Source organism: Heloderma suspectum, chromosome 4, assembly GCF_057233095.1.
Source record: "Heloderma suspectum isolate Gila_16-S chromosome 4, 16-S_ref, whole genome shotgun sequence".
In the NCBI taxonomy this organism is placed as follows: domain Eukaryota; kingdom Metazoa; phylum Chordata; class Lepidosauria; order Squamata; family Helodermatidae; genus Heloderma; species Heloderma suspectum.
In genome coordinates this window covers 89,941,231-90,085,409 of record NC_139461.1, presented here as the reverse complement: position 1 = coordinate 90,085,409, position 144,179 = coordinate 89,941,231, and the positions used below count along the sequence as shown (strand labels likewise).

The window sequence follows — 144,179 nt, the reverse complement described above, 5'->3', positions numbered from 1 at the left end:
ACACCCAAGCATCCTGTGGCAAGACCAGATGGAATATGTTATTTGGTCAGAGCCATCCTAATTAGCATAGAGGAAAGTGAATTGTGAATTAATGCATCCTACTGATGGGTTTCTCAGTTGCCCTACTTGTGAAACCCTTTTCAACCCATTCATGTTTGTATTTCTACCTGGCAGGTGTATTCTGGTCTATTCAGAGGGGAAATCACTGAGGAACTGATTCTTTGCATAACCTATTAATTTGCATCTAGCCTGGCTTGAGGCCATCAAAATATTATGAAGCTTTGATTGAGAGGATAATTTCGTGTCTTGCCTTATGTACATGACCTTGTTGTTGTTCAGTCGTTCAGTCGTGTCCGACTCTTCGTGACCCCATGGACCATAGCACGCCAGGCCTTCCTGTCCTGCGCTCTCTCCCGGAACGTGCTCAAGTTCATATTCATTGCATCCGTGATGCTATCTAGCCATCTCATCCTCTGCCGTCCCCTTCTCCTTTTGCCTTCAGTCTTTCCCAGCATCAGGGTCTTTTCCAGGGAGTTTTCTCTTCGCATTAGGTGGCCAAAATATTGGAGTTTCAGCTTCATTATCTGTCCTTCCAATGAGCACTCAGGGTTGATTTCCTTTAGGATGGACTGATTTGACCTCCTTGCAGTCCAGGGCACTCGTAAGAGTCTTCTCCAGCACCACAGTTCGAAAGCATCAATTCTTCGGCACTCAGCCTTCCTTATAGTCCAGCTCTCACAGCCATACATTACTACTGGGAAAACCATAGCTTTGATTAGACGGACCTTTGTCGGCAAGGTGATGTCTCTGCTTCTTACTATGCTGTCTAGGTTGGCCATAGCTTTCCTCCCCAGGAGCAAGCGTCTTTTAATTTCATGGCTACAGTCCCCGTCTGTGGTGATCTTGGAGCCCAAGAAAGTAAAATCTGTCACTGCTTCCATTTCTTCCCCTTCTATATGCCAGGAAGTGATGGGGCCAGATGCCATGATCTTCGTTTTTTTAATGTTGAGTTTCAAACCAGCTTTTGCACTCTCCTCTTTCACCCTCAACAAGAGGCTCTTTAGATCCTCTTCGCTTTCTGCCATTAGGGTGGTATCATCTGCATATCGGAGGTTGTTGATAATTCTCCCAGCAATCTTAATTCCGACCTCTGATTCATCCAACCCGGCATTTCTCATGATGTACTCTGCATATAAGTTAAATAAGCAGGGTGACAATATGCAGCCTTGTCGTACTCCTTTCCCAATTTTGAACCAATCAGTTGTTCCATGTCTGGTTCTGACTGTTGCTTCTTGACCCTCGTACAGGTTTCTCAGGAGACAGGTAAGGTGGTCTGGTACTCCCATCACTTTAAGAATTTGCCACAGTTTGTTGTGATCCACACAATCAAAGGCTTTAGCGTAGTCAATGAAGCAGAAATAGACGTTTTTCTGGAATTCTCTTGCTTTCTCCATGATGCAGCGAATGTTGGCGATTTGATCTCTAGTTCCTCTGCCTCTTCTAAACCCAGCTTGTACTTCCGGTAGTTCTCGGTTCGCATACTGCTGAAGCCTAGCTTGTAGAATTTTGAGCATCACCTTGCTGGCATGTGAAATGAGCGCAATTGTGCGGTAGTTTGAACACTCTTTGGTGTTGCCCTTCTTTGGAATTGGAATGTAAACTGACCTTTTCCAGTCTTGTGGCCACTGTTGAGTGTTCCAGATTTGTTGGCATATTGAATGCAGCACTTTAACAGCATCATCTTTTAGGATTTTAAATAGCTCGGCTGGAATACTGTCATCTCCGCTAGCTTTCTTGTTACTAATGCTTCCTAAGGCCCACTTGACTTCACTCTCTAGGATGTCCGGCTCAAGTTCAGTGACCGCACTATCATGGCTATCAGGGACATTCAGATCTTTCCTGTATAGTTCTTCCGTGTATTCTTGCCACCTCTTCTTAATCTCATCTGCTTCTGTTAGGTCCCTGCCTTCTTTGTCCTTGATCATGCCCGTCTTTGCACAAAACGTTCCCTTGAGATCTCCAATTTTCTTGAAGAGATCTCTAGTCTTTCCCATTCTGTTGTTTTCCTCGATTTCTTTGCATTGTTCATTTAAGAAGGCCTTCTTGTCTCTCCTTGCTATTCTCTGGAACTCTGCATTCAGTTGGGTATATCTTCCCCTTTCTCCCTTGCTTTTCGCTTCCCTTCTTTCGTCAGCTACTTGTAAAGCCTCATCAGACAGCCACTTTGCTTTCTTGCATTTCTTTTTCTTTGGGATGGATTTCGTTGCTGCCTCCTGAACAATGTTACGGACCTCCGTCCATAGTTCCTCAGGCACTCTGTCTATCAGGTCTAAACCCTGAAATCTATTCCTCACCTCCACTGTATATTCATCAGGGATATGATTTAGGTCATACCTGAACGGTTTAGTGGTTTTCCGACGTTCTTCAATTTAAGCCGAAATTTTGCAAGAAGCAGCTCATGATCTGAGCCACAGTGCTCCTAAAATATAATCCTTTGTTAAAGGTCAGGCAGTAGCTACTACATTTCTGGAAAGGCCTACAGTATGCACATGTTTTCCACTGCTTGGGGGTGGTGGTGGTGCAGAAGTTACATTTATCTGTGTAATTCTGTAACAAATAGGGATGTGCAAATCAGCAAAATTCAAGCTTACCAAAGTTCTCCAAATTCCACTTTGAAGGTCATTCCAACTCAATAACATATCAGATTGTGAGATTTGGGTTTTTTCTTCTTCTTTTCACATGAAAATCCATGTGTGCATATTCTTCCAAATTTCCACACATCGATTGTGTGCATTTTTGAAATATATGCATTGTTCTCCCATAATGTAGGGATGGCAGAGAATTCACCATGGATCTTGGTGAGGCCGAATGCCAGTGCATTCAGCTCCCTGAACTCCGTGGCGAAACGGCCTGCCCCCCCGCCCCCCCGCGGATCCCCCCCGGGACGAGACTTACCTGGGGCAGATCTTCCAGGCGGCGGCGGCTCCGGTGGCGGCTTCGGCGGCGGCGGCTGTGGCAGCTGGTCTTCCGACCGGCTGCCACCGCCACCATTTCCAGTCGTGTAAAAAAAAAAAAAAAAGACGTGATAGGCTACGTAAAGATTTACGTAGCCTATCATGGCTGTGTGGGTTTAAAAAAAAAAAACACGTACGCAAATGGCGGCGGCTACGGCCGCTGCCATTTGCGTTCCTTATTTTTGGCCGTCTTGGTCTACGTAAATATTTACGTAGACTCTGACAGTGAAAATAAAGGGGAATGTAAATAGCGTAGCGGGCGCTATTTGCGTCCCTTTTTGACTCGCCGTTTTAGCCTATGTAAATCTTTATGTAGGCTAAAACGGCGAATCAAAAAGGGACACAAATAGCACCTGCTACGCTATTTGCATTCCCCTTTATTTTTGCCGTCATAGTCTATGTAAATATTTATGTAGATTCAGACAGCAAAAAATAAGGAACGCAAATGGCGGCGGCCATAGCCGCCACCATTTGCATATGTATTTTTTTGGTTTTGCTTTTTCCCAGAGCCCTCCGCGACCGGAATTCCGGCTGTGGACGGCTCTGGGCTGGGCTGGGCCTGGCCGGCTGCTCCGCAGAGCTGCTGCAGAGTGCAGCTGGCCATCGAGGATTCTGGGGGGGAGGAACGGAGCGCCTCCCCCCGTCAAGGATTCTGGGGGGAGGGACGGAACGCCTCCCCCCCCACCATCAACATAATCTGTGAAAGGTAAGTCACTTTCGTACATCCCTACCATAATGAAAGCATATTTGTGCACATTTTAAAAATTTACTCATTTGAAATGTACATGTTTTTGATATGTATGCTTGCTGCTGGACACTGTTGTTTCGGTTTGTGAATTATATGGCAAGCTCAGAAATGTACAGTATTGATCACAGATTACAGCCAAGTCTGTGCTGTCTCCAGGAAGGTGTGAACTGGGTAAAATCCTGATAAAAAATGAACAGAAATGAATTTCTCATACAGCCCTAGTAACAAAAGTCCATAGCTAGTGAATCAGATGAAGCTGAGAAAAGACCTACCTAGCAAATGCTGTCGCCTGGGTATGTATCCAAGAAAAGTAATGGATCACGGACTATCATTCAGCTGTATAATTGTTTAGGGATGTCAGAGAATTCCGCCACGGATCTCGGTGATGCCGAATGCCAGTGCATTCGGCCCCCTGAAATCCATGGTGGAATGAGCCCCCGCCACCCCAACCCACGAAAGGCACGTGGGATGGAGCCCCCAACCCCCAAAAGGCACGCGAAACTGAGCACTTACCTGCTGCCATCGGTGCTGATTTGCGAATGGCGGCTGCCCTGCGGCTGCTATTCGCTTCTTCTTCATAGCCGTGATAGGCTACGTAAATACTTACGTAGCCTATCACAGCTAACGCAGGGATGTCTTTTGCATCCCTGGTGGCCGTGATAGGCTACGTAAGTATTTATGTAGCCTATCACAGCAACCAAAAACCCAAACAAACAAACCGCGTACGCAAATGGCGGTGGCTACGGCAGCCACCATTTGCGTTCCCTTTTTTTCGCAGTTTTAGCTTATGTAAATATTTACGTAAGGTATTACGTGACACAGAGTAGAAAAGCAAAAGCGGATGCTCTTATCTTTACCTGCAGTTATAGGTGTCCATTTTATGAACCTGTCTTCGGGAGGGAGTCCCCAGATTTTGTATGTGTGTATGAACCTCTCTGTGTGTATAGACACACACACACACAATGACCTTATTACAAATGGCGCCAAAAGCATCAGTGAGGCTTCCAGAAAAGAGTGAAAAGCTAGGAGGGCACTGGAAGACAGCCTCCCTCCTTAATAATAAAACGAATGAATGAAAGAAAGGGAAGAAAGGCGAATGAAGCCTCCTGTAGACCAGTATGAGCAGGAGAAAATGGCGGAGGCGGGAAAAGTGAGCAGAACACCTCCTTTCCTCTAGCTGCGCAGTCGCCTTTTACACACGAGATTGCGCTAAGGAATGTGAGGTGATCCACTCCTCCCAGGCCAGGACAATGCTGGGTGCAGGGAGGAGGGGATGTCTGAAGGGAACCTAAGCTGCGATCCTAAACAGCATAAAATAAGAATAACCAAGGAGGTCTGTCTACCTGCAACACAGGTAGATGGGTTTCTGAACCCAATGGCAGGAGCCTAGAAGGACAGAGGTGCAAGCACAGAAAGTGGGCCAGCCGGAGAGAGGAAAGGGACCGATCAGGTCTGAGGAGAAAGTGGATTTCTGCCAGGGGCAGGCAGGGGGAGAGAGACAGAGAGAGAAGGACAGAGCTCCACCTCCCTCTTCCAAGCAGCATCCCAGCTGCTCTCAAACCAACTGATCAGTTTTATTCACCACCGAGACGGAATGAGGGGGGGAAAGTAGCTGTTTATTAGAATACTTGTTTGGTATTGTTCAGTGCCACACAAAAGCATTTCATTATGTTCTGGGATTGGACGGGGGGGCAGAGTGGGAGGAAGGAGGGAGGGAAGCCCCAGGGGGATACGAACAGATACGGATACTTTTCTTGGATACGAACAGGAGGGAGCAGGGAGGGCAGAGATGAGTTCGGGGGGGTTGAGCGGGTGGGCATATGCAAATGGCTGCGGCTACGGTGGCAGCCATTTGCATTTCCTATTTTTCACCATTTTAATCTATGTAAATATTTACGTAGCAAGTATTACATAGCAAGACACCCTGCTCCCTCCTGTTCATCACACATCTCCACATGCATCCCAGTCAATAAAGCAGCCACGGAAAGGTCTTTCTAGCCACTTGTCAAAAGTTGGAAGCCTGCCTCACCTCAGGAAACTCCTGGTGGAGCCCATCTCCCACCCCCTTTTTCCTCCCTCCCCACCCCACAGGGTGACCATCCCACCCCCTCCCAAAGTTAGAGGCACACTTACAGTTCCAGATTTCTTCTCTTGCCCACATGGCAGAGTTCAGGGGCACTGCAGCCTCTCCCGCACCAGGGCGGGCGTGCAGGCTGGCTGCCACCTCAGCCCCTTTCCCGAGTCCCGGGCTCACCTAGGCAGGCGCGCAGCGGCTCTCTCTGGGCACTCTCACTTGGGCCAACCCTCCGCGTCGCACTCTCTCTCCCCCACGAGGACTTTCGCCCAGCCATGGCTGGCTCTGCAACCGCTGTGCCAGAGCCAGGAGTGCCCAGCAGTGAACACACACGTCTGCCGCCCGCACACTCCTCTCTCTCCCTCCGCCCCCCCGTCACACACACATTCACATGCTGCAGAGGGAGAGAGAGGATCTGAAATGAAATTTATTATTGATACAAAGAGAGAGAGAGAGGAAGAGAAAGACTTTCAAGACAATTTCAAGTTATTGTTTTTCTCTGGGAAAGAAAGAAAAAGAAAAAAAACAGCAAGCGAGCGAGGGCTTCAAAATGTGTAAATATTTACGTAGACTAAAACGGCTAAAAATAGGGAATGTAAATGGTGGCTGCCATAGCCACCGCCATTTGCATACGCCGTTTTTTTTGGGGGGGGGATTGGCTTGCCATGATAGGCTACGTAAATACTTATGTAGCCTATCACAGCAGCCTGGCTGGACGCAAATGGCGGCCGCTATGGCGGCCGCCATTTGCGTCCACAGCAGCCTGTTGGCGACTGGAAATCCGTCTGTAGACGGCCCTGGCCGGCTGCTCCGGGGCCTTGCAGCGGAGCGGAGCCAGCTGGGCAGGATTCTGGGGGGGAGGACCGGATCGCCTCCCCCCCATTGAGGATTCCGGGGGGGAGGGACGGAGCACCTCCCCCCCACTGCAAAAAATTCCGTGAAAAGGTAAGTGAGTTTCGTACATCCCTATAATTGTTTCAGATATGGTAAGTTGGTATCAAAATGTGAACTGAATAAAATTGCCCCTAGACACAGGGCAATTGTTACTAATATTGTCAGGGTCAAGGGCAGGAGCCTTTAAATGACTCACCACAGCTTCTTTGACTACCTCTGAGACCAAATTAGGCATGCCAATCTTGCCACTTTAAAGCATGTCAAGCATATATGTGGTTGGTCTCAATTCTCCAAGGAGTCTGTCCACATCCTCAGGGCCAATGATCTGGGAGGAATCTATGATGTGAAAGAAGAGGAAAGAGTTGGCCTAACAGGCATGGTCTGGCTACCCGAAATCCTGCCATTCTGTTATCGTGCTTGTTTTAGGGATGTACGGAAGTCACTTACCTTTCCGAAGGGTGACATTCACAGTGGGGGGGAGGCGCTCCATCCCTCCTCCCGAATTCTCTCCGGCCGGCTCCGCTCTGAGGAGATTCCACGGAGCCGCCAACTGGGGCCGCCCGCAGCTGGACATCTGGCTGCTGGACAGCCTGCAGGGACACAAATGGCGGCGGCCATAGCCGCCACCATTTGTGTCCCTGTATTTTGCCGTGATAGGCTACGTAAGTATTTACGTAGCCTATCACGGGAAAAAAACAAAACAGCGAACGCAAATGGCGGCGGCTACAGCGGCTGCCATTTGCATTCCCTTTTTTTTTGCCATTTTAGCCTACGTAAATATTTACGTAGGCGATTACGGCAAAAAAAAGGGAACGCAAATGGCAGCCGCCGTAGCCGCCGCCATTTGCGTTCGCTGTTATGTTTTTTTTCCCGTGATAGGCTACGTAAATACTTATGTAGCCTATCATGGCCTCTGCAGGGATGCAAATGGCGTCCCTGCGTTAGCTGTGATAGGCTACATAATTATTTACATAGCCTATCACAGCTATAATGAGGAAGCGAATGGCGGCTGCAGACGTGGCTGCCATTCGCAAGTCAGCGTGGACGGCAGCAGGGAAGTGCTCTGTTTCGCCTGCCTTTCGTGGGGTGGGTGGGCAGGGGCTTCATTCCACCATGGATTTCAGGGGGCCGAATGCACTGGCATTCAGCCTCACCGAGATCCGTGGCGGGATTCTCTGACATCCCTATTTTGAATCTTTCTTTTTTTTTTTTAACTTTCCTGAAATTTATTCATATTTAATTGTAGAAAAATACACACATTTCTGCAGAGACTGGTAAATATATGGGGGGAAAGTTGAATGGAATGGGGGCCAATACCCTAAATGTTGCATATTAAGGTAAATTATGTTAATTGTTTTGAACCCTCTTAACAGAATTATTTGCATATGTTCCTGCACAATAAAAAAACTGAATCCATCTGTGAGCAGACAATGGAACAAAAGGTGCTTGACAATCTGCAAAACACAGATGGAGCAGACTTTACACAATCCATACATCCCTACTTGGGACACACGTCTCCAAACACATCTGTTTATTACTTTACCAAGTTCAGGTAATAGCCCCTTTCACAACATGAATAAATAAAGGAATTAGTTTGTGTTACGAAGTAGCTGTCTTTTGAATGAACAGTACTGACTCCATTTTGAGACACAGTGACAAAGCCAGGCATCTTCATCCCCAGCCTCAGCAAAAGTGGGAGAAAGGCACAGGAATGGGGTTGAGAGCATCATGTAAGACTAGATCAAGCAATTCAGTTTCAAATGGACGTCTTAAAATGCTTTAAACCTCAATAAAGGTGCCATTGTGGTCTTATCCTCTCCAACAGTGTCTGAGTGTGAATCTCTTTGGGTGGGAATTGCCTTCTTAGCCATAGACGTTCTATTGCCAGTGTCTGGAGATTCCTTATAAGTGAGTGTGTGAGTCTCATTAGAATGTGTGCAAGTTTGTCTAACTAGAGCATATCACGACGTAGCACTTGAATGTTGTGCTAGGAAAGGGGTAGGCAACCTTTTGGGGCCATGGGCATATTTGGCAGTTTGAGAAACTGTCCTGGGTGCCACCACAAAATGGCTGTCACAGAGGCATGGCAAAGGACAAGTAACCTGCCAAAAAGACTGAGTACAAGGCAGATGTGGGGTCTGAGACCCAACATACTGATCAACTTCTTTGAACCCACCAACAGAAATCTTTTTCACAGAAATCCCAGCTGCCAGTAAGAAAATGTTGTTTTTAAAGTGGGAGGGGTAGGGCACCTTAGCAAGTGGCAAGAAAGAGGTCCAGGGGCACCTTGGTGCCCAAAAGGAGCACATTGCCAACCCCTGTGCTAGGAAATCAGAAAATGGTGGTGAAACTTTACTCTTAGGCAACAACTGCAGAAACAAAAATAAACCAATGTTTTTAGCACCTTTTTATCTCATCCTTAGCCTCCTACACTAGCGGTTATAGTAGTTATATCAGTGGCATTTTATGTTGCCCAGACCATGTTCACATAAAAACTATCCTGCTCTTTTATCGCAAGGGAGCAATTAAAGCAAGAGGAAGCAATACATATTCCTATTCATGAGGTGGACTGCTCAGGAGAATAGCATTAAACAGGGGTTCTTTTAATCATTAGTCCTTCTGAGGTGTCTCTCTTTTCATATGAAAAGTGATGACTACTTTCTCCATAGCAAGCTGTGTTCATAGCAGGCATTTCCACTTTGTGTGGGGCAACACATAGTTGGGTAGAGAGAAGGGGAGGGAAACAAAGGACATGCAGGCCTGGATGGGTAACAAATTTGGCCAAAATTTTATTGCATTTAGCTTGGAATAGTGGGTGGGTGGGAAAGTTGGTGGTGGCAATGCTGGAGTTGCAGCTCAGGCCTAAATATATAGGCCAGGGGCAGACCAGAAGGAGAATGCCAGCCCCACTGAGTTGATCAGAGCCCTGATTGGCTCTCACAACTGGCCCACGCCACCCAACTTCAAAAGGGGCATCATTGCTGTGGGGTTTTTTTAAAAAAATAATTTTATTTCTATACTGCCCAATAACAAAACCTGTCTGGGCAGTTCACAAACATTAAAACCACAGAGTGCAACATAAAACAACAGAAAATATGAAAGCTTAAAACCACAATATAACAGCAAAACCAGAATAAAATCTAGCAGCAATGCAGAGGTTTTAAATACAGATTTAAAAAACCAGAGCTAAAAGATTAGGAAACTAAAATGCTAAAATACTGGGAGAATAAAAAGGTCTTCATCTGGCACTGAAAGGAGTACAACGTAGGTGCCAGGCGAACCTCTCTAGGATGCCCGTTCCACAGCCAGGGTGCCACAGCAGAAAAGGCTCTCTTCCTGATAGCCACCCGCCTCAACTCCTTTGGCGGGGGTTCCTGGAGAAGGGCCCTGAGGCAGATTGAGCAGCCGCAGGCACCCACAATTGCCATCCCAATCCCACAACCACACACATCCTAGCAAAAAAAAGGGCTCCCAGGTAAGCAGGGAGCTTTGCTTATGGCTGAAGTATGATCATGGATGGCTTGCAAGGCTGTAGTGCTTTTCAGTCATTCAAAGAAAATGCATGAATAGGGCTGTGGGTTGATGTGTTCAATCCCTGCCCCCAGCCTACAGGATGGCCTCCGAAGGTCTTCATGTATGGCCATGGTAATGTGAGAAAAGATGTTCCCTCAGGTTACAAGACATGTAGGATAATGGTAATCACCAGCACTGTGAATTATTATTGGACATAAACCAGACGTAGTGTAGTTCTTTAAGCAACGGTGTCCTCCATGCTCATTCCCAGTTAGCAGCCTAGCAGTTGTATTTTGAACTAAATGCTGTTTCCCGGTAAGTCTTCAAATGCAATCCCATGTTCAACACATTGCAGTAGTTTAAAATGTGCCATGTATTCCTTTATAGAGAGACTATAGAACACTTATACCTAACCATGATGGGGTCTTGAAGCCTCCACCATTGCCACACTTTTTCCTAGCATAAATCAGGCTGTTCCTGCTGCCCCTACTTGCTCCAAAGTGCCCTCTCGGGGGGCGGGGTGGAACCCTGTACAGAGCTGGATCCATGCCTGGAAGGATATGGCATGCTGCAAAGCCCGTTGGCCTTCATACACTCCCAGCCATGTGATTTGGAGCATGATCATACCTTGAAGTATTTAAAAGTTTCCACCTTCATATGGAATCTTATATGTGGGGAAATGACACACATCCCTCCAAATTCTCAACTCCTCTCAACCTAGGGGTGGTGTGGGCACCCGATTCAGTCCAGGAATCTGGCAGAACTGCCCCTGCCTGGAAGACTGAACCCCACTCGCCAAGCCCCTGCCCCTGGTTGCCCCCTGCCCATGCTCAGTGAATCATTTGCACTCACCCTGGAGGCCTTGTCAAGCTTCGTGGTTGCCATCTTTTGAGAAATAGAATGGCAATTGAAAAACTCCCATATTTGCGTATGCAAAAATCCACATTTTTGCAAATGTGCATATTTGTGTATGTGCAAAAATGTGCATTTTTGAAAAATGCGTATTTTGCACACAAAAATGTGTGCCTTTGCAAAAAAATGCACATTTTGCACATGAGAATATGCACATTTGCAAAAATGCACATTTTGCACATACAAAAACCGGCACATTTTTGCAATCGCTACTTTATTTTTCAAAAAGTGGCAACCGCAGAGCTCAACGACGCCGCTGGGCTGAGTGTGGGCTGCTTGCTGAGCATGGGAGGGGCTCAAGCACAGTCCGGGGACTAGAGAGTGGGGGCAAGGGCTGGGCGGGCGTTGGGAGAACCCGGACAGGGTGAGTTTGCACATCCCTATCTCAACCCCATCAGTGAAAGCTGCTGAACACTTTACATGTGCATTGTGGTTCAGCAGGTGGATAAGGAAATAATCTCCATAGCCCTAGGGATGTCAGAGAAGTCCACCATGGACTCCAATGAGGCCGGATTTGGAACACTTACCTCCGCCTCCCCATGGAAAACTCTTTGGCTGGATCCTCCAGCTCCGGATTGCCAGCGATACGGCCACCATGCCGTATGGCTGGCTGAAGGGGACTGACTGTGGAAGCAAATGGTGTCCAGGATGCCATTTGCAGTCATAAAGGTCTTAGTTTATGGTAAATGCATCCATAAATGGCTGCATTTAGCTTAAACTAAGACCTTTACGGCCGCAAATGGCATCCTGGATGCCATTTGCATCTGCAGTCAGTCAATACCCCTCAACCAGTGATATGACATGGCAGCCATATCGCTGGCGCTTCAGAGCCAACTGGTGGCTCTGCGGAATTGCCACGGAGTGGAGCTGGCAGAAGAGGATTCTGGGGGGAGGAACAGATCGCCTCCCCCCCACGGGCGGATTCCCCACAGATGGGCAGGTAGGGAATCTGCCCATTCCTCCATAGCACAGAACAGAAAAAGAGGGAGGGAGGGAGGGAGAGATCCACCCCCTCCATTTTTCTAGAAGGGTGGCTGTCTTAGTATGTTGCCACACAATACAATACAAAACAAAGAGTCTTGAGGCACCCTAAAGCAGGGGTGAAGAAGCCCTGGTCCACAGGCCAAGTACAGTCTTCTGGTTTCCCAAACTAGCCTATGGGGCTTCCTGGGATTCATCCAGATGGGGAAGCTTGGCCTGGAGGGAATTCCCACTTTTATCTCCTATCTCAGATAGGGATGTAAAAGTCACTTACCTTTTCGCAGCTTGGCTTCGCGGTGGGGGGGAGGCGCTTCGCTCCCCCCCCCCCAAAGTTCAGGCAAAGTGGGGGAGGCTTCCCTCCTCGCCCAGCCGAAATTCAGGCCGGGGAGAAGCGCCCCGTCTCCCCGGCCGCGAAACAAAAAGTAAAAAAAAAAAAAAAAGGACCCCATGATAGGCTATGTGACGATTTACATAGCCTATCATGGCTAGATTTCAAAAGTCAGCCGTGATAGGCTACGTAAATCGTCACGTAGCCTATCACGGGTGACTTTGGGGGAAAAAAAGCGCGTACGCAAATGGCGGCGGCCCATGGGCGCCGCCATTTGCGTTCCTTATTTTGGCAGGTCTAGTCTACGTAAAGATTTACGTAGACTACGGCGAAAATAAGGGCAACGCAAATGCGTGCCCTTATTTTCGCCGTAGTCTACGTAAATCTTTATGTAGACTAGATGTGCCAAAATAAGGAACGCAAATGGCGGCGCCCATGGGCTGCCGCCATTTGCGTACGCAGTTTTGTTTTTTTTTCAAAGTAACCTGTGATAGGCTACGTGACGATTTATGTAGCCTATCACGGCTGACTTTGGAAATCTAGCCATGATAGGCTACGTAAATCGTTACGTAGCCTATCACGGGTTTTTGGTTTTTTTTACTTTAGTTTTTTTTTTTTGCAATGGCGGAGATGGCAGCCAGTCGGGAGACCGGCCGCCGCCCCCACCCATGCCGAAACACCGCTGAAACGCCGCTGGGACCCACCGCCGGGACCCACCGCCGGGAGGGACATTCGCCAAAGGTAAGTCCCGTCCCGGGGGGGTGGGGGGGTGGCAGAGAATTTCACCACTAATTTCAGGGGGCCAAATGCGTTGGCGCTCGGCCCCCTGAAGATTTGGGGAGAAATTCTCCGCCATCCCTAATCTCAGATAGGAGAGGACAGTGGGGATTCCTCCAGTGAGGGACTTGGCTGGGTCTAGGAAGAGCAGCCACTCTTTACAGCACAAGCCAAGTCACTTCATGTGGCGCTAGGGATGTACGGATTCCCCACTGGGTTGGCAGAGAATTTCTCCATGAATCTTCGGAAGGCCGAGTGCTGACGCATTCGGCCCCCCGAAAGTGTTGAGGAAATTCTCTGTCGGCCCCCCGCCCCCTCCGGGATGGGACTTACCTTCGGCGAATGTCCCTCTAGGCGGTGGGTCCCGGCGGCGTTTCGTCAGGGGCGGGGGCAGCGGCCGGTCTCCCGATCGGCTGCCGCCGCCGCCATTGCAAAAAAAAAAAAGTAAAGTAAAAAAACCCCACACACCCATGATAGGCTATGTAACGATTTACATAGCCTATCACGGCTGACTTGCTATATCACGCTATTTGCGTTGCCCTTATTTTCGCCGTAGTCTACGTAAAACTTTACGTAGACTAGACGTGCCAAAATAAGGAATGCAAATGGCGGTCCCCATGGGAGCCGCCTTTTGTGTACGCGCTTTTTTTTTTTTTTCCAAAGTCACCCGTGATAGGTTACATTACGATTTACATAGCTTATCACGGCTGACTTTGGAAATCTAGCCATGATAAGCTACGGAAATCATTACGTAGCCTATCACGGGTGTGTGTGTGTGTTTTACTGTTTCTTCGCAGCTGGGTAGACGGGGCGCTCCTCCCCGGTCTGAATTTCAGCCGGGCGAGGTGGGGCACCTCCCCCCCTCGCCTGAACTTCGAGGGGAGAACCGAAGCACCTCCTCCCCCACCGCAAAGCAAGCTGCGGGACCAGGTAAGTCCCTTTCGTCAATCCCTATTCCCCACTGTCCGTTTTGGTGGGGAATCCACCTGGGGTGGAGGCGATCTGTTCCTCCCCCCCCCCGAATCCTCTGGAGTGGTTCTGCTGCATGAGGATTCCATGGAGTCGCCTGGCTTGAGGGCCGCTTACCTTGACTGCTGGAGCTGTTCTCCTCCACACTGATCTCCATTTAAAAAAAAAAAAAATGGCGATCGGCAGGATGTGCCCATAGACTTATATGCAAAATAGAGCTGTGAATCTTGCATATAAGTCTATGTGTCCATAGGCTTATAACCAAGATTCACGGCTCTATTTTGCATACAAGTCTATGGGCACATCCTGCTGATCGCCATTTTTTTAATGGCTCCAGTGGAACAAGCAGCCAAGTGCCATCCCACGCGGAATCCTCCTGGAGCAGAGGTAAGTGGGGCTGATCCACCGCGGATTTCTCTAACATCCCTATGTGGCACCCCATGACCAGCACTGGGAGGAGCAGCTGCTTCTTCCAATGCCAGCCAAGTCCCTTTCTCTGTGCTGAGAAAGGCACAGAACCCTGTGAATCTCCTAGCATGGAGAAAGGCTAAAATGCCCCAGAGGCATGGTGATGGCATCAGTGAATGTAGCCATGCCCACTGATGTCAGAGGATGAGGCCAGATCCACCAGTGTCATCTGGCCCATGCAGGGCCTGGTGGCGACCAATCCCCCCCCCCATATGTTATGCACCCCTATCTTGAAGACAAGTGTATTATGGCATAAACTTTCATGGACTTTTTAAGGAGCCATAAGATCCTCCATTGTTCCATTTTCTGTTCTTTTTTGCCTGCTTCAATTATTTCTCTAGCTCTGTCCAGACATTATCCACATGTACCTTGTATGCATGGATAAGGGGGGCCAAGATGTTACTGGCCCCAGTCCTGACTAGGGATGTCAGAGGAATCCATCCAAGGGGTGGTGCTTGCCAAGCTTTCATCAGCTGAGCTCCCCAGAATTTGGTTCACCTTCCTAGGAACTGGCTCAACTCTGGGACTTTGGTTCCCTTTCCTAGGAACTGGCTCAACTTGATATACATCAGTTTTCTAGGGTTTTCCAGAGGGGTTGTTTTTGTAAATAGAAATTTGGGGCAACTGTGCTTAATTAGCACAAATTCTGGCTGGAATTTGCAAAATTTGTGCAACTATCTATTTATTGGGGAAAGGCCTACAAAAACAAGGCCTACAACAACGAGAAGAGTAGTAGTAGTGTGTTACTCCTTGCTGTGTGGGATCAAAACCCAAGTATGTCGTGAAGACCCATGGACTTGCCAGGTACGCTGTCTCCTGGGAGGACAGATTAGAGACATGACTGAAGGGTTGCCTACACTCATAAAGCCCACTGACTGGTATCCTTTTCTTCTCATTCATGTGGGAACAAATGATACTGCCAAGCGGAGCTATGAAGAAATCACTTCAGACTTTGAAGCTTTGGGAAGGAAACTCAAGAACTTTGGGGCCCAGATAGTTTTCTCATCCAAACTTCCAGTAGTTAGAAGAGGGACAGAAAGGGAAAGAAAAATACTCCAGGAGAATGACTGGCTATGAAGGTGGTGCCAACAAGAGAGATTTGGATTCTGGGACCATGGGCTATACCTCCTGGAAGATGGACTGTTGGCAAGGGATGGGTTGCACCTCACAAAGGCTGGGAAGAATGTGTTTGACCACAGCATGAAGAACTTCAGCAGGAGGGCTTTAAATTGAATCCAACGGGGAAGGGAGATGTAAAGCTGGGGGTAACAATGGACGAAGGCTTATGCACTGCAACGGAGAGAACAGCTCTAGTAGCACTCAATAATAGTCTTCACAAACATGTTGGAAGAAAGCCAGACATGAAGCACATGGTCTTCAATGTTTATATACTACTGCCCAGAGTATGGGAAACAAACAGAACGAACTTGAAAACTTAATACCAGAGGGAAATTATGACTTGATAGATGTAACGGAGACTTGGTGAGATGACTCCCATGACTGGAATACAGCAATTGAAGGATATAACTTGTTCAAAAAGAACAAGAGGAACAGAAAGGGAGTTGGGGTTGCACTATACGTAAAAAATGCATAACTCTGCACAGAAATACAGGAGGATGAGCTTGGTAGCTCCATCGAGAGCATCTGGGTTAAAATAAATGGAGCAAAGAGTAAAAGCAATATGGTAGTCGGAGTCTACTACCAGACACCCAATCAAGGAGAAGACGAGGATGAAACTTTTGAAAAGCAAGTAGTCAATGTTTCAAGGAATCATGATGTAGTAGTAATGGGGGACTTCAATTTCCCTGATATTTGTTGGAAGACAGGTTCTGCAAAACATGGCCCCTCCAAGAAATTCCTCACTTGTGTGGCAGATAACTTCCTCCTACAGAAAGTAGAGGAAGGAACTAGAGGATTGGCTATCCTTGACTTGATCCTAACCAACAGAGATGACTTAGTGGATAAAGTATAAGTTACAGGAACTCTGGGGGAAAGTGACCACGTTATACTTGAGTTCTTGGTTCTAAAGGAAGCAAAAGCCAAGTGTAGCCAAACACATACCGTGGATTTTAGGAAAGCCAATTAATAAACTCAGAATGATGATAGGTAAGGTCCCATGGCAAGCAACACTAATGAGAAAAGGAGTCCAAGATGGGTGGGATTTTTTAAAAAAGGAAATTCTCAAGGCACAATTACAAACAATTCCAACAAGAAAAAAAGGCAGAAGACAACAGAAGAAGCCAATGTGGCTTCCCAAAAAGCTTAGAGATGACCTGAAAACAAAAAGGACACATGTAGGAAGGGGAAGGAAGGACAAGCAACAAAAGAAGAGTACAGGCAGGTAGCACAGAATTGCAGGGATAGCCTCAGGAAGGCTAAAGCTGAGAACGAGCTGAGGTTAGTGAGGGATGCTAAAAGCAACAAAAAAGCTTTCTTCAGATATGTGCATAGTAAAAGACAGAAGAAAGAAATGGTGGTTCAACTATTAAATAAGGATGGCAAAATGAAAACAGATGACCAAGAAAAGGCAGAAGTGCTCAATTCTTACTTTGGCTCAGTCTTCTCTGAAAAGAGGGTCTATGACCCCCCTGGCAAAAGTGAAGTACAGGCAGAAGGGGCAGGATTGCAGCTTGAGATCGATAGGCATATGGTCAAAGAACACCTAATTACTTTGAAAGAGTTCAAAACTCCAGGGCCAGATGAACTGCATCCAAAAGTAATAAAGGAACTGGCAGAAGAACTCTCAGAACCGCTGTCTATTCTCTTTGAGAAATCATGGAGGATGGGGGAAGTGCCAGATGACTGGAGGAGGGCTAATGTTGTCCCTCTCTTCAAAGAGGGCAAAAAGGAGGAAGCTGGGAACTACAGACCAGTCAGTCTGACATCAATCCCTGGGAAAATTCTGGAGCAGATGATAAAGCAATTCATCTGTAAGCACCTTGAAAACAATGCAGTGATTATTCAAAGCCAACATGGATTTGTCAAGAACAGATCGTGCCAGACTAATCTGATCTCAATTTTTGATCAGGTAACCTCCCTTGTGGACTGTGGGAATGCTGTGCAGACTTCAGCAAAGCTTTCGACAGAGTGCCCCATGATATCCCGATGAGCAAACTAGCTCAAAGTGGGCTACATGAATCGGACTCAAAGAGTGCTTATCAATGGGATCTTCTCAAACTGGGGAGAGGTAACGAGTGAGGTACCACAGGGCTCAGTCCTGGGCCCAGTGCTCTTCAACATTTTTAATAATGATGTGGAGGAGGAGGTGCAGGGAATGCTGATCAGATTTGCAGATGACACAAAATTGGGCAGGATTGCTAAAACACTAGAAGACAGAAACAAAATTCAAAGTGATCTGGATAGACTGGAGCGCTGGGCAGAAAACAACAGAATGACATTTAATAGGGATAAATGCCAAGTTCTGCACCTAGGGAAAAGAAAGCAAATGCACAGTTACAAAATGGGGGATACGTGGCTCAACAACACTACAAGTGAGAAGGATCTTGGAATTGTTGTCTATCACAAGCTGAATATGAGCCAACAATGTGATGTGGCTGCAAAAAAGGCAAATGCTCTTTTGGGATGCATTAATAGAAGCATAGCTTCCAAAACCCAGGAAGTACTAGTTCCCCTCTACTCAGCGCTGGTTAGGCCTCATCTAGAGTACTGTATCCAGTTCTGGGCACCACACTTTAAGAAGGATGCAGACAAACTGGAAAAGTTTCAAAAGAGGGCAACAAAGATGATCAGAGGACTGGAAACAAAGCCCTATGAGGAGTAGAGATGTACGAAAGTCACTTACCTGGTCTCGCAGCTTGCTTCGTGGTGGGGGGGAGGCGCTTCGCTTCTCCCCCCAAAGTTCAGGCCGGGGGGGAGGCTTCCCGCCTCGCCCGGCTGAAATTCAGGCCGGGGAGAAGCGCCCCGTCTCCCCGGCCGCAAACTTCAAAAGAAAAGTAAAAAAAAAAAAGCCCCGTGATAGGCTACGTAATGATTTACGTAGCCTATCACAGCTAGATCTGCAAAGTCAGCCATGATAGGCTACGTTAATCGTCACGGAGCCTATCACGGGTGACTTAAAAAAAAAAAAAAGCACGTACGCAAGTGGCGGCCCCCATAGGGAGCCGCCATTCACATTCCTTATTTGGTCATAGACTATGGCGAAAATAAGGGCAACGCTTAGTGTACGCCATTAGCGTACGCGCTTTTTTTTTTTTAAGTCACCCGTGATAGGCTACGTGACGATTAGCGTAGCCTATCACGGCTGACTTTGCAAATCTAGCCGTGATAGGCTATGTTAATCATTACGTAGTCTGTCACAGGGGCATTTTTTTTTTTTTTACTTTTCTGTTGTAATGGCGGCGGCGGCAGCCGGTCGAAAGACTGGCTGCCGCCCCCGCCCCTGACGAAGACCTGCCGAACCGCCGCCGGGACCCGCCGCCGGGAGCGACATTCGTGAAAGGTAAGTCCCATCCCGGGGGGGGGTGGCGGGGGGCGGGGGGGCAGATAATTTCTCCCTGAACAACCTTCGGAGGACCGAATGTGTTGGCACTCGGCCCCCCGAAGTTTCGGGGAGAAATTCTCCCCCATCCCTAATGAGGAGAGACTGAAAGAACTGGGCATGTTTAGCCTTGAGAAGAGAAGACTGAGGGGAGATAGGATAGCGCTCTTCAAGTACTTGCAAGTTTGTCACAGAGAGGAAGGCCAGGATCTCTTCTTGATCATCCCAGAATGCAGGACATAGAATAATGGGCTCAAGTTACAGGAAGCCAGATTCCGGTTGAACATCAGGAAAAAACTTCCTGACTGTTACAGCAATATGACAATGGAACCAATTGCCTGGGGAGGTGGTGGGCTCTCCAACACTGGAAGCATTACAGATGAGGCTGGACAGCCATCTGTCAGGGATTCTCTGACTTGAATCCCTATATTGAGCAGGGTGTTGGACTCGATGGTCTTATAGGCCCCTTCCAATCCTACTGTTCTATGATTCTATGAAAACCCATGAAAATGTTCCTGGATTTTGGCTTGCAAATGCAAGCCAAACTGAGTGGGAAGTGGGAGTCTGTCAGGACCCCAAAGAGCCAGATTTGCAAATGACAGAACTCCCTATTTCTGACATCATGTGCACTGGCCTTGCACTGACAGATGTCTGAAAAGGGGTGCTCCATAAACTATGCTACCGTCTGGTGGCAACTTCCACATAGAACCAATCTATATTGCACTAATGGCTAAACATCCCTGAGGACTGAGGTGTACTCATGACTATGGCTTGGACTTGTGATATAACCTTGTGTGTTTTCTTTTGGTGGACAAGGAGAAAACAGTCCTTCATACAACACAATCCTATGTATCTGAAAGAAATCCCACTGGATTCAGTAAAGTTTACTCCTCCCAAGGAAAATGTGCATAGGGTTGTAGCCTTAATGCCTGTCTGAACTAAAATTAATGAGTATCTCTGTATAGCACCACTACATATATGGAATACTGATAACAAAATAGCTGGTTTCCTGTTTAAAAAAGGCAAAAATGAAGACAAAAGACAGTAACATTCCTGTTTATATTGTTAGATTTTTAATAGAACCGTGAAAAAAAATCTATCTTTTAAAAGATCCATCATTTTATCTTCTGATTTTTTGAAGAATAAAATATGAGAGTCTCACCATTTTTCTATGAATATTGCAGTCAGGATTTGATGTTGGAACAGAAAAATCTAATCAATGAACTGTTTATAACAGATTTCAAAGATCCCTAAAGAAAGTCTTTCTTTTACCACTGATTTCTATGATGCTGAAAGCAATTTCATCAATAACTGTATGACTTCTTGAGGGTAAAATTCTTTTTTTCCATTGACTCCAATTTTAAAAGGAATTTAGGAATGTTAATCCATTAGTAAATATCTGGGCTGAGCAGATTTTAAATTCTTCTTGGGATTTTCAGATGAGTTTCTTTTTGAAATAGAATACATCTTAACTTCAGTGAATGCCAACATATTTTTGGTATGCCTTTCTATGTTGTGAAGAGGTGCCCTTCTTTGTTTTCTGCTTCTATGATAAGATGTGATCAGGAAACTGTCCTTGCATCTTGAACTTCCTATTTTTTAGGGATGGCAGAGAATTCTGCCACAGATTCCAGTGAGGCCGGATTCTTTGGAATCCGTGGTGGAACAGCCTCCTGCCCCCATGCCCCCCACGCAGAATCCGCCTGGGACAGCACTTACCTGGGGCGGATGTGGCAGATTCAACGGCTGCGGTTCTGGCGGCGGCAGCGGCTGGTCTCCTGGCCAGCCACTGCCGGGCTGCTGCCACCACCATTGCTGTCCTTGCAGCCGTGATAGGCTACATAAGAATTTATGTAGCCTATCACAGCTACCCCTCCCCCCAAAAATCCCAGCGTACGCAAATGGCGGCAGCTACGGCAGCCGCCATTTGCATTCCCTATTTTTTGCTGATTTATCTTACATAAATATTTACGTAAGATAAAACGGTGAAAAAAAGGGGAACACAAATAGCTTAGTGGGCGCTATTTGCATTCCTTTATTTTTCACCGTTCTAGCCTACATAAATATTTACATAGGCTAGAACGACGAAAAATAAAGGAATGCAAATAGCACCCACTACGCTATTTGCATTCCCCTTTTTTTGCAGTTTTATCTTATGTAAATATTTACGTAAGATAAATCAGTGAAAAATAGGGAACGCAAATGGCGGCCGCCGTAGCTGCCGCCATTTGCGTACGCTAGGGGTTTTTTTGGGGGGGTAGCTGTGAGAGGCTATGTAAATTCTTACATAGCCTATCATGGCTGCCTGGCTGGACGCAAATGGAGGCCGCTATGGCCGCCGCCATTTGCACCCAGAATAGCCCGTCCGCGGCTGGAAATCCGGAGCGGAGCTGGCTGTCGAGGATTCCGGGGGAAAAGGTAAGTGGGTTTCATACATCCCTACTATTTTTGCATTACTCCAGAAGTGGAAAAGAGAGAAACTCTGACACACTTAGCTCTTCCTCTTTGAGTGCTCCCTGTTTTATTTGTGATAATGACAACCTGAGAACCAAATTAGATGTGATGTGGGATGCCCATGATCAGTATGAGAAATTTGTTTTAATTTGTTTTTTACCAGAATTTATCCCTTTCACAGCTTCCAGAACCAAACACAGTCCAAAATGCAATCTATGGTCGAAGTCTGTACATTTTTGAGCTCTCGTGATTTGATTTGTGAATCAAACAAAAATGTGTTTGAAAATTGTGTACAGATGAAAAAGAGCTTAGGAGAAATATGTACTTCTGAAAAAATGTACAGAAAGACATTTTAATCAATTGGAGAAAAATGTTGTACTTTTCAAAAATGTGAAGAAATGACTCGTATCTTTGGAAAAATGTTCAAGAAAATATGCATGAATTTTCATGCAAAAAAACAAAACAAAACTCACAATCTAATTTGGACATGAGTCAGAACAAGCTTCACACTGGAATTTGGGGAACTTTGACTAATTTGGATTTTGTTGATTCCTGCATCCCTAGATCAGATTTCCTGAACTTTTTTTAGGGATGTACGAAACTCACTTACCTTTTCACGGAATCTTTCATTGTGGGGGGGCATGGGGGGGAGGCGCTCCGTCCCTCCCCCCAGAATCTTCGATGGGGGGGAGGTGATCCAGTCCTCCCCCCGGAATCCTTGAAGGCTGGCTCCGCTCCGCGGCCAGGCTGTGGAGCAGCTGGCCAGGGCTGTCCGCAGCTGGATTTCTGGCTGCGGACGGGCTACTGCAGACGCAAATGGCAGCCGCCATAGCGGCCACCATTTGTGTCCAGCCAGGCAGCTGTGATAGGCTACATAAGAATTTACATAGCCTATCATGGCTACCCCCAAAAAAAAAAACCCCAGCGTACGCAAATGGTGGTGGCCACCTCCACCTCCTAAATATTTACGTAGGTTAGAATGGCGAAAAATAAAGGAAAGCAAATAGCGTGCACTACACTATTTGCGTTCCCCTTTTTTTCGCCGTTTTATCTTATGTAAATATTTACATAAGATAAATTGGTGAAAAATAGGGAACGCAAATGGTGGCCTTTGTAGCCGCCGCCATTTGTGTATGCTGGGTTTTGGGTGTGGGGAGTTAGCTGTGATAGGGTACCTAAATTCTTACATAGTCTATCACGGCTGCAGGGATGGCAATGGCGGCGGCAGCAGCCCGGCTGCGGCCAGCCAGGAGACCAGCTACCGGAGCCGCCGCCACTGCATCCGCCGCATCCGCTCCAGGTAAGTGCAGTCCCTGGAGGATTCTGTGGGGGGCGGGGGGGGTAGGAGGCTGTTCTGCCACGGATTCCGGGGGGCGGATTCTTTAGAATCCAGCCTCACTGGAATCTATGGCAGAATTCTCTGCCATCCCTAACTTCTTTTCCCCCCTGGGATAAGAGCACTTGTGGAGGGGTGCAGCACTGAAAAGCATGGGAGGCAAAACTTCCTCTGTGTGATTTCCACAATTTAAATTTCTCCAAGCATCTTTTGGATTTTGGATGAGGGGAGAGTTCAATGGATTTATGGAATTCAGTGCTGGAAGATATTATGACAGCCATAGTGACAGTTTAGGTGTCTTTAAAAGGGGATTAGACACATTCATGGAAGAAAAATCTATCAGTGGCTACTACTAATGGTGGACATATGCAACCTTCTGGTTTAGAAGAACGTATCCATGTACCAGTTATTAGGGAACAACAAAAGAGACCTATAGCTTTCATGTCCTTCTTGTGGGTATCCCAGGGACATCTGATAGGCCACTGAAGGAAATGGGATGCTACAACAAGATCAATCATTGGTCTGATCCAGTTTGGCTCTTCTTAAGTTACAGAATTCAGATGCAATCCATTATGAATGCTATATACAATTGTCACAGAATTTTCACACATTTCATTTATGGTTATTCAGTTTGTAAGTAATTGTGCTTTGTTGTTCCCCTTCAGGATCACTGCCTTGTTGTGGTGAAGGGGCTTGCGTAACTCAGTGAAGCCATAAGCTATGCCGCGCACGGCCACTCAAGACCGACAGCTCATGGTGGAGAGTTCTGACAAAATGTGGTCCACTGGAGAAGGACATGGCAACCCACTCCAGTATTGCTGCCAAGAAAACCCCATGGAATGTATCACAAGAGATGATGGTGGAAGATGAGCCCCTCAGGTAGGAAGGTTCCAAGATACTACTGGGGAAGAGCAGAGGGAATTTCCAAGTAGCGCCAGAAAGAGTGAAGCAGCTGGGCCAAAGCTGAATGGTCACTCAGCTGTGGATGTGTCTGGTGGTGAAAAGAAAGTCTGATGCCGTAAAGAACAATATTGTTTAGGAACCTGGAATGTAAGATCAATGAATCAAGGCAAGCTGGAGGTGGTCAGACATGAGATGGCAAGATTGAACATTGACATCTTGGGAATCAGCGAACTAAAATGGAAAGGCATGGGCGAATTTAATTCAGGTGACCATCATATCTACTACTGTGGGCAAGAATCCCTTAGAAGAAATGCAGTAATAGCACTCATAATCAATAAAAGGGTGGGAAAAACAGTACTGGGGTACAATCTCAAAAACGATAGAATAATCTCAGTACGAATCCAAGGCAAACCATTCAACATCACAATAATTCAAGTCTATGCCCCAACCACTGATGCCGAAGAAGCTGAGGTTGATGGGTTCTATGAAGACCTACAACACCTTCTAGAACTAACACCCCAAAAAGAGGTCCTTTTCATCATAGGGGATTGGAATGCTAAAGTAGGAAGTCAAGAAATCACCAGGATAACAGGCAAGCATGGCCTTGGTGTACAAAATGAAGCAGGACAAAGGCTTATAGAGTTTTGCCAAGAGAACACGCTGATCATAGCAAACACTCTTTCCAACAGCACAAGAGGTGACTCTACACGTGGACATCACCAAATGGTCAATATCCAAAACAGATTGATTATGTCCTTTGCAGCCAAAGATGGAGAAGCTCTATACAGTCAGTCAAAATAAGACCTGGAGCTGACTGTGGCTCAGATCATGACCTTATTATTGCAAAATTTCAGCTTAAAAATAGGGAAAACCACTAAACCATTCAGGTATGACCTCAATCATATTCCTTATGAATATACAGTGGAGGTGAGGAATAGATTTAAGGGATTAGACCTGATAGACAGAGTGCCTGAGGAACTATGGACGGAGGTCCATAACATTGTTCAGGAGGCAGCAACTAAATCCATCCCAAAGAAAAAGAAATGCAAGAAAGCCAAGTGGTTGTCTGATGAGGCTTTACAAGTAGCTGAGGAAAGAAGGGAAGTGAAAAGGAAGGGAGAAAAGGGAAGATATATCCAACTGAATGCAGAGTTCCAGAGAATAGCAAGGAGAGACAAGAAGGCCTTCTTAAATGAACAATGCAAAGAAATCGAGGAAAACAACAGAATGGGAAAGACTAGAGATCTCTTCAAGAAAATTGGAGATCTCAAGGGAACGTTTTGTGCAAAGACGGGCATGATAAAGGACAAAGAAGGCAGGGACCTAACAGAAGCAGATGAGCTTAAGAAGTGGTGGAAAGAATACACAGAAGAACTATACAGGAAAGATCTGAATGTTCCTGATAGCCATGATAGTGTGGTCACTGAACTTGAGCTGGACATCCTAGAGAGTGAAATCAAGTGGGCCTTAGGAAGCATTACTAACAACAAAGCTAGTGGAGATGACAGTATTCCAGCTGAGCTATTTAAAATCCGAAAAGATGATGCTGTTAAAGTGCTGCACTCAATATGCCAACAAATTTGCAATGCTCAACAGTGGCCACAAGATTGGAAAAGGTCAGTTTACTTTCCAATTCCAAAGAAGGGCAACGCCAAAGGGTGTTGAAACTACTGTACAATTGCGCTCATTTCACATGCCAGCAAGGTGATGCTCCAAATCCTACAAGCTAGGCTTCAGCAGTATGCGAACCGAGAACTACCGGAAGTACAAGCGGGGTTTCAAAGAGGCAGAGGAACTAGAGATCAAATCACCAACATTCACTGGATCATGGAGAAAGCAATCCTTAAAGAGATGGGAATACCGGACCACCTTACCTTTCTCCTTAGAAACCTGTACGAGGGTCAAGAAGCAACAGTAACAACGGGACATGGAACAACGGATTGGTTCAAAATTTGGAAAGGAGTACGACAAGGCTGTATGTTGTCACCCTGCTTATTTAACTTATATGCAGAGTACATCATGAGAATCACCGGGTTGGATGAATCACAGATCGGAATTAAGATTGCTGGGAGAATTATCAACAATATCAGGTAGGGATGTATGAAACCACTCCGTCCCTCCCCCCAAAATCCTCCCCGGCTGGCTCCGCTCTGCGGCGACTCCGCGGAGCCGCCAGCCGGGTGCATCCGCAGCCGGGCATCCTGCTGTGGCTAGGGATGTACGAAAGTCACTTACCTTTCTGCGGATTATGTTGATGGGAGGGGAGGCATTCTGTCCCTCCCCCTGGAATCCTCAACGGGGGGGGGAGGTGATCCATTCCTTCCCCGCGGAATCCTCCATGGCCGGCTGTGCTCCGCAGAAGCTCCGCGGAGCAGCCGGCCAGGCCCAGGCCAGAGTAGGGATGTGCGAAAATTCTGCCATGGATCTCGGGGAGGCCGAATGCCAGCGCATTCGGCCCTCTAAAATCGGTGGCAGAACGGCCTGCCCACCCCACCCCCCTGGGACGAGACTTACCTGGGGCGGTCTTCCTGGTGGCAGCAGCTCTGACGGTGGGTCCGGCGGCAGTTCGGCAGCAGTGACAGTAGTGGCCGGTCTTCTGACCGGCTGCTGCCGCTGCCATTTCCAGTTAAAAAAAAAAAAATGTGATGGGCTACGTAAAGATTTACGTAGCCTATCATCGCTAGGTTTTAAAAAAAACATGATAGGCTACATAAATCTTTACGTAGCCTATCACGGCTGACTGCAGGGATGCAAACAGCGGCGTAGCCTATCACTTCTGGGTTTTAAAAAAAAAACGCGTACGCAAATGGCGGCTACGGCCGCTGCCATTTGCGTTCCTTATTTTTGGCCATCTTAGTCTACGTAAATATTTACGTAGACTATGACAGCGAAAATAAAGGGGAACGCAAATAGCGTAGCGGGCGCTATTTGCATCCCTTTTTGATTTTCCGTTTTATCCTATGTAAATATTTACGTAGGCTAAAACGGTGACTCAAAAAGGGACGCAAGTAGCGTCTGCTACGCTATTTGCGTTGCCCTTATTTTCGCCGTAGTCTACGTAAAGATTTACGTAGACTACAGTGACCAAATAAGGAACGCGAATGGCGGCTCCCTATGGGGGCCGCCATTTGCGTACGCGCTTTTTTTTTTTTTAAAGTCACCCGTGATAGGCTACGTGATGATTTACGTAGCCTATCACGGCTGACTTTGCAGATCTAGCCGTGATAGGCTACGTTAATCGTCACGTAGCCTATCACGGGGGCATGTTTTTTTAAAAAAACTTTTTATTTCGCGGCCGGGCGAGGCGCCTCCTCCCCGGCCTGAATTTCGGCCGGGCGAGGCGGGAAGCCTCCCCCCCCCGCCTGAATTTCACGGGGAGAGGAGCGAAGCGCCTCCCCCCCACCGCGAAAAGCTGCGAGACCAGGTAAGTGACTTTTGTGCACCCCTAGCCGCAAATGGCAACCGTCCTAGTGGCCACCATTTGTGTCCCTTCGCTGAGCCGTGATAGGCTACATAAATATTTACGTAGCCTATCACGGCAAAAGCAGGGACACAAATGGCGGCCCCTATGCCATTTGCATCCCTGCCTTTTGCCAGGATAGGGCTACGTAAATATTTACGTAGCCTATCACAGCAAAAGAAAAGACAGGTTTGTATTTCCACATCCAGCTCATTAGCAAACCTCCTGTTAGTTATCTCAGTCAGAAGACCCTTGGGTGAATGGGGGGGGGGTTTTCCAGGGAACAGCTGGATTGAGGGAGATTGCACGCACACACACACACACACACACACACACATAATGGAAGAATATAGTTCTCCATATTCCCTGGTATGTTTATGCCTCATTTTGTCCATTTTGTCCATTTGAGCATGTGCAGAGTGTGCTTTTTATTCAAACAAAGAGAAGGTTGCTGATCTTTCCCTTCATGCTACATTTGTACAAGTGAAGTATGACTGCTTCAGAAAGACCTTTCCATTATACTGTCTCTTTTTCTTTATGAGTTTCATAACAGACATATGATGTAGTGGTGAGAGTAGGGGTGCACGAAAGTCACTTACCTGGTCTCGCAGCTTTTCGCGGTGGGGGGGAGGTGCTTCGCTGCTCTCCCCCGAAGTTCAGGCCGGGGGGGGAGGCTTCCCACCTCGCCCGGCCGAAATTCAGGCTGGGGAGGAGGCGCCTCGCCTCGCCCGGCCGCGAACTAAAAAGTTAAAAAAAAACACGCCCCCGTGATAGGCTATGTGACGATTAACGTAGCCTATCATGGCTAGATCTGCAAAGTCAGCCGTGATAGGCTACGTAAATCGTCACATAGCCTATCACGGGTGACTTTAAAAAAAAGCGCATACGCAAATGGCGGCCCCCATAGGGAGCCGCCATTCGCGTTCCTTATTTGGTCGCTGTAGTCTACGTAAAAATTTACGGTGAAAATAAGGGCTACGCAAATAGCGTTGCCCTTATTTTCACCGTAGTCTACGTAATCTTTACGTAGACTACAGCGACCAAATAAGGAACGTGAATGGCGGCTCCGCATGGGGGCCGCCATTAGCCGTAAGCGCTTTTTTTTTTTTAAGTCACCGATGATAGGCTATGTGACGATTTACGTAGCCTATCATGGCTGACTTTGCAAATCTAGCCGTGATAGGCTACGTTAATTGTCATGTAGCCTATCATGGGGGCGTTGTTGTTTTTTTAGTTTTATTGGAATGGTGGCGGTGGCAGCCGGTCGAAAGATCGGCTGCCGCCCCCGCCCCTGATGAAGACCCGACGAACCGCCGCCGGGACCCGCTCCCGGGAGGGACATTCGGGAAAGGTAAGTCCCGTCCCGGGGGGGGGTGAGGGGGGCGGGGGGGTGCGGAGAATTTCTCCCCGAAACTTGTTCGGGGGGCCGAACACGTTGGCGCTCGGCCCCCCGAAGTTTCGGGGAGAAATTCTCTGCCAACCCTAGGTGAGAGTCCAGCCGAAAGTCACCCAGTGAGAGAACTAACAGGAGGTTTGCTAATGAGCTGGATGTAGAAATACAAAGCTGAGCTGGGGGCAAGTGGGGTGCTGACATGTGTAGGAGTAAGTTGCATTGAACTCAGTAAGACTTACTTCTGAGTAGACATGCACAGAGTTGGTACTCCTCTCCATTTTAGCCTCACCATGTCACCAACAAGGCTCGATGTGGAAATAGAAAGCCTCACCGGGGGAATAATACTCATGCAGGGATCCAGACTGGCATGGTCATTTTAAAAGGTTCTTTCTTTCTTTCTTTCTTTCTTTCTTTCTTTCTTTCTTTCTTTCCTTCTTCCTTCCTTCCTTCCCTCCTTCCTTTCAAACAGCATTGCTTTAAACAAAGAGTGCATCAGGCACACCTGGGGCAGCCTTGTTTTGGGATGCCCCGAGGAATAGGAAGTGTTTTGGCTGAAAGTAATTACTGCACGTCTCAGGGCAGGGGAAAAAATACGTAAATATCTACAAAAAATAGCCTTTCTTATGGAAGTTATGCAGAATTACGGCTGTTGGTACAGATTTATCTTTGTAATTTTCGGAGCGGAAAAAAAAGAAGAATTCCGGGAGCTCGCCAACAATGGTATGGAGCACTGGCTGCAAACTGTGGAAGTCAAGCGGCATGGAAGGTACACAATTCGTACATCCCTACCATGGGGTCACGAAGAGTCAGACACGACTTAACAACTGAACAACAACAATGATTTGTTGAATGCTTTGAACATTCATTATGTTCTTCTTCCCTGTACAAAATATACTGCAAACTGTTTCCTTCAAGCAGATGAGGTGTGTTGCAAATTCTAGTAGTTAGTACTAGACCAAAGCATATATAGCTAATTTCTGCAGTCCATTGAAAGGTAAAGCAGTTGTTCCATGTATAGGGATGCATGAGAAATTAATTTCATTTTGTTTTTGATCAAGATGTATTCAGCTTGCATCTCCTGGACTGAACACTTGAAAGCAATCTGCATTTGAAGGCTGTACATTTCCAACTTTCCAATGTGATTTGTGGAGCAAAACAAATGTGATTGAGAGCATGTGCACATTGGAAAAACATGAACAGAAAAAGTACTTTTTAAAAATTCTCAAAATATGCTTTAATCAATGGTAGAAGAATATGAACATTTCAAAAATGTGCACAACTGATGCATACATTTAGAAAAATGTGCACACAAATATGCACAAATTGTTATGTGAAAAGAAAAAATAACAACTGCAATCTGATATGGACATGAGAAAGGACAAGCTTTGAGGTGGAATTTGGAGAATGTCAACAAACTTGACTTTTGTTTGTATGCACATCCTTATCTTCATACACCCTACAGATGACTCCACATCCAGCACCAGAGACTACTCTAATACTTGCCATGTCTTCTATGCTACCACGGAGACCTTTCATCTTCTCCACTGGGGATATAAACGTGTGTATGTGCAAAGTTTTTAGAACAACAACACTTAGTTCTTAATGTTTTTAATGTACTGTTTTGCTTAGGAAACTAAAATGAACATGTCATTGAAATGCCATAAAGTATAAAGGGAGAAAAATGTACCGTACAATTGTTTATTTGCAGTTGCAGATAACAGCTTCTAATACTAAGAGCTGTAACAGCCCTGATCTTAGGGGGCAACTGATGAATCACCAAAAAGGAGGAAATACATCACCAAAGAAGAAGACAAAAGAGTACAGCGATGCACATAAGATTTGCAAGTGCTAGTTTATATATATCAATGCAAATTTAGGAATAATTTCTACAATTTTAACAGAAGTACACCTCACCATAGTGTGCTAGACTATGTCCAAGTGACCTGTGTGTCTGCCAATTGAGTCTTCTTCCCAGGTGCTCTCCTATGGTGGGCAATAGGGATGTACAAGAATTTCATTCATGCAAACTAGGGATGTAAGAGATATTCATTTCAGTTCATTTTTTATTGCATATTTTATTCACATCTTCTGGACTGAACGTGGACTCAGATGCAATCTACCACTGAAGTCTGTACACTTCTGAGCTTGCAATGTGATTAATGGTCCCCCCACCCCCTTCACACACACAAAAATGTGTTTGACAGTATGCATACATCTGACAAATGCGCATGAAAAAATGCATATTTTTCAAAAATGCACACAAATACTCTTTAAGCAATGGGAGAAGAATGCATACATTTCAGAGATGCACACAATTGATGTGTGGACATTTGGAAAAATACACACAAAAATGTGCATGGAATGGATTGTCATGAGAAAAGAAAACAGCATAGCTCGCAATCTGAAACAGACTGGAGTTAGAACGAGCTTCAAGATGGAATTTGGAGAACTTTGGTGAGCTTGAGTTTTGCTGATTTGCACATCCCTAAAAACATATTCTGTTTACAACCCCAGTTTTCACAATTTCCTGATGTTGCATTCATGTTTGAAAATACACATTTGTAGACGTGCGCACCTCTGAAAATGCAGATTCAAAAGTGCACCCCCCAAAAACCTGCATTTTCATGCTTTAGCCTTTGGGGGTAAAAAGCACATTTTTTCATGTTCAAAAATGCACACTTTTCCTGTTTGAAAAAAAAGAGAGAAGTTGCTCATGTTTGGGAGCAAGAACAAAGTGAGATGAGCATCGAGGTAGAAAATGGTCAGCAAGCTCTAACATTGCTCATTCTCCCATCCATAATAGGCAACAGTTCTGATAGTTCTTATTGTTTAAACTGGTATTGGATAGGACCAGGGGAGTCTGGTGGATCCGATTTTGGTGGGGTAAAGATTTTAGCCTGAGTTTTAGTTACAACCAGCCAGAAGTCTAAAAGAGCTATCCAAGGTGATGGACCCTATTACCAAAATGGGTCCATAACCTTGGATGGCTCCTTTAGACTTCTGGCTGGTTGTAACTAAAACCCAGAATGAAATCACTGCCCCACCAAAATTGGATCCACCAGCCTCCCCTGGACAGGACAGCCTTCAAATATAGACGACTTTTAAACAGAGGATGACCCTCTGCCATCTCTTCAAAAAGAGGACTGCCCTCTGTAAAAGAGGACACGTGGCCAAACCTTCTTGATCCTAATTCATTTGATCTTACTTTCAAGTAAATATATTGAGATGCAAGTCAACATGGCTTGCAAATTCAGGTGTAAAGTTCCATGAAAAAATAAAGAATGAACCCAAGCCATTCATAGATATGCTTATTTAACAGGCCTGAATTATTTGGTAAAGCCATTACTTCAAGAGGAAAAAAAGGGGGGGGGAATCTAAGCCGGGGTGTGTGAGCATGCAGAACCATTCCCCTCTTTCATGCAACCTTTGTTGCTGCTGTAAATTAATCATTTGTTTTCCTGAGTAATCTCTAAATGGAGGATATGTCCGTTTCACTTGCAACATACTTGCACTGAAGATGAATCATCTCCTTATCATCTCTGGTACTTTCCAGTAGGTCCCCTTTTTCCCTTAAAGGGAAAATAAGGAAGTAAAAAAATCAGTTTGCATTTTGCTCACTGGAGCCATCTTGCTGCATTTTAATTCTGGGTTCAGCCTGAACATCAGAGAAGCATTATGATGTTTTTGCACAAAAGATCCTCTGTTTTACTAGGAACACCCAAAATAGCAAGCAGTAAGCAATGACATACTGTGAGTTTTCAAACCCAAAAGCATAAGTGCCTTTTACTGGCAGGAAATTGTTGCTTTCAAAAGCTTTCAGAAGGCTCTGAAGTCAAAAGAACTTCTCCTTCCTTTCATCAGACGTTTAAGCCAACTTTTTTTTGTATTATTCATTTTTCTAAAGCTAGGAGGGCCTGGTGCCACACAGGTAAGTTTTCAATACCTTTTTTTAAAAAAATAAAGAATAAAAACTGTGCTAGTTTTAATAAAAGAATCAAATCTAAACCAGCTTTGAATGGGACTTCTTGAAAGACACATACCCTGGTTCTAAACACATTTACTTGGACGTGACATCTATTGATTTAGATGAAGACTACACATTTCAAGAAATGTGTTTTGGATCATAGTGTAAATCTTTTAGTACTGTTGGTTACTTCCAACTTTCCTAAATGGTTTACATTTATTTTCCCTCTAAACAACCTGATAAACTATTAGATAGTGCTTGGTCCAAAACTATCAGGGCTGGTGGAGGCAGAAAATCTTTGTAAAAAAAGAAGTTAGAGGTGATATGGTATAGCCATGGTTGTCCAATTATTTCTTTGGTCCACTGGCATCTCTGATCAAAGAGGCTTTGCATGTTTGAAAGCACTATAACAATCTGCACAACCTCTTTGGCCAGAGATGGTAATGGGGTAGAAAGCAACAATGACAAGCAATTATCGTATCATCGTCCTATCAATATAAAAATGGGGAGAGCACCTTCTCTTCAGTGAACTTTGTGGCTGAGTAGGGACTGTTAGTGGGACTTGTCCATGGTTACTCTAATATAAATAGGTTATTGCACGGGTAGGCAACCTGGTGCCCTCCAGATGTTTTGGACCACCAATCTCATCAGACACACCCAGCATGACCAGTGAACAGGGATAACGGATGTTGTAGTCCAAAATATTTGGAGGGCACCAGGTTGTCTACTGCTGGGTTATGGTGTGTAAGCATGGTCAAATTTTCATTATTATTATTATTATTATTTTGTAAATGTTGCATACCACAATTACTTCACTTAATTTTCAGTCCTAAGGAAACCAACTGAGAAGTGAGTTTCACTGAAATCAGTGTGACTTAACACAGAATTATATATTAAGGTTTGGGAAACCAAGCTTTCTTGAAAGATGCAAATTTCTACTTTTGTTTGTGTCCAAGACTTACCATGGTAGCCGATCTCTGCTAATGGAAGGGACTGTTATTTATAATTTATTTGAAAGAAAATACATGGAAGCATTGGGCTTTTTGTTTGCTTTGTTCAGAAGATCTTCATCTAATTTTGTAGCTGTTGCAGACAGGACTGAACCCTGCTGTCTTTCATAATAAACTTTGATCCCACATTTATTCTATAGTTTGGCACCTTACTAGAACAGTGGTCAACTCCAGCAATTTGTAGTCCTCTCTTCCATTTTAGTTTCTAATTTCATACCAGATTATCAAATAGTCAAAACCTCAAAAACTGATTGCTGTGTTTTTACCAAATCGCAGATATCCAACAGTGCAGTATTATGAACATATTTTCCTTTAGGAAAGTTCTATTAAGAAATATACCATAATTAAAGCTGCATGAATATTTCTCATTTAATTTATATGCAAAAGCATAATATCTTGCCTGGGGAAAGGCTGAATAAAGACAGCAGAAAAAGTTTCATGGTGTATATGTAGTGATGAGAAGTATATGAATTAATGCAATGTGGACTGGACTAGAATGTACAAATATTTTCTACTTGACATATATTTCTGAATGGAAATCAACTTTTGATCATATTCAGCAGTTATCATATCTAGCAGTTCAATGGAAGTTTTTTCTGAGTTGATATGCATAGGATTCTGTTGGGTTTTTAAATATATACACATTTCCCCATCTACTGCAACATATTCCCAGGCCCTGTTGTCTGTAAAACCCTGGAAACTTGAAAAAAAATAATTAGCTTCAGAGGGATTTCCAATACAGAGGCAAAATATAACAGAGAATTTTCATGTGGTCTTACTCATTTTATCCCAGGCACACATAACAATATGGCAATTTTGAAATAAATCTTACTGTTAGGTATTTGTAACAAATGTAGCACACCATATACACAAGAGTCAATCTTAAAAAAAAAAAGTCTCATTCATCATACTTCTCAAGCACATACTTCAATGCTGTGATAAACAGCAATGCATTAAATGTGTCATAGGGTGTTGCTTTGTGCAAAGAACAATTCGATCATTTAATTTCAGCTTTTAAAAATGTGCAGTGGGGAAACTGCATCAATGTCCCTTGCTTTATTGCAATTATGCTTTATTGCAGTTATCTTATCCTTTTTCTTATCAAAAGGATAAGAAATCCTTTTGTCATATTTCTGCTCCAAATTGTTAACCAGGAGCAGATGAAGATGATGATGTTTAAAAAGGGTATGTCCTGCTTATATTGCTGTTGCCTTTCCCCTTTTTCTTTTTAACCTATCATTCTGTCCAGTTTATAGATAATTAATTTTATACTGAAGACAAGTACAACATTAAACCTTGAAGACAAGGGCACAATTCTTCTAAAGTTAAATACCTTTTTAGAGTTTTGTTGATTTAATTGAGGGAGAGAGTTAAGTAGGTGCTTATTTTGACTGGTTTGTGCCCATTTTAGTTAACAAAAAATATCAAACTGCTCCATGCAAATGCCATGCAAAATAGAAGGGGAAAAAATTAAAAACAATAAAAGGAACAGGAAAACCACAATAACACTGTAAATGGAGCCTTAGGCCTAAAATCATCTCAGCCCTGGCCACAGAAAGCCGACATAAAACAGAATGCTTCACCTTAAAACACTAGTTTTTGGTTCTCCGCCCACAAGCAAATAGTTTCCCTTGGAATTTTGAAAGATGAAAGGTTTTTATTTTATCTCTTTGACACCATGAGATTATTTCAGCTACAATATGTTTTTTTAGGTAGGCTGAAAATGGAATTCTGTTTCCCAAGGTGTCTAAAGCAGAAGAAATGGCCATAGCTCCATCAAGCAAAATGACTTTTACTTTGAGGAAGATCAAAACAGCAGCAGTTAAAGAACCAACTATTTTTCCTGTCTTTAAATTTCTTTTCTGTGTGAAAACTCTTATTCATTTTAAGGAAAGGTGAATTCCTTTTTCTTTCTTTTTTTAATTTAAACAGCTGAAGCCATTATACAATACTTGATGATCAGTTTGAGACAATTGACTTCAAGTTAAACTGTGTCTTTGTTTTAACAATAGTTCTGCAAGGGAGAACAAGGATAGAACTGCCCATATCTGTTGTGCATCTTTGTGCTCTACACACACACACATCGTCCCAGGAATGAAGATAGGAGATGACTGCTGGGTTCAAACAGGGCATGACTTTATTCAATTTAACAAAATGTGCAATGGGGAACAAGTTAACCCCAGGCTAACAACATTCAGTGTGTGCCCTTGATCTTCAAGAGTGTGAGAGAGAGAGCTGGGAAGTTATTCCTGCTGTCGACCTGTAAAGGGTGACAACACCTTGGCTCTGCGCATCAGGTGAGCATGTCACCTGCTTGACATGTGTCCTGGTCAGCACACAATTCAGGTGTGTTGTGGAGGCAAGATGACACCACATCTGTAAAGCCTCTAGGCCTAAGCACAGCTATCATTCGGTATCCCCTCATGCTGGCCAGCTGTAAGAGGTCAGCTAGATGAGCATCTCTTCATCTTGCAAATGTCTCAGCATGCTCACCAAGCTACCCTAGGCTTATGTTTCTCCCAGCCTGCACTGTATTCGCCTGTGTCAAGATGTAAGTGCCAAGATGTAAGAAAACCAGTCAGCTGAATCACCATTACACTCACACCCTTTGGTACAGCATGATGTGAATAAAGGGCCATACTCTAAGGTCAATCTTGACTTGAGTTTGCCTTAAAATTTCCTACTTAGCACCATCAACATTGATGACTAGACAATCCATGCTGCAACCTTTGGGGTGGGCAGGAGGGTTGGTTGCCACTCAAAGGGTGCTCTGGAGTGAGCTAGGTGTGGTCAGCCTTTTAAATTGTCCATTGCAGCCGGCTTTGATTGGGCAATGCTTCCTGCTCTTGGGAAGATGCCCCACCCTGCCCTCCATTCACTGTCTGAAGGGGGGGGGGCAACTTGCACTTCCAGCTAACTGCATCGTTACTGAAAGCTACTCCACACATGCATGAATAATAGGTTGTTTTCTCATCACTTGATTACTCAATATTTGAGGCAGTTCAATACATGAATGTTTTGTTTACCAACACATCCAATGGGGCTCACTTCTGAGTAAGTTGGCTTAAGACTTCAGCCTTGGTCATCTTTGGCAAGGCATTCTGGCAATCTTAACTTTTATAATCCTTAAGGAGATTCAATTCAAATTCTTCCTTGATCTCATTCTTAAGTTTTCCAAGGAGTGCAATATTTATAGGCATTGTCACTTATCTCAGTTCAAGAGCATCTTATTTGCTGTCATTGGTATATCTGTATGTGTACACATACAAAACTGAGCAATCAGCACAGTTTATCTCTGCATGACATTTCCTAATGCTATCCATGCATTTCATGGGTAACTTTATTGACGAAAATAGCCATGTATTCCAGCTAGGGATGTCAGAAAATTCCGCCACGGATCTCGGTGAGGCTCGGTGATTTCGCCTCCCGAAATCCATGGCGGAATGAAGCCCCCCGCCCCTCCACCCCATGAAAGGCGCATGAAACAGAGCACTTACCTGCTGCCATCCACGCTGACTTTTGAATGGCGGCCGCGTATGCAGCTGCCATTCGCTTCCTCATTATAGCCGTGATAGGCTACGTAAATACTTACGTAGCCTATCACAGCTAATGCAGGGACGCCATTTGCATCCCTGCGAAGGCCATGATAGGCTTCATAAGTATTTACGTAGCCTATCACGGCAAAAAAAAAACAGCGGATGCAAATGGTGGCTGCTACAGGGGCCGCCATTTGCATTCCATTTTTTTCGCCATTTTATCCTATGTAAAAATTTACGTATGCTATTACAGCAAAAAAAAAAAGGGGGGATGTAAATGGTGGCCACTATGCCATTTGCATTCCCTTTTTTTTTGCCGTAATAGCCTACGTAAATATTTACGTAGGATAAAACGGTGAAAAAAGGGGAACGCAAATGGCGGCCGCTGTAGCCGCCGCCATTTGCATCCGCTGGTTGTTGGGTTTTTTTGCCATGATAGGCTATGTAAATATTTACGTAGCCTATCACGGCAAAATACAGGGACGCAAATGGTGGAGGCTATGGCTGCCGCCATTTGTGTCCCTGCAGGCTGCCCAGCAGCTGGATGTCCGGCTGTGGGCAGCCCCGGCCATGGAATCTCCGCAGAGCGGAGCCGGCCGGAGAGAATTTCGGGGGGAGGGACAAAGCACCTCCCCCCCACCACAAATGTCACACTTCGAAAAGGTAAGTGACTTTCGTACATCCCTACTAATGATGTGGCATTTGAATCCAATTCAATTTACATGGTAACTGTGATGTAAGAAAGTAAGAAAATAGTTTGTTAACGGTTTCATCTCCATTGAGATTTGGTTGCCATCCTTTCATTATCCAAACTATGTATTGGCATATGAATGTTATTTAAGTTGAAATGAATCCTACTGTAAGAATATAAGAAAAGCCTTGCTGGATCAGACCAAAGGCCTATCTAACCCAGCAGGGGACCAACCAGATGCCTATGGGAAGCCCACAAGCAGGACATGAGGGCAATAGCCCTTTCCCACAATTGTTCCCCAGCAACTGGTATTCAGAGACATGCTGCCTCTGATCTTGGTGGTAGTTCATAGCCATCATAACTAGGGATGTACAGATGGTGTAAAATGTGTTCCATCTGTGTTTCACAGATTGTCAGGTGCCTTTCAGTCATCCACCCATCGATAGAAACAGATTTGTTTAGTTTCCAAATTTGTGCAAATGTGCATTTGTGCAAATATGAATTTGCACAAATACACTTCCAAAAATTTGCAAATTCTCACATGCAAATTCCCCCCCAAATTCTCATTTACATGCTTTAGCCTGTGGGGTAATGTACATTTTTGGCCTTTTTATTTTTGTGTATTTTTCCAGGATGAAATCTGCAACAAATTCCCAGAGTTAGAAAAATGGTCTGCAAGTCTGTGAAATCTGCCTGACAAGAGGAAAGCTGGTCTGCTGTGAAATTCACAGATCAGATTAATAAAAATCTGAACTCATTTGGCTCCATTGTAGATTTCTCTGGCATCCCTAATCATAACTAGGGATGTAAAAGAATTTTGTTTTTGCTCACAAAACATGCGAGCATGCCCCATTTGAAGCTTCAAATGTCAGCATGAGCATATGTCTGGCAAACATATTAGCAAATTGTTGAAAACATGCATTCTTCTTGTTCATCTCCCTTTTGATCATTGCTCAATTTGTGCAAGTTTCCCATTCAGCAGATTGAACAGCGATCACCAATAGGAATCAGGCATGAGACGAGAGGATTTTCAGAGAATCCTGGTGATCTCAAACATTGCTTGTTTATCCATCCCTAATAACCAGTTGCCATCATCCATGATTAGTCTCATCACCTTTTAAAGCCATTTATGTTGGCATCTTGTGGTAGTGAATTCCATTGTTTAATGATGTGCTGTTTGAAGACATACTTCCTTTTGTCTGTCCTGACTCTCCCACTATTCATCTTAAAGGGATGTAGGGATGTCAGAGAATTTTGCCACAAATCTCGGGGAGGCCGAATGCCAGTGCATTCGGCCCTCCGAAATTGGTGGCGAAATAGTCTCCCCCCCCACCCGGGATGGGACTTATCTTGGGTGAATCCTCCTGGCGGTGGCAGCTCTGGCGGCGGTTCAGTGGCGGCAGCGGCGGTGGCCAGTCTTCCGACCAGCTGCCGCCACCATTTCCAGTAAAAAATAAAATACGTGATAGGCTACATAAAGATTTACGTAGCCGATCATGGCTAGATTTTAAAAAAATACCGTGATAGGCTACGTAAATGTTTATGTAGCCTTTCACGGCTGAGTAAAAAAAAAAAAAAACCCGACGTATGGAAATGGCGGTGCCCATGGGTGCCACCATTTGCATTCCTTAATTTGGCACATCTAGTCTACGTAAACATTTACATAGACTACGGCGAAAATAAGGGGAACGCAAATAGCATAGCATCTACCAGCGCACCCAGCCAGCCAGAATTTCGGGGGGGAGGGATGGAGCGCCTCCCCCCTGGCCAGAATTTTGGGGGGAGGGACGGAGCACCTCCCCCCCACCTCGAATCACATTTTGTCAAAAGGTGAGTGACTTTCGTACATCCTTAACATTGGGATGATGCCAGGTACTAATTTTATGAAAAACCTCTCCCTCTCAATGCATAATTTTATACACTCTGTCATGCCTAGGGATGTTGGAGAACTCCGTCCAGCAGTTGAAATTTGCTGAGCTTTCAGCAGCTCGAACCCCCAGACTCTAGCTTACTAACCCATGAGCTGGCCTGACTCAATCTGTATGAGTCAGGCTAGCTCATAGATTTCTGTTTCTTTTCTTTCTAAAATCACCATTTATGCAAATGGCACAAAGCCACAGTTTGTGCAAATTACAGCTGAAATTTGTGCAAATTACAGCTGAAATTTGTGCAAATTACAGCTGAAATTTGTGCAAATTACAGCTGAAATTTGTGCAAATTATGCAAATTGTGGCTGCAATTTGCATGGATAGTAATTTTTAGAAAAGAAAAACACCAAACCTGAGAAGTTTCCTGGATTCCGGGAAAAGCCCATGCCTTGGCTCACAAATGGAAGCCAAGCCGGAACTCCGGGGAAATCCGTCAAGGCTCCAAAGGGCCAGATTTCCCTGTGATAGCCATCCCTAATTTGTGCCTCCCACTCACATCTTCTAAGCTAAAAAAGCCCTAACTTCTTTCTAACTTTTCCTCACAGTTGCTCTAGCCCCTTGATCTTTTCGGTTGCCCTTTGCTGTCTGAAGGTTAAATATAAGGATGGTAGTTTTATTAATTTGAAGTTCATGACCTCTGCAGAGTTTGGAGTTACTCCCAGGGTCCAATATGCATTCAGTGAAGCAATCTGCAATACAAGGAACACTAATTATTCTCCCTTAGACTTGAAGGGAGCACAGAAAGGGGCAGAAAAGCAGGTTATCACTTTAAATCAGAGAATGGGATTTTTACTTTATCTTGAGGAGTTATTTTACAGCTCAACCATTCCTCTAATAGCAAACTAATGTGGCTGAGCACCTATCAATTTGGAGGTCAGAAGGGGCACTCAAAAGTAGGGATGAGTGAGCCCATCTCCATCTGGGATCGGGGAGCTTAACAAACTGCCCCCTTAAAGTTCGTGCAGCCTGGGCCTGCTCGCTGAGCTTCCCTGCTCGCCCTGCCTGCCTGCGAGCTGCGCGAGCTCCCCCTCTTCCACACGCCAGCTGTCAAAGGTCGGTGTGGGGAAGTAGGCCCTCGTCGCAGCCACCCCCAGCCTCTAGGGATGTCAGAGAATTTCTCCACAAATCTCGGGGAGGCCGAATGCCAGCGCATTCATCCCCCCGAAATCAGTGGCGAAACGGTCACCCCCCCCCGCCCCCCCGGGATGGGACTTACCTCGGGTGAATCTCCCTGGCGGCGGCGGCTCTGGCGGCAGTTCAGCGGCGGTTCGGCGGCGGCGGTGGCGGCGCCTGGTCTTCCGACCAGCTGCCGCCACTGCCATTTCCAGTAAAAAACAAAAACAAAACAAAAAAGTGATAGGCTACGTAAAGATTTACGTAGCCTATCATGGCTAGGTTTTAAAAAAATACCGTGATAGGCTACGTAAATGTTTACGTAGCCTATCACGGCTGAGTAAAAAAAACCACAACAACGCGTGTATGCAAATGGCGGCACCCATGGGCGCCACCATTTGCGTTCCTTATTTTGGCACGTGTAGTCTACGTAAACATTTACGTAGACTATGGCGAAAATAAGGGGAACGCAAACACGCTACGCTATTTGCGTTCCCCTTATTTTTGCTGTAGTCTACGTAAATGTTTACGTAGACTACACGTGCCAAAATAAGGAACACAAATGGCGGCGCCCATGGGCGCCGCCATTTGCATACACACGTTTGTTTTTTTTTAACTCAGCCGTGATAGGCTACATAAACATTTACGTAGCCTATCACGGCTGACTGCAGGGACGCAAACGGTGGCAGCGACAGCTGCCGCCATTTGCATTCCCAGCCGGCCGGGATTCACGGCGGGAGGAACAGGGCGCCTCCCGCCCGGCCAGAATTTCGGGTGGGAGGGATGGGGCGCCTCCCCCCCACCTCGAATCAGCTTTGCGATTCACAGGTAAGTGACTTTCGTACATCCCTACCAGCCTCTCACCCTGGTATTCTCTAGAGCAGGCCAGGGCAAGAGCACTGGGGTGCTGCTGTCACCCGTCTTCCGCGCACCAGCTGTCAAAGGCCAGTGCGGGGAAGAGAGGCCTCAATGTAGCCAGCCCACAGCCTCTCGCCCTGGCCTCCAGCAGGTGGGTGGGGGAGAAGAGGATAGGTGCCTCCTTCTTCCCTCCATCCCCACCTGCTACAGCAGCAGCGGCTGGGGACAAGCTGGTCATTTTCCGTAAGGCCAGGAAAACTTACGGAAAATGACCCGCCTTTCCCGCACCACTGCTGCTGTAGCAAGGATGGGGGAAGGAGGAGAGGCGCTGTCTTCTTTCCCTCTCCTTGTTAAGGGAGCAGGCACCTGAGCTCTTGCCTGACTCAGCACACCATGAATCAGGCAAGAGCTGAGGTCTGCAAACTGGCGTCCGGGGGGCTGAACCAGCAGCTTGTCGCCAGGCTTCGAACCTCGACCAGACACTCATGACATTCCTACTCAAAAGAAAGGTGTTTGCAGTCAAAGGGACATCTTAGGTATGCAGAAGTACGTGACTTTGAGAATTAAAAGAAACCTGCATTTAAAAAGTTCAAAACTCCCTGGCAGAAACCTGTGAGCTTGCAAAATATTGTCTACAGCTGACCCTACAGAGAAAGGAAGGGATAAAGCGGTATCTAATGGAAGTCAGGCAGACTCTGAGTCTTCAGTGAAGTCCATGTATGAGAACAGTTTGAGACAAGGAAGGTCTGTGTGTCATTGGAAAACAGAACAAAAATATGAAAAATGAAAATGGAGGGCAAAGGAAGAGAGGGAATTGACCTTCTCAAGCTGCTGACAGATTACAGTAAGTATCCTTGAAAGGTTATGGGGGGGGGTGCCTTTCCCATCTCCAGAGCTATGTTCCCCTCTTCCCTGCTACGTACTCAAAGATATATGGTTGGCAGCCCTCTAGAACTATATACCAAAACAGGAGAAAGCCTTGGAGAGCAGGGGAAGGAAAGAAATGTGTCCTTTATCCATTCTCCTAGTCCTGAAATTTACTCACCTCCTCCACAAAACCTGAACAGCAATGCAAAGCTCTTGTTTCAGGTTATCTGGAGCCATGAACAGGAGTATTCCTCTTGGGGAGTGGGGATACACTCCATTTTGGTGTAGGTACTACTTGTTTTATTAAATATTCTGGCTCAGGGTTTTCTTCCCAAGGGTACAGGAAAATGAGTGCCCAGCCACTTGGCTGTTGGTTCCTCGGGGTTCTTATGTCCCATGTGGTTTAGCATCACAGCCTTTCCCAAATTGGTGCTCTCCAGATGATTGGGACTTCAACTCCCATCAGCCCCAGCTAGCATGGATGGTCAGGAACATTGGGTGTGGTAGTCCAAAACCTCTGGAGGATGCCAGGTTGGGAAAGGCTGATGTACATGAAACTATTGGGAGAGGTCATCTGGAGGGCTGGAGTTGTGTGTTATCAATATTCTGATGACACCTAGCTCTAGCTCTTGTTTGCTTCTAAGACTAAGGAAGCAGGAGAGTTTCTGAACCAGTATCTGGGTGCAATGATGGACTGAATATAGGTTAACAAGCTGATTCTTCATCAAGATAAGACAGAAGCTCTGTTAGTCAGTAAGAAAATCAATCCAGATTAGTTGCACAACTTGTTCTGGACATGACTGCATTCCACCCGAAGGATAAAATTTGCATCTTTGATAGTCAAGTGCTGTGACTAGGAATGCCTTTGTGACTCTTCAGCTGGTGTGCCAACTGCACCCTTTTCTGAATAAAGCAGATCATGCTACTGTCACTAGAGATGGCGTGGATGCCCGACTGGGTCTGGGAGTCCATCAGGCTACCCCCGCCCATGCCCCCGGACCACACCTGCCAAGCCTCTGACCTCGGTCACCCCTGCTTGTGCCCTCCCCGACGTTCCACGCATTCACCTGGTCCCATCCATGAGCACTCACCATTTTGCCGAGCTTATTCTTATCGGAAAAAGGAGGTCATCAGAAATGCACATAAATGGCCTATTTATGCCTCTAATATTGCATATATCAAGCTTTCCCAGCCCAAATTTGTGCATATTTAAATACGTGCATTTTTAATGACCTCCTTTTTCCCATAAAAATAAGCTTGGCAAAATGGCGGGCATTTGTGGATAGGATCCAAGGTGAGTGTGGGTGTCTCGGCAAGCTCGTGGGGGCTTGAGTGCGGGTCCAGGGCTGCTCGAGCAGGGACAGTGCTTCAGCGGGTGCATGCCAGTACCGGATGGGGTGGGTTCATCCATCCCTAACTGTTACACACATATTTTTTTTTTCTTAATCCTTCCAAACAGAGATGCTCAAAGTGGCTAACAAAAATAAACTATAATACTAAACAACAAACTATGACCAATTAGAATACAATTATACAATAAAATAACACACAGTAAAAATAACACTGCATAAAACCCAAACCCAAGGGAGACAGAATTAAAAAAATTAACACACACGATGTTCTAATCAACAGTAGACAACACGCCTTGGTTACATCCAGATTAGATTACTGTAATGTGCTCTACATGGCCTGCCCCTGAAAAGCATTTCAAAACCTCAACTCACGCAAAATGTGTCAACCAGAATGGTACCTAGAGCCCACTTTACAAAAGTACAACTCTGTGCAAATTGGCACTGCCTACCAGGCCATTTTCAGGCTCAGTTCAAGGTGATGATCATTACCTATGAAGCCCTAAGTGGATTGGGAACAGGATATTTAAGAAAGACTTGATCATCTGTATCTTCCTGCCCATCGAGTCCCTCCTCCATTCGCCATTGACTTCTGAGTTACAATTGGCTGGTGGGCAGGGACCTTTACTTGACATTGGTGGTGTAGCTCCTGGCCTTTTAAGGTCTTCTGGAGCTTGCCTTCTATTGGAAAGGCTGCACAAGACAGGTGTGAGCAGCCATCAGCTCCTTCTGCTTCACCTCCTTTCCATTGTTGCATGCAGTGCAACATGTGCACGCAGTGCAACAGTGCAGCCTCTTGACCTGTGTTGCCTGAGAGGAAGGAGGAATGGGTTAAGAGACTTTTATGTGTCAGTAGGTGTTTGCCCTCATATGGACTGTGTTACCCATGAAAAGCCTAGGATACCCTACATCTGCTTAATTGATCCAAAGACCTAAGAAATAGCAACAGCAACAATAAGTAGTCCTCAAAAAATTAAATTGAAAGCTTGTACAAAACAGAATGAATATATTAGATATGGAGATAACTATTTTTTCTTTTGTAGTTTTAATATTGAGTCATGTGTGTGTGGGTGTGTACTAATATTTCCATTTGCCTTCCTATTCATAAACCAATAAAATTGTTCTAAAAACAGCTCTTAACTAAACTGTAAGTAAAGCATTGTCTTGTTTCATAAATTCAGGCTTGAATCTACATTGTTGCAAACTACCTTGGCATTCAACTCAATTTAAGGTCATTCTAAGTGCAAGTATAATCTTGTTTTAATTGGTACCTACTGATAATATTTTATTTTTGTTCTATCATGCTTTGTTCTCTTCTGTGGAAAGTATCACAAAGCTATTACCATGCTATTTAAGTTTGAGCCATAATTAAAACATAAAACAACATAACGAAGTCTATAAAATATGTCTTCTAAATTTCATCATGAACAAATAACAACAGCAAATAGTGCTTCAAGTATGTGCGGCTGTCTACTTTGGCAAATGTTTCTTTCCCTGTGAAAAGAGGTATTGTATTTTCTTCCTCTTTTGCAGGGAGGGGGAGAATTTCAAATAATTTGCTCATTGGAAAAGGGGGCAGAGGTTTCATTTACCTTTTTAAGTGTAGGAGGTGGACAAGGGGTCTTCATTCTATCTTTTTTTTTAATTAAAAAATGCTGCATGCATTGTTACAGCATCGCAGGACTCTTTGCACAGAGGCTTTCAGCCTGGCAGATCAAACCCTTATCCTAAAGTCCCATGAAACCATGGCTAGGGAAACCTCTCTGCAAAGAGTCCTGTATGGCTGCAAGTAAGAACAGGCTTTTTTTTCTGTAGAAAGAAAGAAAGAAAGACCCCCTTACCCACCTCTGACACTTAAAAAAGGAAATGGAACACCTGCCCTCTCCCCAGTGAGAACATGATTTGAAATGCTCACCCTCCCCAGCCTCTTTCACCATAGGTTTCATTTTGCCCCCCACCCCCGAATTGCTGAAATTTGAAGAATCAAAATATTCAGCATCGCACAGCATGACTTTTTAGTATAACGTGTTAGGTAGTTGTTTTAAAATAGTTCCATTTGGGCAGTATCCACCTGTGTCATTCCACTGGCACACATCCAACTGAGTTACATTTGCACAAGTGTGGTGCACTGACCTACCCTCTTAACCAGCCTTCCCCAAGTTAGCTCCTTCCAAATGTGTTGGACTACAGCTCCCACCATTCCTAGCCAGCATGGCCAATGATTGTGCTGGCTGGGGATGATAGGAGCTGTAGTCTGATATATCTGGAGGGAACCAGGTTGGAGAAGGATGCTCTTAACTAAAAGAGGTCTGAAATAAAAATGCTTTTAGGACCCACCTAAAAGAAAGTAGGAAAGGCACTAAATATAACTTTTGGGGAGGAAGTTCCATATATATAGGGCCACCACTCGGTCATCTGAATGTATCTCCAGCTGTTTTGTTCCCAGAAAGGAAGTCCAAGGCTGGTCATTAGTCTGAACAAAGAGAATACCATTATTTTCTGTTATTTAGTCTTGGCACTTTCCTTCCAGATATATTGCATCATATAATACAGACTGCATCACATCATGCACATTTCCACATAAGAGAATAAAATGCATCAAAATAAATGGCACATTTCATGACACACTGATGTGATGCATCAAGTATTTTTCAAACAAATTTTCCTCTCTGTCATACCACTTTCTCATTTATTTGGTCTCCAAAAATTGTATTTGTGAACTGGAGCAGAGAGAACCAGCTGACATATCCTCATTAGCATTAAAAACCCAAAGCAGTGGCATTATACTTGCTATTGCCCTTTCCAACCTTTTTTTTGCAGAGTTTCAAAGAGAGCACATCTTCTGGGTGGAAAGTTTTGTGGGAAGGGGGTTTGCTTAATTATAAACATAAAACAATAATGAATGAAAAATGCACTGTGTTCTCCAACCTGCCAGGAGAGAGAAAAAAGTCATGACTTGTTTTCCAGTTCATCTGTCTTGACTTCTTGATTGCCTGTCAAACAGCAACCAGCTTCTGAGCCAGCACAGAGCAATCAAAATTTTAACCCTTTTAAGGAACAAGAATCTATGTATGATTTATGAATACTATAATCTTACATAGACAGGGGATCCATTAGCACTGGAATTGTTTAAAAATCATTACAGTCTTTAGGATTAAGAGTAATGTTGGAAATAAAACAGTGCAATAGCTGATAATCCTGTTGGTTATGAAGATAGTCCTGTGACCTACTAATAACTGGCTAGGATCTATGAATTATGGGAACTGGCTGCATTAAATTTACTGAGGAGTCATGCGTTTTATGTTGTTTTTGAAAAGAGAGATTTTTTAGAGGAAAACTGGAAATGCTGATAATTTAGTATTTTGCTATAAATATTTTAGAACCTTCACAGAGCACCTTGATAATATCAGTCTTCCAACTGCTGTCATTTAATCACTATCCAGACCAAATACTCTAAGACCATCCTATATTCCTGGTAATTTGGCACATTTACTGATTTCTGGACCAGCTTTACTGGACTGACAGCAGCAGCCTGTTCTCCAGCATTAACAGAGTCAGGGCAGGGGCCACAGAGGGAAGAGAAGCAAATTAAACTTCCCCAGTCATTTGCTGATCTCAAAGGGCTTACTTTGTGAACACAGAAAATAGATTCAGACACATATTTTACATGATTACATAATTTGTAATTTCCTCACCAAATGCTGAATCCAGACCATTCTTGGGGTGGTTTGGAGTGAATTAAAGCCCTGCTGAAATGGTGGGAAGGCAAACAAGAGTCCCTCAACACACACAGTGGCACAAGACCATCTCTACTACTTTCTTCCTACTGCACTTTGCAGAATGGCTTTGGTGAAATGCAACATGATCCCATGTTGTTCCCCCAACCCACTCCAGGAAGTGTGGCCAGCTGCTTCCTGCCAGCCACACACATCCTGGAGTGGATCAAATGCAATCCCAGCTCTTTGAGAAAACTTTAGAAGCATCTGTTTAAGGTCTCTGAGCCCTAACTACAACTACCTTTATATTTTCATCTGCCAGGCTGCAAGCTGCCCTGCTGTAGTTTCTGGCCAATAGACTGAGCTAAGGAAAAGATGGGACAATCTTTCCTAGATCTAAGACAAGCCTAAACTATCTTCTGCCCCCTCTCAAGATCTATTAACACCTCCATGCCTCTTTCTCTAGTTATGATAATCACTTACACATACATACTGTTAAGGGGTAGGAAAATTGTCAAATTGCAGCATTGTTCACTTCTGGACAAGCCTGGCTGAATACTTTTCAAGCCATGAACCAATTCCAAATAGCTAAGAAAATAATGCATGTGTAAATAAATCTGAATAAGGATGTAAACCATATCCAGCTTCCTGATTAAATCATGAATAATGATGAGGAACTACCAAGGTACAATTGAATACTGGCATTCTTCCAGCAGTTAATAACTACATTGCCATTCAGGAGCAGTCTGAGACTGTATTACTCTAGTTTCTTAGAGTCAAAATGCCTTGACTTGGAACTAAGGAAACGATTAGTGATGTTGACAAAATTTATAATTACAACATTTGGTATATAAATTTGTCCAGCTTGAAGTGTTCAGATGTATGATGATTTGTTCCATTTTTCCAGAAAGTTCTTTTCTGTCTCGGAGTGTTAAATGAGTTTCTGCACATGTGCGATGAGTGTTCGGCCAACCAGAAACTCAAAGCCAGCTGCTAAATAGATGCACACACATCAGTCCTTTAATATTAGCAGCTAACTCTGGATTAAACTCTTGTTGAGCGCTGTGAACCACATGACCAGAGCACCTGATGGTACTTGTTTTGGGAATGAAAATGTTCAGTCATTTTGTGTATTGCTTTTCATTATAAAATGGTTGCTTTCTATTTAGACTGTTCTTGCCTGGAGGTTTAAAAGGTCAGCCATGGAAACCAACACTTAGGGGGGAAGAGAAAACTAGTTGCTATGGGAAATGACATGTAAGGGAAAAAAGATAAATTTAGTTGCTATGGGAAACAGAAACCTAACAAAGAACTACTGCCCTTCTGACTGGCCAATGGGTTGGGAGGGGAGTTAAAATTATAGCTATCAGCAAATGCCCTTTCCATAAGTGTACTCGGGGTCATTGCAAGCAGAGTTCCTGTCCACTGGTGGATGGCCACTTCTACCCCATCCTAACTGTCCAAGGGGATTAGGATTGCTTTGTACTTCAGGAGCTCAACTGATGTGCAGGACAACTTTTCTGGCATTGAAAAACAAGTTCTCAATATATGCTGAAATAGACACGATATAAATAACTACAGAAATCAAACTCCTGAAATTGCCGATTACATATATACTTTGTTCTCATGAATATATATGGGTCCACAGAAAAAGAAAGCACTTCTTCACACAGCGCATAGTTAAACTATGGAATTCGCTACCACAGGAAGTAGTGATGGCCACCAGTTTGGATGGCTTTAAAGGGGGGGTTGGACAAATTCCTGGAGGACAAGGCTATCAAAGGCTACTAGTCTTGATGGCTATGTGCTGCCTCCAGTACCAGAGGCAGTGAGCCTATGTGCACCAGTTGCTGGGGAACATGGATGGGAGGGTGCTTTTGTGCTTATACCCTGCTTGTGGGTTCCTGGTTGACAGCTGGTTGGCCACTGTGTGAATGGAATGCTGGACTAGATGGACCCTTGGTCTGATCCAGCAGGGCTCTTCTTATGTTCTTAACATAGGAAGCTAACCTGTACTGAGTCAGACCTATGGTTCCTCTAGTCTAGTCTTGTCAACCCTGGCTAGCAGTGATGCTCCAGGGTATCAGGCAGGATTAGGGATCTTGTGTACGCCTGACTTAGTCCGAGAGGCCAGCAAAATCCCTCACACCCGGCCCCCCGGCCTCTGCTCACCAAACTCCAGGTCACTGATGGGCCTGGACAATGAGTGCCCTGGAGCTCGGCAAATGGCTGGGAACAGCTCAGACTTGGCTGCTTGGTTGGCTGTTCTTGATAGCTGCCCAGGCAGTGGCAAGAGAAGTAGCAGGGTATCCCTTCCACCGGCCGTCTCCTGCTTGCAAGCAAGAGATGGCTAGCAGCTGCTGCTGCTGCCTGGGCAGTGGCCTTTGACAACTGCCTGGGCAGCAGCAGGAAGAGGCAGCGCCTGTCATGATTCCCTTAGCCCCCACTTCACTTCAATGCCCAAACATACACAGATGAGAGGCTTCAGTCTGCAGCTTTTATTCCATTACTTCACAGGGTCATACAGATGCAAATTCTCAGAGAAACTCTCCATCTACAAGGAATGTCTTCAGGGGATCCAGATGGAATTTACAAGAGTTGCCCGCCGTTTGAAGAGGGAGGCAGTCTTGCTAGCTTAACTTAGGCGGGAGGAAGTCCCTCTCTTCTTGTGAAGCCTCTAAGCACAGCTTCTCATCAAGGCCAATCGGGAAGGCCATCTAAGTTCCACCCCTGCCTTCTCTCTCTTTGCTTTGCTTTGCACCTGGCATCTATTAGGTCAACCTCCTGTTCACTGACTCTCACGGGGGTGGGTGGGGTGAGGAGGGACCCTCAAGCTCAGCCATCTGGATGTTTGTAACCTGAGAAGCAGGCCTACTCATATCTGGACTAGCCTGGGAAAACACCTCCCCCATGTCTGATGGTTCTCCATCAGAATCGGAACTGCTATCCCACTCCCTGCATTCAGAAACACCCCTGACAGAGCCCAGTTACAGGCACCCTCCTGGACACTCCCCACACCCACCCTGGCCCCTCCCAGCCAGTGCCAGTCATTTTGCCACTTAAAAAAAAAGAAAAGAAAAGAAGGGAGTAAAAAGAAACTGCGCATAGTTAAATGTGCAGATATTTAAGTTCCCTTTTTTCCTACTAAAAAAAGGTCACAAAATGGCGGGCATTCACCGGATGGTCCCGGGGTTGGTGCAGGCGTCTCGCCGAGCTCCTGAGGCCTCAAGTGCAGGTCTAGGGGGAGAGATTGGGGGCAGTGCTTCAGTGGGTGCCCAGAAAACCTGGGCAGGAGTGGTTTCGCACATCCCCTGGCAGGATTCTTTCCTAGCCCTATTTGGAGAACTTGGGTATTGAACCTGGAACCTTCTTCATGCAAAGTATGTGCTCTACCACTGAGCTACACACCCCTCCCCCCAAATGTCAATACATTCTGTTCTTGGAAAAAGTAGCTAGCTATTAGCTTATCCTCTATCAATAATTATGCCATCTAAGCTTAGGGAGAGACAATTTGTATAATAGGACATAATGACTCACAACATTATCTCATAATCAAGAACCATTACAAGAAAAAAAATTTAAAGATTGGCACGCACTAGATTGTTCACATTTTACTGTCGTTATGACTCTATAGAAGTCTTTACATATATGTGTTCAGTTGAGTTAATGGATTGAGATATTTAAACAAAACACATTTGATGCAGTTATTTAACGGTAGTTGCTTCATGTTGTCTACATGTTGCTACAATATCACATTTTCAGGTGAAGATTACACACCCTAGTTGCATCCAGATGCAATCTGAATGAAATAAGATTTTGTTGTGTTCAAGCGTAATCTGCATGGAAGAGTAATTATTCACGAATCAGTGTTCAGAAACAAACACTTCTTAATCAGTAGCATAATCAAATACATTTAACTTCTTTTTTTCTCCAGGTTTGAATGTTTGCTGCCAAAAGCAGTGTAAACTAGGAATGATTTGGCCCTGAGCATTTTCCCCAGATAAACAGTGGCATTTATAAGGTCTGTGTATAAGCTGCTTTGCCTAGTGTTTGTGAGGCATGCGTCAGCCATGGCACTGCCTTGGCATGCAAATGACTGTAAAAGGTTCAGGTCTTTAAGAAAAGGAAGGGAAGGTCCTCCTGTGCAAGCACCGGGTCATTACTGACCCCTAGAGGGACTCCGCTTATGCCGACATTTTCATGGCAGACTACAGTGGGGTTGTTTGCCGTTGCCTTCCCCAGTCGTGACTACCTTTCCCCCAGCAAGCTGGGTACTCATTTTACTGACCTCGGAAGGATGGAAGGCTGAGTCGACCTGAACCGGCTACCTGGGACCCAGCTTCCGCTGGGATCAAACTAAGGTCGTGGGAAGATTTTCGGATGCAGTACTGCTGCCTACCACTCTGCACCACACGAGGCTCTTCAGGTCTTTAAACCTGTGCTTAAATGGCAAGTCTAAATCTTCAGCTGCAGCATTTCTAATAACAACAATTGTTTCACTTTCCTTTTCCCCTGAGCAGTGGAAGGCCAGAGAGACGCCTATGCAGACGAAATAATAATAATAAAAAGGATTATTCCATGCTAATCAGATTCTTCATCCTATCTGAACTTCCTCTCTGGGAAACTTAAAAGTACCCAATGCAAGGTGTCAAGGATTTATGGATTTATTTACTGATGTATGAAATGTAAAACATTTAAACATAAAACCGTAATCAATGAAATGCCAAATGCCTCAAACTTAGGCGAAGTGCCAAAGTGTAGGTGTCAGTGTCGCCTCCTTGAGGAGACAATTCCACACGAAGGGCCTGACAACCCAGAAGGACCTCTCCATGGTCTCAGCCACAGTGGGAGATACCCAGAGGAGAGCCTCCGAACAGTATCTTAGTATATCTCAATTAAAAGCCAGGAAGGAAGAAAAGGGATTTCTTCACTTGATGCAAAAAAGGACCGCGGTGTGCTTCAGGAGAGCACTCCACAACTGGAATGAAAACACTGAAAAGACTGTAACTTTGGTCACCACCACATACTCCACTTCTGGTTAAGTGATTTTATTTTTTATTCTTAAATTTATTAATCACCCATCTGGCTGGTCACCCAGCCACTCTGGGCGATGTACAGCATACAATAAAACAGTTTAAAACAATACAATTCTACAATAAAAATGTTTTCTAAAATACCCTAACCCACCCCAAATGCCTGCCTGAACAACCACATTTTTAATTCACGATGGAAGCTCATTAAAGAGGGGGCATGGCGGAGTTCCCTAGGGAGGGAGTTCCACAGAGTGGGGGCCACCTCAGAAAAGGCCCTCTCCCTCGTCCCCACCAGTCTAGCTGTCCTGGCTGATGGGACAGAGAGAAGGCCATCCGAGGCTGATCTTGTTAAGCCGCCTGTCTGGTGCTGCTGGAGGCGCTCCTGAAGATAGGCTGGGCCGGAACCATATAGGGTTTTAAAGGTCAAAACCAACACCTTGAATTTGGCCCGGAAAACAACTGGTAACTAGTGCAACTCCTTCAGCACTGGAGTGATGTGATCTCGCCAGCGGCTGCCTTTAATCAGGCGAGCCGCCGCGTTCTATACCAGCTGCAGCTTCTGAACCATCTTCAAGGGTAACCCCACATAGAGTGCATTACAGAAGTCTAAACGAGAGGAGACTAGGGCATGTACTACCGATGGGATCAGATGGTCGGGAAGGAAGGGGCGCAGCCGCCATATCAGATGGAGTTGATACAGTGCTGTCCGGCTCACAGCTGACACCTGAGCCTCCATGGACAGCTGGGAGTCCAAAATGACCCCCAGGCTGCAGACCTGGTCTTTCAAGGGTAGCCGTACCCCATTCAACACCAGGTCAACATCCCCCAGCCTCCTCTTGTCTCCCACCAAAAGTACCTCGGTCTTGTCAGGGTTCAGCTTCAGCTTATTCCTCCCCATCCAGCCACTCACCATCTCCAGACATTTGGACAGGGATTCTACGGCCAACCTTGGTGAAGATTTGAACGAGAGGTAGAGCTGCGTGTCATCCGCATATTGATGACACCACACCCCAAACCTCCTGATGATAGCCCCCAGCAGCTTCACATAGATATTAAATAGCATCGGGGAGAGGATGGAACCCTGTGGCACCCCACAAGTGAGTGGCCACGGGTCCGAAACCTCCTCTCCCAGTGCTACCCTCTGGTACCTGCTGGAGAGGAAGGACCGGAACCACCACAATACGGTGTCTCCAATGCCCAACCCCTCCAGGCGGTCCAGGAGGATACCGTGTTCAATGGTATCAAAAGCCACTGAGAGGTCGAGGAGAACAAGGAAGGAGCATTCACCCCTATCCAGAGCCCTCCTCATATCATCTACCAAGGCGACCAAGGCCGTTACTGTCCCATGCCCAAGCCTGAAGCCCGACTGAAATGGGTCTAGATAATCAGTTTATTCCAATTATAGAATTATGATTGTAAACTGCCCCAAGGGCATTTGGCAGTTGTATACAAACCAAATAAATAAATAAATGTCCAATTTTCCGCCCACACTATCTGAACCCCCTCCAACCATCAGTATTGTTCTCTTAGTTGTGTTGGCATATCCTTTTTTGGCAGCCTTCAATATAAAATCTCATAATATTATCATAATTATCAAAATCATAATTCTCACTGCAATGTGGATCCATAAAGAACTATCAGGAAAAATGTGCCATTTCACAAAGCACAACACTGAAACACAACAGTACCATGCTCACTGACCATGTACCCTAGAACATGTCCCAGAATCCTCTGTGATACAAGATAGCAGATGGACAAGGTTTAACTGGAAGACAGGGCCACATGGAAAGAGTTCTCTGAGGGCAGAATGTTTGAAAACAACCATATATACCACTGAATATGAACTATCTAATACAAACGGATATCAAATATATACATAAAAGATGCTGAGGACTCAAACACAGCTATTAAATATTCTTAGAATATTCAGCAAATATTTAAGCATCCAAATTATAAATTGAAAATACAGAGCACCAAATGATAATTTTGAATAATGCTCGTCCATGTGAGGGTGGATCCTCCTAACAACTATGGGACACAAAACTACCAGGGGATGTGGCCAGGGGGTGTGCGGGTGCCAGGATGAGGCTAGTCCACATGGCCCTGCGACCTGCTCACATGCGATTTTAACCTGTGAGTAGGTCCATCTGTGCACCCCATGTGAAAGGGGCTAGTACTGACGTTAATATCCAGAATCAAACATAACTAAGTCAAATATGTCTGAGAAACAAATACAACTAATTGAAATATGTTTGATGTAGTAAAATAAAACAATTTCCAAGTCTAAGAATGATAGCTTTATCTTAATTAGATTCCCTAAAATAACAACAACAGAGAACCCGTTACCAGCGTGACATGGAAAAAAAGAAGAATCCAAAAAAACAAAAACCCGAATTCTAATATGCATTTTTCTAGCTCACTGTGCACAATGCTCTTAATCTGTTCTAAGAAGCCAATGTTACATTAGCCCTTCCTTCACACTGACGGCAAAAAATAAACAGTGCATTTGAAAAGCAATCAAAAGGATAATAAATCAGTGCTATAGATGCAGTAATTGCTAGGTACTATCCTGGTGGATTTCACCATACAATATAGTGAGAATGGTATTATATTCACTGCTTGGCACACAATTCCGGATTTCCTAATTGATCTATAGTTTCTTCTAAGTATGTTGCAAAGAGAACCAGCTTAACAAATGCATTAATGACATGCTTTGATTTATGTTTGCGTCTCCTCTTGGATATTATTGAGATAATGAAGATTACATTTAAAGCATAAATATAAGCTTCCTAAATCATCTGCAGGTGTTGATAAATAATATGGGTTTTTTTTTCCCCTCCCTGTAGTGGGACAGCTTTTTAAAAGAGGAAACCTAATATTGTGCCAGTAAGATAAATGCTAGAAAATCTACAGAGTATGATCCCAATCTCTATGCTGTTCCAATAGGTACATGGGATTTCTTGCATGGAAAGCTGCTCTTTTCTATGATGGGGAATATTCTACACATATGGAAATTCCTAATTTCATGTATGAAATGTTTCCCAAGTCAGATTTGCAGTTCACATTCCAACCTGGTTGGCTCTGATATATTTGACCTCAAGCGAGTCCCTGTTTTCAATTCTACTCTTAAAGACCCAGTGGGGTATAGTGGTTACGGTGTTGGACTGAAAATGCTACACAGAGAATAAGGAGACCCTGCGGAATGGGGTGAGCTGTGGTAGCAAGTTAAATTTAGCCCTTTTCATGCTACTGAGCATTTTGCAGCAGTATGGCAAATCAGGGAGGCACCAGACCTCCCACAGTTGCCCACTACTGGCATAAAGACACCCCCCCAATACACACACACACACACACACCAGTTAAAACCTATACCTTAATAGATAGAAGGACTGGGATATACCTCTGGGTATGAGAGGATCCCCTTGTTCTGTTCCCTTACTTTTTGATGGGTTCCTCTGCTCTGTGTTCCACTTCGCCTAAATTCTAATTTACCAGAATAATTTCTAAAATGAATCCAGAATTGGAGCATGCACATTTCACTCCAACTTTCAGGTCTTTCAGCTCATTTGCATCTCTCTCCCCGTCCCTATGCTACTGATGCACACTGTGCATTGATTAAATATCTTGATTGCACCAAGATTCTGTGTGTGTGTGTTTTACTCATGCACACATCTGCTCTAATGTATTGGTTAAACACCATTGTAAAAGAATCTTCATACAACACATCATACTATCAGAAAACGAGCAGGGCTGCAAACCTAAACACACTTACTAGGGAGAGCCATTGTGGTGCAGTGTTAGAATGCAGGATAGGGGAGACCTTTCTCAGCCATAAAATCCTCACTAAGCCATGAAGCTGCATGGTGGGATTTGTGCACTTCTTCACACAGTGCACACTTAAACAATGGAATTGAATACCACAAGTTGTCGTGATGGCCACCAACTTGGATGGCTTTCAAAGGGCATTGGACAAATTCATGGAGGTTAAATCTGTCAATGGCTATTTGTCATGATGGTGAAATATTACGTCCAGTATCAAAAGTAGTATTTCTTTCGATCCCAGTGGGCAACACAAGTAGGAGGGTGCTATTTCACTCATGTTCTAGAGGCATCTGGCCAATGTAAAAAGAGGATACTGGACTACTTAGGCCTTTGGTCCCAGGTCATAGTCTAAAGGCACATGAGGCAGCCACCTTGCTGAAGCTAAGCAGGTCTGGGTCTGGTCAGTGCTTGGAGGGGACAATACCTGGGGACCACATGTAGCCACCTTGAGTTCCACAGTGGAGGAAAGGTGGGGTATAAAAGGAATGAATGAATGAATGAATGAATGAATGAATGAATAGATTTGGTCTGATCCAGCAGGACCTAGGCCTAATAATTCTCTCTCAGCCTAACTGACCTCAAAGGATTAGGGAGGCATGATAAATTCATTTCAGTTTGTTTGTTTATCAGGATTTACCCAGTTTGCACTTTCCAGACTGATTCAAATGCAATCTGTGGTTGAAGTCCATGCATTTCCAAGCTTGCAGTGTAATTTGTGGGGCCCCCCCCCAATTTTCCTGGAGAAGGAAATGGCAACCCACTCCAGTATTCTTGCCAAGAAAACCCCATGGAACGTATCACAAGGCTAAAAGAGATGACGCCGGAAGATGAGCCCCTCAGGTCGGAAGGTGTCCAATATGCTACTGGGGAAGAGCAGAGGGTATTTCCAAGTAGCACCAGAAAGAGTGAAGCGGCTGGGCCAAACCCGAAAGGACACTCAGCTGTGGATGTGTCTGGCGGTGAAAAGAAAATCCGATGCTGTAAAGAACAATATTGTTTAGGAACCTGGAATGTCAGATCAATGAATCAAGGTAAGCTGGAGGTGGTCAAACATGAGATGGCAAGATTGAACATCGACATCTTGGGAATCAGCGAACTAAAATGGACAGGCATGGGCGAATTTAATTCAGGTGACCATCATATCTACTATTGTGGGCAAGAATCCCTTAGAAGAAATGGAGTAGCACTCATAGTCAACAAAAGGGTGGGAAAAGCAGTACTGGGGTACAATCTTAAAAATGATAGAATGATCTCAGTACGAATCCAAGGCAAACCATTCAACATCACAGTAATTCAAGTCTATGCCCCAACCACTGAGGCCGAAGAAGCTGAGGTTGATCGGTTCTGTGAAGACCTACAACACCTTCTAGAACTAACACCAAAAAAAGATGTCCTCTTCATCATAGGGGATTGGAATGCTAAAGTAGGAAGTCAAGAAATCACCGGGATAACAGGCAGGCATGGCCTTGGTGTACAAAATGAAGCAGGACAAAAGCTAATAGAGTTTTGCCAAGAGAACATGCTGATCATAGCAAACACTCTTTTCCAACAGCACAAGAGGCGACTCTAAACATGGACGTCACCAGATGGTCAATATCGAAATCAGATTGATTATGTCCTTTGCAGCCAAAGATGGAGAAGCTCCATACAGTCAGTAAAAACAAGACCTGGAGCTGACTGTGGCTCAGATCATGAGCTGCTTCTTGCAAAATTTCGGCTTAAATTGAAGAACGTCGGGAAAACCACTAAACCGTTCAGGTATGACCTAAATCATATCCCTGATGAATATACAGTGGAGGTGAGGAATAGATTTCAGGGATTAGACCTGATAGACAGAGTGCCTGAGGAACTATGGACGGAGGTCCGAAAGGATGCTGTAAAGAACAATATTGTTTAGGAACCTGGAATGTAAGACCAATGAATCAAGGTAAGCGGGAGGTGGTCAAACATGAGATGGCAAGATTGAACATAGACATCTTGGGAATCAGTGAACTAAAATGGACAGGCATGGGTGAATTTAATTCAGGTGACCATTATATCTACTACTGTGGGCAAGAATCTTAGAAGAAGAAAGAATCTTAGAAGAATCTTAGAAGAAATGGAGTAGCACTCATAGTCAACAAAAGGGTGGGAAAAGCAGTACTGGGGTACAATCTTAAAAACGATAGAATGATCTCAGTACAAATCCAAGGCAAACCATTCAACATCACAGTAATTCAAGTCTATGCCCCAACCACTGATGCTGAAGAAGCTGAGGTTGATCGGTTCTATGAAGACCTACAACACCTTCTAGAACTAACACCAAACAAAGATGTCCTCTTCATCATAGGGGATTGGAATAGGGATGGTGGAGAATTTCTCCCCGAAACTTCGGGGGGCCAAGCACCAACGTGTTCAGCCCCCCGAACAAGTTTTGGGGAGAAATCCTCCGAACCCCCCCGCACCCCGCACCCCCCCGGGACGGGACTTACCTTTGCCGAATGTCCCTCCCAGCGGCGGGTCCGGCCGGCAGTTCGGCGGGTGTTTGAGCGGGGCAGGAGCGGCAGCCGGTCTTTCGACCGGCTGCCGCTGCCGCCATTGCAATAAAAGAAAAAAAAAACGCCCTCTGATAGGCTATGTGACGATTCACGTAGCCTATCATGGCTAGATTTGCAAAGTCAGCCGTGATAGGCTACGTCAATCGTCACGTAGCCTATCACGGGTGACTTAAAAAAAAAAAAAGCGCATACAGATAATGGCGGCCCCCATAGGGAGCCGCCATTCCCGTTCCTTATTTGGTCGCTGTAGTCTACATAAAGATTTACGTAGACTACGGCGAAAATAAGGAACGCGAATGGCGGCTCCCTTTGGGGGCCGCCTGCCATTAGCGTACGCGCTTTTTTTTTTTTTAAAGTCACCCATGATAGGCTACGTGACGATTGACATAGCCTATCACGGTTGACTTTGCAGATCTAGCCGTGATAGGCTACGTGAATCGTCACGTAGCCTATCAGGGGGCGTTTTTAAAAAAAAAACAAAAACTTTCGCGTTCGCGTCCGGGCGAGGCAGGAAGCTTCCTCCCCGGCCTGAATTTCGGCCGGGGTGAGGCGGGAAGCCTCCCCCCCGGCCTGAATTTCGGCCGGGGCGAGGCGGGAAGCCTCCACCCCCGGCCTGAACTTCGTGGGGGGAGCAGCGAAGCACCTCCCCCCCACCGCAAACATCCTTCGACAACAGGTAAGGGACTTTCGTCCACCCCTAGATTGGAATGCTAAAGTAGGAAGTCAAGAAATCACTGGGATAACAGGCAGGAATGGCCTTGGTGTACAAAATGAAGCAGGACAAAAGCTAATAGAGTTTTGCCAAGAGAACACGCTGATCATAGCAAACACTCTTTTCCATCAGCACAAGAGACGGCTCTACACATGGACATCACCAGATGGTCAATATCGAAATCAGATTGATTATGTCCTTTGCAGCCAAAGATGGAGAAGCTCTATACAGTCAGTCAAAACAAGACCTGGAGCTGACTGTGGCTCAGATCATGAGCTTCTTCTTGCAAAATTTCAGCTTAAATTGAAGAACGTAGGGAAAACCACTAAACCATTCAGGTATGAACTAAAGCATATCCCTGATGAATATACAGTGGAGGTGAGGAATACATTTAAGGGATTAGACCTGATAGACAGAGTGCCTGCGGAACTATGGACGGAGGTCTGTAATATTGTTCAGGAGGCAGCAACTCAATCCATCCCAAAGAAAAAGAAATGCAAGAAAGCCAAGTGGCTGTCTGATGAGGCTTTACAAGTAGCTGACGAAAGAAGGGAAGCAAAAAGCAAGGGACAAAGGGGAAGATATATCCAACTGAATGCAGAGTTCCAGAGAATAGCAAGGAGAGACAAGAAGGCCTTCTTAAATGAACAATGCAAAGAAATCGAGGAAAACAACAGAATGGGAAAGATTAGAGATCTCTTCAAGAAAATTGGAGATCTCAAGGGAACGTTTTGTGCAAAGACTGGCATGATAAAGGACAAAGGCGGCAGGGACCTAACAGAAGCAGATGAGATTAACAAGAGGTGGAAAGAATACATAGAAGAACTATACAGGAAAGATCTGAATGTCTCTGATAGCCATGATAGTACGGTCACTGAACTTGAGCCGGACATCCTAGAGAGTGAAGTCAAGTGGGCCTTAGGAAGCATTAGTAACAACAAAGCTAGCGGAGATGACAGTCTTCCAGCTGAGCTATTTAAAACCCTAAAAGATGATGCTGTTAAAGTGCTGCATTCAATATGCCAACAAATTTGGAACACGAAACAATGGCCGCAAGACTGGAAAAGGTCAGTTTACATTCCAATTCCAAAGAAGGGCAACGCCAAAGAGTGTTCAAACTACCGCACAATTGCTCTCATTTCACATGCCAGCAAGGTGATGCTCAAAATCCTACAAGCTAGGCTTCAGCAGTATGCGAACCGAGAACTACCGGAAGTACAAGCTGGGTTTCGAAGAGGCAGAGGAACTAGAGATTAAATTGCCAACATTCGCTGCATCATGGAGAAAGCAAGAGAATTCCAGAAAAATGTGTATTTCTGCTTCATTGACTACGCTAAAGCCTTTGATTGTGTGGATCACAACAAACTATGGCAAATTCTTAAAGTGATGGGAGTACCAGACCACCTTACCTGTCTCCTGAGAAACCTGTACGAGGGTCAAGAAGCAACAGTAAGAACCAGACATGGAACAACCGATTGGTTCAAAATTGGGAAAGGAGTACAACAAGGCTGTATATTGTCGCCCTGCTTATTTAACTTATATGCAGAGTACATCATGAGAAACGCTGGGTTGGATGAATCACAGGTCAGAAAGAAGATTGCCAGGAGAATTATCAACAACCTCAGATACGCAGACGATACCACCCTAATGGCAGAAAGCAAAGAGGATCTAAAGAGCCTCTTGTTGAGGGTGAAAGAGGAGAGTGCAAAAGCTGGTTTGAAACTCAACATTAAAAAAATGAAGATCATGGCATCTGGCCCCATCACTTCCTGGCATATAGAAGGGGAAGAAATGGAAGCAGTGACAGATTTTACTTTCTTGGGCTCCAAGATCACCGCAGATGGTGACTGTAGCCATGAAATTAAAAGACGCTTGCTCCTTGGAAGGAAAGCTATGGCAAACCTAGACAGCATAGTAAGAAGCAGAGACATCACCTTGCCGACAAAGGTCCATCTAATCAAAGCTATGGTTTTCCCAGTAGTAATGTATGGCTGTGAGAGCTGGACTATAAGGAAGGCTGACCGCCGAAGAATTGATGCTTTCGAACTGTGGTGCTGGAGAAGACTCTTACGAGTCCCCTGGACTGCAAGGAGGTCAGATCAGTCAATCCTAAAGGAAATCAACCCTGAATGCTCATTGGAAGGACAGATACTGAAGCTGAAGCTCAAATATTTTGGCCACCTAATGCGAAGAGAAAACTCTCTGGAAAAGACCCTGATGCTGGAAAAGATTGAAGGCAAAGGGAGAAGGGGACAGCAGAGAATGAGATGGCTAGATAGCATCATGGATGCAATGAATATGGACTTGAGCTTGCTCCGGGAGAGAGCGCAGGACAGGAAGGCCTGGTGTGCTATGGTCCATGGGGTCACGAAGAGTCGGACACGACTGAACGACTGAACAACAACAACAACCCCCCCAAATGTGTTCAACATATATACATTTGTGCATGTGAAAAATGTGTACTTTTGGAAAATGAACACAAACACACTTTAATTAACGAGAGAAGGATGCCTACATTTCTAAGAGTTGTACAATTGATGCACACTTCTGAAAAATACACATGAAAATATGCATGTATTTTCATGCCAAAAGAAAAAAAAATGAAGCTTACAATCTGATAAGGACTCAAGCCAGAATGAGCTTCGAGATGAAATTTGGCAAGCTCCAGTGTTGCTGATATGCACATCTTTAGTCATAGGGTAAATTTGTTTGAGAGCCCACAAATCCTGGTGAGGGTAGTAATCCCATACTGTTGCTTACTTGTGAGAATGCATGCAGAGGCTTGCTTGCATGGTTAGATTACTTTTCTGTGTGGAGTGTTTTCTACTTGCACATTATTCATGTTGAAGTGGTGAAAAGCTGCAAATGAACTGAAGGAACTGAATGCTGTAGAAAATTGTGAATGAGCAGCATTGGGAAATACAAACAGGACAGTGGAGGAATTCTAATGCCTCCCATTCTTATAAACGCCAGGTAAGTTGGAGCTCAAAAATCCAGGTAGGAAAGAAAAAATTCAGAAGCATTCCCCAAGGCCTTTGGCTGAGATTTTGGAGGCAAGTTCCCAGGTATCCAGTAGACAGTCCTGGTGACTCCAGTTCCGGAGGGGCTATGATTCCATTCAGAGTTTGAGTTACCTCCAGCCCAAACTTGGCACCATCCAAGGTGATGGAAGGTGCTATCCAAGATGCTGAACCCTATCCCCAAAATGGGTTCAGAACCCTGGATAGCATCATTAGAGTTATGACTGGTGATAACTCAAACCCTGAAAGGAATCACAGCCCCTCCGGAACTGGTGTCACCAGTTGCCACTGATACTAGTTATACTCTTAACGTGTTCCACTACTGATGTCTGTTTGCTGATCCTTCTCAGATGCTTACATTAGAGTGGTAATGTCATATTCTCTGTGCTTATTAAGCTGATACCTGTATTAATAGCATGTATCATCCAAGAGTACTAACAAGCTTCCCTTTGCAATGCTCCTTTCCATGCACTACAAGGACACACTTGAAATTGATTGTGCAAAAGAACTGTTGTCAAAAACAGATAATTAAATTCTCAGCTAATCTCTCTCTCTCTCTCTCTGTGCCCAGCCCATGAACCTGGACTCATACCTTCTGGGCTAAGGAGATAATTTCATTTATGAAGTGGATGAAAATAATATAGTTAGGTCAAATCATACCTTTCTTTCATAGGATTAAATTCAAATCTTTATGGATTCTTTGCCAATTTGAACTATACAGGTGGTGTCCGATACAAATAATTCAGGAGAAAATTCTTCCCCATGCAATGTGAAATTCTCTCAGAACTAAACATTACATGTATTTGGAAACCAAGAGTGTAATCCTAACCTTCCTGTGAGGCTGGCTGAAGGGCCTCAGAAGCGGCATTAGTTCTGTTCCACCAATGGAGAGGGAGGTCCACTTGCAAGATGACATTTGTGCTTCCAGAGGCATCCCGGCATGTCAGTGGAAAGCTCCACTGGTATACATGTTTCATCAACAATGTTCTGTTGGTGGTATGGGGGGAAACTGGGAATCTTGGTGAAGTATAAGGGAGCAGAAATTGATCCAATGGATGTGAAACCCTCTTATTCCTGCAACACACCCAAAGGAATGGCCCTAAGAAATAAAAAGAAAACCTCGAAATAAATAAAATGTATAGTTGTGCTCTCTCTCTCTCTGTGTGTGTGTAAAAACTTGGAAAATCAGAAAAGAAATACAAAGATAGTATTTTTTAAAAAAAGTGGGGAGGGAAGATTTCCATATTGCCTGATATCTGGTGTTTGTGTACTTATGAGAGGATTGCAACCACAAAGTAAGGTAGAGGCATAAACAACAGGCAAGGATGCTTGAGAACCCTCATTGACTAGTCAAGTTTTTAAATGGAACACAACCTGAGGGGGCTGAATTAGTGCTGAACTACCACTGCTGTCTGATGGGTGGCTAAAGGGATGTCTGACTTTAGATAGGTATTTGACAATCAACACCAATCTCTTCTAGAGTCATTCAAGATGCTGAGTGAATTTAAGGCACAATCCTATTCATGTTCTGACAGAAAAAGGCCTACAACTCTTAGCGTGCCCCAGCCAGCCATTGCACCCTTGATCTCTTAAACCCTTTCAAGATCCCCCTAGCACCTACTGGACAGTGGATGCCTGCCACTCTTCCCCCTTTTTCCCTTCTACCAGCTGCTATGGATGCCTGAAGCTCAGGTGAAATTCACAAATACACAAATTCAGATGTTCAGTTGGAAACCTGTTTCTCCCTCCATTTTCCTCCCCATTTCCTGTTTTCCTGGGTTAATGTTGACCATAAGGTGAGTTTTGGTATTTGAGTAAGTTTTTCCATCCCTGGGCCCCATCTACATGGCACCATTTTCACACACACACACCCCATCGCAACTGCGCAGCAATGCAGCTTCAAACTAGTATCCCCTGTGATACACTTGCGATTTACTGCAGGCTTCCCTAACAGACCCGCAGTGCCCTTTTTGCCATTATCTGCCTGTGCAGTCCTGTGAGTGTGGAAGTGCTTGGCTGTTTTGTATTTTAGGGTTTCTGTCATGTCTTTCCCTCCCTCATTAGTTAAACATTGGTTATTCTGTGCTCTTTCGTTTCCACGCTCCCTGTCAGTTCCCCAGCCCAAGACTCTTGCGATGGTTCACACTCAGAAGTGTTAGCAGTACATGCCTAGCCATCTGAAATGGTGGCTGGAGCGAAGATGGTCTTCCCACAAGACCCCCCCCCCCGGCCCTTGGGCACTGAGTCCAAAAGCAACCGTTGCGAAGATACAAAGCTGCAAAAATGTGCAAAAGTGTGATTAAATAACTGAAAACGCCCCTGTGTGCCTCTGTAATTGTGCAGCTGTGAAGGGATGGGGGGAGTAAAGGGATGTCACAGAGCAATGCAAGCAATACTCATGCCTCACACCCACCACAAAATGTGAAGTTGGTTGGTTCAGGGAAGGGTCAGAAGGCTGGCACCTGTGGGGAAACCCACAGCAAACCCCCCAAATCTCAGCAAAATGCCATCTCGGAAATCTGCAGTTTCTGAAGGAAAACCATGGATGGCTGCAAAGTGGCGACCGCGTCATCTATCCTGAGGGACCTTGACTCTCAGCCACCCTGGAGTAAAAGGCTCATGTAGATGGGTCATTATTAGGGATGGCGGAGAATTCCACCACGGACACCAATGAGGCTGGATTCTAAAGAATCCAGCCCCCTGGAGTCCATGGCGGAATGGAACACTTACCTCCACCTCCTTGAGGAATCCTCTTTGGCCCAATCCTCTGGCTCTGGAGTGCCAGCGATATGGCCACCATGCCATATCACTGGCTGAGAGGTATTGATTGTGGATGCAAATGGCGTCCAGGATGCCATTTGCAGCTGTAAAGGTCTTAGTTTAAGGTAAATGCAGCCATAAATGGCTGCATTTAGCTTAAACTAAGACCTTTACAGCTGCAAATGGTGTCTACTACGCCATTTGCAGCCCTGTTTTTTCACGTGATAGTCTACACAAATTTTTGCATAGCCTATCATGTGAAAAAAAAAGCAGGGATGCAAATGGCATCCAGGACGCCATTTGCGGCCATAAAGGTCTTAGTTTAAGCTAAATGCAGCCATTTATGGCTGCATTTACCTTTAACTAAGACCTTTACGGCCACAAATGGCATCCTGGATGCCATTTGCGTCCGCAGTCAATACCCCTCAGCCAGCAATATGGCATGGCAGCTGTATCACTGGAGCTTTGGAGCCAGCTGGCAGCTTTGCAGAATCTCCACGGAGTGAAGCTGGCTGAAGAGGATTCTGAGGGGAGGAATGGCTCGCCTCCCCCCAAGGGTGGATTCCCGGCCGGACCAGCAGGTAGGGAATCTGACCATCCCTAGTCATTATCATTCATTTATAAAGGAGGATATAACTGGAAGCACAGCTGTATATCTGCTGCCTAATTTAAATAGAACCTACAGGTCTCAACCAGTTGTGATTTAAATGGACTCTACAGTTCCCATCCAGAAGGGAGGGACATATCTGTCAAGGCAGAGACTCTTTTCCTGGGCCAAGTGAATGTCAACACATGGGAAGCCAGGGCGGGTGTCAAGGGTAGGAATGGTTGGGCATCCCTAACAAGAGCCTCCCGGAGTTGTTCCTCCTCTTCACCATTGCAACCTGATTATTTGCTTGCTTCTTGCTCTGGCCTGGACAACAGAGGTGGTGAGAAGGAGGAGCAGTAGATGCCACTGCTTGCTTGCTGACTCTCTTCCTGGCAATAAAGTGGTAGCAAAGATGAGGAAGAGGATGAGGAGCAATAACAGCTGGTGCCAATGGCAGTGAGAAAGGAGATTCACTGAGGGAAGGAACCCATTGTGGATGTCTTGCCCAAGGGCCTTCAAAAACCTGGAGCCGGCACCGTGGGAAGCTAATGTGATGCCTGAAGTGGGCTGCAATAATACCCATGAGTTATGTGAATGGGCAGGAGACAAGCATGAAATGAAACAGCTGCTCTGTGTGGGCTGCAGGGAGGAGAAATAAATCCCTGAAAAAGGTTCTGTGCCAAGCATGGCATAGCCCTGGGAGGTTAATACACAAATATGTAGCACCTGGAATGACTATGCTGCTGACAAGCACACTGCAACGTGAGAGCAATCATGTTCGTCTGCATGTTCACTAGAAATTTTTCTATAATGGATCGGAGCACTCTAAATGCCCACCACATTTGATTTAGCCATACCTCTTAATAAACTGAAATGTATGGGTGGCCAGGTATTAGGAAATATTTTATTTATCTCGTAGAAGATGGCAAGCCTTACTCCATCATTTAAAGCTTTGGCTCAAGTACACAGTTTTATTAACCTTCTATAAAGAAAGCACTCAGTGCAAATGCTGATTGTGTACATCTTCTGAAAATGCTTGGGTTGTCAAATGCGTACTTTGTGCCATCCATTTATCGTGCATCCATTTTAAACCATGAACTTGTGGGCCACATTTCTTATTATCAGTTGAACTGATAGCATGAAAAGTGATAAGGGTTTTTTATTTGGGTTGTCATTGTTGTTGTTGTTGTTGTTTTTAAGTGGGGAGGCAAGAACTGGATTATTTATTCGTGAGCTCCACATGCTAGTCTTTTCCTTTTAAATCACATTAATTCCTGTACAACTTTAGAAGGAAGATTTACTGAGATTCTGTCCCATTCATGAAACTGTAATACACATGCAGGGCCAGGCCACTGATACACACAGAACTGGCACCAGCCTCCAGCATGCCCCTTGGCAAAGTGTTGTGATGGGCACCCACACACCACCTGGGCACACCACCCTCCTCCACGCTGCTACTGCCACATCAGCCAGCGAGCCCCACTCTTCTTTGTCTTCTTTTTTTTCTCTTTAAACCTGGCACAGCGGTGGCAGAATGAGGGTGGTGGCTCCTCCTCCAGGACCCAGAATGCCATGCCATTCTAAGCCAGATCATTAAATGTAGGTTTCAAGTAGCAGCAATATTCTGAACCAATCATAGGTTGCTTTGGGGGAGGGAATGTCCAATGATGGCACAGGAGAGGCAAAGGGGTGGTCTTTTTGCTGCTTCTGTACCCTCATTAGCTGCCCACCCCAAAGACAAATGCCTCAGAATGCTGCCCATATGCTGCCTGTAATTGGTTCAGATGGCTGCTACTCAAAACCTATGGTTAGGAAGTTCTGCACTAAAATGGTGTGGCACAGGCCCTGCCGTTCCAGGCCCGTCCAGCCAGCTGGCTGCTGCCTGCAACACTTCATTTCCCCAGTGTGGGTGGCTGAATGAGGAGACAGAGAGAGGAGGAGGAGCTGCCACTGCCATAGCAGCAGTAGTCCGGTCCTGGTGGTACCTGTGGCAGGGTCAGGGCTGGATCCTGTTCATTCACTGGGCCCTCAGCAGCTGCCCGCCCATGTCAACCCCTGACACCAGGTCTGGATACACAAGTAGAGCTCTCTGTGAAAATAGACTGCTCTGTTTTCTTACTATCCAGAATGCTTAAGGTAAGCAATGGAAATTCACATGCAGAATTGTTGTTAATATAGAACAGAGTGCCCTGGTGACATTTTTATTCAGAAACTCTGTGTGTGGGGGGGGTGGGGGGGGTGGATGGGGAGGGCATTTGCGCTCTCCAAATGTCTCGTGCCAGCACTTCACACACCTACACATTAATGTCATGGCGAGTCAGGAGTTCACCAGTACAATTTTAAATGCAGTTAGTTCACCCCATTTCTATGATACTCCCATCTCCTTGAATGAAGGGAAAGGATCGCACAATTGGCCGGCATTCTGAGGCATTTGTTTTCAGGTTAGGGAAGGTGTGCTCACACCACTTAGAACCGAGTGTAAGTCTCATAGTTATTGGAATCATCAAATGTTGTTTGTTCACTCCTTAGGCACCCACAGCTCCAAATGAATGTTGGTTGAGCTCAAACGTGACCATGGATTCTAGTTAAAATTATTGCTAGGCTTGCACAGTAGAAATCAGCAAACTTGATTTGTACAATGAATTAACTGAAATATTTCCCTTTCTGTGCTAGATGTGTCTGTGTGGGGTCTATACATTTCTAAAAAAAAAAAAAAAAGCCTAACAGTATGTCTTTTACATTTGTTCTAATAAGAAAAAACTGTAGCTTTATTCTATTTCTTTTCTTCTAAGAACTGAAAGAATTTCTAATAGTGAAAATTGAGTCTTCAATTTGACATAGAATCGATGTTTGTGCTGCTTTGTAAGAGTTGCTTTTTGTCTTTCTGCAGGTGCATATTGACTGAAAAGGAAATTTCGGCATGCATGCTTATAAATGGCTCTCTCTTGCTCTGACCCTGTCTCAGCTTGGGCCATCACTTCCCTATATGCACAGCTGTAACACTGAAGACTTGAAGCAAGTGTTTGTGAGACCTCAGAGAATGAAACCTGGTGGTGTTCGGAGCTTGCTGTTTGTACAGGAGGAACTCGTGTTAACACATCCTTTGAAATCGGGCCAGGTACAGTAACTCTTCTGTGGGAGGTTTAGCTGTGAACTAAGGTGTTGATTAGTATCTGGCTGCTTCACAGAACTTCCCTTTAACCTGGCTTCGTGAGAGAACAATCTCCCCTGGATTCCAGCAACTTTCTTCAAAGGATGTGGATGGGAATACATATTGACATGGAAACATGCCGCTAGCATAAACACCATGTCCTTACTTCCCGTAATGTAGGGGTGTGGAACCTCAGGCCCAGGGCCAAATCTGGCCTTCCAGGGTTTCCAGTCTGGCTTCCTGGGGTTCCCCGGAAGGCCATACCACTTTCTCCTGCCCCCACTCCTTTCCCCTACGACAGATCATTTGGTGGTTACCTGGCTTTTGTGCAGTTTTCTCCCCATACTCAAAGGTTCAAATGGGCCTCCTAAGGTCAAATTAGGGGCAGTAAGAGCTTTAAGTGACAATATGCTGGTATTCTTTGCATTTTAGTCCTGCACCTTTTGCCTTCAGCCTGACCACCACTGGAATGCAGCCGCCTGAGAACTTCTCTGAAATGGAATTTGGCCCTCAAACTGAATGAAGTTCTGCAGTCCTACTGTAACTTGTTTTATAGCAGCTCTAGCACAACAACAAAAAGTTCTAGTGTAACCCACTGGTATATTTTTCTTTAAGAATTCTGAGTGGGAATATACCTGCACATGCTCAATAAAGGAGCAGGGGTGTACGAATGACTTACCCCATTCTGCTGGGGCCATCCGCTGGGGTGGGGGAGGCTATCCATCCCTCCCCCCTCGGAATCCTCCCCGGCCAGCTCCGCTCCACGGGGAGCCCGCGGAGCCACCATCCGGGGCCGTCCGCAGACAGACTTCCGTCCACTGCTGGGCTGCGGCTGCCATTTGCGTCCCTGCAGTAGCCGTGATAGGCTACATATATATTTATGTAGCCTATCAGGGCAAGAGGCAGGAACGCAAATGGCAGCCGCTACGCCATTTGTGTCCCTGCGGTAGCCGTGATAGGCTATGTAAATATATACATAGCCTATCACAGCTACCGCAGGGATGCAAATGGCGTAGCAGCCGCCAGTTGTGTTCCTGCCTTTTGCCGTGATAGGCTATGTAAATAGTTACATAGCCCGCAGACCGGGGCAGCCATTCGCGGGGCAGCAGATGGCCAACACACATATAGGCTCCATCCTGGGGGGATTCTGCGGGATGGCGGGGGGGACTGCTCCATTCTAAAGAATCTGTCCTCACTGGAGTCCATGGCGGAATTCTCTAACATCCCTACTAGGGATGTCAGAGAATTTCGCCATGAATCTTGGGGAGACCGAATGCCAGCAGCCCCCCAAAATTGATGGCGAAACGGCCTGCCCCCCCGCCCCCCCGGGACGGGACTTACCTTGGGCGAATCCTCCTGGCGGTGGCTCCGGCGGCGGTTCGGCGGCGGCGGCTGTGGTGGCTGGTCTTCTGACCTGCTGCCGCCGCTGCCATTTCCAGTGGAAAAAACAAAACAAAACCAAAAAACATGATAGGCTACATAAAGATTTACGTAGCCTATCATGGCTAGATTTTTTAAAAAATACCATGATAGGCTACATAAATGTTTACGTAGCCTATCATGGCTGAGTAAAAAAAAAACCGCGCGTACGCAAATGGTGGCGCCCATGGGTGCCGCCATTCGCGTTCCTTATTTTGGCACGTCTAGTCTATGTAAACATTTACGTAGACTATGGCGAAAATAAGGAGAACGCAAATAGCGTAGATGCTACGCTATTTGTGTTCCCCTTATTTTCGCCATAGTCTACGTAAATGTTTACGTAGACTAGACGTGCCAAAATAAGGAATGCAAATGGCGGCGCCCATGGGCGCCGCCATTTGCGTACGCACGGGCTTGTTTGTTTTTTTTACTCAGCCGTGATAGGCTACGTAAACACTTACGTAGCCTATCACGGCTGACTGCAGGGACGCAAACGGTGGCGGCTACGGCCGCCGCCATTTGCGGCCCAGCCAGCCAGGATTTGGGGGTGGAGGGACGGAGCGCCTCCCCCCCGGCCAGAATTTTGGGGGGAGGGACGGAGCGCCTCCCCCCCAGCCAGAATTTTTTGGGGGAGGGACGGAGCGCCTCCCCCCCGCCCGAATTTCGGGGGGAGGAATGGAGCGCCTCCCCCCCACCGCGAATCAAAGTTTGTTCAAGGTAAGTGACTTTCGTACATCCCTAGGACTAGTGGCCATTGATAGCCTTTTCCTCCAGGAATTTGTCCAGCCCCCTTTTAAAGCCATCCAAATTGGTGGGTATCACTACACCTTGTGGTAGAAAATTCCATAGTTTAGCTATGTGCTGTATGAAGAAGTACTTCCTTTTACCTGTCCTAAATCTCCCACTAATCAGCTTCATAGGATGACCCCAGGTTCTAACATGGGAGGGAGAAACATGTCTCCCAATCCAAAGTACATTTACCAAGATGCAGTGTGGAAGAAGCTTTTTTTCTTCTCTCTGTAAGACCTTGAACCTTTGAGACAGGGCTGTTTAACAAGTTGCTCCTGTGTTGCTGGATCCTGCTCCATTTTGAGAAGATTGCTGCAGCACTGGAGTGAACTGACTGAGTAGAGACTGTTTTCTTTCTTTGGCCAGCAGAAAAAAAATCAAACTTCAGAGAGAAGTTTTATTCATATTTTTGTTGTAGACTCCAGCTCAAAGACAGAAATTTGGGAGGGCTGTGCCCAATGCAACAATTTTATTGTTTTGGTGGTAAGTGAATTGTTATGCATGTAAAATTATTACATGTGCATTATTGTTTTTAATTAAGAAATTAAAATGATATATGTTAATTTTCACTGTACAAGGCCTTTCCTGTGAGTCCTTTTAGAGACTCTGAAGAAAAGTGTTATAGTAGCACAGCAGTTCAGACGCAGTTTTCATACAGACCTCAAGTTCTGTCCCTATGTAAGGTAGACCTGGCCAAGCAGCCATGAAAGATTCTAGAAGTCCTCTGTCTAAGTATGTGATTGATACTAAAATTGTTGAGGTGAAGCCACACTCTGTTTAAGCTCTTCACTGCATTTTCCTGGGCCTCTGAAGAATTTTACAATCCCTGTAATTCAGTTCCATATAGGCTGGAGTGTTCAAGTCACAGGGGTGTAACTGCAGAATTGGAATGTACATATTTCTGGATCTTTATTGGGGCGGCTGTGCTGGAGATTTCATCCTACACTTAAAAATAATATCAAGCACTGTATTGCCAAAAAGGCTTTGAAATCCCTTTCTGTCTTCCAAAGCAAAAGAAAGGGCTTATTTATCAACATTGGACGTTTTGCTTCCTTTTTTTTCTTTTTTTTAGCAGGGGTTTTTGCATCAGAGTAAACATACCAGGCAACAATGCATGAGTTTACCAACACCAATTGGCCAGATATTCAATTACATTAACAATTAACTAGGGGCTGATTTACCCCTCATTAATTTTTAACAAAGCAGATTAATACTAAATCCATTTACCAGTAAGAAATCTCTGGGAACCCATACGGTTCATTGCATTAACATGGCTTTGGCACAATAAGCAATTATTTTTCACCCTGCTTAAAACATATACTGCCTGATAATTTTCTTAATGATTCTTCTCTCTTCTTTGGCATTGCTCTTTAGTTCCTTTTTCAAAAATGTAACAAAATGAAAACAAAATGTTAAATCAAAGCCCTTTTTGATCTTTAGATCTTGCATCCTCTCCTGTAAGTCAACTTCTGAGCTGAATGAATGGCAAAAAGTTTAACCACTAATTAACTAGCACTAACAATTTAATTGGGCCCAAAGGGTGAAGTGTTCAAAATTCATTAATTACTTTTCACAGCCTTTCGAAGCAACTATTCTGGAAGTATGATGTCTCATTTCAAAAGGAGCAAATAGAGAATCACTTTGAATTTTGTGCATATGTTGTGCACCCTTTTAAAAGACAGGCCACAAAAAAATATCCAGCTGTTTTGAAGGTTTGCTTTTTTAAAATCAACAGTGCTATCTGCTATGGGAAAACAAATGTAGATTTTTAAATTGCAGAAGGCAGATAATATGGCCATCATACAGACAGCGTATCTTTATTTCTTTGAAGGGTTGTGCACCTGCAGAACAACCTCTGCCCCTCCTTCTTTCATCACCATGGGTTCCATTACTGCATTTATAAGCTGCTTCAGAAACTCCTTCTAAACAGGAACATAAGAAGAGGCTTACTGGATCAGACCAAAGGCCCATCTTGTCTAGCATCCTGTGTCTCACCACTGCCAACATGATGTCTCTGGTGGGAAGCCCACAAGCAGGCCTAGGGCCAACCTTTGGGGGGTTGGGCAAGAGGAAGTTATACTTTACTAGAGTCAGAGGGGCCAGGTCTAGGCTGTAACCCTATTACCATGTGTGGGGAAACTAAAACTAAACTGCAGATCTTGCTTGAGCATTTATGGAAACTCAGTTCCCTGTATCTGTATAGCCATAGTCCAGATCTCATGTGACTTGCTGTAGCCAATCAGAAGTGGTGTAAGAGAAAAACAAGCAGTTGCTGGCCTAGTTGCCATTAAACTTGGGCTAGATCTACAGTAGTGTTTTTTTATCGGTATTGAAGTAGACTGATAACTGTTGGGGCATGTTACGTATTCCATATACTGCGTTTCGAGCGTTATTTCCCACTTTTTATTCTGTATTATCTGAAATACTGTAACAGATGTCATTGTGTGTGTGCTACAAGGTGTAAATGCACAAGAGGGATACAGTGTTACCATGATGGGATCGTAATGATATTCCATGAGGTATAGATCAGGCAGGACTTGTAGTCTGACTGACAAAGAGACTTGAGCTTCCATATGGCAGGTACTCTCTGCAGAAGTAGCAGTCCCAGAGTTCCTTGCGCACAGGCATGAGATTGTATGCATGGGATAGGAGCCTGATATGGGTGTGGGTGGAGTCCTCTATTACATGTTTGTACTACTCCCTGCTTGCTGCAGCTGGTGGTGGGGACAAATTACCATAATTATAATGGTCAGAAAATAAAAATAAAGCTGTTAAGTGAATTGGGTTTATTTATAAAATATTTGCAGCCATATTGGTCCACTGGAATAATACTATCTATATCTATATCTATATCTATATCTATATATCTACACACACACACACACACACACACACACAGAATAATATATTTATTAGGAGTAACCAAAACTTTATAAAAGCAAGCTCTGATGGACTCTTCATTAGGTGGGATGTTAAGGTAAACAAACATAGCAGAAAAAATAAAATGAGGAGTTTGGGGCATCGTAGAACAGTCCAGTCCCAGTATGGGCCATCCATTTCAAAACTGTGGAAAACCGTAATTTCAGAATTAAAATCGAACCTTTTCTACCATGACTAATTGTACTATGGGATGGGACTGTGGTATGTGTTGGGGAGGAGCCCTTGTTACAAATCTGTACTGGGCCCACAAAAATGATGTTTGGGCCCAGAGCAGGCCATGAAGGCACTAGCGCCCTCTCTCTCTCTCTCTCTCATTGTTTGTCCCCATTGTTGATATTTGAGAGGGTGCTTTCCTGTTTACCAGGTCATCAGATGGGGTGCTCCTGGTGGTTCTGCATGGACCTGTGGTCCATTTTGGAGTGGAGTCTTCAGTGTACTGGCTTCCTCTCTATAGCACTCCCTGCCTGTTGATGTCCAGGCAGGCACCAACATTGTTTTGATTTCGGTGCCTACCCGCTGAAGATATTTTTATTTCAACAAGCCCTCCCTGATTGACCAGCCATGGTTTGATAGTTTTAATTCTGTATTTTGATTCTGTTTTCTTTCTTTTATTGTTCACTGCTCGGGAATAGGGATGGTGTGGGTGCCTGATTCTGTCCAGGAATCTGGCGGAACTCCCCCTGTCCGCACCCCCGGGCTCCACTTGCCAAACCCTGCCCCTGCTTGCCCCTGCCCACATTCACCCCCTGCCTGCGCTCACTCCCTGCCCTGCACTCACCCCAGAGGCCTCGTTGAGCTTCATGGTTGCCATTTGTGAGAAATAAAATGGTGATCGCAGAAATGCACATATTTGAGTATGTGCAGAAAAGTGCATTTTATGAATGCGCATATTCACGTATGTACGAATACATGCATCTTGCAACCGCCATTTTATTTTTTAAAAAAATGGTGACTGTGGAGTCACCAGGGTGAGTGGGCGGGGGCCGCCAGGGTGAATGGGTGGAGGGGGCACTCACCCTGGAACAGGAGAGGTTCAAGCATGGTCCAGGCACTGGCAAGTTGGGGCAGGGGCTGGGCAGGTGCCCGGAGAACCCGAACCTGGGTGGATTCCCACATCCTACTCGGGAATCCTCTTGGATGTAAAGCAGTATATAAATCTTATTAATAAATTAAATTAATAGATAACATAAATGAACAGTTTCTCCCCCACTATTGCTGCAGCCCCTTAACACTCAAAAGCTGCTCTTGAGGGTCAGTGGTACAGGCAGGCTGAAATGAGAGGGGGGAATAGCAGCAGGGGCACTTGGTATGACTATGGGCACAATCCAATGCATCTTTAGATGGAAAGAAAAGTCCTACAACTCCCAGCATGCCCCAGCCAGGACTTATAGGACTTTTTTTCTGTCTAAACATGCATAGAGTTGTGCCCTAAATGTGTTTTCCTACTTGGGCTATTTGTGGAGGGTTCTGTCACTTCGTGTCATTATTATTATTATTATTTACACTTCTTTATAATTTTGAGTATGCCCACATATTCTGCAGTTTCCACTTAGATCTCTTTGTTCATTTTCCTTTGGGATTCAAGCCAGAAGGGAGAAAGAACTGGCATTTTTCAATTAAGCCAATTTGTTTTTCTCCAACTGTTTTTTCTCAAATCTTAAAACTCATCTGTTTTCCATGGCTTTTAAATTTTAAATATATGATGGTGTTTTGCTGCTGATGGATATTCTGAAAATGTATTTTATTGTAACTGGGTTTATTTAAAGTGGCTTACATTTAATATGATTTTTATTAATATTTTGTGGAATTGTATTTTTATCTGTAAGTTGCCTTGGGAAGGCTATGGCCTTGCAAGGTGGTTAAAAAATGGATTAATACATAAATGTGGAAATCAGAATTGAATATCTGAGTTGCCTGATAAATATTTGATATCTCTTTAACATCCCAAACCATTTATATCTGATTGCTCTCATATCACTGGCTGCTGAACTTGCCCTTTTCAATGAAAAAAAAGGGAATGCTCTCTCCAACTCTGATTTAGAAAGTGATCATTTATGGATCCCAATACATTTATGGATCCCAATACCATTCTAGTCTACTGGCAAGAATAACAAATTCTGCAACTGCTTCTTTCTGTTTCAGAGAGAACATTCTGCAAAAAATATTTGTGCAGACAACCAATGTGCCATTTCCTTTACAATCGGAATGAAATATTATAATCTTATTTAATATAAATCTGCACCTAAAAACATTGTGAAGTATGCAAAAACATGAACAACATCAAACACTATGAGATTTGTTTGTTTGAATACTATCTGGAAATCAGCTTGTTTCTCATTACTTTTCCAGGCGAAGACCGTTGCAGAAAAGGAAGATAATTCTCTGGCTGATAATGGGCCACAGTTCTTAGATGGGCCTTATGAAGCCACTGTTCCAGAAATGTCTGCTAAAGGTACTGTATGTTGTACTTTTCCGTTCTATTGATGCTGTCTTTGTGTTTATGAAGGAATTTTCTACCCCCAGGGCCCACTTGAGAGAGAGTTGAAAATGACTGAAGCCCACCAGTCACAAAATGGTGACAAATAGAGGCAGAATTTGGCAAATTCAGCTGGCAACTGCAGATCTCATTTTATATTGGTATCTAAGCCCGCTCTGAAAATTGCTAAATCCTTTACCAACTCTATTTCCTTGTAGTGGGGAGTTCCATAATTCAGCTTTCCTCAAGTTAAGTACAGACATTGGCTCTGGAGGTACCATTACTCAGCCTCCTCATTTGGGGAAGAATTTGCAGATTCCAAAGCTCTAAGTATGAGTTTCCACCTCTGTCTTGTACTTAGGTTCTTAGGTTAGTTACTTTTCTAGTAGTCTCACCAGTTTGCCTTCTGGCCACACCCACCATGGCAGCCATTTTATGAATAAGCAAGCCCCTCCATGGCAGCCATTTTGTGAGAGGGCCCATAGCACTCTCAAAATTCCAAATGTGCCCATTGACTCAAAAGTTTAGGGACCCCTGTTCTAAGTAGAGAAAACTGTTTATTTTATATATTTTCTCACCCTGCCCCATGCCTCTCAAAGTCTTCTTACCCATCTCCTGTCATTTCTTCTCCCCTTCTCCTTTCACACTTAACTTGTACCCTATCATCAACTGCCAGTTTCTTTCAGCTCTCCCTCTTGCCGCTTTTACATTCACTTCCTCTGTAACAGTTTCTCTTTCTTATTCCCTTCCTCTTTATTCCCAGTTGTTGTTGTTGTTATTATTAGTATTAGTATTAAGGGAAATAGTCGCCTTACTATCTAACCAACTCCTGATGCATATGCAGTGTGCATGGTGCGGCCATGGCACAGGTCAATCTGCAGCACTGGGACCCACCTGAAGGTTGGCTGAGACCCAGTGGTGGGTCCTGACTCACAGTTTGAAAAATGCAGAAATAAGGGATAGCTACTAGGATGTACTTTTTAAAGGATTCAAAACTGAAAAGGCTGCAGGCCTTAAACATGTGTCCCATTGGGCTGAATGGGATACATATTCTTATGCCAGTGTTAATGGAATCATCATATTGTCCACTCCTCCCTCCTGAAATACCTGCTTCTCTGAACTGCCACTAATACGACAGGAACACAGGAAGATGGCATATCCTAGGTCAGACCATTTGTTGATCTAGCCCAGTAATCTCTACTCTGACTGGCTCTCTAGGGTCTCAGGCAGGGGGCTTTACCATCACTGAACCCTTTAGTTGGAAATGCCAGGGGTTGAACCTGGACTCCCTGCATGCAAAGCACAGGCTCTGCCATAGCCTTCTGCAATCAGGTGCCCTCCAGATGTGTTGGACTACAACTTCCATTATTCCCAGCTAGCATGGCCATTGCCCAGGCTGGCTGGGAATGATGGGAGTTGTCACCCAACTCATCTGAAAGGGGAAGCTATGGTCCCACCCCAATATTAAATGCTCTCTTGTCTCCCTTCATTTTTCTTTGGTCTATTCAACTTTGATTACAAATCTAAGAAGGGGGCATTTCTATGGCATGCACAGAATAATAAATACACACTGCAGAAATGACACAGTGCAGAAATGACCCCAGAAGATCTTTACACTGAGATGAAAATCCCATAGGGTACAGCCCTGAAAAATTCAAAATCTTTTCAGTTTTGAAGTCTCTGAATTTGGTCAGGGCAGGCATGATGATTGAATTAGGCTGTGCAAATTGGATCTTCTTCTAAACAGGTCTAATCTCTCTCTCCTATAGCATTTTTCACAGTCTAGAGACTCACGTTCAGCTCTGCTTACCCCCACATATACTGTGAAGGTTGTCGTGGCAACTAGAACAAGTCCACTCTAAATTATTTGATCCCAGCTTGTTCCAGAGCAGTCATGGAAAAAAGTAGGGAGAACTTGATGGCAGATCAGCCAAGAGCTGCAGCTGCGCTTGTTTGTGTTTCTGCATGTCTGGTTTGCGATGTCTGGCGTACTTCACTGGATTCAACCTGTAGCCTGATTTTCACTTTCTAACTATCTCCTTTGGACTGGGTTGCTTCTTGGGATTTGAACCATAGTTTGCCTATATCAGAGCCTCCCAAAATGATCCATGGGTACCATGGCACTTGTGGAGACCTCCAGGAGCACGCACGAAGCTCTCCTCTCCCTGCTGCCTTAAAAAACGCTCTAAGAAAAACAATGGAAAATGTTAGGGCACTCTTCTTTCTCTCCTTTTCTAGCCTCCAGGCTTGTTCTTTCTCTCCCCTCTACCCCTTTGCCTTGTTATTTCCCCCTCCCATCCTCTAGCCTTGCTATTTCCACCCCACCTCTTTAGCTCACTGTTTCTCCTCCCCCAGCCTCTAGCCTTCCTCTTCCTCTACCCCTTTGCTTTGCTGTTTCTCCCTCCCTCCCAGCCTCAAGCCTTGCTGTTTCCCTCCCCCCCTTATACACACACAACACACACACACCTCTTTAGCTCACTTTTGACTAACCAGCCCCACAGCAGCCATTATGTGACTAGCCACATCCTCCCATGGGAGTCATTTTGTGATGGTGCCCACAGCAGTTTCTCGGATTCCCAAATGTGCCCATGGCTCCAAAAAGGTTGGTGACCCCTGGCCTAGATCATGCCCCTCCAGCATCTTGTGGGTTCTGTGAGCCTTTGAGCCTATGAGGAACATAGATTGTCCCTGTTCCTGACAATTTTCAAGATAGTTGAAAGTAGCCTCAATACAAGAAAAAAAAAAGGCTTCAGTCATAGTGTGCATTTAAATACACACCCAGATGCTATCACACATGCACACAGCCTCTTCCAAGATCTTCAGATTCTATAGTCTCTTCAGTACAGTATTTAGCCCCAAGTGAGGTGTAAGCATCAGTATGTGTATTAACATGAATAACATTAGTTTAAGATTTAGCATGCTTTCTTAGTGTCTTCTCCACCTCTCCCCGATATGCAGCATTTAAATTTGCTACACTAACAGAAAGCATAATGGTAAATGGCATCTTTTGCAAATACAAGGCTACAGTTTTCCTTCCGGCATTTAGTATTTTGCATGAAGTGCAATCTGTATAGTTTCAAATGTCTACAGACACAATACATCTCTAAAAATTGCATGAATGGAATGCAGTGTTCATACTTAGCATTTCAGTAGATTTGAAGCCTGATTTAAAACTTTTTCCATGTGGTTTTTCTGTAAATTTCATGATATTATACATACTGTTTAATTCTCTCTATTTTCTAGTAGTAGTCAATCCTGAAGCATCTTTTATTTATTACATATTTATCCCACCCTTCTTGTAAGGGGATATATAGATATAGATACAGACATCTATCTCCCATATCCTTATAACCATTCTGGGAGATAAATTATGCTGAGAGATAGTGACTGGCCCAATGTCACCCAGTGAGTGAATACTGCATTCCAGGCTAAATTTTGAAATCTAAGAGATACACATGAAAACTCTTGAGTATGTGTGTGTGTGTATATATACATACACACACACATACATACACACACACACACCAACAATTTTAAGTTCTTCAGTTCTACACACCTGTTTTTTTAGAGCTATTAGAAGTAGTGTTTGGAAGCTATTGAAGAGGAACAAGTTCAATGCCATTGTTGACTTGCCTCTGCCAAAATTATGAAATTATTATTTTGCCACATTGCCAACATTTTCCTGAGTGACATTATGATTATGCAAAAAGCTAAATATGTGGTTGGTTATCATAATGCAGATTTCGGAATTCAATGTTCTCAAATTTTCTCAGGCAAGTGTAAGCATATGTTAGGGGTGCAGAACCTCTTTCAGCCTGAGGGGTAAACTCCATTTCAGGAAGCTCTTGTGGTTACATTGCAGTGGTGGGCAGAGCCAACCACCCCCAAATACCAGCATATTTGAGGCTACAGCTGCCAGTAACTAAGCCTTAGGAGAGGCATTCCAGTGTTTTAGAAAGGGGAAAACTGCGCAAAAGCTGGAAAACCACCAAACAACTGGTGGTTGGGGCGAAAAGGGAGGGGCCAGGAGACGGGGGCATGAGCTTCTGGGGAACCCGGGAGGGCTGAATTGGGACACTTGGGGGGCCAAACACGGCCCCCGGCGTCTGAAGTCCTGCATCCCTGGCATATGTAAATAGCACTCCAATTTGTGGGCCATAAGAATAAGACATAAGAAGAGCCATGCTGGATCAGTCCAAGGTCCATCTAGTCCAGCATTCTGTTCACACAGCGGCCAACTAGCTGTCAACTAGGAACCCACAAGCAGGACATGAGTGCAACAGCACCCTCCCACCCATGTGCCCCAGCAACTGGTGTACATAGGCTCACTGCCTCTGGTACTGGAGGTAGCACATAGCCATAAAGACTAGTAGCCACTGACAGCCTTTTCCTTCAGGAATTTGCCTAACCCCCTGATAAAGCCAAATTGATTGCCATCACTACATCCTGTGGTAGCAAATTCCATACTTTAACTATGCGCTGTGTGAAGATGTACTTCTCTTTATCTGTCCTGAATCTCCCACCAATCAGCTTCATGGGATGACCCTGGGTTCTAGTATTTTGAGAGAGGGAGAAAAATGTCTCTCTATCCACATTCTCCACACCATTCATATATCCAATGTGATATTTTCCAGTGACTCATGGGCCTGTCAGATTAATTACATCCCTAAAGCCACTTAACTACAGCAAAAAAAGCAGGTACTTCTTCAGTACTCAGTAGTGATTCTACCTAAACTGGTGTGGTCCCAGTGAAGTTTCCAGAAGCGTAACCAGATATATTTAAGATGTATACTGCTTGCTACCTTAAGCATACAAATAAGTTTCCATATAACTAACACAAGCTGTTAGTTTAGGAAGTTACTTTTGAGTCTTGAAAACAGCCATCTTCCCTATCAACATATTTACAGATAATGTGGTAGCTTTATATCAGCAGCTAAAAGTCCTCAGGGTACTGCTGACTAATTTATCAGTGAAACATCCAGTGGCGGAATGTCTTGGGATAAGTTGTGATAATGTGATTCTATGACAGAAAGCTATGAAAAGTGGCTATAGGTCTTGCTTTCCCCATGAGGGAGGTCGATTTGTATTTTTATTTAGAAGTTATGTAAGAACTGAGTTAGACATAAACATTTATATATATATATATATATATATATATATATATATCTCAGACTGCTGAAGAATATTTCCTTCATGGGTATAATCTCTAGTCTGAAGGCCCTTGGGGATGGTCTCAGAGTCAGATTTAGATCTAGGACACGGCTGACTTCCAACTAGAGACGAAATTGTCTTCTGTAGATGGATTGTACTTTCTGTTCTTCAGTGGAAATGCTCATTATAGACCTCAAGGATATAAAAAGCTATCAGAATCCTGTTGTGTGTCTCAGATGCATTGCTTGTTTTGACTTTCTTTCTTTTAAGCTGCACTACAGGCATTAAATTAGGGATTAATATAGTACTCCTGCTTTGGTTTTTCATACAGAGTCCTTTATTGCCACCATTTAAACCTATAGCCAGTGAAAAATTAAGAGGACACCTCATGTTCATATGTAACACTTTTCTTCAGGGTCTTTAAAGGGACTCTGAGGAAAGGCCTTGTACAGGGACAATTAACATATATCATTCTAATATTTCATTTAAAAACAATAATAATACACATGTTATAATTTTACATGCATAACAATTCACTCATCACCAAAACAATAGAACAGAGCACAGCCCTCCCAGCGTTCTGTCTTTCAGCTTGAGTACACAACAAAAATATGAATAAAACTTATCTCTGAAGTTTGATTTTTCTGCTGGTCAAAGAAAGAAAACAGCCTCTGTTCAGTTCACTCCAGCTCCACAACAATCTTGTCAAAATGGAGCAGGATCCAGCAGCACAGGAACAACTTGTTCAACAGCCCTTTATACAATATAAAAGAACATAAACAACAAGGAACTCATAGTGTTTGTAAAAAAAAAAAAGACTCTTAAAAAAAATCAAAACAACCTTTCCCTACTGACCTGTCTCAAGGGTTCAGGGTATTATAGAGAGAAGAAAGCAAGCTTCTTCCACACTGCAACATTGGTAACTACCTAAAATGGTGGCCATTCCCTATCTTACTCCTTTACTGAGCAAGTGCAGGAATATTCCCACTCAGAATTCTTAAAGAAAGATATGCCAGTGGGTTACACATACATAAATACGGTTGCAAAAGCTGAAGGTGTAAATAGGGATGGCGGAGAATTCTGTCATGGACTCAAATGAGGCCAGATTCTTTGGAATGCCATTACCATATTGCTTGGAGGAATACAGCCGCAAATGGTGTAGTGGATGCCACTTGCGGCTGTAAAGCCTTGTTTTTTTTACCTAAATAGAGCCATAAACGGCTGCAATTAGGTTAAACTGAGGGCTTTACGGCTGCAAGTGGCGTCCGGTCCAATACACCATTTGCATCTGCGTTTTTGCCCACGATAGGCTTGTTACCAGTAGAACCCATAACTTACAGATTACTACCATAGGCAGAATGTCAACCAAAATTAGCTGACATGATAATGTTAATGATAGCCATTCACAACGTGAGATTGAGTAAAGATCTGCACAAGATTTAGAGAATGTTAAATTAACTAAATGGAATCAGAAAATGCTTTCAGATAAAAATAGCTTCTGCCTGCTTCTGGCACTCTCCTAATTTATTAGATAGACATACCTCTTCAGGCAAAGAATTCCAGATTACAGGTTGCCACTGTAAAGAGAGCTCTATTTCTTGCACTAACAGATCATACTTCATTAAATAAAGGGACAAGAAGCAGACTTAAGATCCAAGGAACGTGGTTATGGTAGTGTTTATATAGACGTATGAGCCTTCTCTGACTCTTACCCTCAAGAGAGCTTGAAAAGTAGGAAGGTTTATGTCAAATATATTATATGAAATAGAAAAGTAGCAAAACACGTAACTGAGGTTGATGTTGTTTTTAACCTGGCAAACATTTTTTTTTTCCAGCAAGCAAATACTCCCATAATAACTGTGTCTTTCACTTAATGTACTTCAGGTACTTCAGTGATTCAGGTTACAGCAACAGATCCAACTGGTGTCCGCCTGTTTTACAGCATTCCTCCAGAACAACCCTATTTTTCTGTCGAGCAAACAACAGGTATTGCTTGATATCTATATAGCTACTTGAGTATTGCTAATAAGCCACTTACGTGAGAAAAACCTGAAAAATAAATGGTTGATGAATCATAATAGCACTTCATAATTTTCATCAAATCCATCTTCAAGAGGATTCCATAAGGCACATAACTGATGGTATTTATCTTGCTAGAAATGCGGATTTGGGGCAGTATCCAACTGCGTAATTCCACTAGTGCAAATGATGTAGAAACTATGCACAAGAGGAGAATCAAACTGAAGTTGCATTTGTGTAAGCACTGTTGTGCAACATGTTGCACAAGTGCTTATGTAACAGAAAGATTCAGCAGAGCTCCATTAGTGCTGTTTGAGTTTTCAGAATGACACCATTGGATACTGCCCTTGAGATGGAAAGTCACATATCCAGTGTTACTGAGTGAGTAAGGAGGGAGGGATTCATGTCCATCATGCCTCACACTGCTTGCTGAACCCCCACCAGCTGGCTGGCCCTGTTCACTATGCCACGCAAGCCACTGAATGGTCTGCAGGCACCCGTGTGCAGCGTGTGGCTGCCTGATCCCTTGCTGAGACACCATTTCATGAAAAAAATAGCGGCTCGGTTTTTTTGTAAATGTAATGTTGCATAAATGGTGGTCTGCAGACTGGAATCCAGGAGACTCTGTGTGTGTGGGGGGGGAGTCTGCCGTCTTCCTGGACTCCAGCGGCATCCCTATGAGTGAGTACATGGGCTGGAACCTTCATGTCACCTGGATCACTTTGATATCTGCCATTGTTGTGCTATTTTGTATTTCCTGTTTTCATTTCCATGCACAGATGCAAATTTGCTTTATCCCTATCATCTAAGCAGTGGCCAGGGCTCCCAGCACTAACTGGTAGATGCCTGTCCCCACTGGTGCCTGCTCAGTGGCTGGCTGCTGCTGACACCAACTCCTCAAGCAGATATAATGGGTAAGGCCAAGGATTATTTGAGGGGTGTTTAACCCTCCAACAAGCCACGCTGCCTGGGTTTGGATGACACGATAAGGCGCGGTTGGGCAGTGATTATGAAAATTGTGTCCGGCACAAGTGCCGCAGCTTACAACAAGTTCTGATCATGTGAACTGGGTCATGGCGTTCCACTGAGTCCCCACAACCTGAGTCAAGCTCCCCAGTCCTAACCAGCACTTTCTCTCTGGCTGTCAGCATAGGAAGGGTAGGGCACTATGTTCTTGCTAAAGGGGATGCCTGCCTGTAAGTTATAATACGGGGCCACACACACATGCTCCAGGCAGCCAGGGAACATAGCTGGTGGGTGCAGGATGGAGAACAGGTCTTGCCAGTTCTGCTCAATTTAAAGGTCAGCGCTTCTTGTTCTGAAACAAAGACCAAGAAGGACATCCTCTCTCTGCCTGAAAGAATATAGGGGTAAAGGGTGCTTTCATTCTCAGGGTTTCACAAGCAAGTAGGGTTTCATGAATGTGCCAGTTACTACCCTTAATTCTGTGTCCGTACGTTGGTGTAACACAGTCACACAACAAAGAACCCAGCAAATTGCCCAGAGAAACACCCCAAATTGTAAAGACTGCCCTTGCACCCTACAGTGTGTATTAACTCTACAGTGTACATGTGCATGTATTTTCTTCAAGTTAATGTGACTTTGATGCTGTCAATTGAATGGAAAACAAAACAAAACTGTAAAACTGTTTTTCATTCATTATAACTCCCCAACCCTTGCACCTACTCTTCCAAAATTTTACAGGTAACTTACTTAGAGGCACATCCACAATGTGTGCATGCAAATTGCCTACAAAACTATAGGGGGGAATAAATCCCATTTTAGCCCCCCCCCTACAAAAAAAAGCAACTTTAAACACATCTAGCACAAAACACCCCATGAACCTATCATTGTGATTCCCCCCCCCAAGGGGCACCTGTATGATGTATGTCATTTTCATATGAACCCCTACTCCACAAAAATATCCCACAAGGAGTTAAATAAACACTTTTCTGAAAACAGCTGAACTGTAAAGGCTGCTATTGCACAAAAATCTATGCTCCTATCTGTTAGGAATTTCGCAGGCTTCACCCCCCAAAAGGGGCAACTATGCCTGCAAATTAATCAAATTCTGCCAAGTTTTTGCCAGTTACCTTGTGTAAAAAAAAAAAATGAATTAAATTAAAAGCTACATGTACATAAACCCCCACCCTCCTTGACCTATCTGCTTGAAATTTGGCAGGCAGCAAAGTTATAACCATACGTTGGTTGCCAGTGATAATCAGTCGGAAGGCACTATGATTTGAATTTCCCAAAGTGAGATTCTGATTTGAACAGAATGAGGTGATCTCTAATGTGGCCCAAATTAAATCGGACTGCTTTCCAAATTACCAAACTGAATGGTTTGTGCTGTGCACACCCTGAGTATCTGGCATGCCAGTGCTCGCAGTGCTGATCTACTATCCAGCTGTGTAGTCACAGCCCAAGAGAGCAGCAGCCATCATGCCTACCATCTTTTCTGTTAGATGTAGCCCATACCCATGCAAAAGTGTTCCATCTAGACACATCTAGAGTGGGACAACAATGTCACTATTAGTCCCCTAAATAGGTCACTAAATATTATGCTGACAGCACAAAATTATTTAGGTGAAAACAAAACAGAGCAAAGAGCTCTGAAAGGTTCTCTCCAAAATGGACATTATTAAAATGGTAAATGTTGTTCAAAATAAGCAAGTGTCAAGTGAATACATTGGGGCAAAAAATCCTAACTTCACATATACTTTAGTCATAACTATATATTATCTCCAGTGTCAGAGGCTTTATTCCTCTCTGCGCCAATTGCTGGCAGCATGAGTGGGACAATGCTATTGAATTCACGCCCTTCTTGTGGGCTTCCGACAGGCATCTAGTTGGCTACTGTGGGAACAGAATGCTGGACTAGAGAGGCCTTTGATCTGATCAAGCAGGGCTCTTCTTATGTTCATATTATATCTATTTTAGGAGTGGTAAGAACATTTTACCCAGGGGACCGAGAAACACAAGATCAGTATTTTGTTGTCATCGAAGCCAGAGTTGGCCAAACAGGTGGACATTCAGCATCAACAACTGTAACTATCAATCTCTCTGATGTGAATGACAATCCTCCCCGATTTCAGCACAGTGAGTAGAACGTCTCATGGCTTTCAGATTCAAAATTATTGTGGGCAAAGTCACACTTCATCCAATTCAATAGATCTCAAGAAGAAATCTGTTATGTGCTTTATAAGTTATATAAGAAAAACAGCAATTGATTAACATAATTCTACATTACATATATTTCCTTCATCAAGGGTGCAATCATATGTATGTTTCAACTAGGGATGGGTGGATTACCTTTGTTCCTTTGGGAATCTGCCCAGGAGGGGAGGCGATCTGTTCCTCCCCCCAGAATCCTCTGAAGCTGGCTCCTCTCTGCAGCGATTCTGCGGAGCTGCATGCTGGCTCTGTATCACTGAGAAATGAATACAGCTGCGAATGGTGTAGTGGACCATTGCAGTAAATGGTTGCAATTAGGTTAAACTAAGGGCTTTATGGCCGTAAGTGTCATCCACTATGCCATTTGTGGCTGTATTCATTCCTCAGCGATATGGCAATGGCGGCAACCATTGCCGTATCACCAGCGATACAGAGCCGGCATGCAGCTCTGAATCGCTGCAGAGAGGAGCTGGCTCTGGAGGATTCCAGGGGGAGGGGGAGGTAAGTCATACATTTTGCCATGGACTCCAGAGGCCGGATTCTTTTGAATCCAGCCTCATTTGGGTCCACAGCGGAATTCTCCACCATCCCTAGTTTCAACAGAAAAAAGTCCTACAATTTCAATCCTACAAGTCCAGCATGCCCCAGCCAGCCATGTCTAAACATGCATAGGATTGCACTGTAAGGATGCAATCTCATGCATGTTTAGACAGAAAAAAGTCCTACAACTCCCAGCATTCCCCAGCCAGCTGGGGAATGCTGGGTAAACATGCATAGGATTGTGCCCTAAATGTTGTTTGCATTTGTATCCCATTCAAGGAAACCTTACCTTCATAGTATGTTAATTCTCACTGGAGAGGAAACAAATCCACAATATATTATGTTTATATTACGTATTGGAGGGAGCAATCCTATATGGATTGACGGTCACCTCCAACCCCGAGAGTGACTGGCTATCCAGTGCAGGGCAGGAGGAGTGGTGAGGAGCGGATCTCCTCCTCACTCCCCCTGCCTTGCTTTCGTGGCTAGACAGCTGATTTCAGCTGTCTAGCCACAGGACCTCAGATTGTGGGAAGTGGCAGCCGGATGACACATAGGAATTGTCATATCAGTATTTCCAACATCCCTGCCCTGGCCCGCCCCCAGGAACAGCCCATTTTCCCCACTCCACCCTGCTCTTATGAGCGCAGATTGTGGGGCTGATCCGCACTGCCTACGAGGAGGCATAGGAGGGGGTGGGGGTCGATTCTCCGGGAACTGACCAATCCTATGGCCATCTAGCCACCTACTAGTGGCCATAGAATTATGTCCTAAACCAGTTTGTCTGAGCCTGTTATGATCCTGCCAAAGAACCTTGACATATCATTCTGGCAATGAATCCTTAACACAGAAAAGTAAACCCTACTGCAATACTACAATCCCCAAGGTTCTTTTCAGAAAGATCATGGCAGATATAGCCACTGGAAACTGGTAGAATGTAGATGTGCTCTTAGTAATTTAGAAGGGTAGAATAACACAATGTAAACACAACTACATTGGGAGCAACCCCTAAAGTTAAGTAGCAAATTAAAAAACAATGAACAGGTAACAGGTAAGAGACTTAGTATTCTTATAGTTTCCTTATAGTTTCATGTCTACCACAAATCACTTTAGGGTGCAATCCTATGCATGTTTAGACAGAATAAAAGTTCTACAACTTCCAGCATTCTCCAGCCATGTCTAAACGTGATAGGACCATGCCCTTAAGCAGGTAATTCATTTGAACAACCCATGTATCCATAGATAGCAAGTTACTAGGGGCTGCACCAGCTAGTCACTGGTGAAAATGTCTGGAGTGTAAAGGGAGAATTTCTTCACTGTACCTTAGTATATAGGCAGCAGTTGTTTTTCTTCTGTACTCTTGCTTTAGTGCCCTCCCCTAATTCTGAGATTTAAAGGGAGGAAAAAAAGAAAACTTACTTGGAGAATCTAATACATTTTTTCTCTCTCTCTTGGGGATAGCAGCCTAATTTTTCTTTATTACTGTTGATATACTGGCAATGATAAAATTAGGTTTCACTAAGGACAAAAATCCTCCGAGAACCAACTAATTAAGTGATAAATATAAACTAAGTAACTTGGGGAGCAATGCATCTCACTGCAATCTAGCAGGCTTTAGCTCTGGCTGGAAAAGTAAGGCACACCTTGGCTGCTTAAGAACAGAGAGAATGTATAATTCATGGCAGTGGTTTTCAAGCTCTGTTCCAGAGGGGTTCCCAGAAAGCTTATCAGAAATTCCTCAGTAAGGAGAGCAGTCATGGCACATATGTTTCTCGGAAAGACAGAAAGCCCACAATTATCTATCTTGCCCTGCAATGCACATCTGCAGGGGTAGTGTTGAATATAATTTAGGGGGCACACTTTCAGTTCATGCAGTGTAATGGTGAAGTCCAACAGTTCTGATCTGTACATCCTAGGACATTTCCAGAATCTTCTGCAGAGGTTCCTCACAGTGCACAGACTGATGTGGAAACAAGGATGGGAGAATCAGCAAAGCCACAAGCTTGTTGAGGTTCTCCACGTTTAACCTCCAAATAAGGTCCACCTTGTTCCCATTCACAAATGTGAGCTTTTGTTGTTGTTGTTCAAACAGGAAAAATGTGCATTTGGGTAAGCATTTTTTTTAAAGTGTGCACCAGATGCATACTCCGCCCCCCCCCCCCCCCGCTTCCGACTGAAGTGTGAAAATGTGTATTTTTTAAAAAGTGCACATTTTTCTAACAAATGCATTTTCGGAACAAGATCGCAAACTCGGGAAATATGTGACTTTGCCCAAAAGATATGCTCACATTCAGGTTAAGGGATGCGAATGGGGCAAGTTCTGATGCTTAACAAACTGAAACAAAATTCCCATACATCCCCATGTGGAAACTTCCCTGAAGGCAGAAAGTTTAAAAATTGCTGCTTTGTGAGAAAGTTTTTCTCTCTCTGCCTGTCCATCCATGTAGGAGCAGCTTTTATTTTTCCAGGTACTAGATTGCTACTGTGTGGTGAAAGCAGGAAGAAAAAATGGTTTAGAAATGTACAACTTAATACAGATTAAACATGCACATGAAACCATCGGGAGAGGTGGCTAGGGGATCTGGAGTGCATCCGCTGCCATCAGTGTGCAGATGATGCACCACTCAAGATAGACAAGCTCCTGGTCAGGAAAGGGACAGACTCTGGAGTAGTGATTTACCTTTGAAAATCAGGGTTGTAGCCTGGGGGGTTGTGGTCTGGGGGATACTGGTCAGGGGGTATTCCTGGATCCAGTTTTGCATCCGGATGACCAAATGGTGGATATGGCCAGGAGTAAGGATGTCCTTCACTGGGAAATCCATTTCTTTTTTGGCTTGATGGAGTTCTGCAGCATGTACAACTCGCTTTGCATCTGCGAGCCAAGCTGTGGGCTGTTCCCCAAGCTCCGGAAACTCTTTGCACATGGGGGAGGGGAGGGGAGGTTCTACAGTTTGCAGAAATTACAGCTGGATTTGCTCAAATGGCTCAGAAGTTTGCGCAATTTGCAGAACCTCCTCTCCACAAAGCACAACATTGAAATCCATGAACTGGCCCGACTTGCTGCAGATCTAATCAGGCACCACAGCAGAACTGAAACAAAGTCCAGGGGGCTGAGCCTAGGAATACTTGTCAAACTCCATCCCCCAAATGGAGTTCTCCAACATCCCTAGCCAAGGGTGCCAGTAATCAGTTGAGCCCGGTTCCTAAGAAGGCCTGATATGCCTATGGTGACATAACTTAATTACATCCAGGTAGGATGTAGCATGTTCCACATGGGACTACCTTTGAAGAAACATTAGTTGGTTCAGGACGTGGCAGTGACAATGCTAATGGATGCTCACCAATTGAAGCATATTACACTGGCCTTGAAACACCTGTGCTGATTACCAATAGGGATGTGGGAGGAGTCCATTTGAGGGTTGGAGCTTGGTGAGTTTTCACCACTTCAGTGCCCTGGACTCCAGCTTGATCATCCGTGAGTTGGCCCAACTCAGTGTGTAACAAATCAGGCCAACTCACGGATTTTTCAGGGGGTGCGCAAATCACAATTTGTACAAATCATGGCAATTTGTGCAAATTGCGCTATTTACAACCACGATTTTGTGCAAATCAGCTCCCAATTTTGTGCAAAATAATCTGGTAATGCCTCTGGGTTTCGGTGATGGTTGCACAGCTTGGCTCGCAAGCTGAGTCAGGTCTGTCGTGGGGATCCGTCAGGCCCCCCAAAGGCTAGATTTCCCCACGATGGACAATCCTACCTGTAGCTGACCATGGCTAGTTGGGATGCAAGAGAGGGCCTCCTCTGTGGCAGCACCTAGTTTGTGGAATATCTTCCCCAAGGAATTGTGTTTGGTCTCCTCTCTCACTGTCTGTCAGACAGTGCATGGTTAAAACTTTGTTTTTTCCACTCCGAATGAATTATTTGACCTGCCAGGTTGAAGATTCTTTTTCTTTTTAACATGGAATTCTATTTTGAAATACAGTTAAAAATAGAGGCAACAGAAAGGAAGAATACCACATACCAATACAACAAAATAGTAGATAACTAAGGGAAAAAGAAAGCTCGCTGATCACAGTCCTTAGTATATAATGGGTAAGCTTTATTAAAATAAATCTTTCTCTAAGAAGAATCTCACTAACCCTTGAGAGTTTAGCTGTAGAAAGGTTGAATATTTTTATATGATGAGCCCTTATTTTGGTTGCTTTTATCTGCTCCACCTGTCCTCATTTTATTTGGGTTTTTTAAATTTATTTTATTTGGGGTTGTTATTGGCTTTTGTTTTTATAATAGGTGGATTTTGTGATTGTATTGGATCATTTGTTGTTAGCTGCCCTGAACTAGGCAGATACATTGAAGGGGCAGGATATGAATATCCTTTTTTTTTTTTTTTTTAAGGAAAAAAAAAGAGCAAGTGTGCAATAGCAGGAAGATGGGGGTGGGGTGCCACTTAGCACACCCTGCCTGAGGGCTGCCCAAAATCAGGTGGTAGCACTGGAAGAACAATATGGTAATATGACAGAAAGAGTGGCTTGATAAGGTTTTAGAAACAAAAATGGTGAAACTAATAGCATATAATGTCCAAACAAGTGATGGCAGGAGCTCAGACAACTTATACAAGGAATGCCCCCCACCCGCCAATATTTTTGGATTGGATCCAGATTTAAGCTGGATCAACCGCACTGATAGACATGGACTCCTCCACCCTCTGTGTCCCATGGCAGCCCCTGAAATGCTACCCAGAGAGTCAGGAGACTCCATTGAAAGGGGTGAGCTGTGGCATGTATGGGGGATCCCTAGAAATCAGGTGGAGGGACCTTCTATGAGTGGAGCCTTTCCTCTCATGGAAAGTTCCTTGCTCTTGCAGTAGGCAGTTCCAAGCCAATATGTATAAACTGGGGTATGTAGTAAATACATGTAGTAAACTCCAGGAATTTACCGACATAGACTTGATGTGACTAATGATACCAGGATGCACCAGATTGTTTTGCATTACTTAATATTTGTACCTGAATATGTATATATGCCAATGATTGAATATAAAGCTTCAAAATAAAAACCATTAGCTAGTAAAGCACAGGGCTTGCTTTTTCTCCTGGACTCCATCTCGTAGAGTTAAGCCTGGGTATGAATATAGTATGTATAAGCATGCACACTGTATTTGTATGCTAACATTTATTCCTATGTATCCTACTGGCAACTGGCTAAGCAGATATTGCATGGGAGTGCACTGCAGGCCATTGCTATGCCTTTAATAAGACAGCCACACTGATCCTACTGCCCAATGTCAATGGGGCAGTGTGGTCAATGTGTATCCATGCTTCTTTCACTCTAAGGGCTGGAGGCAAAACTTCCCTCTGCTGTATCCCATGGGTGGGCAACCCAATTATCTAGGGATGGCGGAGAATTTCTCCCCGAAACTTCGGGGGGCCAAGTGCCAACGCGTTCGGCCCCCCGAACAAGTTTCGGGGAGAAATCCTCCACACCCCCCTGCCCCCCGCACCCCCCCCGGGACGGGACTTACCTTCACCGAATGTCCCTCCTGGTGGCTGGTCCGGCCGGCGGTTCGGCAGGTGTTCGAGCAAGGCGGGAGCAGCAGCCGATCTTTCGACTGGCTGCCGCCGCCACCATTGCAATGAAAGAAAAATAAAAAAAAACGCCCCCTGATAGGCTACGTGACGATTAACATAGCCTATCACGGCTAGATTTGCAAAGTCAGCCGTGATAGGCTACGTGAATTGTCACGTAGCCTATCACGGGTGACTTAAAAAAAAAAAAAGTGTACGGATACACTCCCATAGGGAGCCGCCATTCCCGTTCCTTATTTGGTCGCTGTAGTCTACATAAATGTTTACGTAGACTACGGCGAAAATAAGGGCAACGCTATTTTTGCCGTAGTCTACGTAAACATTTACGTAGACTACAGCGACTAAATAAGGAACGTGAATGGCAGCTCCCTATGGGGGCCACCATTCGCGTACGCGCTTTTTTTTTTTTTTTAAAGTCACCCGTGATAGGCTACGTGACGATTCACGTAGCCTATCACGGCTGACTTTGCAGATCTAGCCGTGATAGGCTATGTGAATCATCACGTAGCCTATCAGGGGGCGTTTTTTTGTTTTGTTTTTTTTACTTTCGCGTTCGCGGCCGGGCGAGGCGAGGCGCCTCTTCCCCGGCCTGAATTTCGGCCGGGCGAGGCAGGAAGCCTCCCCCCTGGCCTGAATTTCGGCCGGGCGAGGCGGGAAGCCTCCCCCCCGGCCTGAACTTCGCGGGGGGAGCAGCGAAGCGCCTCTCCCCCACCGCGAACGGCCTTCGACGACAGGTAAGTGACTTTCGTCCACCCCTACAATTATCCAAGAAAGGCTGGAACCTGCTCAGTAAATGGTGAACCACCACTACCTGCTTATTCAAAAACAAACAGGAGGTGATCCAGAAGCACTCCTAGATATGGAAGCTTTTCAGATGGGGATATTTCTACCCCACATATCAGTCAAAATAAACCTTGAAAACCAGCATCTCTTCCTCCTTGTCTGGATTTAGTTTTATACTGTTTAGCCTTTCCAGTCTCCAGAAAATTAGTTAATGAAATATAGTGGTGTATCATATTGCAGTGCATCATACATATTTCTTGTCTCCCTTAAAAATGTTCTTGAAGTCTCAGTCTTTTATTTGAATGCTTCCATCGTGATTTGTTGTTGTATTTTGAATTTTCCTCTCTTTACCTTTTGAAATTGGTATCCATCAGGTATTTGAACTTGAAGAGAGATACGTTCCAAATGTACATGTGAACGTTCATTTTGATATCTCACTTTTAAATGGAGTAATTGTATGACAAACAAGCAAACAAACTTACAAACAGATGGAATGTTGATTGAATTGGCTGATTAAATTAAAGATCTCTGTTTGCAGAGAGGGAGGGAGGGAGGGAGAGCCTTTAAGAAAACAACAACAACAACAACAAGAGAGTGTATACTCAATAGGTACTTTTAAAACTCACAGGCAGCCAAGCATTACCAACAAAGATGAGCTTGCAACATGAATTGAGAAATATTTCAAAACTTGTATGTAATTCATAGAATAGAATAGTAGGGTTGGAAGGGGCCTATAAGACCATCAAGTCCAACCCCCAACTCTTATATAACTCAGCAATTTTCAGAATATATAGAGGTTTATATTTAGTCTCTATCACATTAATGTTCAAGACTTCATTGGCAGCTTGTATTGATACTTGGCTGTTCCTTTAAGAGCGCTATGAGATGTGGGTATCTGAGACAGCCGCTGTGGGCACCATCCTAGGCAAAATCAAGGCAGACGACAGTGACATAGGAGAGAATGCAGCCATGGATTATATAATTGAAGGAGATACCCCTCCCATCGTGCACATCATTACTAACAATGAGACTCAAGAAGGAATTGTCATATTAAACAAGGTGAGATGTCAACTGTTAACAAAGAAACATCACAGAAATCACTGAAACAGACAAGATCAAGTATATTTGCTTGTTATAGCACTGGCTTTTCGTCGTGATAAAGTATCTGTTCTAGGATTTACTTTTTTAGCCATGGTTTTATTTTCACAGCCAAAAATATTTTAATATATCCAGGACCTGTTTCAGATGGGTCCTACGAGCTTTGCTCCACAGCAATTAGGCTTGTTGCTTCCACCCATTCTTAGGATTTGAATACCACAGCTACTTTATATGTAAAAGCACAGCAGGTTTATTTAAAAGGCTTTAAGGTGAAAGTAAATAGGTTCCATGGTACGCTGGGACAAAGTTTATAACAGGAAGAGAAAAAAAGACATACAAGTTTAAAAGAACAACTCACACATTACATATTACAACAGATTAACAGTGGACCCCACACTTGCCCTTACATTTTATTATACTTCTGCCCCAAATGCCAAGATTTGTTATATTGCTCATTTCAATCACTGGATGGTCCATATAATTGTTATGTCCCCACCTGTCCTCCACTGTCATACCTCTTCTCTCATGTCACTTGTTAATCTGGCTGTGTCTCCCAGAAACCATTGTGAATTATACCAGATACCTCAACTTCCTCATCATCTGTTATATTCTTGTACTTTTGCCCTAACTAGGGATGCCCGAATTTTATTGGATCCATTCCACATAAGTTATGCAGATTGGAAGTTGTCTGTTCTGTCACTGGTTCACTGGTGGAATTGGATTTTTGTTTTCCCTCTGAAAAGTACATAACCCCCCCCCCACTGTGAAGTATGTCATTTTCATGCCAACGTACACACATTCCATAACATTTAGCATATTTTTATTTGCCACCATTCTTAGTATGTTGAACTGCACACCACAGTCATGTAATAATGGCTCCCCTCTGGCTTGATTTCAGTCAGTGTACAATAAGCAAAGTGCACAATAGAAAGAGTGCTACGCCAGAAGCTAAAGAAAGATAGAGAATGTAGCAGTATACATTTTTTTAAGGCACATATATTTACATATTTTTAAGGTACACGCAGCAAATACATTATCACAGGTTTTCTGAATAGTATAATACACTTCATTACTTCCCCCCACCAACAAATTACTTTGCATAACTTTCGGGGGGGGGGGCATAAATCTGTGGAATCTGCCTGATTTGCAGATGATGGTCCAACACAGAAATGGCAGACTGGATTTACAGAAACCTGAACTCATTTTAATCCATTTCAGATTTCCCTGACATCCCTATTCCTAATGCATCTCTTGCCTTTGTAGCCTGTCCAGACCATCCTGCATTTATACCAGTCTAAGCTCCACGATTGCTATGTTGCTTTATTTGCAGACCTTTATCCCCTCTGACCTATGCCCATGTCAACTCCATGCCACTACTTCACAGTCGTGAAGTACATGCATGTGTGGCATAGGCACGTGCACAGGTGGTACATACCTTTAAATTCCTACACTGATAGTGTACTCCTGTTCTATTTGTGGGTATCCCACAGGGAGCTGGTTGGCCACTGCACTGCATGAACAGAATGCTGGACTAGATGGACCTTTGGTCTGATCTTACATCCTTGTGTTCTTAAAAGACAGTTTAAACAGTTCTTGTGTTCTTAAAACACAGTTTTGAACATTCTCCTGCAATTCTGTTTCCCCTAAGCATAATCAGAACGATGGGCCTGTTGCATGCCGAAAGAAGCAGATTATTCTTAATAGTTGGGGTTTCCAGGGGCAGGGAGAAAGTTTCCTCGCTCCTAAATGCACCCCTTTTTTTCTTGCATGGAAGTGAATAGTTGCTATTCATATTCTTATTGAGGAAAAGTTAAGTTCTGCACTTGAGAACACTGTTGTAGAATGTGCTTTCCAACCTCAGTTCTGGTCAGGGTCCTGCAGGGAGATGGAAACAGAAACATGCTGTGTTCATCCCCAACACAAGGGCCCTTGCAATACTCAGGACCATTCCCTACAGACATACAAATACACACCACCATTATTTTGCTAGAAATACAATATTATAAAGTTTATAATATTATGTTACTAGTAAAATGTCTAAAATGTCTACTATAGTATGACGTCTACTATATGTCTACTATATGTACGATGTCTACTATATGTACGATGTCTACTATAGTACGATGTAATGGGTCATTTCATGGAAAGAGCCAGTGTGGTGTAGTGGCAAGAGTGTTGGACTGGGAGCTGGGAGATCCAGGTTCTAGTCCCCACTCGGCCATGGAAGCTCACTGGGTGACTTTGGGCCAGTCACAGACTCTCAGCCCAACCCACCTCACAGGGTTGTTGTTGTGAGGATAAAATGGAGAGGAGGAGGATAATGTACGCCGCCTTGGGTGCCTTGCAAGAGGAAAAAAGGCGGGGTATAAATGCAATAATAAATAAATAAAATAAAGAGAGTGCCAGTTGCAACTTAGAATTTGCTTTAAATGCTCCACGACTCAGAGAATAGGAATGGAGTAATACTTGGCACACTGTGTTGCCTATATTTTACTGTTTCTATAGTTGGTTACACTGAGATGCTTTTAAATGCTGACTGATAAAAAAAAATTCCACTGTAATGCTGTGGATAGCTGAGTTTGGATGTAGAGAGAGGCCCTTCTCAGTAGTGATAAATGAACTCCACTCAGCTCAATTTGAAATAAGCCTTGAGGGGCTTTTGTACAGCTCTAAGAGCACTACACCAGCCTAAATCTTGCAATTATAAATGGGGCTTTCTGCTTCCGTTTTAAACGCAGGATCACGACGACTCCCCTTTTCACATGCTTCCTTTCCCCCTATCCCCTTCCCCCTCCTTCTCCCCATATTTGAGTCTTCCATTATGTTTCATCGACCTCATTCCTCTTCTTGCCTCTTTTTCTCTTTTCATGGAGGAAACTGAAGCAGAACACAACGGGGTAATTTGATAGCTCATTATCTGCAATCTATTTAAAAGCAGAGCAAAGGGCATTTAGTGCAGGAGACGCCCTGGAGGGTCATGGCATCATGGAAAGAGCCCACAAATGTCTGTGAAGGACCAATCTCAGTCGCAGGATAACAGCTCTGTGTGAAGAAGCCTAAGAAGTGATTAGTGTCCAGGGTTTGGATGAAAAACAGATGAAACTTTGAGGGCCGTTTAAAAATTCACCAGTTGGAAATAGGCAGAATCTAGTTTTATGTTCTGAGCTGGCAAACTTGTTCTCAGGGAAATGACACTGCATTGATAATAGGACTGAGCATCACAAGCTGCATAAATGTGTATTTTGAACCAAGTAACTATAAGTGTTAGTGATATCACTACTCCTCAGGGCCCAACTAGACCCAATGGTAGTCACATGATTAGCCCTGGCATGCATTTTTAAAGAAAAAATGCATACCCAGCATGGGGGGAGCAAGCCACATTGGAAGTGTGGTGTGGGGGAGCTTGGGGTTTAACCCTTTCCTCTGCCACCGTCCTGATTGGAATTGGGCCCCAACATAAGGTTTCCTCCCATTGTGAATGGTGGTGGGGGTGTGGGACTGTGATGGTGAGAAAGGGTTACCTCCCCACTCCATGCTCCTGATCTAGCTCTTTGGTTGTTTGGTTGGTTGTTTTTTAATCATGCATGCCAGAGCTAAGTGTGCATTCCATGTCACGTCTAGCTTAGCTATGAAGCTTTGGCATGTCACTTTCTTTCAATATAACTTACTTTATAGGAGTAAACAGATGTGTGTGGTGAGGACTCACATTTCTCACTAGTGGCCAAAGAAAAGCTAACACTGCATCCTTTACAAGTTTACATAGACATAAGTCACTCTGCTTTAAATGAAGCTTTCCTACAACTAGGGGGGACCTAGTTTAGACTCAAAATAAATTACCAGTCGCTTTATATGTTGGCATTATATAACGTATTGTGTATTGCTTGTTACAGGCTCTTTTTTCATTATAACTTTTTAGGGAAGAGTTAACTAATATGCACAACATAAGAAGGCTGTGGTATGCTGCACAGTGAAGTATCCTATGTGAGATACATGGACACTGGACAGATTACGCAGATGCATGTCGTTTATAATCTTAGTCTTAACACCTTACTGTCTGGTGGGCAGAACCAAGCTGATTTCTTCCTGTTTCTCTAACCACTGACAGTTAAGAGGTGGGATATACATTAATTAAATTAATACAATATAAAAATAGTGGCCTTCAAGAATGGCACCCATATGCTATTCCAAAAGGAATATTTGTCCCTCCCCCATGTGCGCAAGTGGAAGCCACCTGACCTGGAAAACTAATTAAAAAAACCCTTAACAGACCAGTCTCCATTAAATCATACTTAGACCAACAAAAATGGGATTGTGTCCACCACGATACTATTGAATTGAGACTATCGCATTGAGAAACCAAGGCAGTAAATTTAATAGTAAAAGCAAAGTGAAGTGAGGCAAAGGTGAATCATTAATATGTCACAGCAAGGATGAAAGAAAGAAAAAAAACAGAAATACCTACTTTGAAAACATTCTCAGAAGAAATGTGCCACTCTTCCATCTTACACCCATCATTGATCTATTATTAATGTCTTAATGCTGAACAACAACAAAAAAATCCACTTTCTCTTTATTTATTTTTGTCCAGAGAGTGGATTATGAGAGCCAAAGGACATATGATATGAAAGTGAAAGGTTTCAACAGACACATAGATAAGCGCTTCCTGAAAGAAGACACTAGATTTGAAGACACAACTATTCTTAGGATCAGAGTGGAGGATGTTGATGAACCTCCAGTTTTCATGTCAGAAGAATTATTGATGGAAATTGCTGAAGAGGAGATGAATGGTTCATTTGTGGGAACTGTGAGTGCCAGAGATCCAGATAATGTCAACAGTCCAATCAGGTAAACGTTAAATTCCACAAGATTGGAACTCAGATTTTCATAGCTTCTTGAATACCACTGAAGTCAACATCCCAAATCAAGAGCTCCCCCATTAATTTCAGTAGAGGAAGTTATCTCCATGTTTATGTTTATAATTGTAAGGCCTTATAATGGTGGAGTGCTGTGTGCATATCTATACTTCGCATGCAAAGACTTATTGGACAGGTGTATATAGATGAACCTGTAGGGCTAGGAAAGATTATTAGGAAAGGGTGCTTCTCCATAATAGCAGCATAAAGATTTTGTCAAGCAAAGCGAAGGCTATAGAAGAAAGGGAAGTTGTGAAATAATACAGATATTTTGAAACAGGATTACTCAGGAGTGTTGAACTTCAGGCCCATGTGTCAAACCCAGCCCAGATGGAATCTCAGTCTCACCCTCTGGGGTTCTCCAGATGATCACCATCCCTTTTCAAGGCTCCTCCACCCCATTTCCACTGGCCACTAATCATTTGGTGGTTTCCTGGCCTTTGTGTGTGTTTTCCCATTCTAAAAGGTTGAACTAGAAGTTTTAGTTACTGGCAGTAACAGCCTTAACCAAAATATGCTGATATTTTTGGCACCACCCCTTTTGGCCTGCCCCCCACTGGAATGCAGCTCCCCAGAGCTTGTCTGTAAATGAATTTGGCCCTCAGGCTGAAAGGGGATAGACACTCCTGCTTCAACCCATCTAGGAATGATAGACAGCTTACTTTCCTTAAACAGACTGCCTTTCTTTGGTTGTGGTGACCATTAAGGCAGCTCTGTGTTCTATAAATCATATCAAGCCTTTTTTTTTTAACTTTACTCCATTATTTTTGTAAATAGACAATCGAAATAGAATTCCTAACTATTTTATTTCCATTGAGTTCCAAAATGGTGTGTTGGACTTATACCATTCATTGAGCTGTGAAGGAAGAAATACTAATACCAACTGGTTCATTTTGATTTCAGAGTTTAACAGTGAGCTTCAAATAATACAATGTCACTAGTGGAGCCCTTCATATGACTTTATTATTTCTTTATTTTTATGTTGTTTATTATTTATATTTATAGTTACTTGATACAAAATGTGAGCCAAAGTTTCAGAAACTGTGAAGAGAAAGGGCCTTAGGGCAGGGAAAGGAAAGAAACAAAAACACATACATTAAGAGTTTAGCTTAGCTTCAAGGTATGGCTGATGTTGTGTTTTCATGGTACTTTAAAGTATGCTGAAGAGTACATTTTATTGATTTATCTTTCAGACTATCCTGTTACAATGGATTATACACCTAAAAATAACAATTCATACATGAAATATCTATTAAAACTGGCATTTTTGCTGGAATTGAGATGGGAAGCAATGTAGGTCTTTTAAAGCAATTTGTTACCTGCAAGATACAGGTTGCTATTATTACCTCAGGGATCCTGTAAGCCCTCGACAAGATTTTAAATTGTTATGATTTCCAAATTGTTTTAAAGGTTTTTAAACAAAATTAAGTCTCTTAAATTGTTTTAAGTTTCAATTGTAAGTCACCTTGGAGGCCGTATTTAGGCCGAAAGGTGAGTGGTAAATTTATAAAACAAACCAATAAAGATTCACAAATGTTTGTTGGCCAGAATAAAATCATGTGCCAGGAGGAGCTTTCTACAACCTGATGTTATCCAGATGTTTTTAGGGATGTCAGAGAAATCCGCCATGGATCTCGGTGAGGCCGAATGCCTGTGCATTTGGCCCCCCGAACTCCGTGGCGGAACGGCCTGCCACCCCCCGCGGATCCCCCCTGGGACAAGACTTACCTGGGGTGGATCTTCCGGGCGGCTGTGGCAGTGGCTGTAGCAGCGGCGGCGCCAGCGGCTGGTCTTCCAACCGGCTGCCGCCACCGCCATTTGCAGTCTTGTAAAAAAAAAAAAAAATGTGATAGGCTACGTAAAGATTTACGTAGCCTATCATTGCTGGGTTTTTAAAAAAAAACATGATGTGACAGGCTACGTAAAGATTTACATAGCCTATCATGGCTGGGTTAAAAAAAAAGTGTACGCAAATGGCGGCGGCCATTTGCATTCCTTATTTTTGGCCGTCTTAGTCTACGTAAGTATTTATGTAGACTATGACAGCGAAAATAAAGGGGAATGCAAATAGCGTAGCGGGCGCTATTTGCGTCCCTTTTTGATTTGCCGTTTTAGCCTACATAAATAGTTACATAGGCTAAAACGGTGAATCAAAAAGGGACAAAAATAGCACCCACTACGCTATTTGCATTGCCCTTTATTTTCGCCATAATAGTCTATGTAAATATTTACGTAGATTAAGACAGCCAAAAATAAGGAACGCAAATGGCAGCGGCCATAGCCGCCACCATTTGCATATGCAGTTTTTTGTTTTTTTTCCCCCAGAGCCCTCCGCGGCCAGAAATCCGGCTGTGGACAGCTCTGGCCTGGCTGGGCCTGGCCGGCTGCTCCGCGGATCTGCCGCGGAACACAGCCGGCCGTGGAGGATTCCGAGGGGGAGGAACGGATCGCCTCCCCCCCTGTCGAGGATTCCGGGGGGAGGGACGGAACGCCTCCGCCCCCATCAACATAATCTGTGGAAAGGTAAGTAACTTTCATACATCCCTAGAGGTTTTGGGTTTCGACACCCAGTGGCCCCTGCCAACACACCTAATGGTCAGGAAAGCTTTGGAGGTCACCGGAAGCTGATCTACATTGTGCCCGCCATCGCAATGAATTCAGTGTCCCTTCGGGTTAAACGCTCTCGCATTAAAACGTGATTATTCACACTCACCCATTTTCCCCATTGCAGTGCTTCATCGAATGCGCGAGCTTGTTTCACACTAGGGATGTACGAAAGTCACTTACCATTTGCGTCCCTGTCTTTTGCCATGATAGGCTACGTATATATTTATGTAGTCTATCACGGCAAAAGACAGGGACACAAATGGCGGCAGCTACGGTGGCCGCCATTTGTGTCCCTGCGCAGCCCAGCAGCGGCCGGATGTCCGGCTGCGGGAGGCCTGAGCTGGTGGCTCCGCAAGAGCGGAGCCGGCCAGGGAGGATTTTGGGGGGAGAGACGGAGCACCTTCCCACCACCACAGATGTCCCTGGACAAAACCAGGTAAGTGTTTCGTATATCCCTAGTCTGGCCAGAGATGAGGCAGTTTCCTGACTAGGGATGTCAGAGAATTCCACCACAGATCTTGTTGAGGCTGAATGCCAGTGCCCCCCCCCCGCGAAAGGCGTGCGGAATGGAGAACTTACCTGCTGCCATTCGTGCTGCTTTGCGAATGGCGTCCGCATCGGTGGCCATTTGCTTAGGGGTGGACAAAAGTCACTTACCTGTCCTCGAAGATTTCCCGTGGTGGGGGGGAGGTGCTTCGTTGCTCCCCCCGCGAAGTTCAGGCCGGGGGGGGAGGCTTCCCGCCTCGCCCGGCCGAAATTTAGGCCGGGGGGGAGGCTTCCCGCCTCGCCCGGCTGAAATTCAGGCCGGGAAGGAGGCGCCTCGCCTCGCCCAGCCACGAACTAAACAGTAAAAAAAAAAAAAAAACGCCCCCGTGATAGGCTACATGACGATTAACGTAGCCTATCACGGCTAGATCTGCAAAGTCAGCCGTGATAGGCTACGTAAATCGCCACGTAGCCTATCACGGGTGACTTAAAAAAAAAAAAAAGCACGTATGCAAATGGCGGCCCCCATAGGGAGCCGCCATTCGCATTCCTTATTTGGTTACTGTAGTCTACGTAAATCTTTACGTAGACTACGGCGAAAATAAGGGTAACGCAAATAGCGTTGCCCTTATTTTCGCCATAGTCTACGTGAACATTTACGTAGACTACAGCGACCAAATAAGGAAGGGGAATGGCGGCTCCCTATGGGGGCCGCCACTATCTGTACATGCCTTTTTTTTTTTTTTAAGTCACCCGTGATAGGCTAAGTGACGATTTACGTAGCCTATCACGGCTGACTATCATGGGGGCGTGGTTTTTTTTTTCTTTTATTGCAATGGCGGCGGCGGCAGCCGGTCGAAAGATCGGCTGCCGCCCCTGCCCCTGACAAAGACCCGACGAACCACCGGCCAGACCCGCCCCCGGGTGGGACATTCGGCAAAGGTAAGTCCCGTCCCAGGGGGGGTGCGGGGGGGTGCGGAGAATTTCTCCCCGAAACTTGTTCGGGGGGCTGAACACGTTGGCGCTCGGCCCCCCGAAGTTTCGGGGAGAAATTCTCCGCCATCCCTACATTTGCTTCTTCCTTATTATCGTGATAGGCTACGTAAATACTTACGTAGCCTGTCATGGCTAATGCAGGGATGTCATTTGGGTCCCTGCGGAGGCCATGATAGGCTACATAAATATTTACGTAGCCTATCACAGCAAAAAAAAGGGAATGCAAATGGCAGCCAACGTAGCCGCCATTTGCGTTCCCTTTTTTTTTTTTTTTTGCTGTAATAGGCTACTTAAATATTTACGTAGCCTATCACAGCAAAAGACAGGGGCGCAAATGGTGTAGTGGCCGCCATTTGCGCCCCTGTCTTTTGCTGTAATAGGCTACGTAAATATTTATGTAGCCTATCATGGCAAAAAAAGGGAATGCAAATGGCAGCCACCGTAGCCACCGCCATTTGTGTTCCCTTTTTTTTTTTTTTGCCGTGATAGGCTATGTAAATATATATATAGCCTATCACAGCAAAATACAGGGACGCAAATGGTGGCAGCTACGGCGGCCACCATTTGCATCCTTGTGCAGCCCAGCGGCTGGATGTCCAGCTGCGGGCGGCCCCGGCTGGTGGCTCCATGGAGTCACTGCGAAGTGGAGCTGGCCGGGGAGAATTTCAGGGGGAGGGACGGAGTGCCTCCCTCCCCACCGCAAATGTCACCCTTCGAAAAGGTAAGTGACTTTCATACATCCGTATTCTTGACAATGGAAGGAAGAAAGTACAAACCAGTTCCTTTGACTGGCTAAATAAATAAATAATACTCTGCTGGCTTACAAAGCAGTTTGTGAGAAGTATACCCACAGGTATTTCCCTCCCCCACCTGGCACCATGATTTTCTCCCCTTTTCTTTATGCTTAATGTAAGTGAAAGGCATATGATAAAATAGGTACTCTTTTCTTCTCTCCCTCCTTGTGTTGCTTCTTTGACATTGCATCAGCCATGATGAAATAAATGTACTGTTCTGTTCTACCCTAACTTAGTTGCCAGTGTGAGTCATTTCACAAGTGGCACTTGGCTGTTTCTTTTGAATCGAGTCATTCACCTGCTGTGAGCCCGTCTGCGAAATAGGAATGAATAATGCATTTTAGATTTGGTTCACATTAATGTAGGTCTGAAGCATATTTAGTTTCATAAAAAGAAGCGCTTTGATCTTGGCAGCAGTGAATATTAAATGTTTATCAGTGTCCATTTTTCATGATTTCTGAATAGCTGGAGCACACATCCATATGTGTGCCTACGTAGTTCTCTTTTCTTGACTGACAATAGATTGTAGGTCCTTGTTTCCTACAGAATGTTTTTTCCTCAGTGTCTAAGAAAGTCTCTCTTTTTTACTTTGGGGTGCAGGTATTCTATTGTTCCCACCAAGTATTTAGGGGGATTGTTCAGCATTGATACACACAATGGAACGATCAGTATAACTAAACCTCTGGACCGAGAGATAGCAGCTTGGCACAACATAACCGTTACAGCCACAGAATCAAGTGAGTAAGACTTTAAGGAGCCCTGTGCTTGAGATACTGCATTTAACAATATTTATTCATTGCAATTATCTTCAGAATACCTTTTCTTTCTGAACAGAGAATATATGCTACTTTCTCATTATGTCACTGTTGCTTGTCACATTGTGTAGCACTATTAAAATGATAAGTTTGATGGAAGCAGAATAATGTTGGAGCTCTGAAGTCTTATACTCTTTCATAAAAAAGTACTTGTTGAAGAAGAAGAAGGAGAAGGAGAAGGAGAAGGAGAAGAAGAAGAAGAAGAAGAAGAAGAAGAAGAAGAAGAAGAAGAAACAAAGAAGAAATGTGATATAATGGAAACTATAACATTTTAAGCTGCACTCAAGCATATAAAATTGTTCACCTGGTACGAGACCTTATGTTAAACTAGACTCCGGTTAATTTCACAGCAGGTTTTTTGAATGGTATGATATTAGCCAGGGTTTAATTTAACACCAGTCAGAAACCCGTGCCTCAAATTAATTGTGAAAGCAGGGCCTAAATCAGCCACACTTCCATACTGTTGCAATTAAACTTGAAAAGCATCCCTTATATAGATCTCACCTGTCAGTTTTGTATCAAAATCAAATGCAAATTCCCTCATTTGTGCTCTCACTTACAGGTCACCTTGCCTTTGGGATGTGATTCCCCCCCCCAAAAAAAAAAATTGCTTAGATGTGACTCTGGAACAGTGTGTGCCAAAATCTTAGTTCCCAGCAATAAAAAGTATAAATGAAAATCACAAGGGAACAATTTCAGATAACTTGAGATTGCTTCTTCAAAAAGATGGGCTGTGGGCTTTTCATTATAAAGGATAATGCACACAAAAATTAAATCATATCAAAAGAAAAATTACTTACAGCATGGAAAAATCACACTGCATCATTTTAAAGAATCTCAGTAGTTTATAAACAGAGTTCAGTTTAACTAAAAATGGTTTGTTTTTTCTTTTTCTCTTCCACCTTGTTACAGTCCAATATATCATGTGAGTTTTCTAATCTATGTTTTCACAGTTTCTCTTGGGTTTTTTAAAAAGAAAACACAGAACAAGGATAAAAGGACTTTCATGATACAATATTATTAATAGTTGCCAGAACTCAATATTATCTGTCTATTTACATATTTCCTACCCTATTCTAAACTTCCATTCTCAGGGTGGAAATCACCCATTTCCTCAGAAAGACTTTGATCCCTGTCTATGATCCCCTTCAAAAGTTGCTCATGTGAAGGGGTCATAATGCAAAGGCTTTTCTCCCTTCAGAGGCAGATGACTATGATAATGCCTGTATGCCTGTAGGCAGGGCCAGGAAGCATGCATGATGGGAGCGGGGCCAAGTGCATGCCTCCACTTCATTTGGCTCATCTGATGCCCCCTTCACATGAGTAACACATCAAGGAGGCTTATGAAGGGTTCATAACTGAATGTCAGAATCAATTTGGTCACAGATTTCTTTGATATTATATGTAGAATTGATTAAACAGTTCCAGTACGTACTGTAGAGTTAGAAGACAGCCTTATTTGCCTTTTTAATGTCATGTTGAATTACAACTTATTTTGTTCTTCAACAGATTTGTAATCCTGAAATAGGAAAAATGCAGTGAATGTTGGTTGTATGATGAAATCCAATATGCGTATGATTTCATTAGTTGGTGTGTCGGAAAGGCATAGATAATCTGAGGAAAAACTGGAGAAACTAACCAGAAAAAAATTATTAGGGGTATACACCAAATATAAGATTCAGTTCAGATTCTGCTTCAACACCTCAGAAAGCAAGTTGCTTCAGCTTGGATTTTCTCAAGCAAGACCCAAACTTTAGAAAATCCAACATTTCATATGGTCCCATTGACTATAATGGGAACATCAACAAACAGCTGTAAACTTTTTACTTTTTGACAGAAATGGGTGAAATTTGGAGACATAGTAGCTCCTTCTGATTGGATGAAGACCCCAAATGTTAGACAAATAGGTTCAGGGGTTATGTGGTAGGTGTCTTTAAAGTTTCGGTTTTGGTTTTGTTTTTTTACAGGAGGATGGCTATAACTTTTTAATTTCTTCACAGCAGGAGCAGTCAACTTTGGAGGGTCTGGATGCCAATTTTGTCCCCGAGAACCCACTGAGAGCTGCACTCCCCACCAATGAAAATACTGCCACACCACTAAATTTTTGCCAAATTTTGGTGCTGCAGAAGTGCCAGCAAAAAGTTGTTTGATTTTGTTTTAAAATCCCTTTAAAACAAAGTGCATGGTGAACATGCACTTTGTTTTAAAGGCAAATCACATCACCAGAAGAAGGCAATTTGCCATTAAAACTAAGGGAAAATGTTTTAAAGGGGAACTACAGGTTTTTTGCCACCTCTGCCATCATGCCACCACAATTCAGTGGTGGTAGTACTTTGGGGGTCTGGCAGGGGCCACAAAAGAGACCAAGGGCCACATCTGGGCTACGTGTTGCCCATCCCTGCTTTATTTGCAGACATGGTTCCCTCTTCTGAGGGTATGAAGTCTACCAAAGATCAAAGGGAAAGATGTAGAGGTTTTGTGCAAGGGGAGACCTTAAAGTTTAGAGAGGTAAAAAGGGTTTATTCCTGAGTGGTTGGGGGCAAAGGCATGCATCCTAGCAATGCTGCTGAGTAAATAATCTGCAAAAATTCAGAAGAATAGGAACTGGGGTAGAGAGTTATGATGAATGAAAAACAGTTTCAGGCATTTCTTTTTGTTTTCTGGATGAAATGTAATCATGAAACCGGAGGGAAATATAACCATTTTACAAAAACACACGGTCTGAATCTGTTTGAGTACTCTGGGACCCCTGAAGAGCCAAGTTCGCAACTGCCTGATTAAATTTGGGATGGCATGGAGGACACCTGTTTCACATTGGGAGAGCCCTGAATCTTTCTAAAGCAGGCCAATTTGGTTCGGATTTGGGATCTGTCCAAACCAAAAGCACATCCCTAGAATGTATAAACCTATATGCTGTTTTTCATCTTGTCAGTCAGCTGGGAAGTAATATGTTAAAGTGAAAACCATAATTGCTATATTCCTACCACACCCTTGATAGCTTAATGGGCTGGAGTGTCTCCCCTACGAGGGAAGGTTGCAACACCTGGGATCGCTTAGCTTGGAAAAAAAGGAGGGTAAGGGGAAACATGATAGGGGTGTACAAAATTATGCATGGTGTGGAGAATGTGAATAGGGAGACTTTTTGCCACCTCTTTCATAATACTAGAACCCAAGGTCATCCCATGAAGCTGATTGGTGGGAGATTCAGGACAGATCCATTTGGAAGTACTTCTTCACACAGCACATAGCTAAACTATGGAATTCATTACCACAAGATGTAGTGACGGCCACCAACCTGGATGGTGTTAAAAGGGGGTTAGACAAATTCCTGGAGGAGAAGTCTATCAGTGGCTACTAGGCTTAATGACTATGTGCTACCTCCAGTAACAGAGGGAATATGCCTATGTACACCAGTTTCTGGGGCACATGGGTGGGAGGGTGCTGTTGTGCTCGTGTCCTGCTTGTGGTTCCTGATCAACAGCTGGTTGGCCACTGTGTGAACAGAATGCTGTTGACTAGATGGACCCTTGGTCTGATCCAGCAGGGCTCTTCTTATGTTTTTATGTTCTTAATGGAAATACTGTAAATAAATTGTGTAATTGATAAATCAAATATTAAAGTAGAAAACATTTTTTTGAAAAAGAAATCCAAAATGTTTCAGTATTACAACAGAATATTCTAATATGTAGGATATGTGATGGGGAATGTTGCTTTAGCATCTTTGTTCTGCAGAAGCCTTTTTAAAAGTGAATTAATTTCTGTAATTCTGTGTCAGTTGTTAAAAGCAAGGCATATTAGCTGTTAGCTTACTTTATCTACCACTGGCAGAACTAATTGAGTAAAAGGATGTTTTCCTCTTGGAACAGCAAGTGCTGTGATAAAAGAGCCTAAAGTATTTTGTTCAAAGAACAAAACTGAAATATTTGTTGGGCATTCTTTGTCAGAAAATGATCTCAAAGGACTTTAGAGAATTATACTATAAGACTGCAGATTTTCAAAATAATACCAACATTAATACTGTGTGGGTTCCTAAAAGGTTGCTTCTATCCAAAGTGTGAATTTCTGGCATTATTTATATATTTACTATTGCAGATTTCTATTGGCACAATGGACTTATCAATATGGTCAAGGGTTAAAAAATAGTTCCTAGAATTCCTTGTCTCTTTCCACCTTAATCAAGCCTTCCCTGCTTTTGTAAAGTACTGATATGTTGAACAATATCAAATAAAAACATGAAAAAAGCCCAATAATTTTTTTTTAAAGAATAAGAGCCAAGAAAGCCAATGGAGAAAATTATAGGAGTTTATTGCCGCAATCCTGTACATAGTTACCTGGAAGTAAGCCCCATTGAAATCAAATCTGGCTTACATCTGAGTAGACATCCATATGCTTGTGCTCTAATTCACTTATGCACATAAGAACAATGAGTGTGGCTTTGTATGTTTTTGTGAGCTGAAAGTAAATTCTCAAATTTATCTTGATAATTAAGCCGATGTAAGTGTGGGACAATTCACTGCAATATACTGTTTGTCATGCTACCTTAAGTAAAAGATCCATCTGTTCGAAAGCTTTTGAGTTTAGTACAGTTTTCATAAATTATTTCAAAGCTGCCTTCTTCTCTTTTTCTTCCTTCCTTCCTTCCTTCCTTCCTTTCTTGTTTTTTTACATGTTAATCTCTTGATTATTCTCATCTCTTGATTACTCAATACGATGATTTGCAGACTGTAATGCAAAACACTGTGTCTGAGGACATTTAAGGAAATCTGACAGTTTATTTGTGGTATTTAATCAATAATGGCAATAATCAAATGAAGAACATGCTTGAATGAACCAGTCCAGTGCTCTGCCATGTACTGAGTCATTCAATGCAGTTCAGAAATGTTCTGCAATTACTGCAATTGAAGACTCTGTATAGCAGCACAATGGGTAATATTATACAAAATACATTATTATTATTATTATTATTATTATTATTATTTCATTGTGACATATGTAACACAATTATGTACATGGTACTTATTAAAATCAAAGGCACACTATGTCCCTCAGAAAAGATTTTTATTTTACAATAGGCAGCTGCTATAGCTGAACAAAGCATTTTAATGCCAAAATTATATACCAAAATGCAATGTCACAACAATCAAATATGAGCTATTGACTTTTCCTTTCATTGTACTTATTTTTGTTCCCTTTGATTCAGTGAACCCAAATCAAATATCGAAAGTGAACGTTTATATCCAAGTTCTTGATATTAATGAATATGCACCAGAACTTGCTGAATACTATGAGACATATGTGTGTGAGAATGCAAGATATGGACAGGTAAGGTGTTGTTTTTCAAGCCACTTCTTGTTGCACTTCTTTTCTCCTTGCTGAGATCTGCCAGTGCTCATATTTTATTGGTTGTAGGAAATCTTGCAAGACTATTATTTGGGCAGGTATTCCAGGATGAATGATTTCAGCTGCAGCTGATATTGCTTGCCAGTTTAGTTTTTAGTACTTTTCCTTTCCATCCACCCTAGGAGATAGATTGAGAGTGAGGCCTTGCTTTGATCTCCGTCTTCTCGGGGCTTCCCATCCACATTTCCTTCTCTTTGACTTTCATTATCAAGAGCTCACTGCGGTTGTTTGTTGGGTACTGCTTTGGATGGCCATCTTTGGGAAAAGAAGGTTGTAATTAACCGTAGGAGGTTGGGTTTTCACCTTCTGCTTAGCAGTCTTCTATAAGAAAGTATGTTACCCTTGGCTGGTGCTTTATTCTTCACTGTTGTCACTGGAACTTTTATATTAGGCATGTATGCAAGAACTGAAGAAGAATTGCAACTGGGGGAATGGCAAAAAAAAGCAAACAGACAAAAAGCAGCAGTTGATTTCTGCTGTCCTTTATCTCCTGCTGAGTGCTATCAGCCTGCCCGCTAAGTACCAAACTCCTGTAATATTTGTTCGTACTGTTAATAAAAGTTTCAGTCTCTGACAAGAAGTGTCCATAGATCCACCATCACTGCCTTCCATTACAAACAGTATAGCTGAATCAAAGAGCACTGTGACTACTCACTAGTTAGCTAGAGAAGGCTGCATTTAACCACTGACATATATCCACCCATGTTAAGAACATAACATGATCCATCTAGTCCAGCATTCTGTTTAGATGCTGGCCAGCCAGCTGCCCCTGGGAAACCCACAAGCCATGAGCACAACACCACTGTCCTGCCCATATTCCCCAGCAACTGGTGTACATGGGCATACTGCTTCTGATACTGAAGGTAGCAGATAGCTATCAGGACTAGTAGCCGTTGATAGCCCTCTCCTCCAGGAATTTGTCCAGTCCCCTTTTAAGCTATCCAAATTGGTGACTATCACTACATCTTGTGGGAACAAATTCCATAGTTTAACTATGCACTCTGTGAAGCTTCCTTTTATCTGACCTGAAGCTTCCACCAATCAGCTTCATGCAATGACCCCAGGTTCTAGTATTATGAGACAGGGAGCAAAATGTCTCCCTCCCAGCTTTCTCCACACCATGCATAGTTTTGTACACCTCTTTGTACACCTCTATCATGTCTCCCCTTACTTGTCTCTTTTCTAAGCTAAACAGTCCCAGCTGTTGTGACCTTCTCTCATAGGGGAATTGCTCCAGCTCCTTGATCATTTCAGTTGCCCTTTTTTGCACTTTTTCCAGCTCAACCATCTTGTTTTAGGTTTGATGACCAGAACTGTACAGAGTTATTCTAAGTGTGGTTGCACCATAGATTTGTATAAGGGCAATATGATCTTAGCAGTTTAAGACCAAGTCCCATTTCATACATCTTAGCCCAGTTCTTGAAGGGAAGAAATCATGCAGACTGGGCCTTTATATGGTTGCATGCTCACTTGCAGGGCCTGTTTCACACTGGAAATTGATTGCGAGCGGAGATGGGTCAAAGAAGATGCAGACAACAAGCTTGGGTTGAAAATTGGGCCATATTTTATTGAAATATTTGCAAAGGGGTAACTAGGACGGGCATCTAACTGTGTCAGCAGCTAGCTGACACTTCTTGGGTGAAAACACACCCAGACTGAGGGGTGGCGGTGATCTCGCCATCCCTCTGGACTGCCCCTTCTGGGGGAGGTAGACCTTCCGGTGTCATCCCCAACCCGGTGCCGCACAACACCTGGGTGAGTGAGTAGGGTTGGTCTCCCAGGCAACCCTTATCCCCCCGCCGAGCCGCAAAACCCGTTTGGGGGGCCTCAAGTAGGGATGGATGAAAGTCCCTTACCTGTTCTCGAAGCTTGCTTCGTGGTGGGGGGGAGGCACTTCGGTTCTCCCCCCGAAGTTCAGGCGAGGGGGGGGAGGCGCCCCGCCCGGCCGAAATTCAGGCCGGGGGAGAGGTGCCCCATCCCTCGCCGCTGAAATTCAGGCCGGGGAGGAGCGCCCCGTCTCCCTGGCCGCGAAAAAAAAAAGTAAAGTAAAAAACAAAAACAAAAACACCCATGATAAGCGACGTGATGATTTACGTAGCCTATCATGGCTAGATTTCCAAAGTCAGTCGTGATAGGCTATGTAAATCGTCACGTAGCCTATCACGGGTGTGTGTTGTTTTTTTTAACTTTACTTTTTTATTTTGTAATGGTGGCGGCGGCAGCCAGTCGGGAGACCGGCCGCCGCCCCCACCCCCGCCGAAATGCTGCCGAAACGCTGCCGGGACCCACCGCCAAGAGGGACATTCGGCCACGGTAAGTCCCATCCCGGGGGGGCGGGGGGCCAGCGGAGAATTTCCCCACCAATTTCGGGGGGGCGAATGCGTTGGCATTCGGTCTCCCGGAGATTCGTGGAGAAATTCTCCACCATCCCTAGCCTCAGGCATTACCTGTCACCATAAGGTGCCTCTGCATGCACACCATCCCTACTCCCTTTCCTGTTTTGCCCGTCCTAGCCGCCAAGTGGAATGTGACCGATGATATAGACTGTATTCCCCTGTAGGACCCCCCCCCCACCTAACAGTGTGATGTAGGTGAAAAAGACCCACAGTCCTAGGCCAATCGGACTGTGAGCCAAAAAATTCCTACATGGCTCCCGAAGGGTCAACCGGCAAAAACCCACACTGCTAAGGGGAGGGTGGGAGGGAGCTGCGTCATGCCAAACAGCTGAGATTGGGAGGGGGAGCTGAGTTTAAGGCAGCTCAGCATGCCCCTCCCTGCATGGTGGGGCCACTGGGGTGCACTAATCAGAGGCCCCTACGTCTTGTCACCCCACCTGCCCGCAATGCCCCCCCCCTTTTAGCCAGACAAGCTGGTGCCAGGTAGAGCATTTCCATAGTGGAGAGGAAGGCTCATGCCATGTTTTTAACACTGTCTTGGTACTGATCCTTGTCAAATATATGAACCAGGGCTGAGATTTCATATTCCCCTCTCTATAGATACCTTAGTGGTAAAACAAACCTACTGATATAGCTTACAGCTATTCAGTCCAACATAGGAGAAAAATGTTTCCACCTAATTTCATTTAGTATCCATCCATCAAAGTTCCATATCTACATTTGCAAATGATTGTGTCCTCACTATGCCTTCATTGTGACTTTCTGGGTGCTGGTGAACTTTTTGATTTATCCTCTGGAAATGGGTCTCTCTCTTATAGTCCTTGGGTCTATCACACAAAAGCAAAGCTTGATAAACTAAATATAAAAGAAAATTTATTTTTTTCCTAACTCCATCCATCATGTTTATCAGTCACTTTAAATAGATTTCATTATACTTTTTTTTATGTTCCAGCTCTGTACCTTCTACCAACCCATGCATCAGCTACACAATAGCCAGCTTCCTCTTCCACAAACCAAGTCCAGTGCATTAGTAGCACTAGGTTTACTATTCTGTAAAACACTTTGAAACAGGTTGTGCCTGAAAGGAACTCAATAAAATAAAATCTCCTCCTCTGATAGCCATCAGATGTAACAGAATATTATCAATCTATAACTATAAATGTTACATTTATTTGAATTTACACTGTGTATCTTCAGCTACCAGAACTAGCTGTGAAAGTTGGATGAAATTATAAAGCATAGTTTAGTTAATTTATCATTATTTATCATTTCTGTAGTACTTAATATGCCAAGTAATTATGTCATTCATCCTCACAACACATATGTACATAAGATCCTCATTTTACAGATTTTATAGGTTGGTTAGATCCTCATTTTAAAAATGACTGAGGTTGAGAGAATGACTTGCCTAAAGCTGTACGCAGCAGAGATTTGAAGTCACATCTGTACAATCTGGGTTGAAATCTCTCTGGAAAAATCTATTCTACAGAAATTTAATTTGTGCCCCTTACCAACAGATTCTAAATGTCAAACTACATGAGATGGCTATAAAGTTGGATCTGTCTAAAGCAGGGGATGGTCTGATCCAAACCATAAAAATCTTACAAAAAAATATTTGTGGGGACATTTTTCTAATGCAAGCTGCGCAACAGTGTAACTTGGAGTAGTAAAAGGTCCCCAGATCAAAGCAAGGGGGTTGTTTTAGAAAACCTCTGCCTCACTCTTCTGTGATTTGAAAATCACAGTTTTTAAAATCCTAGTACAGACTCCCCCCTCGGCCTCCCGAGTCCCAGTCCATGGACCGTTACTCTTACTGGACCCTGTTCACCCAGCCACTGCACAGCCCACAAGAGCCTGGTGGCTGACCATTCCTTCAGTGAGTTGCCATTTTGTGAAAAAATGGTGGCCCGGCTTTCTTTGTAAATATAATGTTACATAAATGGTGGCCATCAAGGAGCCATTTATGCAACATTACAGGCGTAAATGGTCCATTTACGCCTGTAACGTTGCATAAATGGCCCCTTTACAGCCGCCATTTATGCAACATTACATTTGCGGAAAAACCTGAGCCACCATTTTTTTTGCAAAATGGCCAGCGGGGGTTCAACAAGTGGATGGGGATGAGTCCATCCATCCCTACCTTGATGCAAATGAGCATATGGGTGGGATGGGATGAATCCTCTCCACATCAACTGTTTTGCTCTCTACTTTTCCTTCCCCGGTTACTTTTCTCCAAGATACAGATAGCTCCTGGTATCAGAGCACAGCTGAGATAATATAATAACGAAGTTGGCATTAAATCATCCCTAACCCTCCTCCTAACCCCTTCATGGATCACTGCCTTGTTGTGGCGAAGGGGCTTGCGTAACTCAGTGAAGCCATAAGCTATGCCGTGCAGGGCCACCCAAGACGGACAGGTCATGGCAGAGAGTTCTGACAAAATGTGGTCCACTGGAGAAGGAAATGGCAACCCACTCCAGTATTCTTGCCAAGAAAACCCCATGGAACGTATCACAAGGCTAAAAGATATGACGCCGGAAGATGAGCCCCTCAGGTCGGAAGGTGTCCAATATGCTACTGGGGAAGAGCAGAGGGTATTTCCAAGTAGCGCCAGAAAGAGTGAAGCGGCTGGGCCAAACCCGAAAGGACACTCAGCTGTGGATGTGTCTAGCGGTGAAAAGAAAATCCGATGCTGTAAAGAACAATATTGTTTAGGAACCTGGAATGTCAGATCAATGAATCAAGGTAAGCTGGAGGTGGTCAAACATGAGATGGCAAGATTGAACATCGACATCTTGGGAATCAGCGAACTAAAATGGACAGGCATGGGCGAATTTAATTCAGGTGACCATCATATCTACTATTGTGGGCAAGAATCCCTTAGAAGAAATGGAGTAGCACTCATAGTCAACAAAAGGGTGGGAAAAGCAGTACTGGGGTACAATCTTAAAAATGATAGAATGATCTCAGTACGAATCCAAGGCAAACCATTCAACATCACAGTAATTCAAGTCTATGCCCCAACCACTGAGGCCGAAGAAGCTGAGGTTGATCGGTTCTATGAAGACCTACAACACCTTCTAGAACTAACACCAAAAAAAGATGTCCTCTTCATCATAGGGGATTGGAATGCTAAAGTAGGAAGTCAAGAAATCACCGGGATAACAGGCAGGCATGGTCTTGGTGTACAAAATGAAGCAGGACAAAAGCTAATAGAGTTTTGCCAAGAGAACATGCTGATCATAGCAAACACTCTTTTCCAACAGCACAAGAGGCGACTCTACACATGGACGTCACCAGATGGTCAATATCGAAATCAGATTGATTATGTCCTTTGCAGCCAAAGATGGAGAAGCTCCATACAGTCAGTAAAAACAAGACCTGGAGCTGACTGTGGCTCAGATCATGAGCTGCTTCTTGCAAAATTTTGGCTTAAATTGAAGAACGTCGGGAAAACCACTAAACCGTTCAGGTATGACCTAAATCATATCCCTGATGAATATACAGTGGAGGTGAGGAATAGATTTCAGGGATTAGACCTGATAGACAGAGTGCCTGAGGAACTATGGACGGAGGTCCGTAACATTGTTCAGGAGGCAGCAACGAAATCCGTCCCAAAGAAAAAGAAATGCAAGAAAGCCAAGTGGCTGTCTGATGAGGCTTTACAAGTAGCTGAGGAAAGAAGGGAAGCGAAAAGCAAGGGAGAAAGGGGAAGATATACCCAACTGAATGCAGAGTTCCAGAGAATAGCAAGGAGAGACAAGAAGGCCTTCTTAAATGAACAATGCAAAGAAATTGAGGAAAACAACAGAATGGGAAAGACTAGAGATCTCTTCAAGAAAACTGGAGATCTCAAGGGAACGTTTTGTGCAAAGATGGGCATGATAAAGGACAAAGGCGGCAGGGACCTAACAGAAGCAGATGAGATTAAGAAGAGGTGGCAAGAATACACAGAAGAACTATACAGGAAAGATCTGAATGTCCCTGATAGCCATGATAGTGCGGTCACTGAACTTGAGCCGGACATCCTAGAGAGTGAAGTCAAGTGGGCCTTAGGAAGCATTAGTAACAACAAAGCTAGCGGAGATGACAATATTCCAGCTGAGTTATTTAAAATCCTAAAAGATGATGCTGTTAAAGTGCTGCATTCAATATGCCAACAAATCTGGAACACTCAACAGTGGCCACAAGACTGGAAAAGGTCAGTTTACATTCCAATTCCAAAGAAGGGCAACGCCAAAGAGTGTTCAAACTACCGCACAATTGCGCTCATTTCACACGCCAGCAAGGTGATGCTCAAAATCCTACAAGCTAGGCTTCAGCAGTATGCGAACCGAGAACTACCAGAAGTACAAGCTGGGTTTCGAAGAGGCAGAGGAACTAGAGATCAAATCGCCAACATTCGCTGCATCATGGAGAAATCAAGAGAATTCCAGAAAAACGTCTATTTCTGCTTCATTGACTACGCTAAAGCCTTTGATTGTGTGGATCACAACAAACTGTGGCAAATTCTGAAAGAGATGGGAGTACCAGACCACCTTACCTGTCTCCTGAGAAACCTGTATGAGGATCAAAAAGCAACAGTAAGAACCAGAGATGGAACAACCGATTGGTTCAAAATTGGGAAAGGAGTACGACAAGGCTGCATATTGTCACCCTGCTTATTTAACTTATATGCAGAGTACATCATGAGAAACGCTGGGTTGGATGAATCACAGGTCAGAAAGAAGATTGGATGAATCACAGGTCGGAATTAAGATTGCCGGGAGAATTATCAACAACCTCCGATATGCAGACGATACCACCCTAATGGCAGAAAGCGAAGAGGATCTCAAGAGCCTCTTGTTGAGGGTGCAAGTGGAGAGTGCAAAAGCTGGTTTGAAACTCAACATTAAAAAAACGAAGATCATGTCATCTGGCCCTATCACCTCCTGGCATATAGAAGGGGAAGAAATGGAAGCAGTGACAGATTTTACTTTCTTGGGCTCCAAGATCACCGCAGACGGTGACTGTAGCCATGAAATTAAAAGACGCTTTCTCCTTGGGAGGAAAGCTATGGCCAACCTAGACAGCATAGTAAGAAGCAGAGACATCACCTTGCCGACAAAGGTCCGTCTAATCAAAGCTATGGTTTTCCCAGTAGTAATGTATGGCTGTGAGAGCTGGACTATAAGGAAGGCTGAGCGCCGAAGAATTGATGCTTTCGAACTGTGGTGCTGGAGAAGACTCTTACGAGTCCCCTGGACTGCAAGGAGGTCAAATCAGTCCATCCTAAAGGAAATCAACCCTGAGTGCTCATTGGAAGGACAGATAATGAAGCTGAAGCTCCAATATTTTGGCCACCTAATGCGAAGAGAAAACTCCCTGGAAAAGACCTTGATGCTGGGAAAGACTGAAGGCAAAAGGAGAAGGGGACGGCAGAGGATGAGATGGCTAGATAGCATCACGGATGCAATGAATATGAACTTGAGCACGCTCCGGGAGAGAGCGCAGGACAGGAAGGCCTGGCGTGCTATGGTCCATGGGGTCACGAAGAGTCAGACACGACTGAACGACTGAACAACAACAACAAACCCTCCTCCATCCACTAGACCCATATTTGAAGACATGAGTCTGCTGCTATCACATCTAGTTTGGGCTAGGACTTTCTGCAGCAAAACATAAATGTACCGGTTAAGGCAAAATAATACCTGCACCAGTGAAAATGTCAAAATATGGTATTTCATCAGAATCACAGCATCAATTCGGAAATTGATTGGCAATTCTTTTTCTCTGCTTCCTCGTATTCAAGCAGATGCTGCATGCATTTTGCTGCAAGGAGATATGAGAGAATCCCTTTGGATGTGATAGTATGGTGAACAAGAAGCACAAGTCAATCACACTACCTATACCCTTGCTTAATGTCCCATCTGAAACAGTTCAAAAGTAGACAGGTCACCAAAATGTATGGAGTGGCTTGCAGTTTGCAAATAAATCCCATTGCTTTCAGTGGAACTTACTTCCAAACATGTGTGCAGGAATGGCAGCAGTATATCAAACAATATAAAGGAGGACCAACTTTATCTTAGGTACTACAGAGGAATGAATCTGACACAGTCAGAATTACGACAACCTGGTGCTATACTGAAGGAGATTGAAATGTTCTGCTTCAAATGTGTTTTTAGAAAAGTAAGTAAACTGAGCTGCTAAAATGTTGTCAGATGTGTATTCTATGTATGGCTCACCTGGGGTGGGGGCATTTCACAGACACACAAATAGAATCAAAACAAGCCATACTTTTGGGGCTTTTTTTGCAGGGGAAATTGTGAATTTTCATTTTTTCATTTTATTTTTTATCCCTGATGGTTGGTGATCCCTGTTTGTCTAGGATTGCACAAATTATTTGTATAGGAAGCATTAGTCATGCTCTAAAATTCATTTGCCCTCAACAACATCAGCAGATGACCAAATCTGCTTGGCTGCATACTATTTTGACATTCACATCCAGTAAGCCTGCAGTATGTGATCCTGATGGGCCTATATCACTTGCATTGGGATAAAATAAGTCAGGGGCACCAAAGTAGTTGCCATGGGAAAAGGTGGGGGGAATCCATGGAAAAAATGAAGGCTTAGATGTTGAGCCGGGGAGGATTGCTCCCCAAAGTCACTATTTCAAGTTGAAAAACAGATGTGGAGAACATTTGACTGATCCCTGTTGGGATGGTAATGTAGATACTAATCTTGCTTTACATGACACACGACTCAATACAAGGCATTGAGCTTACCCATATCTTTCTGAATTAATACTGTCCTCTCTAATACATATTTATTCTGGCACAAATACCTGTAATTTGAGGATCATCTGTGAATGGACTTTGATGTGGCAATTTACACAACCATTTACTTATTAGATTGCAAAGTGGGTGAATGTGTATTTTGTACTTTGAGTCGGAGATAGCAACACCACACTTATTTACCCAGCACTTAGCATAAAATAAACTAGTCAGCAATTACAGAAAAATGAAGACCACTTATTTGACATATAACATGAAAAACTCCCTATAAAAGCCCCATGCTTTAAAAATAACCGCTAGAACATAATTCAAGCCAGATTTTTTTTTAAGTAATAATAATGGAGACACATTTTGGATGTGAATACAGTATTACAAATCTGCATGTAGTGAATCATAACAAACAAGGCAACAGAAATATGAATAGATTAAAAGAGCTGGCCAACTTCAGCGAGGACCAGTAGGTTTTATATGCACTTCTGGAGCATGGCAAATTTGTTTTTTTCTGAATTGTGGCATATAGTAGAGAAGGTGATATTTTATAGGTTCATCTTTCACAAATCTCTTCTTAGGCAGAAACAAAATAAAGCTAATTCTTGGCTTTTTTTGAAAACAAGCAAGAATATTTTGCAGTTGGAGCGCTCTGGGCAGTGTTGGTTAGTAATGGCTTGGATGCCCTAAGATTCATTATTGGTACAGCAGAAGGGGGAACTGCAACAAAACATTGTAGTGTGGAGTGCTCCTGTTCATTGTTCCAGCCAGTCAGACATGCCTTCTTTTGGGATACTCCATTTCACTCCCCTCTCCCCCTAGTTTTCCATTGGTTTCCCTCCAATGGTCAATCAGCATTCTGTGCCCGCTGAACATGCTCATTTCTCATTGGGTTGCATTGTTGTTTTTTTGGGGGGTCCCGCATAGCATTCATTTTTATAGTTTTGTACCCCTGCAAACCTTCAGATTCCCCAAGCCTGCTGATTTACTCCCTCCTGTGTGTGGATGGTGCTGTTTCGGCTACATAAGGATCCACACTCAATGAGTTTGCTATTAGCATGTAGGGTTCATCAGATGGCATCAAGCTATTTTTGACGAACAGCCTTTTAAAGACATTTATGATGATATTGGTGTTCATATGAACCCTCTCACACATTCAATGAATGTATGAGAAGGAAGCAGGATCATGCCTGGTGGTCAACCCTCCCGCCATACCCCCACCCCACCCCACCCCTCAGCTCAGAGACCACATTTTCAGCATGAAAGGGCCCATGCAAAGCTACATCAGTACATACATACACCTCTTCTACACTTTGGGGAATGCTTATTAACTAGAGTTTCCTAAAATGTGCATCTTTTTCACCAGTGCCAAATGCACAGCTGCTGGGAAGCATGGCAGAGTTGTCATTCACCCCCTCACACACACACACACACACACACACATGTTCCTGAATGTGTGAAGGAGCTTGTTCGAACATCCCTATATTTTCTGCCCCATCCATTAGTTTTGCAATCCTACCTTGTTATAGAAACTGTAGTTTGTAGGAACACATAACAAACCTTTTTTTACAGCCCTGTAACAGCAGTTTCTTATAGGCTTTAGGCCAGCCTTGTAGTTAAACAGCCATCTCCTTTGCTTATCTTGTCAATTGTCATTAGTAGGATGGCAGGGCATTCTGCCACAATCCTGTTGGAGAAACTCAGGCCCACAGGATGGCATCTGACAGTCAGTTCTGATGATATGATGGATGCCAACTTGCATTTCAAACACTGTGATCAGTGTTGTGTGGTAGCCATGAAGCCACACAGAATTTCAGCTGCTTTTCCACAAAAAGAGAATTTGTGCATGTTTGTGCCCCCCATATAACACCAGGCATGTGAGGAGACAACTCATGTGAACAGTTTGTTGTTGCTGTTGTTTGTTTGTTTTAGTAAAAGAGAACCACTGGGAAAGAGAAAGAGACCAAGTTTCTGTTTCCATAGTGCAGAGTAGGGATGTACGAAAGTCACTTACCATTTCGTGGATCTGCTTCGTGGTGGTGGGGGAGGCGCTCCATCACTCCCCCTGGAATCCTCGATGGGGGGGGAAGCGCTCCGTCCCTCCCCCCGGAATCCTGCCTGGCTGGCTCCGCTCTGTGGGGATTCTGCGGAGCCGCTGGCCGGCTCCACCAGCAGCCGGACATCCGGCCACTGGGCAGCAGGGTGTCAAGGGCTCCTTGGAGGCCTCTCTCAGTCTAATCCAGTTGCCAAGTCCAGACACAGACAAAGGGATTCTTATCAAAGCTTTATTCCTCTTTTACAACTTAACAACTCTACTGTTAGCAACTAGATATGAGCAGCAGAATACCTATGCCTTAAGTTGGAACAGTTGGTCCCCGTTTGAAAGGGAATTACTGGCGGACCCCTGAACTTAAGGACTAGGGAGAGTCCCTCCCCATTTCCCATGGATCCTCTGGGCGCAGCCGTTGTTTGCGCACCAACCGGGCACTACGCCTCCTTTCTGCGCCCTCCATTTGGCACTGCTCTCTGCGTCAGCGTCGCACGTCCATCAAGTCTGCTTCCCGCGTTCTGTCATTCCCAGGACTGCTATCTAAGCTAGGAATGCTGGTGGGAGGAATCTCCATCAGCTGTTGGCCCTGGGAAAGAGGAGCACGCTCCCCTCCCAGGAGCGACTGCTCTTCCTCAGAATCAGAACTACTCTGGGATTCCATGGGCTCAGTGTCCACCCTGACACAGGGATGAAATGGCAGCAGCCAAAGCCACCACCGTTTGCGTCCCTGTACTTAACCATGATAGGCTACATAAATATTTACATAGCCTATCATGGCAAAGTAAAAAAAAACGCGTACACAAATGGCGGCTACAGCAGCCACCATTGGCGTTCACTATTTTTCACCGTTCTAGCCTATGCAAATATTTACGTAGGCTAGGGGTGCACGAAAGTCACTTACCTGGTCTCGCAGCTTGCTTCGCGGTGGGGGGGATGCGCTTTGCAGCTCCCCCCGAAGTTCAGGCCAGGGGGTGGAGGTTTCCCGCCTCACCCGGCCGAAATTCAGGCCGGGGAGAAGCGCCCCGTCTCCCCGGCCGCGAACTTCAAAAGAAAAAAAAAGAAAAAAACGCCCCTGTGATAGGCTACGTAACAATTAATGTAGCCTGTCACGGCTAGATCTGCAAAGTCAGCCGTGATAGGCTACGTTAATCATCACGTAGCCTATCACGGGTGACTTTGAAAAAAAAAAAAGCACGTACGCAAATGGCGGCCCCCATAGGGAGCCGCCATTCGCGTTCCTTATTTGGTCCCTGTAGTCTACGTAAAGATTTACGCAGACTACGGCGAAAATAAGGGCAACACTATTTGCATTGTCCTTATTTTCGCCGTAGTCTACGTAAATCTTTACGTAGACTACAGGGACCAAATAAGGAACGCAAATGGCGGCTCCCTATGGGGGCCGCCATTAGCCGTACGCGCTTTTTTTTTTCTTTTTCAAAGTCACCCGTGATAGGCTACATGACGATTAACGTAGCCTATCACGGCTGACTTTGCAAATCTAGCCGTGATAGGCTACGTTAATCGTTACGTAGCCTATCACAGGGGTGTTGTTTTTTTTTACTTTGCTTGTAATGGCGGCAGCGGCAGCCGGTCCAAAGACCGGCTGCCGCCCCCGCCCCTGACGAAGACCTGCCGAACCGCCGCCGGGACCCACCGCCGGCAGGGACATTTGTGAAAGATAAGTCCCATCCCGGGGGGGGGGGCGGGGGGGCGGAGAAGTTCTCCCTGAACAACCTTCAGAGGACCAAATGCATTGGCGCTCAGCCCCCTGAAGTTTCTGGGAGAAATTCTCCCCCATCCCTAACGTAGGCTAGAACGACTAAAAATAGCAAACGCAAATGGCGGCCGAGGTAGCCGCCACCATTTGCGTACGCTGCGCCCAGCCGCGGCCAGCCAGGAGACCAGCCACCCCCGCCCCTACCATCCCTGCCCCCGCTGCTGACCTGACCTGACGGCCCCGCTGCTGCACCTTCCACCACCGCACCTTCTGCCGCCCACACCGCCCCCGCCGCTGCACCTGCCGCCACCGCAGCCACCACCATTTGCGTATGCTGCGCCCAGCCATGGCTGGCCAGGACACCAGCCACCCCCGCCCCTGCCGTCCCTGCCCCCGCCGCAGCCGCACCTGATGGCCCCGCCGCCACACCTTCTGCCGCCCCCACCGCCCCCGCCGCTGCACCTGCCGCCACCGCAGCCACCACCATTTGCGTACGCTGCACCCAGCCACGGCTGGCCAGGAGACCAGCCGCCCCTGCCCCTGCCATCTCCTCCCCCACTGCAGCCGCACCTGACAGCCCCGCCGCCGCACCTTCCACCGCCGCACCTTCTGCCGCCCCCACCACCCCCGCCAGTGCATTCAGCCTCACTGGAATCCTTGGCGGAATTCTCCGCTGTCCCTAGTGCTGAGCTTCTTCAAGTTCTAAACATTATTTCTTATGGCAGCTACTTGTTTTCTCTTTTCTTTAGGGGTGTACGAAACCCCGCTTACCTGGCTCTGCCGGGTTCCGCAGGGGAGGGGAGGTGCTCCGTCCCTTCCCCCGGAATCCTGGCCGGCCAGCTCCACTCTGCAGCCAAGCCACAGAGCCGCTGGCCGGCTCTGGGCACTCGCAGCCGGACATCCGGCTGCTGGGTAGCCCTGCAGGGACGCAAATGGCAGCTGTCATAGCCGCCTCATTTATGTCCCTGTAGTGAACCATGATAGGCTACGTAAATATTTACATAGCCTATCACGGCAGGGGGAAAAAAACCAAGCGTGTGTAAATGGTGGTGGCTACCACCATTTGCGTACGCTGGGTTCCCCCCCCCCCCCGCCATGATAGGCTACGTAAATACTTATGTAGCCTATCACGGCCTCTGCTGGGATGCAAATGGCGTCCCTGTGTTAGCCATGATAGGCTACATAAGTATTTACATAGCCTATCACGGCTGAAGAAGGAGGAAGCTAATGGCTGCCGCAGGACGGCCGCCATTCGCACAGCAGTGTGGACGGGAGCAGGTAAGTGCTCCGTTTCGTGTGCCTTTCATGGGGTGGGGGTGCGGGGGCTTCATTCTGTGATGGTTTTGGGGGGGCCGGATGCACTGGCATTCGGCCTCACCAAGATCCGTCGCGGAATTCTCTGACATCCCTACTTTTCTTTACTTGCAACCTCAATGCTGATAAAGGAGAAAGTGGGAGAGGGAAGGCCTGAAATTATCATAGGGCAAGGCAACCATGCACTATGGCAATGTGTTTGTGGGGAGAGGAAAGGGGAAGGAGCAAATAGAGCAGCTCACATGATGAGCTGAATAGGGATAGCTCCTGAAAATTTGTGTGCAAGGCTGGATAATTACTTTGCTTATGATTTTCTACATTTGTATGTTCCTTGCTCCTTTTCCTTCCTCCCCACAGCTAGTGAAGATTAGTGGAGATAATAATGAACAGGGGAAAAAAGTTTGGAATGTCTCATCTGGACTGGAGTGGAGGGAAGATAGGGCCAGCCCACCCATGAAGCAGGTTGAGGTGCCCACACAAGGGGGTGGAACCAGAAGAGTGGCGAATTTCACTGTGCCCCAGCCAGGAGAGCCCACTGCCACCTCCAGTGGGTGCTCTAGAGAGCCCCGCCAACCGCTTTCCTGCTATGGCATTTGCCACACTGAGAAAGCGGCCAGCACAGGGCTGTTTGGATTGCTGCCAGCCCTCTGCTGCTGCAAGGCTCTGGATCTATTGCAAGATCTCAGCTGTACTCCAGAACATCTCGCGAGATCTCGACCTTGCCCTGCAACACCTTGTGAGATCTCATCTTGTCCATAGCCACTAGTGAGATGTCGTGAGATCTCCCACACAGCAGCAAAGGTAAGGAGGGGAGAGGGACAGGTGCATGCACGGTGGTGGCAGCAGTAAGGAATTAAGCAGGCGAGGGTGTGCGGCAGTGGCACAAGGTCTGCTTCAGGTGACAAGATAGCTCACGCTGGGCCTGAGGGAAGATCATACACAAGTGAGCTCTTAAAGGCCCTTTACCTCTGGGCCCAAACAGGTATTTCTTTAAATTCGTATTTACCAGCTCTTTCCCAGTTTTAATCTAGAGTAGGCCCAGGGTGGCCAGTCCAGGTTGGGACCCTAGCATGGGGGATGGGGGTGCTTTTAACATCTTGATTGGGGCCCTGCACGCACCCTGAGGTAAAAAAAAAAAAAAAAGTGTAGCTGCTATATACAGACGTTAATAATGTCTATTTTGGCCCCTAATTTGCCCTTAATGAGGCTTCAAGCTGAAAAGATTCAAGCTGGCCTCAAGTCTCTTAGCAGGCAGACCTGGGCTACTTTCAACATGGAACAAGTAATGTGCAGGGTGGTTCTAAGAGAGACCTGGCCCAAGACATTTTGTTGTCTGGGTTGGAACAGCAATCCCCCCTCCCCACCCAAATCAAGGCACATAGTACCCAAGGCCGGTAAAGTTATTTTGGCACCTAAAGCAAAAAATTCCACAAGTGCCTCTCTCCCCTTCCCTGGTTGCATTGCAAATAACTAATGATTTGGAACCCTTGCATGACACCCAGAATTTCTGCCTGAAGCAGCCATCTCTCTCTCTGTAATGGTAGGAAAGGCCCTGTTGTAATAAATGAATTTCAATACTAACACATTTTCTGTGTAAGCAATTATCAGGCAAGCTCCCCAGTTAGTCGTCTTCCCCACTGTCTTGTAGATTATTACAGTTTTCAGATTAATGAGCCTTGATATAACACAATTCTTGACAATTAGATTTCAGCACAATCAATAAACCAACAGATGCAGGTTTTCCACAGCAATACCCAACTATGTTACCTTTTCTTTAACACAAAGCATGCAGGCATTTTAGACTGTAATTCAGAAACAATTAGTATACTGTTGTTATTTTTCAAATTTAGACTATGGCCTACCTAGTGTGGGGTTAGATGAGAATTTTGTTTAGTTCATCTTTTGATTAGAATGTAACAAAATTCACACATTTCTTCATAAATGGCACCGAAAAAACTTGAGATTAAAAAAAAATCAAATATGGGAAAGAGCAAAACTGACAGACACTAGCAGTGTTCTGCTAGAAATAACTCAGTTGTAGTAGTAGTAGTAGTAGTAGTTATTATTATTAAATGAGGACTTTGCTGTATATAAATACTAAATACTTTTTTTAACTAGACAGAATTTGACAAGGTGATAGCCATGTTTTGATAGATTTTGAGCTTTCAATACTACTAACAGGATGAACTAAGAAAAAGAAAGGATAATAAAACAGCTGCATTCCTGCCAGGATCAGTGGAAGCTCTCCGGCTGCATGAGGCACGAGAGCACACGTGTTACCACCTGCCATCATCGCTGCAACATCCACCTCCCCCACCTCCACACACTGGCTGGCTGCATCCATCTCCCCCAACTCATGCATCTGTCCACTCACTTGCCCTCACTAAATCACTACATTTGTCTGTCTCCCTCCCACCCCACCTACTCATCCATCCCTTTGGTGCCACATCTCTCAGCCTCTTGCAGCTCTCTGAAGAGCCACATTGGCTAGAAACGTGGCCAGCATGGCTCTTCAGAGACCTGGCCAGGCCCAAATGGCTGGCTTGAGGGGTCCTCCCTCAGAGCCAGGCATTGTGAGAGGGGTGTTCCTTGAGATCACTCTGTGGTGGTGGGTTAAAAAAAACAAAAAAGGTTTCCATTGGAATCCAGTGGAGTCATGGTTTTTTAAACTCCCCTTTGGGGGCTGGGTGGAATTTCAGGCCAAAAACAGAAGGGAGGAAACTTAAATCTTCCCTCCCAAATCACCATGGTCCTGATCCAAATTGGTCCCGCACATCCTTACACTAAAGTAAGTAGGTTATTAAGTAAGTAAGCTAGCTAGCTAGCTATGCATGATTAGCAGAATGTTTTGCTTGGCCCTCAGCTGGTATAAAATAGGACTAATACCAGGATATTTCCTCTATTACTTATTTGGAAAAAGGCATGTGGTGAAAGTTGCAAAACTAACTTTACAATCCTAAACATACTTACTGTGTGAGTATGCCCCATTGAACACAGTACGACATTTGAATAGGGTTGCATTGCTAGAGTGTTCAACTTTCACACCTGAGACTTAAGCTATTTATGATGTCTTATCTACGTCCTTATCTCTGTTCACAGCTATTTTTCTTGTGAAAGAGGCTTTTGTACTGTGAATTGGTTTTCTCATCACAGTGATAGTAATGTGAATCAGTAATTCAGACATTACTATTATGTTTGTTTTACAAACCTTATTGAAGCAGGAGACACTTGAAGTACTGAGCATGAAAATATAAATAATGTGAAAAAAATAAAAATAGAGGCCAGGTTTTGGCAACTGCCTTAGTTGAGCATTTAGCACATAGTTACTCCCTCCCACCTGCATCTTCACAAGCTAAATCCCCTTCCTCACTATTAACAGCTGTCTGCTTTCAAACTGGAGGGGAGATGAGGTTCATCTTCATCCCACTGCTACCCCCAAAACTTCTGTGATTGCGTTCTGTTAGCATGGAGTTTTATCTGATGCAAAGTTAAGCCAGGACCAGTAACTGCTGCTTAAAAGAGGCAACTGACATATTGTGGTAGAAAACCTGAGCTAGAGAACCAGCTGTTGCAATCCTGTTAGTGTGGTTCAATAACTTAGGGGTGTCGCAGGTGTAATATCCACAATAGTTATTTTTGTCGGGGAGATGCAGATGCGCGCACTTTATCCTGAGCACTAAACTAGCAGATGATAACGTCAGGCTATTAGCAATGAAAATAAAAAAGCATTTCCTTAAAAAGCTCCATTAGCCTGCAGCATCATTGAACTGAACTATGCTTGTGCCATAATCACAAAGTAATTTCTGTGACTGTCTGTGGGCTTCTCTGACCCTGTACTTGGCAAGACTAGATTTTTAAACCCCAAATAATTGCCCATTAAAGAGTACTTTAGAAGACTTACCCTCCTAATGAAGGAAATGAGTTGGCATTGCATTGAAATGGCAAGATAATGTTTAACTGAAATAGCAAAATAAAGAATGTTGTAACTGATAACGTATGATTCGCCGAAAAGCATCAACCGATAATGGTAACAAATATTTACTCTTTGCAAGCAGAATGACTGCTCATTATAACAACTGCAGCATGGCTTGTTTCTTTTTCAGATGACAGAATCTATGATTTTTGAATGCAAATATGCTAATTTTGACTTTTTTCTCTTACAAATGACAATCTGGTTCAACATGTTTGGAAATGTGGGCTATTTTGTTTCTTCGAAAATACAACCAAGTGTTCCCATAATCAATCTGTTACAATCTCGAAGAATCAACAATTCAGCACATGAACTTGTCACAATCTTGCGGTCACAGCAACTATAATACATCACTTGACTGATGCCTATGATGTTTGTGGGCTGGAAGGAAATAGGTTTTTGTACTGAAGGATGTGTTCAAATATAGAATGATATACTTTTCACCTTGGAGAACAAAGGAAGGGCAGAATACTTTATACATTAGTCTTTTTTTTTTTGCTCTCGGAAACTTTATTTAACCTTTGCATTTCAATTCTAGAAGCCATTTGCATTAGCCCAAGACTTTACTGCCTATCTCCTTCCAATCAATAGAAAATCAAGTGGCATTATTGTAGGACATTAGAAAATCAACAAGCCCAACAGGATTGTGTTAAGTGATGCGTGTTTGTAGCAGCAGCTAATACATTTCCTGCCCTTCAGAGACAAGGAGGAAAATACTAACCTTGTTAATTAAAGGGAATGGCTTGCATGTAATGGTGGTGCATTGTAAAAGGCTACCAATAGTATTTGGTGCTAAACATATTGTTTGTCAATGTTTTCTTCTAGCCCATTCAGACCATCAGTGCAGTTGATAAAGATGATCCCATGGAAGGCCACCATTTTTTCTTCTATTTGCCTGAAGTGCCCACAAACAACTCCAGTTTTTCAGTCGAAGATAATCAAAGTAGGTTATCAGACACCTCTCTTTTGAAATATTATTTTAACAAATGAGTACTTCTTTAATGGTTAAGAGTTACAATCTGTGTGTGGCTACTATCTCTTTAAAGGTACACACCAGAGTGCAAATCTGAGAATCAGTGTGGCTCACTCAGGGGTAAAAATGCCAAGTTCGAACTACGGGTGGGCCGAACCACTCCCCAGTTTCCAAAAAACCTCACCCCAATTTCTGCTGTTTTCTTTCAGGACACAAATTTTCCTGAATTTTACGGGGGCGGTATCACTTACTTAATTTCACAAAGTGCCTGATTTTTTTTTCTTGCTTTGAAAACTTTTTTTTTTAAAGCCCCATACTGTTCATGGTGGTGTGAGGCTCTTGCCACAGTTTCTAGCCACCTGCACTTCCTAGAATGCCTTGGGAACAATGTGATGTGAGGTTGCATCACTCCCAAGGCATCTGAGGAAGTACCATCAGCAGGAAACTATAGGGAGAGCTAGGGATGCACAGACTGTGTAAAATCTGCTCCGTCTGTGTTTCATGGATTGTGCCTTTTGTTCCATCATCCACTCACAGACAGATGTGAATATTTTTGTCCCCGTCATGCAGAAAAATATGCAAATAATTACATAAGAGGTTTCATAGGAATTTACATAATTTAGCTTCATACATAACATTTAGCGTATTATTCCCCATTCTATTCGACTTTTCCTCAGCGGAAAGTTGTGTATTTTCCTACAAATAAATATGCATAAATTTTGGGAAAGTAAAAAAATCATCCGAAAGTCCACCGGCTCCACTCATCCTGAGGGGGTCGTTGTGCAGCAGATTCCACAGGTTGGATTCTTAGAAATTTGAGCTCATTTTAGTCCTTCTCGAATTTCTCCAGCATCCCTAGGGATGCTGTTAGACTAGGGTGGTCACTTACACATTACCAAAAAAGAGGAGAAAAGAGGACATTAATTTGCATAACATCTGCCTATGTACATTTATATGTACAGGTGCAAATTTAGAAATAATTTCATTTCATTTATTACATTTATATACCCCCCATAGCCAAAGCTCTCTGGGTGGTTCACAAAGATTAAAAACCACTAAAAATACATTATACGAAGTGTAAAACCATTTGCATAAAAACATATAAACAGACAGCCCTCACACAGACAACATATACCAAAACAAAACAATTTTTAAAAACATCAACAAAAGACAATCCAGGACCTGATTAAAAACTCATCCTATGTTGCAAAATACTGAGAGAACAGGCCGTTTTTAATCTGGTGCCAAAAAGATAGCAATATTGGTGTCAGGCAGGCCTTGTCAGGGAGAGTCCATAATTGGTGGGCCAACATCGAGAAGGCCCTCTCCCTTGTTGCCACCCTCTGAGCTCTCTCAGAGGAGACACCAGGAAGAGAGCCTCAGTTGCTGAACATAGTGTATTGGTCAGTTCATCGGTCAGAAATATGGGTCAGAAATAATAACTGTAATTTAAATAGAAATACAATATATCTCACCATAATGAAGAAGACTGAATAGGTGAGTGGTGTGCTTGTCCAGGTGCTAACTGTTGATGGACAGCTATAAGGCCCCTATTCTCCCTCCTTGAGGTTATTTTATTTTAATCCACAGTTGGACTGGACACCTCTTCAAGTAGTTACTTAAAATAGAAGACTGTCCTCTGCTAACTTGCCAAAATAGAGGACTGCCTCTGCATGTCTTTTTTTCTTGGTGCTGCAAATTTGTCAGTGGCAGGGGGGCTGCGCAACTCCCATGGGGCAGCTGCATGCACCATGTAGGCTGCATGTTGCCCATCCCTGGCCTAGACAAATTACTTGGTCTGATGTATAAAAATGTATACAATGCACGTTAAAACTGTCAACTCACTGGGCAAAAGGAGTAAACTGTTATGAGAAGGATTTAAAAAAATATAGTTGCCTGCAGTATAATGACTTTATGTAAATCAATGGTCACATTTATTTGTTTTTTAGATGGTTGTGCTCATTTTTTTTTTTTTTAAATACTCCACTCTTCAGCCAAAAAGGCTTACAGGGTGGCTTATGAAGATCAAAAATGAGACAGTCTCTCCCGCAGGTTTACAATATAAAAGGCAAGACATAAAAGGACTAGGGATTGGGAGAGGAGGCAAAAAAGGCATTGGATTGTTAACTGCAAAAACATTTGGAATGGTATGTCCAGTTCTAGTTCCCTCATCTCAGAAAAGAACTGGAAAAGAAAACAGCGATCATAAATGATAGAGTTATTGAATCTGAATAACTTTTTCTTTATGGAATGTCTGAAGTGTGTGGGGAAAAATGTTTTTTAGATGACCTAAGAACTCAGCAGCATCACCTACAGGTGATACTGAGCCAAATGCAGTTTTTTTCTCAAGGGTCCCCTCCTCCCCCTGCTGCAGCAGCAGAGGCGGAAATCTGCTTTAGAAGACCAACACAAGAAGAACGGGGAAAGAAATGTTCACCATGTGGCAACTTCCCCCCACTGAAAATGACCTTTCCAGCTGTCTTTTCCCCCTGTGCAGGGAAAGCAGCTGGGAGGGGGACAATTTTCAGCAGAAAAACCTCAGGAGACCCTATATGTCTGGACAATATGTACTATTGGTTGGAAGCTGGGAAGTTGACTGTTCTGGATAGAAATCTGAAACCAGACTTGGATGAGGTTAGGGATGGTGGAGAATTCCGCCACAGATTTTGGTGAGGCCGAATGCACTGGCATTCAGCCCCCTGAAACCAGTGGTGGAACGGCCTCCCACCCCCCGCCACCCCACAGAATCCCCCCAGAATGAAACATACCTGGGGCTCCAGCGGTGGCAGCGGTGGTGGCTGGTCTTTCGGCCGGCTGCTGCGGCTGCCATTTACGTCCTGCAAAGCTGCCATGATAGGCTACGTAAGTATTTACATAGCCTATCACGGCAAAGAGCAGTAGGGATGTACGAAAGTCACTTACCTTTTCGTGGATGTGATTCGCAGTGGGAGGGAGGTGCTCCGTCCCTGCCCCCAGAATCCTCGACGGGGGGGGGGAGGCGATCTGGTCCTCTCCCCCGGAATCCTGCCCTGCCGGCTCCACTCCGAGGTGGCTCCACAGAGCAGCCAGCCAGGCCGTCCACAGCTGGAGTTATGTCAGCGGATGGGCTGCTGTGGATGCAAATGGTGGCCACCGTAGCTACAGCCATTTGCGTCTTGCCAGGTTGCCGTGATAGGCTACGTAAGTATTTACGTAGCCTATCACGGCAGGCCAAAAAAAAAAAAAGTGTACGACAATGGCGGCGGCTACAGCAGCCGCCATTAGTGTTCCCTATTTTTCGCCGTTTTATCCTACGTAAATATTTACATAGGCTATTACGGAGAAAAGAAAAGGGAACGCAAATAACGGAGTTGGTGTCATTTGTGTTCCTTTTTTCCCCGTTGTTTTAGCTTACGTAAATATTTACGTAGGCTTAAACAGAGAAAAAAAGGGAATGCAAATGGTGGCTGCTGTAACCGCTGCCATTTGCATACGCTGTTTTTTTTTTTGCTTGCTGTGATATGCTACGTAAGTACTTATGTAGCCTATCACGGCAGCCTGGCAGGATGCAAATGGCGGCCGCTACGGCAACCACCATTTGCATCCACAGCAGCCTGGCCGCGGCCAGAACTCTGGCTGCGGACGGCCTTGGCCGGCGGCTCCACGAAGCCAGCCAGGGAGGATTCCAGGTGGAGGGACGGAGCGCCTCCCCCCCCCACCGCGAATCACACCTGCAAAAAGACAAGTGACTTTCGTAGATCCCTAGATGAGGTTGACTTGGTCTGGAAGGACCACCTTTGTAGCTTGGGGGTGCTCCTGGACTCACTGATCTCTGGGGAAGAACAGACAAGAGTGCTGCAGCTTTATCTGAACCAGTCAAGACAGTCAGATGTGGCCTTGGTTACCCGTGCACTAGTCACTTCAGCTGGATTACTATAAGGTGCTTTACATGGGGCTGCCTTTGAAGACAGTAAGCTGTTTGGAAACTTCCGTGTGCAGAATGGATGTTGGTGGGGTCCAAAATGTTAGAACATCTAACACCGTTTCTACACTGATTACCAATTTGAACTGCTGGTGCTCGCCTTTAAAACAGGGGTGGGGAACACATGGCCTATGGGCCATATGTGGTTCCCACGAATGCCACCAAAATTCATGGCAGCAAACACAATCAGGAAATGTATTTTGTCACTACCAAAGTTCATTCTATTTCATTTATTATATTTCTATACCGCCCCATAGCTGAAGCTCTCTGGGTGGTTCACAAAAATTTAGAACGATTAAAATACATAATATAAAGTATAAAACCATTCATGTAATGACATAGAACAAACAGCACACACAACAACATATATCTAAAACAAATTAAAACAATCAGCCAGAGACAATCAAAGAGACTCTTTAAACGCTGCCAAATGCCTGAGAGAAGAGGGCAGTTTTAACTTGGTGCCAAAAAGATGACAATGTTGGTGCAAGGTGGGCCTCATCAGGGAGATTATTCCATAAATGGGGGACACCACCGAGAAGATCCTCTCCCTTGTTGCCGCCCTCTGAACCTCCCTCAGAAGAGGCCCCTGGAGGAGGGCCTTCGATGTGTTGTGGAGTGTATGAGCCGGTTCATGCCAGGAATGGTGTTCCATCACATACTGTGGTCCCGAGCCATGTAAGGCTTTATAGATCAATACCAGCACTTTGAATTGGGCTCAGAAGTGTATAGGCAGCCAGTGCAAAATTGACAGTGCAGTGGCAGCAGGAGTGTGCCCTTGGGTGGAGGAGTCAAAAGTGGCCCATAGAGCCTCTGAGTTTGCCCACGCTTCTTTAAAGCCCTTAATGGATTGGGATCAAGTTATCTAAAGGATCACCAATAAGATCCTGCTATTGCCATGCATCCTTATTCATGTGTTCACATGAACTTGCATGTATACACATGCAGCAACAGATGCAGGATTAAGGAGACCTTTACTGAACAAAATGGGGAATAGCTACTTCTAAAATGAGGGAATGAGCTCAAACACTCATTGAAGTCCAAAAGCATAGGTATTTTTTTTTTTTACAGATTTTGTTTTTAATGCACATACTCATGCAGATGCATTAGGAAAGAGAAGGGGAAAAAATCAGCTAAGTTAGTATACCAACCCCCAGCACATGGACCAGTATACTAGTTCTAATAGGTCTGAGTTAAAGACAAAAAACTGGGAAACTTGGTGTTTGCTGGTTCTGTTCCCCACCACTGGCATGTGGCCCCTTACTTATTACCCTCAAGGGAATACAACCCTCAACAGAAAAAAAAAATGTTTCATACACCTGCTTTTAAAAAGAAATATTAGATTTATGGAGGATAGGTTTTATCAAAAGCTGTTAGGTGTGATAGCCAACTAGAACCTCTAATAGTAATTTCAGAGGCAGTAAACTTCTGAATACCAAATGCTGAGGACAAAACAACAGGGGTGGCCCCTTGCATTCATTCCCTGCGTATCGAGGATCTTACATTCCTAGGTTAAGCATATTTGGCAGATTCTTGTTTCGCGGTCCTTTCACGGATCTGCAGTAATAGCAGTCTAACCTTTTTTAAAAAAAATCCTCAGAACAAAATCTCAAAAGCCCATTTTATCTCTAGTAATTGCTTTCTAAATATGGCAGATTTTAGTAGTAATAACTTTCCCATTATCTGTTAAACTGCCAAATGCTGTGAAGGGAAGGGAAGGTTTTTAAATGAAACCAAGATTTAATATTAATAAAAGTTTATACTTTTATTTCTTTCTGCTGAAACAAAGTTAAAGACAGTGGCATAGTTCACAATTATTTAACTGTGTTTCTTGTGCCCCATTACACTGTTTGCATCGATATACGGATGACATCATATGAATGACTTTTCTGTGCTGCAGTGTTATGCAGCATTCGTATTGATCCCAGAGGCTGAGAAAGAATCGTATTGGGGGACACCAATCGAAAGCAATCTGAAGGGAAAACCTAAGTTCAACAGCTGATGAAATTGCAGGAAAGAAGTCCACTTAAAGGCAGCCTTCTGAGACTTAGAAGAAGAGCTGTTTCAAATTCAACTAAAGTATACATTGCTCATATTGACTTTGCTAATTATATGAATGTTCTGGCTAGGTGAATAAATCAATACAGCTAACTTTTGGAAAGTTCACTGTATTCTGAATAAAATGTTGTTTGGTTCAGACTTCAGACTTACATAGCTTGGCTCATAATAATGCATAGCCTTAAGCACACCACTATCCCTCAGCCTCGCACCCACCTCAAGCAATTATGAAGGTATTACTGATCTATTTTACAGAGTTGTTGTTAGGATTGGCTGATATATTATTGGTAGAATGATTATTCCATAATTATTATTATGCAACTAATATGTTTGACTTTAGCCAATATGAAGCTAAACATGATTATGAGGAAGTAAGCCCCACCGAGTTAAGTGGGGCTTAATTCTGAGTGAATGTGCTTATAATTACATTTTTGGTTGCATTGGTCATGATCCAGCAGGAACACAATAGCAGACTGAGTAATTTATTTAGTTAGGGTAGGCCCCTTTCAACCCTATGAATCTATGATATTCCATGATTCTATGATATGATTTATATAGCCACTCTATAACAGAGTTTCTCTGTGTGGTTCACAAACAAATTCAACATTAAAATACAGCATGAGCAATACAAACAATTAAAACTCAAACACAATTAAAACACAAAAACTTAAACTGAGAGGCCCAGGCTTAATGCCATAAGCTACTTAAAAGCCCCGAGAGACTGACAAAGGGCTTCACCTGGCACCAAAAAGACAATGAAGATGATTGCTAGGCATTACCACCGCAGACAGGCAACTTCGCTTCTTGGGACTCAGAACCTGGTGTGTGGAGCAGATTGTTTCCCCCCAGACTGTTGGAAGGTGTTTGGTGTTTTGTGAATAAAAGCCTGCTAGTGCTAGAGACCAGTTGAATGGGAGCTGAGTAGCAGAGGGAAGCAAAGGAGCCCCCACTATCGTCCCTCTCTGCCCGTGCAATCTTGTCACAGCCATGGTAGATAGGCAGCTTCACTTTGGGGGAACAGATGTGTGGAACAGATCCCCTTCTCCCATACTGTTGGAAGGGGAGGATTGTTTTGTGTTTCAGGAGTAAAAGACAATTGGCACTGGAGGGACACAGCTTGAGGAGCTATTTGCTTGGTCAATCTACTTTGGCAAGATAGAAATTATTGCGGTTAGAAGATGAATTGTGGCTGGTTAAGAAGTGTATTTTCAGATGTGGAGGACTTTTTTATCAGCAGGGAATGCTGATCAAATTTGCAGATGATTGGGCGGTATAGCTAATACTTTAGAAGACTGAAACAAAATTTAAAGTGATCTTGATAGACTGGAGCACTTGGCAGAAAACAACAGAATGTCTTTTAATAGGGATAAATGCCAAGTTCTGCACCTAGGAAAAAGAAAGCAAATGCAGTTACAAAATGGGGGATACATGGCTCAACAACACTACAAGTGAGAAGGATCTTGGAATTGTTGTCGATCACAAGCTGAATATGAGCCAACAATGTGATGTGGCTGCAAAAAAGGCAAATGCTCTTTGGGGCTGCATTAATAGAAGCATAGCTTCCAAATCCCGGGAAGTACTAGTTCCCCTCTACTCAGCACTAGTTAGGCCTCATTTGGAGTCCTGTGTCCAGTTCTGGGCACCGCACTTTAAGAAGGATGCAGATGAGGGTTCAGAGGGGGGCAACAAAGATGATCAGGGGACTGGAAAGAAAGCCCTGTGAAGAGAGATGGAAAGAACTGGGCATGTTTAGCCTTGAGAAGAGAAGACTGAGGGGAGATATGATAGCACTCTTCAAGTACTTGAAAGGTTGTCACAGAGAGGAAGGCCAGGATCTCTTCTCAATCCTCCCAAAGTGCAGGACACGGAATAATGGGCTGAAGTGACAGGAAGCCAGATTCCGGCTGAACATCAGGAAAAAGTTCCTGACTGTTAGAGCAATACGACAATGGAACCAATTACCTAGGGAGGTGTTGGGCTCTCCCACACTGGAGGCATTCAAGACGAAGCGCTGGACAGCCATCTGTCAGGGATACTCTGACTTGGATTCCTGCACTGAGCAGGGGGTTGGATTCAATGGCCTTGTAGGCCCCTTCCAACCCTACTCTTCTACAATTCTATGATACTAACAATGCAACCCTATGCCTGTCTGCTCAGAAGTGAGTCCTTCTAAAATTAATGGGACTAACTCCCAAGTTAGTGTGTATATGACTGCAGCCTAAGAGACTGGTTTCTTTTGGAAATACATAGCTGGAGCAAGGTTGAGTTTAATGTTATTTCTCATAGTTGGTTTTAAATACAGTGTTAAGTATTATTTGACACTTCTGTTGGAGAATTAAGTGACGAATTAATGTAGGAAGTCTGCTAATTATCTAAGTGATAGAAGGAAAAAAGTTAAATAGGGTAGAGAACATATTTGTGTTATCTACCTATCTATATCTATATCCAGGAATAAACTATATATTGCTGCTTATTAAGAAAAAGATCAATATTTCTATATTGCAAAATTTATCAAGATCCTTCATTTAATTAGTTCATACTTTTATTTTAGATAAATGGATTTATTGAATTTATTGACTGTACTGTTTAATAATTTATATCTTCAGTAATCTGTTATTTATTCATATCTATCCCTTCCTTTATGAACTTGAGCAGAAGTTCAAACAAATATAATGCATTTTATTGGGGGGGATCTTGATCATCAGGAGAGAGAAGAATCTGGAGAAGCTTATCTTCCTATAAATGTGATAGAAAAAAAATAACGAGGGAATTTTCTTCTTTTCAAACAAATTTTCAGCTAAATGTGAAAAAAGGCAAGATAGACACATGGCATTAGATTAGAAAAAATGACAGAGAAAAGAGAGCTCAGGAAGGGTTCAAGAATTGAAGAAACTATGCACCCAATCTCAGAGAAAGTCACTAAGGTGGAGAATCAGGTATCATTAGTACAAGAAGCTTTGTTAAAGCTTCAACAGAAAAAAAATGATTAGGGATTTAAAGGCAAAGAAGAAGGAATCAGAGATAAATTTAGATTAAGACAAAGAAACTATGGAAATACTGTATAATGAACCTAGAAAACATAATCTTACACTTCCAGGTATTGATTAGTTGATTAGTAGTTTCATTGGAAGTAGGGATGTACGAATTGTGTACCTTCCGTGCCGCTTGACTTCCGCAGTTTGCGGCCAGTGCTCCGTACCATCATTTGCAACCCCCGGAATTCTCCTCTTTTTTTTCCGCTCCAAGAATTACGAAGATAAATCCGTACTGACAGCTGTAATTCTTCATAACTTCCGTAAGAAAGGCTATTTTTCGTAGATATTTATGATATTTACGTATTTTTTCCCCTGCTCTGAGACGTGCAGTAATTACTTTCAGCCAAAGCACTTCCTCCTCCTAGGAGCTTCCCAAAACAAGGCTGCCCTAGCTGTGCCTGAGCGATGCGCTCTTTGTCTAAAGCAATGCTGTTAGAAAGAAAGAAAGAAAGAAAGAAAGAAAGAAAGAAAGAAAGAAAGAAAGAACCTTTTAAAATGACCATGCTGGTCTGGAGCCCTACACGAGTATTATTCCCCCTGCTAGGCTTTCTATTTCCACATCCAGCCGTGTTGGTGGCGTTGTGAGGCTAAAATTAGGGATGGGGGAGAATTTCTTCCCAAAACTTCGGGGGGCCGAAAGCCAACGCATTTGGCCCCCCGAAATCGGCGGTGAAATTCTCCACCCCCCCACCCCCCACCCCACCCCGAGATGGGACTTACCTTTCACGAATGTCCCTCCCGGCGGCGGGTCCCGGCGGCAGTTCGTCGGGTCTTCGTCAGGGGCGGGGGAGCAGCCGGTCTTTCGACCGGCTGCCGCCGCCGCCATTACAAGGAAAGTTAAAAAAAAACAAAACACCCCCATGATAGGCTACGTAACGATTAACATGGCCTGTCACGGCTAGATTTGCAAAGTCAGCCGTGATAGGCTACGTTAATCGTCACGTAGCCTATCACGGGTGACTTTGAAAAAAAAAAAAGCACGTACGCAAATGGCGGCCCCCATAGGGAGCTGCCATTTGCATTCCTTATTTGGTCCCTGTAGTCTATGTAAAGATTTACGTAGACTACAGGGACCAAATAAGGAACGCAAATGGCAGCTCCGTATGGGGGCCGCCATTTGCGTACGCGCTTTTCTTTTTTTTTTCAAAGTCACTGTGATAGGCTACGTGACGATTAACGTAGCCTATCATGGCTGACTTTGCAAATCTAGCCGTGATAGGCTACGTTAATCGTTACATAGCCTATCACGGGGGTGTTTTTTGTATTTTTTTTCGCGGCCGGGTAGACGGGGCGCTTCTACCCGCCCTGACTTTCGCCGGCAAGGGATGGGGCGCCTCCCGCCTGGACTGAATTTCGGCAGGCGAGGCGGGAAGCCTCCCCCCCCTCGCATGAACTTCGGGGGGAGAAGCGAAGCGCCTCCTCCCCGCTGCGAAAAAAGCCGCGGGACAAGGTAAGTCCCTTTCATACATCCCTAGCTAAAATGGAGAGGAGACCCAACTCTGTGCATGTCTACTCAGAATTAAGTCTTAATGAGTTCAATGCAACTTACTCCTACACATGTCAGCACCCCACTTGCCCCCAGCTCAGCTTTGTATTTCCACATCCAGCTCATTAGCAAACCTCCTGTTAGTTATCTCACTGGGTGACTTTCGCCTGGACTCTCACCACTGCACCACACTTCTGTTATGAAACTCATGAAGAAAAAGAGACAGTATAATGGAAAGTTCTTTCTGAAGCAGTCACACTTCACTTGAAATGCAGCATGAAGGGAAAGATCAGCAACCTTCTCTTTGTTTGAATAAAAAGCACACTCTGCACATGCTCAGGGAATGGACAAAATGAGGAATAAACATACCAGGAAATATGAAGAACTATATTCTTCCATTATGTGTGTGTGTGGGGGGGGGAATCTCCCTCCACCCAGCTGTTTCCCTGGAAACCCCCCCCCCTTCACCCAAGGGTCTTCTGAGATAACTAACAGGAGGTAGGATAATGAGCTGGATGTGGAAATACAAAGCTGAGCTGGGGATAAGTGGGGTGCTGACATGTGTAGGAGTAAGTCGCATTGAACTCAGTAAGATTTACTTCTGAGTAGACATGCACAGAGTTGGTTCTCCTCTCTGCTCAGCTTTGTATTTCCACATCCAGTTCATTATCAGACCTCCTGTTAGTTATCTCAGAAGACCCTTGGGTGAATGGGGGGTGGGGTTCCAGGGAACAGCTGGATTGAGGGAGATTCCCCATACACACACACACACAAAATAAAGAACGCATTTGCGTATGCACGTTTTTGTTTTTGTTTTTTTTAATCAGCCGTGATAGGCTACGTAAACATTACGTAGCCTATCACAGCTGACTGCAGGGATGCAAACGGCGGCGGCTACGGCTGCCGCCATTTGCATCCCTGCTAGCCAGCAGCCGGATGTCCGGCCGCTGGCAGAGCCAGCTGGTAGCTCCGCAGAATCCCTGCAGAGCGGAGCCGGCCAGCCAGGATTTCAGGGGGAGGGACGGAGCGCCTCCCCCCCAGCATCAGCATAATCCACGAACAGGTAAGTGACTTTCGTACATCCCTACGCAGAGGATTCCGTTCCACAGATTGAAGGGTGTTTGATCCCATTTCAGTCCGTGGCAGAATTCTCTGACATCCCTAATTGGAAGGCAACTTAGGCTGCAATCCTATATCCACTTACCTGGGAATAAGCCCCACTAAACCAAGTAAAGTGGGTTTACTTGGTAGGCTGAATATCTGATGACTTATATTTTAAATTTAAATTATCAAAATTTAGCTATTAATATAAATAAAGAATTTGAACTATGAATAAAGTAAAAACTACCATGGCATGCTAAAATCCCATCTATTAAAATGTAAGGATGGACGAAAGTCCCTTACCTGGTCCCGCAGCTTGCTTCGCAGTGGGGAGGAGGCGCTTCGGTTCTCCCCCCGAAGTTCTTGGGGGGGGGAGGTGCCCGCCCCACCCAGCTGAAATTCAGGCCGGGGGGGAGGTGCCCCATCCCTCACCGCCAAAATTCAGGCCGGGGGGAGTGCCCCATCTCCCTGGCCGCGAAATAAAAAAAAAGTAAATTAAAAAACAAAACACGTGATAGGCTACATAACGATTTACGTAGCCTATTACGGCTAGATTTTCAAAGTCAGCCATGATAGGCTACATAAATCTTTACGTTTTTTGTTTTTTAAAAAACAAAACACGTGATAGGCTACATAATGATTTACATAGCCTGTCACGGCTAGATTTTCAAAGTCAGCCATGATAGGCTACGTAAATCTTTACGTAGCCTATCACGGGTAACTTTGGAAAAAAAAAAGCACGTACGCAAATGGTGGTGCCCATGGGCACCGCCATTTGCATTCCTTGTTTGGGCAGGGGTAGTCTATGTAAAGATTTACGTCGACTATGGCGAAAATAAGGGCAACGCTATTTGCGTTGCCCTTATTTTCGCCGTAGTCCACGTAAATCTTTACGTAGACTACCCCTGCCCAAACAAGGAATGCAAATGGTGACGCCCGTGGGCACCGCCCTTTGCGTACGCATGCTTGCTTTTTTTTTTCAAAGTCACCTGTGATAGGCTACGTAAAGATTTACGTAGCCTATCACGGCTGACTTTGAAAATCTAGCCGTGACAGGCTACGTAAATCGTTATGTAGCCTATCACGTGTTTTGTTTTGTTTTTTTACTTTACTTTGTAATGGCGGCGGCGGCAGCTGGTCGGAAGACCGGCCGCCGCCCCCGCCCCCACCGAAACGCTGCCGAAACACCTCCGGGACCCACCGCCGAGAGGGACATTCGAAGGAGGTAAGTCCCATCCTGGGGGGTGGCAGGGGGTGGCGGAGAATTTCGCCACCAATTTTAGGGGGCCGAATGCATTCGGCCTCCTGGAGATTCGTGGAGAAATTATCTGCCATCCCTATTAAAATGACAGTTCTCTCTAAATTCTTGTTCTTATTGATGGATTTATCTTTATTTGTGGATTATGATACTAGGGATGGCTGAATCTCTCAGTTTTGCTTTATTCCTCATTCCATTTTCTAAAATCACAAGTTCTTTCTCTCCCAAATATGAAGAAATTTGTGAATTTTGGTAAATTCTGATAAAAAATGAACTGAAATGAAATGCTCACCCATTTTCACCAAACAAATTCAATAGATCCAGCTATTCCCATCATGGAGAGGACCATACTGGAACTGTCATGTGGCTGTTAAAGATGAGGAGCATGTAAAAAGAAAAGAAAAGTGACAACCCTAATTCAGCACCACAAGGATTCATTCACTCATTTATTACAGATTTATACCCCCTAATAGCCAAAGTTCTCTGAGTGGTACACAAAGATTAAAACATTAAAAATACATTATAAAAACTATTTAAATACAAACATATAAACAGACAGCACACACAGAGACACGTATATCTAAATCAATTTTAAACAACAATAAGAAAAATCAAGAACCTGATTAAAAAAAACCTCATCATATGCTGCCAAATACCTAAGAGAAGAGAAAGGTCTTAACCTGGTGCTAAAAAGTTAACGTTCCCTACTTTGGGGACCACTACCGAGAAGTCTCT

The 144,179-nt window shown here is 44.3% G+C and overlaps 1 protein-coding gene across 1 annotated transcript; it reads left to right on the top strand.

Moving 5' to 3' along the window:
- The first annotated feature begins 69,117 nt into the window (after window positions 1–69,117).
- Window positions 69,118–136,711, top strand: LOC146347136 (cadherin-19-like). Its single transcript, XM_084848106.1, has 10 exons — window positions 69,118–69,345; window positions 76,876–76,978; window positions 84,038–84,139; window positions 87,113–87,271; window positions 95,130–95,314; window positions 99,942–100,198; window positions 105,750–105,886; window positions 111,165–111,286; window positions 130,398–130,515; window positions 136,407–136,711. Exons 1-10 carry the CDS (start codon window positions 69,148–69,150, stop codon window positions 136,439–136,441), a joined length of 1,416 nt encoding a protein of 471 aa, XP_084704232.1. The 5' UTR covers window positions 69,118–69,147; the 3' UTR covers window positions 136,442–136,711.
- Window positions 136,712–144,179: the final 7,468 nt, after the last annotated feature.

What these genes read in the sequence shown, in the direction of transcription:
- LOC146347136 (XM_084848106.1), top strand. Translation starts at nt 69,148, where the DNA reads ATGCATGCTTATAAATGGCTCTCTCTTGCTCTGACCCTGTCTCAGCTT. An exon ending in TTCTGTCGAGCAAACAACAG is followed by an intron (nt 84,140 to 87,112) that starts GTATTGCTTGAT and finishes TATCTATTTTAG; the next exon opens with GAGTGGTAAGAACATTTTAC. An exon ending in AGAATGCAAGATATGGACAG is followed by an intron (nt 111,287 to 130,397) that starts GTAAGGTGTTGT and finishes GTTTTCTTCTAG; the next exon opens with CCCATTCAGACCATCAGTGC.